General features: G+C 40.1%; 17 protein-coding genes, 1 long non-coding RNA gene and 1 pseudogene across 24 annotated transcripts; 8 read left to right on the top strand and 11 right to left on the bottom strand.

The window, feature by feature from the left end:
• The first annotated feature begins 8,285 nt into the window (after positions 1–8,285).
• Positions 8,286–9,566, top strand: LOC135635152 (LOB domain-containing protein 16-like). The gene is made up of 2 exons (XM_065146032.1): positions 8,286–8,705; positions 8,986–9,566. The coding sequence occupies exons 1-2, from the start codon at positions 8,424–8,426 to the stop codon at positions 9,307–9,309; spliced, it is 606 nt and encodes a 201-aa protein (XP_065002104.1). The 5' UTR covers positions 8,286–8,423; the 3' UTR covers positions 9,310–9,566.
• Positions 9,567–12,191: 2,625 nt separating this feature from the next.
• Positions 12,192–13,066, bottom strand: LOC103982963 (LOB domain-containing protein CRL1). The gene is made up of 2 exons (XM_009400112.3): positions 12,662–13,066; positions 12,192–12,583 (listed from the first exon to the last, which is right to left on the bottom strand). Exons 1-2 carry the CDS (start codon positions 12,938–12,940, stop codon positions 12,218–12,220), a joined length of 645 nt encoding a protein of 214 aa, XP_009398387.2. The 5' UTR covers positions 12,941–13,066; the 3' UTR covers positions 12,192–12,217.
• A 1,402-nt stretch (positions 13,067–14,468) lies between these two features.
• Positions 14,469–19,159, bottom strand: LOC135634720 (uncharacterized). The gene is made up of 5 exons (XM_065145262.1): positions 18,938–19,159; positions 15,804–15,918; positions 15,619–15,708; positions 14,966–15,064; positions 14,469–14,847 (listed from the first exon to the last, which is right to left on the bottom strand). Exons 1-5 carry the CDS (start codon positions 19,003–19,005, stop codon positions 14,749–14,751), a joined length of 471 nt encoding a protein of 156 aa, XP_065001334.1. The 5' UTR covers positions 19,006–19,159; the 3' UTR covers positions 14,469–14,748.
• Positions 19,160–25,478: 6,319 nt separating this feature from the next.
• LOC135634702 (ethylene-response factor C3-like) lies at positions 25,479–26,382 on the top strand. Its single transcript, XM_065145222.1, has one exon. It carries the CDS (start codon positions 25,553–25,555, stop codon positions 26,255–26,257), a length of 705 nt encoding a protein of 234 aa, XP_065001294.1. The 5' UTR covers positions 25,479–25,552; the 3' UTR covers positions 26,258–26,382.
• A 12,371-nt stretch (positions 26,383–38,753) lies between these two features.
• On the top strand, positions 38,754–43,544 carry LOC135636998 (serine/threonine-protein phosphatase PP1 isozyme 3-like). The gene is made up of 4 exons (XM_065149293.1): positions 38,754–39,211; positions 40,939–41,498; positions 41,583–41,804; positions 43,080–43,544. The coding sequence occupies exons 1-4, from the start codon at positions 39,034–39,036 to the stop codon at positions 43,107–43,109; spliced, it is 990 nt and encodes a 329-aa protein (XP_065005365.1). The 5' UTR covers positions 38,754–39,033; the 3' UTR covers positions 43,110–43,544.
• Positions 43,545–47,939: 4,395 nt separating this feature from the next.
• Positions 47,940–48,593, bottom strand: LOC135636206 (14 kDa proline-rich protein DC2.15-like). The gene has a single exon (XM_065147829.1). It carries the CDS (start codon positions 48,546–48,548, stop codon positions 48,165–48,167), a length of 384 nt encoding a protein of 127 aa, XP_065003901.1. The 5' UTR covers positions 48,549–48,593; the 3' UTR covers positions 47,940–48,164.
• Positions 48,594–61,224: 12,631 nt separating this feature from the next.
• On the bottom strand, positions 61,225–63,223 carry LOC135637199 (trans-resveratrol di-O-methyltransferase-like). The gene is made up of 2 exons (XM_065149725.1): positions 62,344–63,223; positions 61,225–61,777 (listed from the first exon to the last, which is right to left on the bottom strand). The coding sequence occupies exons 1-2, from the start codon at positions 63,076–63,078 to the stop codon at positions 61,472–61,474; spliced, it is 1,041 nt and encodes a 346-aa protein (XP_065005797.1). The 5' UTR covers positions 63,079–63,223; the 3' UTR covers positions 61,225–61,471.
• A 9,912-nt stretch (positions 63,224–73,135) lies between these two features.
• LOC135637170 (UDP-glycosyltransferase 86A2-like) lies at positions 73,136–75,137 on the top strand. 2 transcript variants are annotated; one of them, XM_065149674.1, is made up of 3 exons: positions 73,136–73,179; positions 73,267–73,994; positions 74,079–75,137. In XM_065149674.1, exons 2-3 carry the CDS (start codon positions 73,463–73,465, stop codon positions 74,987–74,989), a joined length of 1,443 nt encoding a protein of 480 aa, XP_065005746.1. In that variant the 5' UTR covers positions 73,136–73,179; positions 73,267–73,462; the 3' UTR covers positions 74,990–75,137. The 2 variants fall into 2 exon arrangements, with proteins under 2 accessions (XP_065005746.1, XP_065005747.1); XM_065149675.1 differs by lacking the exon at positions 73,136–73,179 and having other exon boundaries at positions 73,250–73,994.
• Positions 75,138–87,929: 12,792 nt separating this feature from the next.
• Positions 87,930–89,650, top strand: LOC135634964 (UDP-glycosyltransferase 86A2-like). The gene is made up of 2 exons (XM_065145737.1): positions 87,930–88,516; positions 88,599–89,650. Exons 1-2 carry the CDS (start codon positions 87,931–87,933, stop codon positions 89,504–89,506), a joined length of 1,494 nt encoding a protein of 497 aa, XP_065001809.1. The 5' UTR covers position 87,930; the 3' UTR covers positions 89,507–89,650.
• Positions 89,651–92,298: 2,648 nt separating this feature from the next.
• On the bottom strand, positions 92,299–94,725 carry LOC103988879 (laccase-4-like; annotated as a pseudogene).
• Positions 94,726–94,857: 132 nt separating this feature from the next.
• On the top strand, positions 94,858–95,562 carry LOC135635374 (14 kDa proline-rich protein DC2.15-like). Its single transcript, XM_065146407.1, has one exon. It carries the CDS (start codon positions 94,927–94,929, stop codon positions 95,320–95,322), a length of 396 nt encoding a protein of 131 aa, XP_065002479.1. The 5' UTR covers positions 94,858–94,926; the 3' UTR covers positions 95,323–95,562.
• A 1,846-nt stretch (positions 95,563–97,408) lies between these two features.
• LOC135635376 (14 kDa proline-rich protein DC2.15-like) lies at positions 97,409–98,084 on the bottom strand. The gene has a single exon (XM_065146408.1). The coding sequence runs from the start codon at positions 98,022–98,024 to the stop codon at positions 97,641–97,643; it is 384 nt and encodes a 127-aa protein (XP_065002480.1). The 5' UTR covers positions 98,025–98,084; the 3' UTR covers positions 97,409–97,640.
• A 6,981-nt stretch (positions 98,085–105,065) lies between these two features.
• LOC103983602 (uncharacterized) lies at positions 105,066–106,123 on the bottom strand. Its single transcript, XR_010495456.1, has 3 exons — positions 105,881–106,123; positions 105,681–105,762; positions 105,066–105,591 (listed from the first exon to the last, which is right to left on the bottom strand). It is a non-coding gene; the product is annotated as an uncharacterized LOC103983602 (long non-coding RNA).
• A 3,129-nt stretch (positions 106,124–109,252) lies between these two features.
• Positions 109,253–113,324, bottom strand: LOC135635634 (delta(24)-sterol reductase-like). Of its 2 annotated transcripts, none has more exons than XM_065146852.1 (3): positions 113,166–113,324; positions 110,142–111,389; positions 109,253–109,899 (listed from the first exon to the last, which is right to left on the bottom strand). In XM_065146852.1, exons 2-3 carry the CDS (start codon positions 111,378–111,380, stop codon positions 109,456–109,458), a joined length of 1,683 nt encoding a protein of 560 aa, XP_065002924.1. In that variant the 5' UTR covers positions 111,381–111,389; positions 113,166–113,324; the 3' UTR covers positions 109,253–109,455. The 2 variants fall into 2 exon arrangements, with proteins under 2 accessions (XP_065002924.1, XP_065002923.1); XM_065146851.1 differs by lacking the exon at positions 113,166–113,324 and adding an exon at positions 113,009–113,145.
• A 3,868-nt stretch (positions 113,325–117,192) lies between these two features.
• On the top strand, positions 117,193–119,508 carry LOC103983945 (putative glucuronosyltransferase PGSIP8). Its single transcript, XM_009401347.3, has 5 exons — positions 117,193–117,698; positions 118,013–118,271; positions 118,354–118,555; positions 118,644–118,791; positions 118,874–119,508. Exons 1-5 carry the CDS (start codon positions 117,424–117,426, stop codon positions 119,415–119,417), a joined length of 1,428 nt encoding a protein of 475 aa, XP_009399622.2. The 5' UTR covers positions 117,193–117,423; the 3' UTR covers positions 119,418–119,508.
• LOC135635635 (uncharacterized) lies at positions 118,866–123,718 on the bottom strand. Of its 3 annotated transcripts, none has more exons than XM_065146854.1 (9): positions 123,423–123,718; positions 123,288–123,347; positions 123,088–123,200; positions 120,987–121,055; positions 120,209–120,260; positions 119,935–120,131; positions 119,755–119,812; positions 119,487–119,633; positions 118,866–119,390 (listed from the first exon to the last, which is right to left on the bottom strand). In XM_065146854.1, the coding sequence occupies exons 1-6, from the start codon at positions 123,696–123,698 to the stop codon at positions 120,015–120,017; spliced, it is 687 nt and encodes a 228-aa protein (XP_065002926.1). In that variant the 5' UTR covers positions 123,699–123,718; the 3' UTR covers positions 118,866–119,390; positions 119,487–119,633; positions 119,755–119,812; positions 119,935–120,014. The 3 variants fall into 3 exon arrangements, with proteins under 3 accessions (XP_065002926.1, XP_065002927.1, XP_065002925.1); XM_065146855.1 differs by having other exon boundaries at positions 119,487–119,611; XM_065146853.1 differs by lacking the exons at positions 118,866–119,390; positions 119,487–119,633 and having other exon boundaries at positions 119,637–119,812.
• Positions 123,719–126,253: 2,535 nt separating this feature from the next.
• Positions 126,254–128,224, top strand: LOC135636586 (probable pectinesterase 68). The gene is made up of 6 exons (XM_065148388.1): positions 126,254–126,406; positions 126,705–126,897; positions 126,979–127,168; positions 127,312–127,518; positions 127,606–127,844; positions 127,941–128,224. The coding sequence occupies exons 1-6, from the start codon at positions 126,301–126,303 to the stop codon at positions 128,095–128,097; spliced, it is 1,092 nt and encodes a 363-aa protein (XP_065004460.1). The 5' UTR covers positions 126,254–126,300; the 3' UTR covers positions 128,098–128,224.
• Positions 128,225–128,329: 105 nt separating this feature from the next.
• LOC135636584 (protein transport protein SEC16B homolog) lies at positions 128,330–136,940 on the bottom strand. 3 transcript variants are annotated; one of them, XM_065148387.1, is made up of 14 exons: positions 136,820–136,940; positions 134,799–136,397; positions 134,326–134,637; positions 132,429–132,557; positions 132,238–132,360; positions 131,969–132,139; positions 131,694–131,819; positions 131,470–131,604; positions 130,536–130,663; positions 130,358–130,469; positions 129,983–130,273; positions 129,726–129,851; positions 129,339–129,637; positions 128,330–129,258 (listed from the first exon to the last, which is right to left on the bottom strand). In XM_065148387.1, exons 2-14 carry the CDS (start codon positions 136,383–136,385, stop codon positions 128,742–128,744), a joined length of 4,056 nt encoding a protein of 1,351 aa, XP_065004459.1. In that variant the 5' UTR covers positions 136,386–136,397; positions 136,820–136,940; the 3' UTR covers positions 128,330–128,741. The 3 variants fall into 3 exon arrangements, with proteins under 3 accessions (XP_065004459.1, XP_065004457.1, XP_065004458.1); XM_065148385.1 differs by having other exon boundaries at positions 134,799–136,918; XM_065148386.1 differs by having other exon boundaries at positions 132,238–132,339; positions 134,799–136,918.
• Positions 136,941–139,697: 2,757 nt separating this feature from the next.
• LOC135634807 (zinc finger protein ZAT9-like) lies at positions 139,698–141,159 on the bottom strand. Its single transcript, XM_065145420.1, has one exon. It carries the CDS (start codon positions 140,870–140,872, stop codon positions 139,910–139,912), a length of 963 nt encoding a protein of 320 aa, XP_065001492.1. The 5' UTR covers positions 140,873–141,159; the 3' UTR covers positions 139,698–139,909.
• Between the last annotated feature and the right edge of the window lie 207 nt (positions 141,160–141,366).

Below are 141,366 nucleotides of genomic sequence, written 5' to 3'. Positions count from 1 at the left end.
GACTTCAAAGGGCTCTCCATAGTTTGGCAATCTGAGCACTGGTTCTTCTAGAACAGCAACCTTCAGATCTTGGAATGCTATCTCACATTTGTCAGACCACATCCAAGGCTGCTCCTTCTTCAGCAACTCCGTCAGTGGGGTTGCCCGCTTCAAATACCCCGCAATGAAGCGTCGATAGTAGTTGACGAAACCAAGGAAGGATCTCAACTCTGGCACCTTCTTTGGAGTTCGCCATTCCGCAACTGCTTGCACCTTCGACTTATCCATCCGAATAGAGCCATCACTGATTCGATGCCCCAAGAATAGGATCTCAGTTTGAGCAAAGTAGCATTTCTCCCTTTTTACGAACAATGTGTTCTCCCTGAGAACCTTGAAAATCGTCCGAAGGTGCTTGACGTGCTCCTCAAGCGTTTGGCTGTAGACGACGATGTCATCCAAGTAGACGACCACGAACTTATCCAAATACTCCTTGAATAGCTGGTTCATGAGAGTACAGAATGTGGCCGGAGTGTTGGTTAAGCCGAAAGGCATCACCAAGAACTCAAACGCTCCATATCTGGTCACACAGGTAGTCTTTGCTTCGTCGTCTTTAGCAATGCGCACCTGCCAATACCCCGACCGAAGGTCGAGTTTTGAGAAATACTTTGCCTTGCCCAATTGATCGAACAAGTCCGCGATGAGCGGGATGGGATACTTGTTCTTCACTGTTACTTTGTTGAGGGCTCGGTAGTCGACACATAATCGGAGGCTCCCATCTTGTTTCTTCTGGAAGAGAACTGGAGCTCCGAAAGGTGCTTTAGAGCTGCGGATGAGACCACCGCTTAGCAGTTCACCTAACTGCTTCCTGAGTTCTGCCAATTCTGGTGGAGGCATGCGGTAGGGTGGTCTTGCTGGAGGCTTCACTCCTGGCTCCAGCTCGATACTGTGATCCACGCCTCTGCGTGGTGGAAGAGTCTTCGGCAACTCGGGTGGCATGACGTCCTTGAACTCTTTCAGGACATTCGCCACCACAGCAGGTTCTTGAATGGCCTCCTCGTTGAGTGGCTCTAGCTTCATAGCAGCCACGAATGTCAGTTCGCCTTTTCGCACCCCTTTCTTCAATTGTAATGCCGAAATGTGTTGGGGCTCCTTGGTTCCTCTCCGAGAGACGGGAACCACACAGGGGTCATCGCCTCCCATCATACATAGGGAGTTCAAGAACGGCATCGGCACCAACTTCGCCGCGTGCATAAACTCCATTCCAAGAATCACTTGGAAGTCGTCCAGTGGCACGGCCATCATGTTGGTGTTTCCGCTCCAAGTCCCGATTTTGATAGGAACACCCTTCGCCAACCCGGAGATTCGCCTGGCCTCCGAGTTCACTGCTTTCATTCGGCTTGGGCTCTTCTCCAAGGTCAACCCAAGTCGCTGTGCTTCACGATCGGCTATGAAGTTGTGGGTAGCGCTTGTATCCACCATTGCACGGGTCGTTTGGCCATTTAGCTTGATGTCCACATACATTAGCTCACTACTTCCTGCTTTTTGTGCCTTCGTCTTCGTGTTCTCCCCCACTTGACCCCGCATAGCGTTCAGCAAACGCATTGCTCCTATTCAGGGTCCTTGTGACTCCTCATCGTTGCTGCTAGATTCAGAACTGCTTGAGCTAAGGGCGACAGCTTTGCCCTTGTCCGATCAGGGAGGGTGGATGGAAGCCGTCAATGCATTAAGTGCCTATTTTTTTGGGCACTCCCTTACCATGTGCGGTCCTCCGCACAAGAAGCATCCTCCAGGTTTTGAGGCCTTGCCTTTCGGGTTCGGCCCTTTGTGGGAGCTCTTCTTCTTCTGTTCGCCCCCGAGCTCCTTCCCTCGAGAGTGTTTTGGAGGGCAATTTCCTGAAGATTGTTTCCTTCTCGCTGGGTCTTCAGAGGAGACAAAGTCGGTGAGCCTTTCTGCGGCTGTAATTGCCCCGACTACATCGGTAACATTCCTTCGATTTAGCTCCTATTGAGCCCATGGTTTCAAACCATCAAGGAAGCTGAACAACTTGTCCTTCTCAGACATGTCCTGTATGTCCAGCATTAGTGCAGAAAACTGCTTCACATAGTCTCAGATGGTGGTACTTTGGCGGAGTTGTCTCAACTTCCTTCTTGCGACAAACTCTGTGTTCTCCGGTAGGAACTAAGTTCTCAACTCCCGCTTTAAGTCTTCCCATGTGTCGACTCGACACCGACCTTGTTGGATCTCCTCCCAACGAGTTCGCCACCAAAGTTTCGCATCTCCGTTCAGATACATCGTTGCTATAGAAACTTTGGTATCTTCAGAATCGGGTCTCGTAGCTCGGAAGTATTGCTCCATGTCAAACAGAAAGTTCTCGAGCTCTTTGGCATCTCTGGCCCCTCCATATCCATGAGGCTCAGGTGCCCTCAAATTTTGTGGCGGTGCAACGCGGGTGTTGCCTCCTCCCGCATTTAGTGTTCTCGTGAGCATAGCCACCTTTGCAGTGAGTTCCGCCACAACATCCTGTAAGTGTTGCACGGAGTCTTTGGTGTCATCCGATAGTCGGTCGACTAGGGCCTCGACCTTGTCGATCCTAGACTCCGCTTCCTCTTGCGAGCTCTCTACCCCAACAAGTATTTGTTGGTCGTGGTAGAGTTCCTCCATGCTCGCTTCAAGAACATCCAGGCGGGTTTCCGTCGTCGTGAGTCTCTCCTTATGACTCTTTTTCCCAGTTAGCGCACCAGATTGCGCTTCCTCCGCTCATGGAGAGTGACCAACTTCTCGCTCATCCTGTTCGCTATCGCGCTCCTCTTGAGCGGCTCCAACAGCATGAGAGCAAGTGTGCACGTGCAGCCCACCTCCGGCTGCTTGGGGCAAGGGTCCGGCTTGCCCCGTCTTGCTTGATTCGCCATGGCGAAGTTGCGAAGTTCGTTCGCTGTTCGATCGAAGAGCTTGCCCGCTCTGAAACCACAATGTCATGACCTTAGCTGGAATTGCCTAAGGCGTGAGGCACCCTTGCGGCTAAAGACGCGAACTTAGCTTGCGTTGCCTAAGTCGCGAGTCACCCTTGTGGCAAAGACGCGAACTTAGCTTGCGTTGCCTAAGTCGCGCTTCACCCTTGCGATCTTGCTCCGCAAGGATCAGCCCACTTTGTAACCTCTCGCAGGTCCCGAAGGACCTGTAAAAGAGAAAGAAGTTAGTTCGAAAGAACGAGCAACGGACAAGTCCCGAAGTCTTGCGAAAAGGGAAGCTTTACAAGCAATTCGTCGAACACCATGTGTGCACGAGAGAAAAGAGGGAGAGGGAGAAAAACAAGGCTTTCAAGGATGAACGAACAGCTGCAAGCCCACAAACAGCCGCTCACCTGGTCCCGGGCGCAAAACCAAGTTCCCGTAAAGGTCACGTGCGAACTTGCGAAAGAGAGTTCAACGCCCGGTATATAACCGAAGCCCCATCCAGCCCTGTGCCACCCGGGGGGTTCCTGGGGTCTGAGATGGCTGACATTTTGGTGAGCGGAGGCAGCTCTCCGCTCACCTCCCGCGGCACGCGAAAACGAAGCTGTTTTGGGCTGTTTTGGAGCTGTTTTGCTCGGTTCGGTGAGCGGTCGCTTTGCAACGCTGCAGCTTGTTCGAACTTACATATTTACAAGCAAAATGACCCAAAACCAAGAGAAAACATGCTGTCAAGCAGCTGTACATGCAGGTGTGAGCGACGAACGGTTCGTTGAACGGAGTTGTTGCGGGTGCGCGACGACCGTTTGTGACAATGAGGCGGGCGACGATGAGGTCGATGACATGCTCCTTATGAGGGTGGATAGTGTCGTAGTGAGAGCGGACCTTATTATTGTTGGAGGTGACCAAACAACTATGTCGATATCAACGCCAGCGGTATCGCCGTCTGCCACTACCAATGTTGTCTGCTATTAAACATTAAAATTATCTTTTTTTCCTTTTTTTATGTTTCTATCAATAAAATTAACATCGTTAAGATAAATGAATCTATATATTTTACTTTTATAAATATAGGGATGTCAATATACTTTTTAAGACGTAAAGATCGAAACACTAAAATAACTAAATATAGGGCACAATATGTAATTAGCCTATTCTTTTTGTTAACCTTTTATAATATATGTTACACTAAGAATATAGACAACATACACTAGCACGCATATGAGACTCAAAATTTTAATTTTTTTCTTTTAAAGTATGTATATATGGCTTTTATTGTTATAAATAATAGTAAAACTATACTGTGTGGAAACCCGAACTTCAAAACTAGACAAAAATAAACGGTCCATCCACTAATAGTAAATAAAAGGAAAGACCTTTGTCTCTCTGTGGGATTGCATTTTTCCTAAGTACTTGCAAGCACAACAGCTGGGATGATTTATAGGTGATAGAGAATATTCAGCACCTATCATAGTTTACCGGTTGAGCTAATGTGGAAGATAGCTCAGTATCTGTTTAATGCAAAAAAGGGATGAAATAAGGGCTAATGCTCTCTCGATCATCCCTCACTAGCTTTGTGCCACATGGGATTGACATTATGCTATAGGAGCCCAAACAAGTCGACCCGCATCACAAGGGGTGTACGATTCAGTCGCTCACATGATCGTGTCGCAGAGAGGTACGATCGGTCCTCACCAGCTATAGGCCCCTCCTGACGGCTTCGCAGGTATAAAGGTTGATCCCCAATCCTAAAGAGATGGAAATATATCCTTCAGCTACTAACTTAAGCATCGAAGAGATCGAGTTGGGAATCCCTCCCACACCAACTTATTGTGCAGGATCCCAACGTAGATTAAACTTCCTTTGACTCCATCTCAGAATGACATAGAGGGCTCAACAACGATCTCATGAACCATTCTTTTCGACCCCTGCTTCACTCTCACCACTCCGTCTTTCCCCCGAGAAGTCACCTGAATGACCTTCCGTCCTTGAGATAGGACCAAGCTATACCGACTCTTGATCCACGACATCAAGTTGCAAACAATAGGAAAATATATTTTAACTTTTGGAAACAATTGAAGCAAACCTCAAATTTTAAAAAATTATGAGAGGGTGTCCCTCATCTCGAAAGTTCTTGAAATATTGTACTCTCTCTTTCTCTAATTATTTTGATTTGGACCACTCAAGGGATAAATACAAACATGAGATTCCAATAAAACCAGCGTTGTTTAGATTATATTCCAAGTCGAGGGCTCTTTCTGATCACCTCCGAAAGTAGAGGGCTATTTTTTAATATAATGGATCTTATAGATTTCAAATGATCCATGTACTTTCCATCCGATGTGGTACAAAAAGTGCCTTTACTCTCTCTCTCTCTCTCTCTCTCTCTCTCTCTCTCTCTCTCTCTATGTATATATATATATATATATATATATATATATATATATATATATATAGCTTAGATTTCAAAGGAACAAATTCAAACTTGAAAAGGATTTTCTGATTCTCGAAAAATATGAGACCAGAAGATGTTCTTATATTAGTTTTCGATGTATGTTGTATTAAATTAGTCATCACATGTTCTTGATGATATAGTAACAATAATACTTGATTATATTCATTCAATAGAATTAGACCGTTGAATGGATGTATTCATTTTACTCCAATGCTTGTTAATAGGTGATGTGTTACCAACATATTTATAAAATTATAATATATCATTTAAGTATTTAATTTTTTTTATTTTAGATTCATGTTCATAAGGATCCTACAAAGAATTTTATAAAAGAAAAAGACCTTATTTTATTTGGCTAGTTTACAATATTTTAATAACATTTATAGTATTTTTATTGCTATCATTACTCTAAGATCATTATAATATTATATTTTTAGGCTTGTAGCTTATTTGGTTGAGGTCAGTAGTCCATTTAGATCATTTACAGTATTTTTGAGTAGATTTTTATTATGATGATCAAAATATTATAATAAATTAATTTTTAATTTTTATTTGGGTGATGTTATTTCTAAATTATTATAAATACTTATTTGAATCGTGATATCAAATGGAATCTAGTGTGCTTTGATTTCTTTTGATTCATTTATAATATTTTTTAGTGGATTTTATTATATTTTTATTATGATGGTCAAAACACTACCGAATATTAAAACACTGTAATCGGTAGAAAATATTTTTAGGAGTATTTTGGATATTTCTAAGATTAGAGGTACTGTTTGATAAAAAAAAATAAAATAGAGGTACCAATTGAAAAATATCCAAAATATAATTTAAAAAACACTTTTTTTTTTCTAAATTAGCTACAATTATTACTTGGGTTATTATCAACAGTTTGCATATTTTATCATTGTAAAGTTTGAAAGTGCACATTTGCTCTGATTAATAATATGACATATTTATCCCTTCAAATATTAATATTTAAGATTATCCAAATGTTCCTTTTCATATTAACATTTATTCGAGAAGCTTAGATTAACAATCATTAATTGTAAAATTGACAAATTAACCATAAGGTCATATATTTAAATATCTATTTTTCAAGGATAAATTCACATATGTGTTCTACTCAAATTGAGGAATGAATATGAAATCATTGAGTGTGTGTATTTGAATTTGATAATAAATTTATGAAATCTATTTTTCCCTTGTCACGAAATGAATTTGATAATAATCATGCCCTTGGCATCATATTAGATTAGTGGTTAATGACTTATGTTATGACCATTTCTAGTGTTCTATGTGTAGATTGTAATTAAACTTTGGAGTTCTAATTTTTACTAGTTATGGGAGTTAAGTATTGGGTTTAATTATAATGGAGATAGAAATTTTATGAGCACATATATTTGAGAATAAAGGAAAGCGTTCCACTCCTCTTTTATTCTTCCTTCCATTTGATAAATCATGAGAAAAATATTGTATAGGAAATTTTTTTCATTTTTCTGTCATTTCTTAAATATTGTCTTAAACATCATATTAGTGATTTATTGTTAATTCTCAGCTTAATATCTTTATTTCATGTATCATATTGTTTATCTTAGCCCGTGATTTTTGCAAGCCTTTTTTTTCGCTTTTTTTTACTTTCACGTATTTTGTAATGTCACGAGGAATCTACTTAATACCTCTGCCTAATGACTCTGAAACACACTTTGAATACTCGTCATCTAATGTTGAATTGAAGCTTAATCGGTGTTATCTTGAATACTCAATTATCTTCACGCATTAGTTGAAGCTTTCTCATCTCATTAACAAGAGTCAAGCCGACTAATTGTAAAGCTTGATGGTTGGATGATCATCTTTACGATATGATTTTACATAATTACTGCATGGATTAACTCATCACTTTAACGATTACCTAAATCTTATATACAAAAGTCTCAAGTACACTCTTGCTCTTTCGAATAATTTGAGTACACACCCTAAATTCATTGACTACTCTACTGATTTTAACATCGAAGAGGAATCTTTGTCGGACACACCATCGAAACTATTTTTATAAATTTTTTCATCGAACCCTCTCTTGTGTATTGATATAAAACTTACGATAATCTTATATGTTAAACTCGGATTGATTTTGAACCCTTGATATGTTGGACAAGTAAATTATGTCATAACATATCTATGTTTATACAATAAATATTTATGAGAAATAATTAATTATCATGTATTTATTTACATGGGTTTAACTCATCCATTTAGTAATTTGTACTGGATTATTCATCTTCCTTTCCTTGTATGATGGAGTTAGTGAAATATCTCGGCCCTTAGAAAGGGTTCACCGGTGGGTGCCGATAAGTAATCTCCACGTTAGGCGGACAAAAGGAGGTGTAATTTTCATTATTTATTTGTTTTTTTCTTAATTTAAATAATTATTAGTTGATATTCCCCGTACGAATATTATAAATATATAGTTAAATATGCTATAGTATTGATATATATTTTTTAAAAATAAAACTTATTATTATTGATTTGATGAATAAAATTAATATGATCATTATTTTTATCAACCAATGGACTCAAATGTAGTCAATATTTAATAGATATATCACTTCATGATACAAAACATATTGGGCGTGTCATATTAGTTGAATATCTAAATGACATATTCGCTCATTAAATCGATGATATAAGAATATCTCTATAAAGTAATTTCACATGTTTGTTCTTTTTTCTTTGGCACGGATAGAACAAACACATATGATCTTTAGATGTCTATCAATGCATATCAACTTAGCCAAAAAGGTTTTCTGGTTTTTCTGGGTTCACCCATCTTAGCCACGCTTCTACGCAATATCTTCTTGGCAAGACATCCTCAATCGGCCACCCTTCTCCGACACACCATTAATTCCTGTCTGCTTTGAACCCTACACCCCTCCTTTCCCGTGTCTCCCTCTGCCGCTCCTCTCTCTCTCTCTCTCGTCTGCTCCTACAAATCCTTCGCGCTCTCTCTCTCCGTGACTGTGCGCTAGCTAGGCTGCTGGGTTATGGCTTCCGGCACCGGCTCTCCGTGCGGCGCGTGCAAGTTCCTGCGTCGGAAGTGCGCGAGCGACTGCGTGTTCGCGCCCTACTTCAGCTCGGAGCAGGGGGCGGTGCGGTTTGCCGCCATCCACAAGGTGTTCGGCGCCAGCAACGCGGCCAAGCTGCTGCTTCACGTGCCGCAGGCCGACCGGTGCGAGGCGGCCGTGGCCATCGCTTACGAGGCTCAGGCCAGACTCAAGGATCCTGTGTACGGCTGCGTAGGGCACATCTTCGCCCTGCAACAACAGGTAGCTGCAGCCCTCAGACTCATGCATGCATGCACGAACGAACCAGGCCGCATCATGTCATATCTCCCATTGCTACAGAACAATTCTTTCCCGAAATCGAATTCTTTGCATGATCTGAATTGGAGAACATCATTCGACAACTTCGGATGAGATCCTCCCCCAGTTTCTTGTTCAGGGAACAAGAAACACTGTCGAAAACAATATCTATCTACTCCAATTCGTGCTATGGATGTTGATGATTTGTGCTAATGTTTCTTGTTCTCGTGATGTGTGTGCATAGGTTGCTACCTTGCAGCTGCAGCTGATGCTTGTCAAGGCGCAGATAGCCCAACGCTTGGTTACTTCACAGCCTTCAGGGAGCCAATGGCAAGGAAATGATGACGGCAACCCTTTTCTCCAACCATATTCTTCTTGGGAATCCATGTCTTCTTCTCAGAGTTCCCGTAACTTCATCAATCAAGATTCTACTAGACTTTTACCGAAGCATGATGCTGTCTTCAAGGAGGATCTCTCCGTAGGTGGCAGTAGCAGCAAGATGTGGGCGACACATGCCGAAGTGGGGGAGCTTCAAGATTTGGCTTTCAGAATGGCAGGCAACTTGTGATGTTGATACCAATTATTTATGATTTAGTCGAGCTATCGAAGAAACAAAAGGGGACGGAGGACTATGTTCAGAAGATGTTTCATCTCTAAATTCTTGATATTAAGCTTAATTAGATTCCTTCGGTTGGTATGTTTATATGCTAATGAAGCAGTCATAAGTTTCGAAGGCAACAACCGAAGCTAACTATTGATCTTTGAGGTAAGAACTTGTCGACAAGACTTGTTGCTCGAGAGGTGAATATGAAAACACTTGAATTGTATGTTGTGTGCTTCGAACTTGCAAATGAGAAAAGGGTGGTGCAATAGGAAGAAGAAGAAGAAACCTATATATAATATGGAATGAGAAAGTTTTCATCTACATAACTTTCTTGGATCGAGGATCCAATAAATATTGCATTTCACTGTACACCTTGGCTATCGAGTCTTGTGCTTTTATATATAGAGTTTTGACTTTAGGATTAACATGATCAAAATCTTTGCCTACAAAAACATATGCTATGTGACCTAATCGGTTCCAATACTAGCATGGAAAGATGTGTTCGATATGAGCCGATAAGCTCCAAAGTAAAACATGTATTGAGGGTTCTCATAATGTTGCCAGTGTCATCAACACTAGCTTGGATAGATTAGGCAAACTTTCCTTGGAGAAAAATGGACTATAATTTACATAAAATAACACACTTTTACGACACACAACAAGCAAAGAAAAAAAAGAAAAGTTATTTCTTCTTTGGATCCGAACATAATAAAACCTAATATCTTACCTCAGTGTAGCAGTCTTATTTGGTGCTTGCCATTGTGAGAGCACATGAGAAAATTGCCCAGTCATTCAACACATTCATGCTCTGAACATGATGAGGCCGCACGCAAAGTAGATAATAATGCTCGTCTTATTTTGGTTTTCCTATACATCTCAAGTGGCCTCTGGGCAGCTGTAAGAGCTGAAAAAGATGACAAGCTGCCTAACACTTGTGAAAGGAAGGAGTGCATTAGCTTTTGCATTTTAAAACTAAGTACGTACTTATCGCTTTTGATTAGGACTTGTCTAAAATAAGCTTATCATAACCAAGAGATGGACACTGTGTCTCCCTGGTTGATTACAAAGTACATCATCAGAGGAGTAGTTTGCAAACTCCAATATCTTTCCATCTTAATCTTTGCCAAACTATTTTGAGGTGATACATAATAATTGATTAGATAAAGGAAACCTTGGGCAAGACAAAGGCAGCCTGATGTCTCTTTGCACTGACTAAAGGCCAGATGGGAAGAGAACCTTCACCAAACAAGGCCCCACCATTACGCTCGATTAACATAATGCCAAAATGGCTCAAGACACTAACATTTCTCACCAAACTCCAAGTACTTCAAATATTTGTTTTATCACCAATCTCATTGTTTTATAATCTTGCTTTCTCATAGGATTAACAAGGACTGGAGGTGGAGTTCGTGTAACATGAACTACATGTTCTAATAAATCACCCGACACATAGTATAAAATGGAATTGGAAAACGGCTAAACAATAGAGTAATCTAAGTGCTTTGGGGAGAAAATTCCACTGAATTCATCTAATCTAGGAGGGTTTTCCGGAGAGGAAATGCAATGGTCGTATCATTTGCATATGACCTAGTGTTTTTTGCAACTATTTTATTGTGAGCAAAGTCGGCCTCCCATGTTGTTGTGATCTCAATTTCTAGCTTTGGAGTAGGAGAGGTGTTGAACTTGAGGAGTGAGGGGTGCATCTAACTCCGAGATTTATCCTAAAAGGAGAGAGAGAGAGAGAGAGAGCATGTACCTGTCCTTGAGTTCGGAACATAGGCCCTATGTAGCTATTATCTTAAATAGTCCAAGTTAAAGTGTTATTACCATTAGAGAGAGAGAGAGAGAGAGAGAGCACGTATCTGTCCTTGAGTTCGGAACATAGGCCCTATGTAGCCATTACCTTAAATAGTCCTAGTTAAAGTGTTATTACCATTAGAGATAGACATATATAGATTGATAGAGAGAGAGAGAGAGAGAGAGAGAGAGAGGCAACATTATAGTAATTTAAAATGACAGGGCACTTTAATCACTCTATATAAGTTTAGGTATGATTAAAAAAATCTCATTATGGATATATATATATATATATATATATATATATATATATATATATACATGTATATTAAAATTAGTCACAAACTAATTGTATGCAGGTGAATCTCGGTGGGTGTTTAGGATTTTAGCGATGAAAAGAATCATTTTTTCTAGGATACGATTACTTTTGTGATTGTGTGTGATTTAATGGGTACATTTAAATGGGTCAAAGCATAAATTTAGCTACTTGGATACCATTATAAGAATTTAAACTCTTAGGCCTTATACAAATCAAAACCATGTATTTAATTTTTCTCATTGACTTGAAACTACTGTTCTCAAATGAATTCTGAAACTATCAAGTGTGTCATGGATTGGGCAAATGCTACTTTTGCATCACAATTTCGATGATTCCATGGACTTAACCCTTCCCTTTGGACTTTCATCAACCAATCCAGCAAGCATTGCAGGCAAAGGCAAAAAACCTCATCATGCAAAAAGAGTGTGTTGAGTGGTCGAAAGAAGAAAGAAGCTCGAGTAAAGTGAAAGCAAATGTCACATCGAGGGTCATATGATCTTATCTTGTCACTTGATTGAAATCAACAAGTTTAATCCTTAAGCCTCATATAATGCAAGCAACATATCATGCAAATCTCTGAAGATAAAGTAATACTTAACTAGCTAGTGCATGAATAGACTTTAGGTTTTTATTCCTACTTACCACTAAACTAATGGTCGTCCCACAGCTTGTGCTAATTACATGTTTAGCTGAATGAATGCATGTCAATTATTGGGAATGGGCAATGATGAGGCATCCAATAATGGATCTTCATTCTTATGAACGACCAGGATAAGCAAAAGCTACAGATAGAAGGCCCTCCACATCAGTATATGATGATGATGATGACGATGATGCTGACGACCTCCAAGGACCAGCTTGCACGTCGAGAGATGCGATGGAACGAGGAGCATCCTCACTCTGAATCCTGAACACCATGGCCTCGTCCTCCACCATGGCAAAATGGGAGTTGCAGTCGTGAGAGGACCGGCAGCTGTTGCAATCCGCAAGCCAATCGTTCGTCGAGAAGATTGATGCGTAAGCAGGTGGCGCGATCCCTTCTCCAGGCGACGTCGTGCCATTTCCAAGTGCCAATTGAGCTTGGGCTTTCAGAGAGGCTAGCTGAGCTTGCAGAAGAACAACCTACAACATGGAGGGAAAGCATTAACACCGGAAGGAATGCGGTAAAAAGATCCTTCTTGCGTGCTGAGGAGGACTCACTTGTCGCTGGAGGGCAAAGATTTGGGCGACGCAGCCGTAAACGGGGTCCAAAAGCCTCGCTTGTGCCTCGTACGAGATGGTGACGGCGGCCTCGGATCGGTCGGCGGGAGGGAGGTGCATGAGGAGCTTGGACGCGTTGCTCGCCCCGAACACCTTGTGGATTGCCGCGAAGTGAGCCGCGCCCTTCTCATGGCAGAAGTGGGGGGCGAAGACGCAGCCACTGAGGCACTTCCGCCTTAGGAACTTGCAAGCTCCACAGGGAGAGCCACACCCTGCCATGTTGATTAGCCTTCGGATCGATCAAACGGGATTGGGTTGTCTTGTGCTTGTGGGTGAGGAAGAGCGACGTCTGCTTGGCTTATAAACGCTTGAAGAGAGGGGAGTCGGGATGAAAGATCAACATTGCTTGGTCTTCCGAATGGCCGACAGATTTCACTGTATTTTGTTAGAATATAGCTCAAACATCACCTCATCCCACATAATATACTTCGATTAAGCAGCCATAGAAGGTTATATTTCCTTAAGACGTTAATCATTCACTCAACCCGAGATGCAAACATGAGAATCTTGTGATCATTTACACGAGTATTACGCCATGAACAGATTCAGTTGCTTTCCAGTGTTTGCAGTTACTGTTGTATCATTTGAGTTGGGAGATCAGAAGTGGCTGAAGCTTGTGCATGGAATTGGACTTCTTGGAAGCCATCATCTTCCACCTTTCCATGGCTTCAGTCATGTGTGTCTGCGTGTATATATATATATATATATATATATATATATAAGAGGCAACTGTACCTTTATCGGCCAATATCTTAGAGTTGAAGACAGCTAAACTCACGCTTTACAGCACGAAGACACATAAGACCTTGTGATTATGATCTATTTTAGACAAGCTGATCTACGTAAATGAGTCGCTAATGTTTCACATACTGTACTCCATATGAAACATTGTGAAGTTTAAGCAATAGTTTCTTGACCGAGTAATTGCTTCTGCTAGTATTAAAAAGCTATCTACTAGTTGTAATGCATCCGTATATTAAATGAAACAATAGCTTGAGTGAGAACGCATGGCTTTGTCTGATACATAGAGCACTTGAAGAGGAGCCATTCCCATGATGACTAGAAAAATAAAATACCACCGGTTGGTCAATTTTGGCAGGATTTGGGGAGCATTAAATATATGTATATATATATATATATATATATATATATATGATCAAAACAAACCTTATCAATGTATTAGTTAGTCTAGAAGACCAGTCAAGCAGACAAAAAAGACATATGTGGGGCCAACACACGTGTGATCATATTATCCTCGTTTAAATCCAAATCTCAGGAAATTTTCTGTTCCCTTTTGTTGTTGCCCTAAGATAACAACTGTTCATAGACGCGACACCCTCCAAAATGTACGGTTGTGGTTGTACAACATATATCATCATATGAAGATGATGTATATATAAATATAAATATACATATATAAATACAAATATACATGTTGTATATACGTATAAATATACAATATATTATCATCAAATAGCTACATAAACATGATAGTCCCCTTCGATGAGCTCAAATGGACATCTAATTGGTTGAACAAAATTGGGGACAAGGCCACGAAAACCGACTACTTGCCTGATGATCTGGGACATGATTTTGTTGTGCTCCTTTTGTTTTCTTTGGGTGCCTTAAGCTTGCGAAGACTCCTTCAATATAAAGATGATGTAACCTTGTATGGTTTAGGCACTAAAGACCAGCAATGCTAACTTCAGGAGAACACAACGGGTTTCACATGAAGGAACAAGTGTAGTGTTGATAAATCTTGTTAATCATTAATAACTCGGTGCAGAAGTCTAGATTATGAATTGATAAATCGCAAAATAATGTAAGCAAAAAAACTTGGGAAAAATGGATCTATAGTTTGTCAACTCGACCTCTAGTGTACCAGAATAAGATAGAACACAACTTTCACAAAGGAAGGGGATCTTAAATCTCCGCCAACAGGTAGAAAATGACACGACTGTGGTGGTCTGATGGGGGAGTAGACCAACTGATTCCTACAACTCGGACTGCAGCAACCATCAAACACTTCAATTGGTTTTTGTCTTGGAAACCTTCTTTTTCGGACGCTTTGGGATGGAGTTCTTCATGCCCAGGAAAAAGAGCAGCGCACCAATGAGAGCCAAATTCTGGAGAACAAAAAAAAGAAGAAAGAAAGAATTAAGTCACATCCAATTATAACAAAATCCTAACCCACAGAAACAAAATAGAGAGTTGACACATGATGTGAAGGATATGTGAGGAAACCTGAATAAACTTGCTGAAAAGCTGCACAAATTCTGACTTCTCAACATCGTAGTTGTAGAAGTCATACATGACCGGAGTGATGAAAGCCAGGTAAAGAAGCTGCACATGAATAAATGTCCAAGAATCAGAAATTTGTTTTAACTACCATCACAATGTGCATCAAACGCCTCATGGCAACAAATCATAAGCCAGTGATGACACCATGAAGTATGGAGTCTCTCTGCACCATCAATGGCAGAAGTAGGCAATGACAGGAAGAACTGACATATTTCATGTAAATTAAGGTACATCCACCAAACTTCAGCCTCTTGCTGTTTGGTTCCCCAATTGAAGGATTTACTTAAATCTGTTATACTGAGTTCAAACCATTTTGGATGGGTTTGGTAGATTCTGGAAAAACTGTTCAAAACTGATCAAAACCAAATAAATTAGATGGAATTACTGAAATTAGGATAAACAATCCAAACTGACTTAATCTCGAAGCTTTGGTTTCATGTATTCTGCAAGTACTAGGTCTAAGCTAAACAACCAAAAAATGTCAGATTCAATATTGGTAAATATCCAAGCATCCCAGGCCAAAAGTTTCTCTCAAGCAAAATGCTTCCTTTCTGGACAAAACATGTAATAATAGTTATATACAAGACAACAATTACCAGTAGATATGCTCCAAACGAGCTGCTGAAGATAAACAGTAGGCCACCAACTCCTTTCAGAAAAATAGTACCAGCAATAACCTGTCTCATCTGAAAACAGAGAACAAGAGGACATTTCAGATAAAAAATATCGGTAGACAAATATAGCATCTCAAGTATTGAAAAACAATAAAGACAGTTCCTACTTCAACATGAGGCACTTCAAAGCCAATATGTGAAGAAGCATGCCTCATGAAAAGGTTGAATTTTGGCTTAAGAGCCTTTGCAGCTGGTCCACCATTAACTCCAAATTCACTAAACCTGCCACACAATTATATGTCAGAAGAAAGCATACAGACACATTCAATGGATATCGAAGATGCCTGAATCATACATAATGCCAGTCAATAATCTTCATCCGAGTACCGTATCTCCACAAATTATGATATATCGCAAGTTACGTTCATGCAAAGTTTAACTTGCATTGGTTCAGTGAAGTCACTGGGAGCTTCCCTAGGCTCTCAAGCGAGGCTTAAGTGAGGCCCGAGCACCTCAAAATGACCCAGGCAAGGAGCCTAGGAGGGGGAACCGGGCGAGCACCTCGGTGAAACCAAGCGAATCAGAACACTTTTTAGGATTGGACCTGGTTCAAGCCATTTGATCTGATTTGATGAGTTCAAAAATCTAAATCCAAACCTCCCACTTCCCACCTGTGCCTTAGTCAACCCATGCGAATCAGAACATTTTTTAGGATTGGTTCAGGTTCAAACCATTTGGTCTGATTTTGAGTCCAAAAAACTAAACCCAAACCTCCCTCTTCCCACCTGTGTGACAACCTCCATGCGTCAAAAAAAAATCAGAACACCCTCCTTTTCTCCCTTACCTCTCTTCTATGCTTCTGTGGGCTCTAACAGCCCACCTCCACCAAGTTCCTACGATCTCTGTTTTTTCCAGCAATTCTTGATAATAATAGCATATGAATTGTATTAATTACTAAATTTATCACTGTTAGAATTTTGAATTGTCACCACAGTTTTAGGATCTCAAAATCTTGAGTCAGGATAACTGTATGTAATATTGTATTGTCTAAATTTTTAATTTTTGACTATATTTTTTTATAAATTTTATATTAGAAAGCGTCTCACTTCATTCGAGCGAGCACCTAAGTGAGTGCCTAGTGCCATGGGAGTTTCAAAATCTTGGTGCTTTTTAGAGTTAGCACTTTTGGCAGCATGAACCAGTTTCTAGCTCTCAAAATATCTGCTGCGCTATCTTAATACAACCAATAAAGACATTATCATATATCATCCCATTCTGTGGCATGGGCAAGATTTTATCTACCTCCCTCTATCCTTCCTCGAGCTGTGTTTTCAAATAAAATTAATAGATACTTGTGTTCATCACCAAAAAAAGACCTTTACTGCAGAAATTCCTTTACAACAAAATAACAGACACATGACAGTAAAAGACCAAAGATTAAATGAAACTGGAAAAAGAATCTAGTAACAATAGTACAGTAGAGTCTATAGGACAAAGTTAGTCATATGTTTTACCCTAAGTGAAGGCCAAGGTTTGACTTGGGGAGATTATATAGTAACTTCTAAGGCAAGTTTTTGGCATTACTTATTGTTCTTATTATGTTTATAAAATAACAATATAAAAAATTGTAACAAATATTTGTTTTTTCAAAGTTACAGAAGTAGAAAGTTTCTATGTCTACAATTGCTTACCTTACCATCTAATATTCCTAATGATAAATAATAAGATTGCACGCCCAACGAACTTTCTGAGAAAACACAAATGAAACATACACCATGCAAAACACAACCTAGTATTACTTCTCTAAGATGTCAATATTCTTTTATTTAAACATACTGACAAACATTAAACCATTACCATCTCATATCAGGCCAACTCAATGCTGAAGCAGGACAGGCAGACATTCAGGTATAGCCCAGTATATATAACTGTGTGTTTTTATTTAAGCTATGTATAATCACCAATAGATGGTACTTAGAAGTGATCTAGCAGGTTGTGTCCTGATCCTTGTTTGAACATGCTTGATGTACCACAATATTTTTTAGTGCATAGATGTTGATGACATTTAATAACATATCATGTAGATATTCTTTGTTTAGCCATCTGACATAGTATCATCACCTTTTCTATGTTACTAATACAACAATGTCCATAAATATTCCAGTACATCAAAAAGCAAATACAGAAGAACACACACAGCAAAGAAATCCATATGTAATACTAATTTCTCGAACTGCTAAAAGAACAAAATGCTGATACTACATTTGCGAACTGTTGAAAGAAAAACATGCTGATAATTAAAGACAACCAGATGACAAGCCACAGAATGTGGATAAAAGTGTCATAGCCAAATAACAGCATAAGGTTCGGATACCTCAGAAGTTTCCATGATAAAAAAAATGCTAATATAAAAAGGTAATAAGAGTATGATCACTCTCCAACTAAATCCTTTCAGGAAGGGTTGATTCCTTCCTTCGCATTTGTTTCTCTTAAAGCCTCTCCTTTTTGGGACCATATCAAGAAAAACTTCTAATTTGCTGAAACTAGTCAACCATTCAGTTTTACTAGTCAGCCTAAATACTCCATACTCCAAATTACCAGTATGTTTAAACCGATCAGGAACAAAATCCATTGGAAGTCTATTGCTGTCTCTGTTGTACCAATCAAATAACATCGAACTCGAGTCAAACTTTTATCCAACCAGGTACTCCCTATTGCCTATAACTACTTACAATTGCCCATTTAATGAACGTGTACCCAATAAAGATCGTAGTGCATCAAATTAAATGACAAACAAAGAGAAGAAAAATTTGAAGATCTAACTTACTTCCAACAAGAATCCTAAAAATAAACAGATCATATCAATAGAAAACAAAACTTAAACAATGAGAGAAGAAAGCATCGGACAGAGACCTCACATAAGTGATCAAGAGATAGATCAAAGAACAAAATCTACCGAATCAACCTCAGCAAACTAGATCCGAGCAAAACCGCCAGTTCAGGCAAGAAAGCATCACCAGAAAACCCCTCCAAAAGAAACAAAACGAGCTCATCAGATCACCCATAGGCGACCAACACAACAAGAGAGCAAAATTCATTAAGTCCTGGTCTCTATAGCCAAATACCCCCAAATTTAGAAAGCCCGGAACAATAGAAAAACCAAGAGAAACCCACAAACGAAACGCGTCAAAAGAATTGAAAGAAAAACGGAGAAACTGCAGATCCAAATAAGACAAACAAAAGATCAATAAGTAGGGGGAAAAGAAAAGAAGGGAAAGAAAGCGAGGGAGACTGAGATTACTCCTGGTAAGCGGAGAGGAGGAAGACGGACGCGAATAGAACCCTCCCAGCGAAGGAAACAAACCCCATCTCCGATCCGAAAAGGGCAGGAGAACAAAAATCTCCGATCCAAAAGGGGACGGAGAGAGATGGGAAGGGATCACTGTCTCGGTCTCTTGCTCCGATCCGCCGATTCTCGGAGGCGCAGCGAAGGATCGCAAGGCTAAATAGAGGGAGATCGCTCGGGTCCTCACCTACCTCTTTGAAAGGCCACAAGTCCATTTGCTGACGCCCAGTACTCGATCTGGACCGTCCATTCCAGTAGACTCCGCGCACGGAGCGTCCATCTAGATCATGCGCGGCGCAGGTTACTGCAGAGGGCGAGGACGATTCAAAATGCCGTGTTTGCTATGCAATCGCCCTGAAACTTGAAGGAAATATCCACATTGCCTCTCCGGTCTACCCCAAGTCTTCTAACGCATGTTCTATCTTATGCGACACTTCACTGGCCGTCCGATTCGTTCTGGGGAGGTTGAGATAGACAGTGCTCGTGCGGACTTGTGCGTATATGAACAGTCCGGTCGGAGTTATTCGAAATTTGAATGGATTCATCTCTAGCCGTCGGATCATATGATCGAGAGGAGCGATGACGGTGGAGATCAGCCGATGTAATAGTCACGCGGCGCCATAAATTGGTGTTACGGGTTGCAGCGTCCTTAAATCGCAGTGCTACTGACCAACCTGCATCGATGGAGCCTAATTTATTAGTACAAAAGGGTTGAAAAGGTATCTAAATGACAAAAATATCCTTTCCATGCATTTCCTACCTTTAACCGCTATTATAAATGTAAAAACATAGCGAGAAGGCCCATCCATGAACGAAGCCAGCTTCCACAACTACCATATCAATGGCGTCATTGCCGGCGTTCCGAGTTCTCGTCATGACCATATCAATAGCTGAATCCACTTTGCCCCTCACCTTCTTCGACTTAGCATGGGTAAACGCTGGAGCGGTGGAACGAGTTTTCTTCTACCATATCCCCCACTCCACCTCCGACTTCTTCGACTCCATCCTCCCCGACCTCAAGTCCTCCCTCTCCCTCGCTCTCCAGCAGTTCTACCCGCTTGCCGGCAAGATCTGCCACCCCCTCGACAAGTACGAGATCCACTACGCCGACGGCGGCGGAGTACGGGGATATCTCCGGCACCCATGCACGTGACATCAACGTGCTGCGACCCTTGGTTCCCCAGCTACCCAAGTCTGACGACGGCCGAGTGCCGCCGCTGGCCTTGCAGGTGACAGTATTCCCAAACCAAGGCGCGGCCATCGGCGTGGCTGTGCACCACGCCGCATGCGACGGCTTGAGCTCCACGCGGTTCATGTCTTCTTGGGCCTCGACACGCGCGCGGTCCAAAGGCTTGGCGGGGGCCTTAGCGTCGCCGCCCGTCTTCCACAGGAGTATGATTGCAAGATCTCTTTGAGACCGTCACTCGTATCATGTGGATATAAACTATGTGTGTTTGGCAGTAAAGTTGCAGTTTCATTTGAGAACAAGTTGACAAGTCAAAAAGTCAGCATTGAGCAGGAAACAGTAGATGGACATGCTAGTTAAACATTATTAATGAATTTTAGGTATTTGAATCCATCAACTGCATCAGCAGCTGCACATTCCAAGATAAGCTCTACCAGGTCCAGTATGATCTTGGTCATCCTACAAGTCACCAAGTTATGGTGGATGAGTAATACAAGTCTGCAATACAAGGAATGGTGTGTTTCACAGCCCTCTTCCTTGCACAGAACCTCTTCCGAGAGAAGTATACTTATACCAAAACCAACTAGGAAAGGGCAACACTAAAATTTACCCTCGACGAAACTCAACTGTCATCAATATCACAAATATAGACTGACCCGTATGATATATTTGTACAGAGATCCAGCAAGATTGGTTTTCTTCTCGGATAAGCTTGATCGCCGCATCTTATTGAGCCACAAAAGCCATGTAAATTCTTTAGGTTCAGAGTATCAGTTTTCTCAATTCCAAATATCATGGTTGGAATGAAGGAATCTAAGGACCAAGCAATTATTCAAACAAACTTTAGTCAATGATGGTAGTTGTCCGACGGATTTCTCATTAATGATATTCCATAAATTTTTTATATCAAATAGTTTGTCATAATTAGCAAGTTCTGTGTATCTCATAATATTTAAATATTTTTTTAATAGACAAGCAATATTACTCACATCTTACTATCGATATAAATTGAGAGAGACGTAAATATACTATGCATGACGATCAAAGGTTATTAAATTTCAGATTTTGATGATAAAACTAATTAATAAATTTATCATATTAATATGTTTTTGAAATGAATAATGCATAAAATACTTCAATCATAGACTCGGACTACTAAGGGTTGAACGTTGTGTTGGGAAATTGTTGTGTCGAAAATTAAACGTCAAGCCATAGAATTGATCGATATACAAAAATCAAATTTTATGCTAGAGGTTCGAGCATCGTTAGAAGAATCAAATATTATGTCGAAAGATCGGATGTCATAAAAAATTTGACATCATGATGAAATAAACGATATGTCGAAGGAAAGTATGATATATTAGATGTTCGAACGAAATATCGAAACATCATATGACATGCTGGAACAACGTATAATGTGTCGAAAGCTTCGTAAATGTGTCATATGTGTGATTGATTTGTCAAAGTTTTGATTGAAGTCATTATGAGTCAATTTGAGTTGGTATTGGGCTTAAATCATGCTAACTTGTCAAGGAAGCTATTGAGCTTAAACCAAGATCAAATTGAGCATATTAGAAAGTCAAACTAGTGGTCTAAACCAATCCTAGGCAGTGGTATTGTTAGGCCCAAGCGATAGTATCGCCTGAGTCAACTGACAAGTATTGCATATGCTTTATCGACGTTTTCCAATAATGGTACCATCTAGTTCGACAGTAATATTGCCTAGGCCAATAATAGTACCACTAGAGCTAATATTTGCAACCTGGTTATAGTGTTAGTATCGACCAATGTCGATGGTAGTACTGCTCACATTTCGAAATTTTGGGGATTTGAATTTTTGGCTCAATCTTAAAGCCTCTTGAGGCATATCAATATCTCACTCAAGCTCGGTTGATGGAGCATTTATTCTTGAGCAAAAAATATATTGTGAACTCTGATTTTTTAGCATAGTTTGAGTCTCCTCCTCCTCTTGAGTTTGATCATAATTCTAAGTAAAAGATGGTGAATGTTATCTAAAAAGAAAAAACATGTAACAAGGATAGTTGATCTTCACCCATTAAAAATAAGATCGATAATAAAAGTTAATGACCTTGAAAAAAAATGAATCAGGAATAGACGTAGGTCAAGAAAATCGAACCATGATAAATTAGTTTGCCTAAAAGATCGATAATAAAAGGCAATGACTTAGAGGGAAGAGGAATCAGAAGATAAATGTAGGTCGAGAAAATCGAACCATGATAAATTTGTTTATCTTTTTTTAAGTGTTCTTTACTTGTGTCATAATTTTATTCTCTTTACTTATAATTTTAATTTGTTCAATCAAAATTTAAAAATAAGTTGATTTATCGATCAAATTTTAAAATTAATTAAAAAATATTATTATATTAATTTACCCTGCCCCTCTATCATTTAAGTTCTTGGTATGGTAAAGCAGACATCTATAATCCATCGATTCATTTTAGAAGACAGAAATGTGAGAAAACAATAAATAGATTACCCTTTTAACAATATGCAAGAACGAATGTGTCTCTCCCCGACATAATGCATTCATCATCAGGCTAATTGGCTGTAAAATTTCATGAATCAAATAGCATAGTCAGAATGCAATCATTGTTCTGCTGATGAGCAAACACATGAATCTCAAGAACTCGAGAAATGGTTGATGAGACAGAGCACTAGCCCTTCAGTTCCAATTGGCCATAGTCGATTCCAAAAGCACAATTCATCGGATTCTTGAGATCTCGAAACCCTAACCCTAATTCCAAGCCAATCGAAAAGGGACAGGAGGAAGATTTGGGCGAGGCGAAGCTTTCGAATATAGAATATATATATATATATATATATATATATATATATATATATATATATATAGCAAAACCATATCATGTGATCCGCACGTGATACCGTCCACCTTAAGCAGTTAAGCCACGTCAACAAAAGATTTACAAGTTTCGCTTAAGCCTTTATTAAAGTGAAATATATAACAAAATTAAAATGGCTCAGTCAGTTTGTGAATTAAAAATTCCTTATTGTGACTAATTAAACCTATTTCCGCTAAGAGGTATTCACTGCATATAATGAATCAAAAGCTCATTATTACGACTGAAATAAACTTAGCTTAGCTAGAAAGCATAGTTTATTATGATGAGATCCAAAAGTCTTAACGCAAGAGAAATATTTTATAGTTATGACGAAGTCCAAAAAGATCGTTCAGAATTTTCGTTCAAGTCAAAACGAAATAATAAATAATAAATAAAGTATTGGAACGGAAAAAGGGTGCAGACTATTTTATTTATCATAGGGTGGGACCCTTTTGTATAGACTCGTCATTCAATATCTTTTTAATGTAGTCAAAGGAATCTATTAATGCATTAACGTGTGACCCATCATAGACAATGGGACTATGCAACGAAATATGCACAATCGATGAGACCATATGTGCGTACTCGAGAGATTGGGTGATATGACTTAATACTAATTGGATGGATATTGGCAACCTTTTAACGCGTTAAACATGTAAGCAACACTTGTAGGAATGTATATATTAAAAGCCATACACGAGAGAAGAATAGATTTGTGGAATTTTGATATCAACTATTTAAATATATTGTCATCGTCAGAAGAATAATATTTTTATCGAATAGGTTTGCCACTGAATACAAAAGTAGACACGCCAAATAAAGTAGATCATGATCTTTGAACTTTCAGATTGCCGATACCGAGGCAAAACCAACTTGAATTCCTCGAGAGTTCTGGACTCAGAATGTTCTGAAACCACTCCTCGTCTCCCCACCCCTCTCCAGGAAGCTTCCTCAGAGCTTGCAAACCCAGCTTCACCTACCCTTCACCTTGGTGGGGCGGGGGGGTGTCAGCAACAAGCTCTGTGGGACCTCGATGGTGAGGGGTGGCACAAGAACAAGCGGTGCAAGGAGATGGCCTGGTTCACCGCACTTGGGAAGGCGGGCTCTGCTGCCTGCCACATGTTCAAAGCATGTCCTGCTTCAGACAGTGACATGGTAGGAATTCTCACAGTGTGTCTACAGAAGCGGTGGCAGCTCAGTTCCTGATCTCGGTTTCGTTTGCTTGCCTTTGTGTTGCATCGCCACGGTCGAACTTGAGGTGATGACGAGATGAAGGCGATTGGGAGCATAGTCCTGTTTTACAACTCGAGTGCGGCACGTAATTGCCACTGATTTGGATTGATGTCTTCCGATTACATCACCGGGTGTCCCATCACACAGTCTTCTTCTGCAAACAAGCTCCTCTACCTTATTGCCAAGCAATATATCAAGCTAGCTTTTGCTTAGCTTGGATGCACCATTGATTTTTCACTCACAAAATATGAGAGAGAGAGAGAAGAAGAAGAAGAAGAAAAAGAAAAGTAGATGGACTCATTGAATTGCTAAGTAGACCATGAATATTTTACTCCCTAGCCATGTTGAAACGTAGAAGGTAGTCAAAAATGTCAATAGCCTGGTTTGACAGGGGACTTCACACCTGTAGCTCCACTTTCATCCCTCATATTCTTTTAGGTGTGTTTTTGTGCAGACCAACTCTGCCGATTGCTTGCAAAAATCTCACAGTGAGATGTGATTTCGTATCCCTCTTTCTGAAACACTTTGGTCACCTTGATTTGTTTCTGGAGCAGAAGCAGCAGCAGCAGCTCTGCAAAAGTTGCTTCTCTTGAAGCAGAAGAAGAAGCTTCAGTTGATTACTATCTTCTCCAAAGGTTACATGGAACATGAACTGACAACCTACTGCAGACATATGTTTTGGCATATGAACAATGGGAACTAAGCATGATGATGCAAAATTTGCCGTGCAAACTCTGTGCTGTGCTGTCAGCTGATCCTGTCAGCTCAGTATCAATACCAGTGGAGTCAGATGGAGAAATCACCAAGAGTTATTGTGACATTCCATCCCTCTGCTCCACTAGCTTGTCGTGGTCCTTTACACACCACACTTCCCAGGATTGAAGCCATCCCAAACCACTACTCCTGTTCAATATATATGTATACATATATAGAAAGAGATAGCGAGAGGAAAGGCTGATCTCACATAGAGTTGTTTGTTATTGGGCCCAGTGGTGTGGGATGCTCTTCTCTGACCCGGCCGCCGTGCGAGATTGACTCACGTGCTCTTTTTAGTCATTCCAGGGGCGAGGGGGCCACCTCCTCCCACCTGGGACCCAGCATGCGATGCCTTCGATTCGCACAAGTCCAAGTGGCCCCTCTTTTGTCCGATCCGTTCCCTCCCGCTCTCATCTCCTTCAAGTATAAGAGGAGGCGGGCTCCAGCCGTCCTTACGATCAAGCTTAGCAGTTGCACTGATACTACTGAGACAAGCGGAAAGCAGAAGCAATCTCTGTCTTGTCTTCCTCTTCGATGGATTACTCTCTCTCCTTTCACTCCCATAACCAGGAACACTCATCCGAGTCCTCCACGTACTCGCCCAGGTCCTCGGCAACCGACGGCTTCGGGCTCGTCTGCCCTGACAAGCCCCTTCCGTTCGACGAGAACGACTCCGAGGAGATGCTGCTGCTTAGCATGCTCGCAGAGGCCTCAGGCAAGGCGGCGTCGTCGTCCTCGTCGGAGGTCCTTGACAGCCGCAGTTCACCCCGACCCAAGGAAGAAGAGGTGGAATCGAGAAGCAAGGTGGGTCATGACACAAAGGGAGAGAAGCCCTACCGCGGGGTGAGACGGCGGCCGTGGGGGAAGTTCGCCGCCGAGATAAGAGACTCAACGCGGCGCGGGATTCGCGTGTGGCTGGGAACGTTCGACAGCGCGGAGGCAGCTGCGCTGGCTTACGACCAGGCGGCGTTCTCGATGCGGGGGACGACGGCGGTGCTCAATTTCCCGGTGGAGAGAGTTCGGGAGTCGCTGCGGGGCGTGAAGTACGAGGAGGAGGAGATTGGGCTGTCGCCCGTGGTGGCGCTCAAGCGGAGGAATACCCTGAGGAGGAAGTCGACGAGCAAGAAGGCCAAAGGCCGGGAGGTGAGGACGGCGGAGAGTGTGGTGGAGTTGGAGGACCTGGGAGCAGAGTACTTGGAGGAGCTCTTGAGCACCTCAGGGTTTGCCAGGCCGTGGTGAACCGCAACTCTCAATCCTCAAGACCATGTTCTCTGTATACCTTTCTTGTTTCCTTTCTTCTTTCCTTCGTTCAATTGTTCCAATCCTGCAGCACAAAGAAGCTCTAAGAATTCTACTTCTTTCTCTGTTCCAGTGCAAAAGCGTTTGTGTTATGATCAGAGCTCGCAATCACAACATATCTATCATCAAAATCCTAAAAAAGATCGGCATTACAGTAAATTTTCACGAATCTAACTATTTTTTTATTTAAAATCATTAAAAACATATTTCTCCCATATTAAATGTGGATTCAAATCTGAGACTTATTGCTTTTGAAATAATATACTGATCAACTCGAATGTCTCAACCTGAAACCTCTCGACAGAAACATGTAATTACTTAATGCTACTCTTTCAATTGGAATCCGATCCATCTAGTCTCATCGAGTGTGAATAATCTAATCTAGGCATGTAAGGATCGGCTCGTGCATGCCAGTCTATAATGGTTGGCGTTCCTACTGCAATCTTTTTCTACCATAGTTTCAAAAGCAATATTCTGCTGGTTCATGAGAGAAGCCAGGTGCCCCCTGACCCACGAGGATCAGGGCACCACCACTCCAAGTCATCATCTGCTGATAGCTATGGCTGCTGTGAAGGAGATGATGGTGTTGTCCAAGGGGGATGCATTGCCAAATTCTTGGAGTCATGGGTCATTGTCTCTACTTGTCATTTTCCATGCGTGCTGCTTCATGGAAGCTTCCCCTGCCCATTTATCCGCTGCTGATTTGAATAACATTGTGGAGCGAGGAAGAGTTGTGTAGGTCAAGTTGACCAGTCAAATTCAAGGTTTTTGTGCTTGCTCTGCCTGTTCCTCATTTAAATAACCTTTTCGTGCAAGCTCTTGGATTAAGCCTTGCAGAACACAGGCGTTGAATCCATCCATCAACAAGTAATGCTTTACATATTCAATATAAAATATATTGTTCTATATTATGCTTGATCCAGTTCATTAATTCCCTCGAGAACTAGGATACTCTTCTCTTCCTCAGCTCTGAGTTCTTCTATCAGGAGAAGATACTTGACTTCAAATCCTCTCGATGCTTCTGCAAAAGCTGAGAACGTGAGATGAAAGCCTCCAGTAATAGCCAGGATCGTACAGGGCTGCAGTCTAATATTAATACTTCCAATGATGTGAAGAAAACACAATATATCAAGGTATTTAAAGCCGCGTATGATCCAACATTAACCAAGATTTTCTTTTCAGAAATCAAGAACATATACAAAGATATATTTGATACATAAACATATATATATATATATATATATATATATATATATATATATATATATATATATATATATATATATATATAATGCTTGCTGAATATTCTACTGAAATAAAGAAAAAGTTGATCGACTCAGAAATAAAATCTACCCAGGATCATGATCACTTCATTCTCTCTGCGTAAGCTCACTTGAAGTGACAGCCAAGTGCAAGAAAGAAAGAAAGAAAAGAAAAGAATGATGAGTGCGTTCTTTCGCGGAGGGAGGCTCATAAGAACGATATTTCAAGACCAGAGACAAACAAGATATCGTCCATTGGTTGTTTTGGAGAGTCTCATTTGTTTGTTTCCTTTGAGAGAACTCTCACTATAACTTTATCTCCGGAGTTGTCTTTTCGTGCCAACTCAAGAGCAATTCTGGGGAGGTTCTTCCAAAGACCAGCCCTGTTGGATGGGCATGATTCAGTTCCCGGCTTCCGTCACAACTTTGCTTACGACACTTGGGAAGCATTTTCTTTATTGGCAACCAAAAGCATTTTTGTTTTATGTTGTTTTGCATTTGAAAATAAAATTCTACGTTATTCTATCTAAAAACTTCAATTAACATATTCCTCTCAAACGTGGTTAATATATAGTTTTGTTCATGAATCTTCGATAAATCAGGATATATATTGAACAAAAATTTGATCATAAGATTTTAAATTTTTTATTAATGTAATTCTATCTTAAAACTTAGACATAATATATCATACTATGTGTATTTTATCAAAGTATGATATATCTTAAAACTTCATAGGGTAATTTATCAAAAAAGCCCCCACTATTTGTTTTTTTTTAACTAGATTGCACCCCTTATTTGAACCTCCTAATGAATCATTTAATTTAGATTAAATTTATATAAATCGAGTCTATGTGTATATATATATATATATATATATATATATATATGTATATATATATATATATGTATATATATATATATATGTATGTATATATATATATATATATATATATATGTATATATATATATATATGTATATATACATATATATACATATATATACATATATATATATATATACATATATATATATATATATACATATATATATATATATACATATATATATATATGTATACATATATATATATATATATGTGTATATATATGTATACATATATATATATGTATATACATGTATATATACATGTATATATATGTATATGTATATATATACACACATATATATATATATATATGTATATATATACATATATATGTATATATATACATATATATGTATATATATACATATATATGTATATATATACATATATATGTATATATATACATATATATGTATATATATACATATATATGTATATATATACATATATATGTATATATATACATGTATATCTTATTCAATTATAAGAGGGCCACATATTCTAACATTCTCCCACTTGGCCCATTAATTGATAAGATATAAAAGAGATACAAAATCAAAACAAACAAAATAAAAAATTTGTTTGAAAACAATTTTATCTAATTGGATTCCAAAAAATTTTAAAAAACATTTTATACATGCCATGTTTTAAAAATAAACCAATAAGTCCAAGAATCACAATAATACTATATTAAGTCCAACTATCAATGCGACTCATAGCGGTTGTATTTCATCAATGTCATACTCCATTCTATGTACCACAATATTGTTAGTCTTTCCTAACATAGTCCATAATGACCCCTGTAATTTGTCTTGTCAAGACAATCCTGTTATTACATTCAACCATAATATGCATAAACATAAATGTAAACAGGATAGCAGAAACAGATAACTTTAATTAAGTAAAATGTCAATAATAGCATCCACATAAACATGCATCACAATATCCTTTATGACTTGCTCACAAGCCCCATTCTAAGAACATGTTCTTTGAATATTTTGCACTGTAAGGCTTTTGTCAATGGATCAGCAATCATCATAGTGGTGCTCAAGTTCTCAATTGACATTTGTTGTTTCTAGACTCTTTCTCTAACCACCAAGTACTTTAACTCAATGTGCTTGGAACCACTAGAGTACTTGCCATTCTTAGAGAAGAAAACTGCTGCGGTGTTATCACAAAATATCTTCAGCGGCTTGGTAATTGAGTCGACCACACCAAGTCCTGAGATAAAATTTCGCAGCCATAAAGCTTGATTTGTGGCCTCAAAGCATGCCACAAATTCAACTTCCATTGTTGATGATGCAATAAGCGATTGCTTTGCACTTTTCCAAGAAATTGCCCCATCAGCTAACATAAATACAAATCCTGAAGTGGACTTCCTACTGTCGAGGCAATTTGCAAAATCAGCATATGAATATCCAGTTACTTCAAGTTGATCAGATCTCCTGTATGTGAGCATATAATCTTTTGTCCCTTGTAGATATCTCATTACTTTCTTTGCAGCTTTCCAATGTTCCATTCCTGGGTTGCTTTGATATCTTCCCAGCATTGCAACTGCAAAACTGATATCTGGTCTTGTACAGGTTTGAGCATATAGTAGACTTCCAACTGCGCATCCATAAGGAATATTCTTCATTTGATTCTTTTCTAAGTCATTTCTTGGGCACTGGTTTTGACTGAATTTTTCACCTTTAGTAATAGGTACATCATTGGTTGAGCAAAGCTGCATATTAAATCTCTCCAAGATACGATCAATATATCCTTTCTGAGACAATCCTAATAATCCTTGAGATCTATCCCTGAATATCTCTATGCCAATGATGTAGGATGCCTCATTCATATCAACCATCTTAAAGTTCTTGTTGAGAAATATCTTGGTTTCGTGCAATAAACCAAGATCACTACTGGCAAGTAAAATATCATCCACATATAAGACCAATATAATAAACTTGCTCCCACTTACCTTCAGGTATATACACTGATCAACAGTGTTTTCCTTAAATCCGAAGGAAGTAATGGTATTATGAAACTTTATATACCATTGTTTGGAAGCTTGTTTAAGGCCATAAATGGATTTCTTAAGTTTACAAGCCCAACTTTCTTTTCCCTTTTCTATGAATCCTTCAGGTTGTTCCATATAGATTTCCTCATCTTGATCCCCGTTCAGAAATGTCGTTTTCACATCCATCTGATACAACTCAAGATCATAATGAGCTACTAATGCCATAACGATTCTCAATGAGTCCTTTTTAGAAACAGGAGAAAAAATCTCATTATAGTCGATGCATTCTTTCTGAGAAAAACCTTTGGCCACAAGTCTGGCTTTATATCGTTCGATATTGCCCGTTGAGTCACGTTTTGTCTTAAAGACCCATTTACAACCGACTCTTTTACAATCATTGGGCAATTCAACGAGATCCCAGACATCATTCTATACCATTGATTTTAACTCTTCTTTCATTGCATCATACCATTTTTCAGAATCGTTACTTTCTATGGCTTATGAAAACGATATGGGGTCTCTTTTTATTCCTATATCATAATCTGATTCTTGTAGATATACAACATAATCATCAGAAATGCCATATTTCCTTTTCCTTTGAGATCTTCTCAAATCTGCCAATTGTGATTGTTCTACAAGATCATCAGCGACGACATCAACATCATGTGAGAGTTCTTGGATGTTATTTTGTTGTTCACCCTCATCAAATACTCTCATTGATTTGAGGAACAACAATCTTTCGGACAAGAGATGATATGGGAGAATTAACCTGAATCTCCTCAATATCAAAATTAATCCTTCGAGATTTTTCACTCCCACTGATTTCGCCATTTTCTAGGAATTTTGCATTACTAGATTCTACTATTCTCATACTATGATTAGGGCAATAAAATCTGTATCCCTTGGATTTTTCTGGATAACCAATAAAATATCCTGAAATAGTTCTTGGCTCCAATTTCTTTTCATGTGGATTGAATACTCTTATCTCTACAAGACACCCCCATATATGTAGATGTCTCAGACTAGGTTTCCTACCAGTCCATAACTCAAATGGAGTCGATGAAACTGACTTACTAGGAACCCTGTTCAAGATGTACATAGCTGTCCTAAGAGCTTCACCCCACATTGACTCAGGTATAGAGGAGTAACTCATCATGCTCCTAACTATATCCATCAGAGTACGATTTCGCCTTTCAACAACACCGTTCTGCTGTGGCACACCTGGTAATGCATATTGAGCACAAATATCCCGTTGTTCTAGGAATCTAGCAAAAGGACCAATATTCTGACTAGATCCATCATATCTGCCATAAAATTCACCACCTCTATCAGATCTGACAATTTTAACTTTTCTATCTAATTGTCTTTCAACCTCATTTATGTATACTTCAAGAGTATCAACGGCTTGAGACTTTTAATGTATTAGATAAAATTTGTCATATTTGGATAGATCATCTATAAATGTGATGAAATATTTTTCTCCACTAAAACAAGAAATATGAAGTGGTCCGCAGATATCAGTATGAATAATCTCAAGGAGTTCTTTACTTCTTATGGCATTTTTCTTTATTTGTTTAGTTTGCTTTCCCTTAACGCAATCTAAACAAATATCAAAATCAGTGAAGTCTAAATGTTCCAAAATATTGTCCTTCACTAATCTTTCAATTCTTTCCTTGGAGATATGCCCCAATCGTCTATGCCACAATATGGAAGATCTTTCATTATTGAAACTACGTTTCAATCCAACATTTGATTGCAGGGTCATTAGTGTCTTTGCAAACTCAAGATCCAAATTAATTCTGTACAAACCATCACACAGAATTCCAGAACTAACTTTTATTGAATCGTAAAATATGCTGAGTTTGCCACTACCAAAAGAAATACAATATCTCAACTCATCAATTCTAGAAAGAGAAATCAAATTTCTAGAAATTGTAGGGACATAACATGTGTCAACAAGATCCATCAAGTGACCCGTCTCTAAGCGTAGACGATAAGTTCCCATTGATATCACTTTCGCTTTAAGACGATTTCCCATAATGATGAATCTTTCATGTTCTTTTGGTTTCCGAATTGAAAGGAATCCCTGCATGTTATTTGTAACATGAGTTGAAGCACCGGAATCAATCCACCAAGTGTTAGAAGGAACTTCTGTAATGTTTGATTCGAAATATACAAAGGTCGAGTTAATACCTTTCTTTTCGAACCAAGTCTTGCGTTTAATGCAATCCTTCTTCACATGTCCATTCTTGCCACAAAAGAAGCACTTTACAATAAATGCTTTCTTTTCATTAGTCTGTTTAATATTTCTTGGCAAATCTCTTTGATGGATGATGCTTCAACTTTCTTTTCTTATTACCACCCCCTTGAGTAGTCGTCATGACATTATATGAATTTTCCTGCCTTAATCTCAATTCTTCCTGAACACACATGCTAGTCAACTCATTCAAGTCCCACTTATCCTTATTTGTATTATAGTGAATCTTGAATAGGCCAAACTGAGAAGGAAGAGAATTAAGAATAAATTGCACGAGGAAAGATTCATCAACATTCATGCCTAATGTTTTAAGTTTTACAGCTTTGTCAGCCATATTGAGGATATGATCCTGAATTCCTCGAGTACTATCATACTGAGCCGTAATCAGTTCTTTCATCAATGTGCCAGCCAATGACTTATCAGCAGATTTAAATCTGTCTTCAATAACCTTTAAATATTCCTTTGCGCTAGTTGCAATCAGTAACGAAGTCTTTATGTTATTTGCAATTGTCATTCTTATGAACATTAAACTAAGCCTATCAGATCTTTCCCAAGCCTTCATTTCATTAACTTGTTCTGCAGTACTTTTATCAGTCAAGTCTGCAGGCTTTTTAACAAGTATTGCTAGATCAAGATCTAATACACCCAGTGTGAATTGCACATGCTCTAACCATTCTGAATAATTTGATCCAGAAAGTACAAGGACACTTGAAGCATATGAGTGTATATGCGGAAGTACCACTGCAAAAAGATATATAACAACATTAATGCTTTGAGTTTGTCAAAAATTGATGAACCATTGATATCATCTATATTACACATTTGGGTGAAATATTGACATATCTAGTGTTCACTCAAGAATATTTTTGAATGATTGATACCATCCTTGAGGAATATGTATTGTTACTTTGGGTATACAACCCTAAACTGCAAGGATATCTAAAATAGTATCATCCTACCCCATCACATAATTATTTGAATTAGATTCTCCTTTGAGATTATCTAAATCTCATAATTATATGTGTCATTATGAATATTATTTCTTTAATATCATTTAGGACTAATTCTTTAATATTATTTTATAAGTCATTAGTCCAGGTCACTTTGGTGGCTACAAGACTAATGCCATGATATAAAATAAAAATGTCCTATAAATGATAAAACTTTTATTGTAATTCATATCACAAAAGTTTATCGTCCTAGGCCACTTTGGCAGCTACTAGTCAGATAGAACTTAGGGAAATGAATTACAAATAATATTCATCAATTTATTTAATTTTTGCTAAGCAATCAATAATAAAATGACCATAATAATTATTGAATACTAATACAAAACAGTTCAATAATAAAGAACAATAATAATTATTGAATATTAATGTAAAATAATTCAATAATAAATAACCATAATAATTATTAAATAATAATGTAAAACAATTCAATAATAAAATAACAACAATAATTATTGAACATTTATATAAAGCAGTTCAATAATAAATGACCATAATAATTATTGAACTTTAATATAAAGCAATTCAATAATAAATAACAATAATAATTATTGAAATTTAATGCTAAGAAGTTCAATAATAAATAACCACAATAATTATTGAACATTTATGTAAAGCAGTTTAATAATAAAATAACCATAATAATTATTGAACTTTAAGAAAACTCATATGATAATTTCAAACATATACATGTGAATAAATAAATAAAAATTTCAAAAACAATAATTGGATTTTAATTTTATTTACCACATATATAATGAATAATTCATATGATAAAACCATAAAATAAACCATAATTTATAGTTTTTTTAATCAAAATTAAATCCAATCAAATAATCAAAAAATATAATCATGATTAAAATTAATCATAATTATAATAAATGATATTTATCAATTTTATAATTGAGAATATAACCTAAATTTCTCAATTTCATAATGATAAAAACCGAAAATATTTGATAGGATATAAATCGAAAATATGCGAATGGCAGAACTGTAATTTGGCAGAAATTAGACCTGAGGGCAAAACCGTAAATATGTTGACAGAACATAAACTGTAATTACGATATTTGCAAAGGGTAAAACTGTTAATTTTCAAAAACCCTTGCCTCGAGGACAAAAACGTAAATATGCCAAAACCCTAATCTACCATCGCCGCCGCTGCTGCCTGCGGCTTGGCCGCCAGTACGCGGCTGCAGGCTGCCGCCTGTGCGCGGCTGCCAGCGGCAGTTCTAGCCTGTGCGCGGCCACTATCGCCACGGCGCTGCCGCCGCGGGGCTGCTACTGCTCACGCGCGGCCGCTGCCGCTGCGGCGATTCCTGCCCGCGGGTGGCTGCTGCCAGCACGTGGCCGCCGCCTGTGCACGGCCAACTCACGCATGGCCGCCACCTGGGCTGTCTGCCTGCGTGCGGCCGACCGTCGCATGGACGAATTTTGGCCGTGTGCGACCGGGGTTCTGTGATGCCGTCGCACGGACGGGGTTCTGTGATGCCGTCGCACGGACGGGGTTTCTGTGATGCCGTCACATGGACGGGGTTCTGTGATGCCGTCACGTGGACGGGGTTCTGTGATGTCCGTATATGGGACAGGTTCTGTGTTGTCCCACGCTACTCGGCGTAACCGCAGATTTGCAGCGAGGTCGACGGTGACCATTACTGCTTAACAGTTCTTGGAAAATAAAGGTAATTATGCATCGTAAATTAATTTATAGATCTAATGCATGATTTCAAAAACCGGGCTCTGATACCAATTATAAACATAAAAATCTATTATTATGCTAAGTCAAAAATGCGGAATTAACCTATATGCCAGGATTGAAATCAATACATAGATCTAATTATACGATGCGTACCTTTTGATGCCATCCGTTCAGAGATTTTGTTTGATCTGCTCAGCACCGTGATCCAAGATTGCTGCAGGCTCCGTCTTTAATCCGATCGCGCTGTGGAATCTGCAGGGAGTGCGAAGAGTAGACCCTTTCTCCTCTCTTCCTATCCTTTCACAGGATCACATAGATTGATGGATTTTGGATTTAGGGAGAGGGTTTTGGGGGGAGAGTCGAGGAGAATAACTGAATCGCGAGAGTAGAGGGTCTACGATGAGATGAGATGTTAGAAGATTTCCTCCCATCAACTAGTTTATATTGGCTAAAATATCACAACGGAACCCAATTAGTTATTCTATTATATATCTTATTCAATTATAAAAGGGCCACATATTCTAACATGCATGACCTACTTTGTGACGAACCTTTACCTTAACGAAGATGAGCTCCATGACCGTCACAATGGGAATCCATGCTTCCACGATCAACATCGTCTAACGAATGAATGCTTTGGCGATGCAGCTAAGGCTTCAGCAACCCAATTACACTTAGCATTGTAGCTAGGTCACAAGAAAGACGAGTTGCATTATCTCCACACCAAGAATCTAACCTTCGACGATCGGCGTCATCTAACGGATGCTTCGGTGACAGTGAAGGCTTTTGACGTCCCCAGTTACACTCACAGATAGCGAAAGAATTTGACGATGCAACCAAGGCTTCGGTCACGTAGCCATCAAGTCTTCCGCGAATGGATTGCAACGTAGCAACGATGCCTTCCACAAATGCTTTAGCGATGCAACAACCTTTGCTTCCACAAATGCTTAGCAAACGTAGTAAAGAAGCCTTCCACGAATGCATCGAAGCCTTTGATGTCGATGTAGCAAAGGAATTGACAACATAGCACCGAAGCTATCCATGAGTGCTTCATTGACAAAGCTTCTCCACATTGACAAAGCTCTCTCTCTCTCTCTCTCTCTCTCTCTCTCTCTCTCTCTCTCTATATATATATATATATATATATATATATATATATATATATATATATATATATATATATATATGTGTGTGTATGTGTATATATATATATATATGTATATGTATATATATATATGTATACATATATATATATGTATATATATATATATATGTATATATATATATATGTATATATATACATATACATATATATACATATATATATATATATACATATATATATATATGTATACATATATATATGTATATATATATATACATATATACATATATATATATATACATATATATATATATATATGTATATATATATATATATACATATATATATATATATATATATATATACATATATATATATATATATATATACATATATATATATATATATATATATATATATATATATATATACATATATATGTATATATATATATACATATATATATATATATATATACATATATATATATATATATATATATATATATATATATATATATATATATATATATATATATATATATATATATATATATATATATATATATATATATATATATGTACATATTTATATATAAGGGAATTAAACTACTGCACTTCTTGGAACCTAATTTTTTGGAAATTGAGATCTCTCTAATTAGAGTTTCATAAAGTAGAAAATAATAATAGGGGTCATAACCTATAGAGAAACATACAAAGTTTAAATATACTCTATTTTTTGTTATAAAATGTAATTATAGTATAAATTAGTGTGAGTTAAAAAAGAATATAAATTAAAACTTTATTAAAGAATTTTGATATTATTACAAAACAACTGTTTTGGAAGGTATCTCTAAGAACATGTCGATACTAGAGTTCCTACTCTGATATATAAATAAGTTCTCTAAAAAATCAGAAGATATGTGTGTTCTTTTTTACTTTATATATTGTTGATAAACGCAAACCGATCCAAAAGTTCAAATTCTCGCATAATATATATATATACTATGAGCATTGTATAAGTTCAAATTCTCGCACGTGTCATCCTTAGGTTCACACGCACAACGTATGAAGTCATCGTAGTTACTATTTATTATTTGTCAGCGAGGGACATATCATTCATTCTGGCTGGTTTGTAAGATATGTGACGTGTATGTCCAATTCACCTCATAACAAGCATACTTTATCATATGATATGGGTTTTAAAGTGTCACATTGTGTTTTGGAAACATACTTATATTTTTAATATGTAATTGAAAAAAATTTAAGTGAATACATTGTTATAAAATACTTTGAATATTTAATAAATAATCGATAAAAACTAAACTTTAGATGTGCATTCATATAAGTGTTATTTGATAAAATTATATTTTAAAATTTTATTGAATATTTTTATAATAAATTTATCCTTTAATAATTTTAATATTTATTTAAAAGTGAATATATATTTAAATAAATAAAATAAAATAAATGTAATCTTATACAAATTTTGATGGCCCAAATATATAATAACTAAAAAATATAATCATATAAATAAATATAAAATAATTTTAAAAAATAAATAACTAAAATTTCACTCTATATAAAGTATAAATTATATTAGTTTCTCATTAAATTATTTTGATAATTTTAGATAAAATTATGAAGTACATTTGAAAATATATATATATATATATATATATATATATATATATATTAATATTCCTTAAATATTGAGATGCTAATACTATCCTAAGATGACAATAGTATGGAACATTTATAATATAACATCTATGTCAAATATAATAAAAAATTTGTTAAATATTAATTTATATTTAAAATATATATATTAGATCCTCGATACATATTTTAAATATGATTTCAAATTTATCCCTAGTCTTGGAGTCTTCAAATTATATTATATTGCTCACGTGAGTCACTAGTGTTCAAGACCCTCTAAATTTGACTTGTGTCAGATACGGGTTGAATCTTGGCATGGATTCTTCCTGGTGCTGCTGACTCAGATTCGTACCCTTTGCAGACATCGGATGCCCCACACGACCTACCCACGTACTCCGCTACCTCGATCTGACGGTCTGGATCAGATCACTAGTCTCCCTTCTGTGTCTGTTGCGAAGCTTCAGCCGTCAGATCCTTGATGACCGGTCTTGGCTACTCGACCTTTCAATTCGACGGGAAAAAAAAGCTCTTTTTGCACCCAGAAAGAAGTGGATAGAGAGGAGTGAGTGGAAATCGATGTGACGAAGGAAAGAGAAACCCTACTGTATAGGGGAAGAGAGGGCGGTTCTCGAAATGCAAGAAAATTCGGTGGCGATGGGGCTGCGGAGTCTTGAAATCTCGCGATATGGGTTTCGCAGCGACTTTGGGGGGTGGGTTCGAAGGGAAAGGTGGTCTTTTTAGGTGTTCTTGCGTTATCTTGTTGTTTTCGTGGTGATCTTTTTGGCAGTTTTTGGTTTTGAGAGGGAAAAAAAGAGGGTTACTATTCCCGCTTCGTGGGGATGGATCGGAGGGCGCTGGATGATATCATCCGGCGGCTGCTGGAAGTTAGAGGGAGTCGACCGGGGAAGCAGGTGCAGCTGTCGGAGGCGGAGATCCGGCAACTGTGTGTTGTATCGAAGGATATATTTATGCAACAGCCCAACCTTTTGGAGCTCGAGGCGCCTATTAAGATCTGCGGTAAATTCTTATCATTTCTTTGATCCTGTTTATGTTTTGTACATGGACTGATTTGATAGCTCTGGTTTTTTAGAGGAAAATGTTATGATTATTAGTCAAATATGCTTCAGAGGAAAAAAGAGATTTTTTATTTCATGCCGTCGGTTGTTCGAGCTCTCCGAATCGGCAAAAAGGTTTAGAAATTTGGAAGCTTGCAGTTTAATTTATTTTTATTTCGCCCATTATCTGCTTTTCTAGCACTAGCTATGAGATTGCTACAAATTAGAGACATTTCAGGTAGTTAATTTTCTACCCTTGTCTTACCTGCTTATAGATTGATGGATTTTTTTTTATGTGCTAAATGGTAGCTAGTTTAAGTAGGACAATATCAGTATCTAAGAATGATTATTCGGAAGTAATGTATAGTGATATTGAAAGATAAAACTTTTACATAGGGTTGATGATGTTTCCATAAAAAGGAAGTGGACATGGTCTCTTATCTATTGGGACTAGGATTTTTCCGTATGCACTAAAAATATTATTTCTGCAGTGTTGAGACACACGAGTTGTGTTTCTGTTTAACTGCGAGTAATTAAACATTTAGTTGGTCTAAATTCGAATTTATGACAATTTGTCATCTGATCTTTTTAGGAATCCTGTCTAATTGTATTTTGTATGTTTCTAGGCAGCTATCGATAGGATCTTATGACAAATTATGAGGCTTGTACTTTGTAGCACCACATTTTGTCTTTGTAATTAATGACAGATGGTGATATTAGTCATCCACCTTATGATCCTTGAAATCCTTTGATCTGCCCAAAATGGCTTGCTTGTACCTTTATACACTGTTTGAATTTTCATGTCAGGATAACCATAGCAGTATTCTGGAATCTGCTCTGAATTCTTACTTAAGAATTATGCTTTATATATAGCCTAGCCCATAGCAGTAGTAGAATTGTTGGAGTACTAGGCCATTAAAACAGTCATCTTTAAAAGAAATAACCAGTGGTAAAATAATATTTTAAGAGGCGACATCTATTATGATGCTGATTTCAGTTATAGATGGTTAAGAGTAACTAAAGATTACCTTCTAGTTGCATCTTTTATTGATTCACCTACACTGGAGATGTGAAAAAATGAAAAAAATTGCTGCATAAACAATATTCTCTGCCTCCACACTCTTATCTTTTGTTACACTTGAATGGCGAGCAGTTTATGAAGTTTCTGTTTTGGTATTTACAATTCCAAACCCGTGGAAATTGATTATTCAATGTAGATGAAAGTATTTGTTAGCTATTGGCACCTATCTTTTCATGCCAAACTGCTCAAGGTTAGACCTGCTAGATTAACTCAGATCATATTCAGAGAATTTGATATGGTAACAAATCATGTTTTGGTTTTGATGCGTAACATTGAATATCTTTGTCTAGTTATTCTGATATTTGACATGCTTAGATTTATTTCTGTTTGATGTATCAATAGCGCACTCGTTGATTTGAGACTTTGATTACTTAATTTTTAAATGTTGTATTGAATGAGAGCATGGTAAATTGGCCTATCGGTATGTGGACACTAGGGGCCTTGCTTCTATCCGGCTTTGTGAAGCACAAACAGCTCTGCGCATGATTTGAGTCGAAAAGCTTTTGTACATGCTGTTTTTCCTAGTTATCTAATTTCTAGGTTCTTTCAGTGTCCGTTGTTTGTTCTGTTGGCTAAACATATGTGCCGTTCTTTCATTTTGAAAACAGGTGATATTCATGGCCAGTATTCTGACCTTTTGAGGCTTTTTGAATACGGTGGGTTGCCACCTCAAGCCAATTACTTGTTCTTAGGTGACTATGTAGATCGAGGGAAACAAAGCCTAGAGACCATATGCCTACTTTTGGCCTATAAGATTAAGTATCCAGAGAACTTCTTTCTTTTGAGGGGCAATCATGAATGTGCATCTATAAACCGTATTTATGGGTTTTACGATGAATGCAAGCGCAGATTCAATGTGAGGCTCTGGAAGGTCTTCACAGATTGTTTTAATTGCCTACCCGTGGCAGCTCTTATTGATGAAAAGATTCTCTGCATGCATGGTGGTCTCTCTCCGGACTTGCATGATTTAGATCAAATTCGAAATTTAGCATGCCCTACTGATGTGCCAGACACTGGGTTGCTTTGTGATCTTTTATGGTCAGATCCTAGTAATGAGATTCAAGGTTGGGGAATGAATGATAGAGGAGTATCTTATACTTTTGGGCCTGATAGAGTGACTGAGTTTCTTCAGAAGCATGATCTGGATCTGATCTGCCGTGCTCACCAGGTTACGATTAACCCTCTCTTCTTTTTTCTTCCCTATATTATTTTGAAAAAATATCTGTACTTCTAATCTTACTTCTCTTCCTAGGTGGTAGAGGATGGATACGAGTTCTTTGCTGACAGGCAACTTGTGACAATTTTCTCTGCCCCAAATTACTGTGGGGAATTTGACAATTCTGGTGCCATGATGAGTGTAGATGAAACCTTGATGTGCTCATTCCAGATTTTGAAACCTGCAGAAAAGAAGGCAAAGTTTGGGTTTGGTGGTATGCCTGCAACTAAAACTGGAACCCCTCCCTCTGGCACTAAGGTATGATGCATCTTTTTCTCAATAGTTATTTTTATTTCCTAACATATATTAGAACCAATGTTTGATTTTGTTGATAAAAACTACATCTGACTTTAATTGCTACTAGTTCCAATCCTGAGTAACTCTAGTTGCATAAATCATGAAAAGCTCCAGATTTATCATTGCTGTTAAGTTCCTTCTGTATCAGCAAAACATAGAAAAAAACTTGGGTATATTATATGTCCTCTTTGATGAATATATGAACATAGGAGGACAGAAATTTAAAATTTATATGTTTGGTTACAAGTACTGAAACATAAATACGTGAGGCATCAATAGGCATGATTATTCTATCGAGATTGGCATGCAGATATTTCATCTTTTGAGGAGGCTTGTTTGACATTTTAATTAGTTTTGCACTAGTTTGCTTTTAGAGTTAAATATATCAGTGAGAACAGTATCACTGGGATTTAGTCTACGTTCTTTTTTTTTTTAATTGAAATTTATGTTCAATTATTTTAGTAACTACTCTGATGAGCTTGACTGTACTTTTATGGTATATCCTGATCCACATGGCATCTTTATTTGAATCCTGTAACAAATTTGTCTACACCTTTTCAATGAGTTGTAGCACATAAATTTCTTAATGAGTGAATTCATGTAACTTAAGTACATACCCATAGGGAGACGAGTATCTAGAAAGGTAGTGGTGGATATTGGCTCTAATGATGAAGACTCGGTACCTATCTGATGTAGAACAACTAGGAGGAAGAGAGGAGAGAAATTGGAGGGTAGAAGTGGACAGTGTAGGAAGCTCTTGAGCAGTAGAGAGACACAGAGGAGAATAATATTAATCATTTTCATTTCAAATCATCTCATGTTGATAAATCCTCGACTTGCAGAACCCAAATCATCATGAGTCTCAAAAACTACATTAATTTAACTCACAATTCCAACAAGTTAATCTCAAGTTCCAAGACTACAGAAATGAACACCTATTCCCTAGTCTTTAGGTCTTCTGCCAAGAGTAAATCTTTTGGGAAATTCTTAGTTGGGTCTCCATCCAAAGTAGATCAGGAATTCTGTTTTTTTAAGTTCTCAGAGTTTAATTTATGCAATTGGATGTGATGTTTTACCTGGTTTTTCTAACTGATCTGGCATTTTTAATCTTCATGATTTCTGTTGCTTGATCTAACATATGGCCATTTCTTGAACATAGTGGGAAGGAGTGTAAAGCGACTGTTGTTAAGAACCATTCAGTTAATTCTTCCTCATCAACTGACTTCTTTTTTGCAGTCTTCTCTTGGTGCAATGCACAATCTTTGAGAACTAGTCATGGCATGCTGCCCACTGGTCACTCTTTCAAAAAGATTCTGAACAGCGTATATGATGACCAACTGTAAAATATTCCAATTAGAACCTTTTTCCATTTACATTGGCACATGTCTTGATGCCTATGTACAATTGAATGTAACACAAACATATGGAGTTAACTTGGCGCATGGCAATGAATGTGGTTGGATCAGAACAAAGGTGGAGTTGGCGCTTGAGGAAAAAAAGATAACAACCCTAGTTACTTTCTAAGCTTGTGTATGGACGCTAGTCACATGTCCTCTGAAGGAACACCATTTTGTTTCCTTTTACTTTTTTTGCTTACGTGACATTCTCTGTTGCATGCTATTGTGATGTTTGTCAAAATCTCTGGAGTTATGTAAGTTTTCATTTTGATGAGAATTAAAACCTGATGCATCTAATGGTCAATTAGAGCAACTAAAATTTCAATGGTGCACTGCAACCACAATGTGTCCTTGTTTCTAAAAGTTGAAGATGCATCCTGGAAGCAGTAATGTATATCTCAAATATATCTTTCCATGTTGTTATTTTTTTATCCTAATTCTTGCACGAACTTGGGTGGAAATTATGACAATAATGCTCTGAGTAGTGTCTGTGGTGGTAGATGCTGAATTTGGAGTTTCTTTGGTAACATGTTTAAGAAGGTTAATGGTATGTTTTATCATGGCAGTAAGTACTCATATGATCATTACTAGCTTGGAGAAAGGAAAATTAGATTTCAGAATGATAATATCTGTAGTTATTTATCTCTAGTTAACTGGACTCAAGCAGGCAAAGGTTTTAATGCACTCAGCATTTCGCAAAGCTCTTAATGATTATTTCTAATGCTGAAAAAATGGAGAATTTTCATCTTCTTTAGTGTCCCTAATAATGATGACTGTTTGGAGGACACACTCAAACTGGGATCCTATCCCAGATTGTGAAGTTTGTGTGCTGAATTTTTTTGTGATTACAATCTCTCCAGTTAAAATCTCACTCTTCTTTGGTACAAGAATTTTGGAAACCCCATCTGCTGTGACTGCAGGAGTTTATTCTGTAATCGGTCTACAGGATATAGTGCATTTCATGAGATAACACATTATTGTTGTGTCCTGTAAATTCAAGAGAAGCCTTTTTTCCACCCTAGATTGTTTGTTGTGCTTCTCTGCTGCTTGCTGTTCTTACCTTTTACGTACTAAAAGTATTTGTACTTGAAGCATGGCTGCAAACATGAGAGATTCATGGTCTCTTTTACTGCATCAAGATGACAAATTGTGATGCGGTTAAGATAAAAAGTATTTTCCCTACTTGATTTCTCATTAGTGCATCTGGTTTCCATCAAAACCTCATTATATGCAATCCATTAGTTACATGATGCTCCTTCTGTCATTAGTTGCAGCAAAATATCCAGCAAACTCCTTATCTGTGGTCTTGGGTTGTAGTTCTTGTATCCAAAAGTTGGATCATTTTATTGAGATTTTGGAGCACATCAACAGGGAAAATGACAGTGCTTTCAAGTTGTGGTTCTTGTATCTAAAAGGTTGAAAAAGAAGAGACTTGGATCATTTTATTGATGATTTTGGAGCACATTGACAAGGAAAATGACAGTGGCAAGCAATCTTTTCTTGAATCTCCTCAGCATGGGTCAGCCACAGGGAACAAACTCTTAAAGCGGTCTCCTCACTGTCCCATGCCTAACCTAATATTCCCCTCCAGTATCACCCTTGAGCAGAGGTCAAAGGTCAGTGAGACAACATTGTTCAGCTTTGTTGATGCTGCTCTCTACACCTTTCCAGATCTCACCAACCGAACCATTCATTCTTCACCACTTTGGATTGCAATACATCGAAACACATAATTGGTTCTGCTAATAACGTCAACATTACTTCCCCAGTTCAGCTTATAGTTGGTGTGTAGGTTTTTATAGTTTCATAGATTCTCATCATGTTTGTTTACTAATGATTTATCCTTTACTAATGCTTTAGTGTCTGAGATTTGATGGTAGCACAAATTTGATTCCTTCAAGTAGTAATGGTGATATTTGGGTCAGCATAGATAGATGCCTTCATAACATGGTCGAATGTTCTTATTTGTCACGTAGGTGTGCATCTCCCATGCAGAATTATGACGCTTTGATCGTCGTGCACGTCAAGCCAACTGCAGTCCATGTAGTTTGCTCAGTCTCCATTCTGATAACCCGTGTCAGATAAATACAATATTATCATACCAGATGAGGACATTATTCTTTAGGCTTTCCGTGGCCCTTGCAAGGTACTTTGGTGCACTACATCGAACCAGTTTCTACAGTGTTCCCTTGGGAGTATGACCCATGAATGCAGCTACAAACTCTGCAGGTATAGGATGTGAAACGAGTATTCTTCAAAGTAGATCAAAGCAGCTCAACTGCGGAGCCGGGTGTCAAGATCTTGCTAAGAACAGTGCCAGCAGATTCCAATACAATAGCTTTGATAAGCAACTCCTTATTCCACATTCACTCCCTTTTCATGAACGAGCCGCCATGTCTAAGACACGCATATCATCAGGTATGGGGTGGGGAGAAGAGAAAAAGGAAGGGTGGAATCTTCTCCTGTCGAGTAAACAATTGGAAGCAAGAAACTTTGGCTTTTATTTCTTTGGAGTTCTCTTGTTAGAACAGCAGTACTATGACAAGGAAAGCAGTTGCCAACCTTTTTGCATGAGGATGTGAGAGACAAAATACTCATGGCAACATTGGAAGGTGGCAAACTCGACACGGTTCAGTTTGCTGAAGGTGTCAAAGATTATGTTCTTCCTTCCAATCTCTTAGTCAATTACGAAGGAGATCTGCTTAATGTTTACTAACTGTTGCAAACCTTAGATCTGGATGCTTTTAAAAATATGGTGTCATCATGAAATATTTGCTATTTCTCTTTCGTCTCACGATTCATCAAAACCACTGAATTGTCATCAATGGTTGCTCATCAGTGATCAACTAATTATGTGCCTTATTCTTATCGAGGGTCATTGTGCTATAATCCTTTTATTCTCTTGTTGCACCCAAATAAAACCCAACAAAAGAATGATAACTCTAAAGAAACATGATCAAGAATGCTTAAGAAATGCACACAATAGACCAATGATTAAATGAAAATCTTGATATCTTAGCATTGATGAATAGAGGCCACATCAGGAGTCCTCACCCTATGGTTCAATCTAACAACTTTGTTCATCTAGTTCTTCATTTCTTCATATATATCATTAGCTAAAGCAATAAAGATCAAATGCATCCTTTTATTTCTATATAGAAATCAAACTTGAAAATGACAATATTATCTATAAAATACGTATTCTAAATCTAAACACATTCTATTGTCTAATATATTTAAATTTTTTGAAAAATCTCTGTGTCTCTAAATGAGTCTACAAAGTTTGTTTTGAGATTAAGTAATTTAGATCACATATCTTCTTAATAGGTCAATTTTGTCATCAAATTGGATTATTAATTGTTATGAAAATATATCTAATGGCATGGGTCCCTAAACTAGAATGGGAAAAATGAAGATAATTTATATATAGTATTGGCTGAGTATCATTAAGGGTCACTTCTATTAACAATACATATGATTAACAGATTGTAAGAGCAATGCATTTCTAATGGTTCATAATGTTGTTTTCTTCATCTATGTTGAATAGATCGCATACATGGGTCTACCAAAATCACATCAAGAATAATGCTCTATGCTCCAAAGTAGTGATCTAATTAAGTTTCTCATATGATATGGATCTCTCATAGATTTGACTTATGACCACATGTTAAGGAACATGTGATATGGAACACATGTTAAGTTTCTATTATGTTATTGATTTCATTATTGGTGTTTGTGAGAAGAACTAAATTAACATATAAATATAACAAAATGCTTAATAAGAACCATGTTAAAAGGAATAAAGACAAGTATGCCAAATAAATATTATGCCAAACAAAATTAAAAATATAAAAAATATAATTAATTATGAATTACTTAGCATAAATCATCGTAAACATTTAAATAACAACACATAATTTGAATATAACATGCTTCAAATAAATTTAAACTCATTCAATTGTGTCATCAATATGATATATTCGAACGTACTTCTCGTACTTTAATATCTCAATAGACCGAGACTAGATGATCAGGCCTGATTTGATTTCAAAGCTTTATTCATCTTGATCTTTGGTTTTTCATATTTATCATCAGCTAAAGCAATACAGATAGTATCTCTCATTTTCTTTCTTAATAAGAATCTAAGGTTAAAAGTATAATAGTATGCAAAAAGAATAAATTCTAGCCGAACACAATATAATGTTTGATATATTTACAAATTATGTGAAATTACTCATGTCCCTCAAGAAAATAAATGATTATCCAATCAAATATTTTAGTGATTGCAACAATAGTGTAGCTATTCCTGTACAATTTAGGAGTACTTCCACTGTCATATAGTTTAGGTTCGTCCTTTTTTATTATTATTATATTTCCATAAAGATATATGTCGTTTCAATCATCATGGAATATATCATACTAACAGAGTCTCACCAATAGAATTCAAGTTGTCCATTTCTTCAATTCAATTGATACCGGATTTGGCTCAAAATCCGGTTCAATCTCTCTTGTTGGCTCAAAATGAATCATGGGGTTCCGAAGTCTAGATTATGTTCCAAACGGGAGAATGTGCTAAGTATGAAGTATGAGATGGAATATATATATATATATATATATATATATATATATATATATATATATATATATATATATATATATATATATATATATATATATTAGTGACTCGATTAATGACGCATTGTCCCAACAAATATATTATTGCACAACCTTGGAATTAACAAAGAATAACAAGTACATTAATACACCAACACTTACTCACCATCATATATCTTGAAACATCGAAAGCAAACCAAATTCTCCCGTAGAATAGAGAGATAACTAACACGCGAGTCGAACACCATACTTGACGACCTTCACATGAACGGAAAGGATATAGAGATGACAGAGACGATGGGTGACGGGCTCAAGGGCACTGGAACTCCTTGGGGACGTCCTTGCCACAGTAGTTGAGGAGCAGGCTGAGGTCGATAGGGACGTTGAGGTTGATGCCGAGGATGTTGGCCTTGAGGGCGGTGCAAAGGCAGACGGCGGCCTCGAGGTCGAGGAGGCCGCCGATGAGAGTACAGCACTCGCACGGCTGCTTGGGGAACTTGCCGATGCCGATGGTGATGAGGCCGTTGAGCACGTTGGCGCAGGCGGCCAGTTTCAGGGTGTCGATGGGGCATTTATCGTAGGACGGCTTCGGGGTGGGCGTGGGGCAGGTGGTGCCGCAGGCACTAGTGAGTGCGAAGAAGAGGAGGTTGAGGGCAAAAAAGAGGCCAAGCGAAGCTGAGGCTTTGGACGCCATGGCTTCTCAGAAACAACTCGCTAGGAACACTTGCAAGTGGTTGTGATGGATAGCTTGGAGGTGGAGTGCCGAGGTATTTATAGAGAAGAAGCTGCTGCATGTGGAGGTTACTTAATTCTTGGTGCAGCTGTTGCAGGGGAAGATGACAAAGGAAGCCATGTGGATGATGAAATGGATGGGCAAGGAGTTTTAGCTGGCAATAATTCTGGTTATCCGAAGGAAGCAAGTTGCATGTCGACTTGTTACCTACCTCTCATGCGGCAGTGAACACCAGTAAGTGCTTGCTTCTTCTTCTTGTTCGTTTAGTCTTTGCATCTTCATCAGTAATAGACATGGAAATCACGTGGCTCTTATTAAATTCTGAAACTTAAACTACGAAAAATAGAGAGAGTCTTTGCGTTATACAATGCTACATGTCACCCTCGATCTTCATGCTGTATCTCATGTCACCTATTACAACCTCAACTTCTACTTAGCAAGATACATATCGATTCGTGTGAAGCTCCCAGTAACGACTATTTATTTCACCATGCTTTGGCCATACATGTAGCAGCAGTGGGAAACACCCGTGTGTACGTAAAGGTTTACAGCAAGCATTATTTGACTTTTCCATCTCATTTTCTGTATCGATACAAACAACATACAGGACGGTAAGCAAGCATACATGATTGTGAGATCATCATCAAAGACTTTTTATATATGTTGTTGTAGATAATAGTGATTATCCCCACAATATTTAGACTAAAACCTAACCCTACTCAAACTACGAAGCCTACAGTTTTTGCCCCCTACAAGTGAAATAAACAACAAATGCTTATAGCGGCCAACTCTCACGAAGAATATGATGATCCTGCATGCGTTTGATGCGTATTCTTCACGTACTGACTGTACAATCTAAAGATAAAACTTTGGAAAATCTAGGTGCAGTCACCATCAACGTGCGTGTGAAAATTACTATCCTAAAGATTGTTTCTTGGAAATGCTCGTCCGACCTCTTGATCATATGTATCTTTCCTTTGCTGCATTGCATGGTAGAGCAGATATGTCGCAGTGGCCGACAGTGATCGACGTGACACATGAATTGAAGACAAAATCGTTAGTAATCCAATCAACAAACAACACAGACTAATTGGATGGTTGATCCGGAATTATTTGAACATATATAAAAAGCCGGGCTCCACATGGGGAGTACCCACCGGTGTGAACAGCGGAAAAGCCGAGGATTGGCACCGGCATCGAGACTCGGAAGCAATCCCCAATGAGGTTATTAAATGGGGTCGTACGACTCTCGTGACACCACCACAGCTTATGAATCGAGTTGTTATTTTGCTGCCCTGTGCATGGTTCCATGAAACCACCCACCCCGTGATGCACGGCGACAAGCAGATCGATGTCGATCCGGTTTGCATGCATGCATGCATGAATGACCCTGTTAACGGAATGGGCGATCTTGCAAATGAGAGGTCTCCGTCAGTTGTGATGCAGTGGGATGGAGTGGTGGACAACCTTGCAAATGAGCCGAGGTCCATCAATGTATTGATCTGGCATGCATTTAGTGCCTGTTTTAAAAAGGTCAGGTTGATGTAATGAATAATAATAATCCTGCATAAGATCCAGAATTCTAGATGGAGTAGTCCAACATGCCCAATAATACCAATAATAAAAGGAAGAGAAAAGAAGGGTACAAACTTTGGTATTCTGTTTCCTGATCCAATGGCTCTGCGCGCTGCGAATTCATCATCAACGAGAATGGGCTCAGCTTAGAAGAGAGAGCTCTCGTCCATGTCAGGAAAAGAACAAATAACACAAAAGCAGCATTCAAAAGGAACATTTTGGGTGATGGAACCGAAGTAAACACGTATCAGCAGTTCAGCTATTCATCTTGTAGTTCTCACAGGACTTGGAATAATATCTTAGGGTTCCCCACCGAGCTCCTCACGTTGATTGCCATATGTGTGACCGCATGCAGATATGCACCATGCTAGGAAGTAAAAGTAAAACCAGATGTGCCAGTGTTTTTCTTTTATCAACTCATTGCACACCCCTAGCTACAAGAACCCTAATCCACAACAATATGTTTAGCAAGGATAGTGAAAGCATGTAATCATTATTCTTGAAAATCACTAGACTTGCAATTACATAATGTGGTGGCTTTATTTACATGTATCAATTCTACAAATTCTGGATAACAAATGGTAGCATAGTTCGACTATGCTTTAAAAGCATGTTCTGGGTATTTTTATTGGTCCTATCTAGCTTTGCTGATCTATCCTTCAATAGTATTCTTGGTATCCATGCTGTATTCGATAGATTTATGCACTGGCACACAGATTTATAGAGCTTCTGGTGTACTAACTTTTGGTACTAGTGATAGTTTACTAATAACAAGTGATACCAAATCTAAAGCCGCTACTTGTCAGCTCTAGAGAGAATAAATAGGTTATAGTCAGTATATTGTCAAAAGAAAATTAGAGATAAAAAAGGGAAGTATTGGTCCACTTTTTAATTACTCGGAAATCAAACCTTTTGCTTTTGTATATAAATAAATAAGATTTTCTATGGACTTAACGTGAATAAGTAGATACGTGATGTGATATTATTGAGAGATTAGTGATATGAATAAGTGGATACACGAAGTAATGTTATTGAGAGATTACTGATCTTCTCTCATCTTCTTTTAGTTACATGAAATTATTGAGAGTTCATATATTTTCTCTCTTCTCTTTTTAATTCATAATTCATCTCTCATAACGGTTTTATGAAAAATAGGAAGAGAGAAGAAGACGAGTCTAGCTTTTGTTACGGATCAATATCATTATAATTTTTAAATATGACAATAATGCATCTATAAATTAGATAAAAGCATCATAAAAAATAAACATCATAAATTTTGATATATTATGATTTGATTTTAGTTTTTTTATATTAAAATTTTTCGCATAATAGTAACATATTATAGTTTTTATACTTATAACTAGGAGATAAAATCAAGACTATTGATTTAGTGCTACAAAGGAAATCTGAGTAATTGAGACAGGATATTATATTAACAATAGTAATTAATGTAATTTGTTAACTTTAAATATTTTTATCTATTAGACATTCTATTATTCCCCTATATATTTACACTGTATTATACTTGACTTCAATCAATTTAATATATAAGTGATATTGATATGAAGTCCTCCTACCTACCATCTACTAGCTAACTGTAACAAATATAAATGGTTCAATCACAATTAGTTTCGTGCTGAGCCACTCATGTAATGTGACAAGGCGAATCAGCACCTTCACGTTAAACCCACACATTAGGTTGGTATGAACTCACTTTATCGTTTATGTTATCATCGTTTGTTAAAAGAGGTAAATCAACATATAAAAAGAAATCCAGTGGAATTGCGTAAATATGGTAATGAGAACCATATTAAGGATTAAAATTAAACAATTTAATCAAAAGTATAACCTACATTGATGAGGAACAGAATACGAAAGGAAACATTGTTAAGGTTAGTCAAAGTTATAAAAAATATAATGCTAAACAAAAAAATAGAAATGTAAGAAAAATACTACTTAACTATGAATTACTCAATATAATTCATCAAAACATTAAAGCAAACAGCTTGTGCTTCAAGTACACATCAAAGAGGTTCCACACTTTATAGGAAGTATACGAAGACGCTTCCATAGTTTACATATTAGAATTGATGGACTCGGGCCACATCACCAAGTCACACTCTAAAATTGATCGGGTAACTTTATTCATCTTAATATTTGGTTCTTCACATTTATCATCCACTAATGCAAGTCAGATCTTATTTCTCCATTTTTTTTCCTATAAAAATTAAATATTAAAATGGCATTGTTTTAAATTCTAGAATTGAACACCATCAAATATTTAATATATTTTAAAATTTTAGAAAATTCTTTGTGTCCCATTTTAGTAAAATATAAAAGCAATTGATTACTCAACAACTAGCGCTGATACAATTGCGAAGCCGTCGCGTACAAAATTGTAAACGAGGTTTTCTATATTTATATTTTTTGGTTTGTTAATGCTTTACATTGTAGAGGGACGGTCGAAGGCTTAACAACTCTATTTTAGTTGGGTTTGATGGTCATTTTAGGCTTATAAATAAAGGTTATCTTGTGGACACTTGTGGGAGATTTCGGTCTTTAGTGGACGATTTTGGACCCTTTGTTGTGCAACCATTCAAGCTTGTGAAGTCTATTTGTAATTTACAATTGCTATGAAGTGTTTACTAAAATGATTGCTTGTGGATCCCGAGCGAGACATTTTTTATAACCCGTTTTCTCTTTTGTAGGTCCTAAAGGATCATAGAAGGTTTCAGGGAGGTTGACTTTTGCGAACCGACACGCAATAGTGTCACATGACTTAGACAAAACTAGTTAAGTACGTGACATATATGGTATCAGAGCTGCACAAGCATACATAGAAACACTTAGCATGCAAACGTGGGGGGACCTAGTGGGGCTACATTGAGGGCAGCCAGCATGCGCGCTCGTTTGGGGGAAACGAGTATGAAAATATAGGGAAAAAGAGTCGCTTAGAGGAGCGAGACATTCAGAGGAATGGCTAACCCTTCGCGTAAGAGGTACTATGAGGACAAGCAAGCTTAGAAGAATGCGTAGTGCACAAAGGTTGGGATAGATGAGTTCGAGCTACGGCTCGACGTTGGCAACCATACTTGATGGTGCTTAAGGCAAGCAAGACACTTAATAAAGGATGAGACAATGTAAGGTGGAATGTGTTATTCAGCAACCAAAAGAGTTATGCAAAGCTTACGGAGTTGAGAGGAATTGCTAACTTGAAGAATTCAGTACTCATGCAAGGGCTTATACGTGGACGATGGAATGTTCGTGGCCATCCCAAGGTGACCGAAACTTAACGCAATGAAGTATTGAAACTTTCTCTTCGGTATGAGAAGGATATATCCGTAGGAGGTTGAAGTGTGTAGCGAGTTCAGCATGTTGTTAGGCCTTGAGGGGTGTAGTAGAGGCTATATTGACGAGGAGTCGTAATCTAGTAAGTGTGTTTGCGGGGGTAGAATAATGCATAGTTTGTTCAGCACGGTGAAGTAGTCTAAGAGGATGGTAGTCTCCGAAAACTTTCATAGGGAAGGATACGAAGAGAGGAGTTGCTCCAATGAGATAAATATCTAGGAGGGATAAGTCTTGGCTCTCCAAAGGGAGAATCATGTGCAACAGACCGTATATGTTGAGGAGGAGTACTTCAAAACAACTCTACAAAGCTCAACAAACCGAGCGAGCAGTGAGGAGTCGTCGTATGGTCTCACTTTAGAGAATGCATTTGGGGATGTATTGTGAGATCAAGTGGAGGAGTGACCCAAGACATCACAAAATGAAAGCACACTTGGAACCGATATGGAGATCGGACTTAATGGAGGGTTGACCTGTGGAATGGTGAGCGCGAGGGCCACTATCATCTCAATGCAAATTGAGAAGCGTAATAACTTAGGTGTAACTTGGCGAAGTACCCAAGCCGCATAAAGGGAGCCAACATAAAAGATGTAACATGGAGTGGAGGCATAGAGCTTTCCTTGGACAGAGGTCAAAGACATGAACTCTTATAGAGATAAGAGCAGAATCATGTCATTCCATGGGTCCCTCATTCTGATAGAGCGGACTTATCCTGTATGGTGCTAAAGATGAAGGGAGTTTCGAGGCACATGCACTTTATCTCGGAAAAGCATTTAATAGAGGAACCAAAGTGACTCATCTTACAGAAACGAAGTTGGGTTCATAAGGCCTTGGCACGAGGCAAGAGGACATGGAGGCGGGTACTCTTGAAGAATATGCCACAGTGCTGCCATCCAAGTTCCCATGAAGGAAATAGTGTGCAGTAGAGATTGTGCTGGTAGGGGTAGAGGCCTAAGATCCAGACAATGATGCACAAATTTCAATGAAGTCAGTGGATTTTGGGAGCTACTAGGCGATGGATTATCCTAGAGTTGTGCTTCGTCTAGGTGTAACCAAAGAGCAGGTGGATGAATGTCGATTGCCAAATGAGCGAACACAATCAAATGTAGAAGAGGCTCTATGATGTGTTGGCAAAGGCCACACATGGAGAGATCATAATCCAAGTTCATCCTACGAGTATCAGAATGTAATAGAGATGTCACCAAGAGGTGACATAGTGCAGTGGGTTATGGTGGAACAGTTTGTGACAATGCAATATGCACGAATCTAGTCCTACGAGGGACTATATCATATAGAGGTATGATCGGGAGCTATTGGGAGCTCCACTTCGGTAAACAACACGATGACAAGAAGGGCTATGGATTCAAAGAGTGAAAGTCATGGTACCGCAGAAGCGGGTCTTCCATGCGTGTATCGAATTTTACATCAGATGAAAGCCTTAGTCATTAGCATATGAAGGTTGTGTACTACTAAGGGAAAAGTTCGAATACAAGTACTAATGAGTCCCATGGGAGGGACTTGATCATGCAGAGGTATGATCAGAACGGCTGAAGAGTTGGACTGCTCTAGAGCCCATATTCGCTTAAGGAAGCCCGGAAAGTCAGAGGACAAGGCCAAGTAAGCGAACGTTGCAACCAAGGAAGCTAAGGAGAATAAAATCGGTGCGAACCCTACAACATGATGGCAAAGGCCATGCATGGGAGTTACAGTTTATCTTTTCATCGACTAAGGGGAACTGCTCGGAGAACACAAAGGTGTTGAAGTAGGGGTTGAAAGGGGCGAGGAAGCGACAATGAGTCCAGAGGGACTTAGCTACCTAGAACAAAGCATCGGTTAGAATGGAGGTGGACTCGGAGGAGTGCCATAGTGTCACAAAGGTAGATCTACCGATCGCGAAGAAAGGGACGCAGTTGCGAGGCAATGGACAGTAATGCCATAGGCATGGTATCCCCATGGTATCGTAGAGGCGGGACTTTCGTGACGTCATCGATCCCTTGTTCTCATGGAGGGAGAACACTTGATCATGAAAGGGGTCGAGGAAGTGGAGAATGCATATGCAAACTCCAAGTACTAAGACAAGACTGAAGGGCAAAGGTTAGAGAACTTCGTAAAACCAGTGTCAATAAGCTTCTCATCAAGATAACCATAAGTGAAGGTCTTCAGGTCGATGCAAGAGTGCATGTCCAAGGAATGAAGTAAGCAGTACGTGGTGTTGTACCTTTGCTACTCAGTGGAGTAGGCATTAGAGATGATGGAGAAGACAATACAATCCCAAAGGTGACCAAAACTACTAGAGACTTGCTTCAAGTTAGGTTAAAAACTTCTTGCATTTCAGAAGTTCGATAGCATTGAGAAAGTGAATCACAATAGCTAACTCAACGCAAGGAGTGCAAACACTTCGAGTGCTTCAAAAGTGTGAGCAAAGAGCGGGCGAAGGCTAGTAACCGGCTCGATGCATGGAGTACAACCCTTGAGGAGGTGGGCGAAGTCAAGTAACCTTTGACTTCTCAACTCTTAAGATAATTAACGAAACTGAATATCCCAATTCCCTTATATATCCAGTAGAGGAGCTCTACATAGGTTCAAAGACCCTTTGAAGAAACCGAATGGAAGACAATAGTTGTCAAATCCTTACCAATGGTGATCAGTGCTACTAAGAGTAGATTAACCGCTTTATTTCTCAATAGAATGTCAATCGAAAGCGGAAGTGATGCAAACCTACTTGGAAGTGACAACTAAGTGAAAAGAAGAATCGATGGACAAATTTTATGGAGGATGGACCCAAAAATTCAAAAATTTACGATATGTTGCTCATTAAAACTCCAACATACATCCACCTAGTTCGAGAAGCATGAGGCATTTGAGAGATTGATGGATACCAAAGATGGTTTTTTCCTTTATATGAAGGATCCACAGGAATTAATAGTGATAAACACAACTTAGCCAACCCCACACGAGTGTTATTAGCGAGTTGAAACAGCATGATAGATCAAAAGTTCGACTACTCAATAATAGCGGCATTGAGCAGTTAGGAGACAAGAGACGCATTACAATCAGAGCAGAAGATTGAAGACTCAACAAAGGCGATAAGTTGTAATGTCGGCAAAGGCTTCGATGAGGACGTCAAAGGAATAAGTGGGGGACAATGTCACAAACAAAATTATAAATAGGGTGTTCGATGTATTGCCTATGTATGTCCATATCTTTTAGTTTGTTCATGCTTTGTACAACATATAGAGGGACGATCAAAGGCTTAACAACCCCATTTTAGTTGGGTTTGATGGTCATTTTAAGTATATAAATAAATGTTGTATCATGTGGACACTTATGAGGGATTTTGGTTCGTAGTGGATCATGTTGGACCATTTGTTTTGCAACCGTTCAGAGCTTGTAAAGTCTGTTTGTAATTTGCATTGGCTATGAAGTGTTTAATGAAATGATTTCTTGTTGATCCCGAATGAAACGTTTTCTCTAACTCATTTTCTCTTTTGTAGGTCATAAGAGACCATAAGAGGCTTCGAGGAGGCTGACTCTTGTGGATGGACACACAAGAGTGCTATACGACTTAGACAAAACTAGCTAAGTGCGTAACATTATGGTGAGAAGGTCCTTTGGTTTTAGTTTAGTTTTGTGTGGGTGTTTTTAATGTCAAGCTAATACTGTGGACACTCAAGCCTCCAAATCTAATTCTTGTAATAGATCATGAAAAGAGTTGGTGCAATACTTTCTCTCCAACCCTTCGTAAGCTAAGTTGATTAGACGTGATAGTATGAACATTAGTAAGTTAAAACTCTTTCTTATGTCTCAACAAAAGGAATAAAGCAGGAATCCCAGGATTTGATCCCATTACCAAGTTTGTCTGCACTGTTGATATTATTGAGATTTGATTCATAGTTATCTATCTAGATAGTTATCATGATTTAGTGGTTATAGGATGATTTCAATAACTACCTTAATCATGATCTAGTAGTTATAGGGTGGTTTCAATAATTACCTCAATATAGTAGTTATAGGGTGGTTGTCACTAGGTCCTATAAATATGACTGTAGTTCATGAAGCAAGTAAGAAAGAGAGCGAGTCTGTATGCATTGGGTATCTTGTAAGTGTTCTTATCAATCCTCCTGTTTTTTAATACTACATCAGTTTTCTTGAATCGAAAGAATTCTTTTACTCGTATCGTAGTATTCTGTTTTTTCCTTGCTCCTCCATCCCCAACATTTGTGCTAACAGAGCCTAGTTTCAATATGAACTGGGAATTATAGCTTTTAACGGTAATTCCATGTCTCAACCCCTTATCCCCATCTTCTCGGGCAAAAGCTATGAATTTTGAAGTATCAAGATGAAGACTCTATTCAAATCTCAAGATCTTTGGGACTTAATAAAGAATGGATATGCGAATCCAGATAACGAAATCAGGTTGAGGGAGAATAGAAAGAATGACTCAAAGGCATTGTTCTTCATTCAACAAGCTGTATATGAGACGATCTTCTCAAGAATTGCAGCAGCGAAAACCTTAAAGCAAGCTTGGTTGATACTTCAAAATGAATTTCAAAGCTCATCAAGGGTGATTATGGTAAAACTTCAAACCCTCCGTCGTGAGTTTGAAATTTTATTCATGAAAAGCAATGAATCGGTGCAAGATTTTCTTTCTCGAGTGACTAAAATTGTTAGTCAAATGAAATCTTATGGTGAACATCTTCCTGATCATATACTTGTTGCAAAAGTTTTGAGAAGTTTAACTCCGAAATTTGATCATGTTGTTACCGTAATTGAGGAGTCAAAAGATTTATCCACTTATTCATTTGATGAACTAATGGGTTCCTTGCAAGCACATGAAGTAAGGTTGAACAGGTCATTTGAAAAAAGTGAAGAAAAAGTATTTCAGATTAAGGGAGAGTCTTCTACTTCAAAAGAAGATAAAAAATCAGCAGGAAGAGGATGTGGTAGAGGAAATAGAAGAGGAAGATGACACTTTGATGGGCATGATAAACAAGGGCAATCGAATTATGATCAAAAAAATTACAAGAGTGAAATTCAATGTCACTACTGTAAAAAGTTTGGTCACATGAAGGCAAATTGCTGGAAAAGAGAAAAGCAAGCAAGCTATGTGGAAAAAAATGAAGAAAATAGTAAGTTGTTTATGATTCATTCACAAGTTCATAATATCTAAAATGATATTTGGTTTCTGGATAGTGGATGTTCTAATCATATGTCAGACATAAAATTAATATTTAGAGATATTGATGAAACTCACAAGTTGAAAGTTAGACTTGGAGATAGCAAACAAATCCAAGTGGAAGAGAAATAAACAATTGAGGTGAAAACAAGTCAGGGGGTAAAATACCTTGATAATGTTTTCTTTGTTCCTACTTTATCATATAACTTGTTGAGTGTTGGAAAATTAGTAGATGATGAATATTCAGTAATATTTGATGATGGTTCATGCATTATTAAAGATAAAAAATCTGGTTTAATTATAGTAAATGTTTGCATGACACAAAACAAGATGTTTCCATTTAATGTGTCAAATATTGAAAGGCATGGGCTTATCACAACTCAAAAAAATGAGTCTAGTTTATGACATTTAAGATATGGACACCTTAACATTAAATGTTTAAGGTTGTTAAGTAAAAAAGGAATAGTTTTCGGATTGCCCAAGATTAATACACTTGATGTATGTGAAGGATGTATTTATGGCAAACAAAGTAAAAAACCATTTTCTATTGGAAAAGCATGGAGAGCATCCAATTGTCTTGAATTAATTCATGCTGACTTATGTGGACCTATGAATACAAAATCATTTGGTGGAAATCAATATTTTCTATTGTTTACGGATGATTATAGTCGCATGAGTTGGGTATATTTTTTGAAATTGAAATCTGAAATATTTGATAATTTTTTAAAGTTTAAGGTATTTGTAGAAAGGCAAAATGGTAGATATATAAAGACACTTCGGACAGATAGAGGTAGTGAATTTTTATCTAATGAGTTTAATTCTTTTTGTGAAGAAAATGGTATTCACATAGAATTGACAGCACCATATACACCGGAGCAAAATGATGTAGCTGAACGTAAGAATCAGACTATCGTTGAAATGACAAGAAGTTTGCTTAAAGGAAAACATCTTCCAAATCAATTTTGGGCAGAAGCAGTTGCAACAGCAATTTATTTGTTGAATATTTCACCAACAAAGGCTGTTATGAATCGAACTCATTTTGAGGTTTGGTATGATATGAAACCAAGTGTTAGACATCTAAGAATTTTTTGTTGTATTGCTTATGCTTTGGTGAATTCACAAAATCATCACAAGTTTGATGAAATATCTGAAAAATATATTTTAATTGGTTATTCTTTACAATCGAAAGCATATCAATTATATAACCCTGTTAGTGGCAAAGTTATTATTAACAGAAATGTTATGTTTGATGAAAGGGCAAGTTGGAATTGGGAGACCAATAAAGGTGAAACACAAATGCAGATTCCAGTAGAACTAGACACTCAGCAGAATCAAATGACATATCTTGCTCCAACAAGTTCATCGTCAACCTCACCCAATAGCAGTTCAAATTCAGATTCCTCAGATGAAACCCTCCAAGAAATTTCAGATCATTAACAAAAATTTATAACTCAACATTTGCTTTGTTTATTTCAAATCCAACAACCTTTGAGGAACCAGTTAAAAAAGAGGAATGGAGAAAAGCAATGAATGAGGAAATCAAGTCAATTGAGAAGAATGAAACTTGGGAGCCAATGGATCTACCGAAAGAAAAGAAAGCGATTGAGTTAAAATGGGTGTTCAAAACAAAATTTAAATGTAAATTATTTGGTTTCACTGATAGTGATTGTGTATGAGCTTTAGATGATCGAAAGAGTACTTCAGGCAAGTGGAGCCATAACAATGAAGTATTATGGAACGGATGAATAAGTTACGGATATTCTCATCAAATCACTTCCAGTTCGAAAGCATATTTATTTTATGTCGCAAATTGGTGTATGCAAATATGAATCAAGGGGGAGTGTTGAGATTTGATTCATAGTTATCTATCTAGATAGTTATCATGATTTAGTGCTCAATCTAGTAGTTATAGGATGGTTGTCACTAGGTCGTATAAATATGACCGTAGTTCATAAAGCAGGTAAGAAAGAGAGCGAGTTTGTATACATTTGGTATCTTGTAAGTGTTATTATCAATCCTCCTGTTTTTTAATACTACATCAATTTTCTTAAATCAAAAAGATTCTTTTACTCGTATCGTAGTATTCTGTTTTTTCCTTACTCCTCCATCGATATTATCTTTGAGTAAACAGTGACTGCACAAGTAAAAAATACCCCTTTTTTTTTTTTTTTTTGTCTCTTTCGGTTTGCATATATTTGTTCTCACTTGTATCCATACATTCATTTTACCATAAGATAGTTCTCCATTTCCTATAAAATTTTATACAGTAATCATAAGAAATGCAACATTAACATGCCGTAAGATGTTTGCCAAAGCATGGGTGGGTGCATGCAGGACATGGAGATGAGGTTTTTCTTATCCCGAATCCTTCCTTAATAATCCTCAATTTATGCACTTAATTACCTTGAGCTTAAAAGTGTTTCCACATCATGCCTTCTAATATATTAGTTGCAGGTAATAAATATTAGCTCATTTAAATTTTGGATCACAAAAGAAGAATTCTTGAACATTGACATCATTTAGCGTAGCCACAGCTTGATAGGTCATCAAGTTTTTTATTCTTTTATTCTTTTTCTTTTGGCACATACATAGGTCATATGGTTGACTTAAAACAATCTCTCGCTTTGACTCTCAGGCATTGAATCTAAGACTGCTGAAGAAGGCACTGTAGTAGAGCCAATCTTGCATCACCTTCTTGGGTAACATACAAAGGTAGATGTTTTCGACTTACCATGTTGGAGGAGCTTATAGTTTGACTGACCCCCATTAATTTCACTTGCGATAAACATCAAGGATAAACCTCGATCAAGGAACGCAATCCCATATCTTTGATCGTGTAGCTCGAAAAACCAGCGTCCGTAAAGATCTTACGCCATTCGTGTTCCTCCCTTTGCATCCCTCCACTGACTACCATCATCAGCATGTCTAAGAACAACTGTGACTCCCTCGACTTATCACACCTGCTGGCTTCGTCTCCCTGGAGAACAATGTCGATTACGATAACTTTGCCTCCGTTTTGCTTGGATGGTATTGCCTCCCTGCAGCGTTTTAATATCTTCACACATTCCGCATCCCTCCAGTCGTGCAGGATCCACTGCAGCGTATAAAGTTTGATCGATACATAAGCTTATACAGTCTTTCTCCTGATGCCATAATCTTCTACTGCATTACACTACTAGTAGCTGCTTTCATTCTTGACTAAAGAGCAAAGACAAACTGTCAACTGTGAATTGCCATAATCTTCTACTGCATAACACTACTAGTAGCTGCTTTCATTCTTGACTAAAGAGCAAAGACAAACTGTCAACTGTGAATTGCCATAATCTTCTACTGCATAACACTACTAGTAGCTGCTTTCATTCTTGACTAAAGAGCAAAGACAAACTGTTAACTGTGAACTAAAAAACAAGGAACAAAAAATTCCTAACTTGTTATCATGTTTTCTTCCCAACTAAGTGATTCCCTTCCCTTTTGACAAATCTATTCTAGGATAAACTCGATTTCGAAATAAATCAAATTAACAAATAAATATATCGAAATGCTTTTATTTTACTGTGTTTTCTGTTTTCTAGAGAAAGCTGTAGAACACACAATATATATGACTAGTGTTAGCTTCAGAAGAATTAGGAATTGGAAAGTTTGCTGTACTGTTGCGCGTACCTTGAGTAACATAATGTCAGCCGATGGTATATGGTCGAACATGTTTCCCCCAACAACAACCAAGTTGTTCGGCGTGCGGGCGGTCGCGGCCGCGGCCACGACGTGGGGCAAGTCGAGGACGGTGCACTTCATTTGCGGGAAGGCCTCGGCCACGATCGCCGCAAGGGTGCCCCTGCCGCCACCCACGTCCACCATGGACCGCGCTCCCTCCAACACCTCCGCATGCTTCTTTACCAACACCTGTCCCACCAGCCGACAGTCGCTCGCCATCGCCTCGTTGAAGACGGCCGCGAACCCCGGCTGCTCGCGTGCCGTCTCGAAGATCCCCTTCCCGTGGGTCGCGGCGAAGGGCGTGGGCGCCCTCCCGTGGAACCACGCCCCCAGCGAGTGCCACGACTGGACCAAGAGCGGGTGGAGCATCCCCACCACGAACGGGGCCGCCGCGGTGTGCTCGGAGCTCACCAGGAGCCTCGACCATGGCGTGAGGGCGTATACATCGTCTTCCTGCTTGGCGAAGCAGCCGGCGTGGACCAGCATGCGCATGAGGCGTCGGAGGTCGGCGACCCTGTCGGGAGGGAGACTGAGGCCGGCTGCCAGCTGAGGGAGAGTTGCGGCGCCGCCGTGGGCGTGAATGGCGTCGGGGACGCCAAGCTCCACCGCGCACTTGACGGACATGGAGGTGATGAATCTAAACGTGTGGTTCCACACCTCGCTCTGGGCCTCAAGCTCCTCCATGATGCCCACCGCAACAGGGTTCTCCGTGCTCTCCGGTACAGGGCTCTCCACGATGCTCCCTTATCTCCACCTCGGACCAGTAACGCACATACATACTTACGAAACAACTCTTCGTAGAAATTGGACGGACGTATGTTATCCTTGCAGCAGCCCAAAATGTAGAAAAAGATTGCGTGCAGAACACGAAGTGACTCTATAATGGAACAAATGTGCGTTTAAACAATAGGGAACGTAACGTTTCCGTCATCGTTCGTATCCGACTTTGGCATATTCGATGACCCCAAATGCACGGAGTCCGTGAACAGCTAATTGGGTACCACAAATTTTGTTGCCAGAAATGGCCCTCGAGAAGACTTTTCTGTCTTCGGATTGATTCCACCCAGACGAATCATCGGTTCAAACGAGTGGTGCGGTGACTCCGACGAAAAGAAAGCCACGCATCTCCGGCGCAGATGGAGATGACACGATTTCACCTTAATATATTTGTCATATTGCCTGCATTTACTCCGTCGAGTTGATTGATTTATCATCATTTACTTACTCACGCAGTCTAATTAACGGCATCTGTCTTATCGTTGATGATATATCAGATTTAGATAGCTAGACAATCGGGTTTGGATTTGTATTTGGATATCATTCGCTTACCCGACCCGTTTCCATCGCTGAGCGATCGTTGTCAGTCTGGCACTGCAACCGTAAGCAGAGCGAAATTAATTCGGCAGCAGAAATTTCACGTCCGTAGTCGCCTCCGACGATCTTCACCTCAATCGCGGTTTCTAGTCGGTGGATCGCACGGGTTTTAGTGCTACGTGCACACGAGAAGCCAATCTGAGGGGAGAGGAGAGAGATGACCAAATCGGCAACGGACGAGAGGAGGGTTCATAGGATTAGTCAATTTTAATTCTGTGTTTAATCTTGAAAGCCTTGATTTCTGAAAGCCAAGGGGATGCAGTTGATGACAGTCAACCGTGGCCAATTGGATTCAGTGAGACTGGTTATCATAGGCTAATTCTTGATGGCCTGACACAAAATGGGTCTACCAGTTCCCCATCTTACATTCCCATGAAATATATCCTAGTCGATTTTAGATTATTTTTGCTCATCTTACGGTTGCAAGGTCAGGGTTTGATGGTTTCATATGCTTGATCTTCCTGTGGAGTGGTCAGTTCAGGATGACTCCAAACGAACCTCTCTTAGATCTCTGGATCCTAATCCGAGACTATATCTTCATCTCCAATGTAAGTCTTACCGTGCTGAGCCTTTCGTGAAACAAAAAAACTTAGGGTCACACACATCTTATTATTTTTGTAGAAGAAATAACGAATGTTCCAAAGAGGGCACGAAATAGCAATTCAATTTAGATTAGTCGGTCATCAAGAGTGGTAACCAACTTTACGAGGGCTATTGAGTGTCGATATAAGATCATCCGCTCTCAATGTCATGAGAGAAATATTCCATTTATTCTTGCTCAGACAAATTTCTAGCTAGGGTCATTCGGATTTAGAGAGAGAGTTCTCTGGAAGAATCCGATTAGAACGAGACTTGAGTAGAAACTGTATGGGCCTAATAGCACCAAACTCGATATACGATCTCTAGGGTATTAGATGGATGAGAGACTATAGATATATGGTAACTAAGGACAGACATGTCCATTGGATTCCCCTGTATCGTTTGGGGACTACGGCGCCGTGGCCTAATACGTATGTAGTTGATGAGTCAAGTAAATTATTATAGAGATAATAATTTATTGAGTCAAAAGGAGTTTTGATAGGTATGACTCATAGTCAGCTTATTATTGGGCCTAAAGGGTCACACACATATGGTAGGTATTGCGATGAGTAGAGATTCGAATATGAGATATCCGTTGGAGCCCATATTTTATTGGATATCCAATAAACCCCTGAATTATTGGATCATATGAATGAGATCTAATAAGAGCCAATGAGAGATTATTGGGTAGAGACCCACTAATCTAAGTAGCATGGATAGTTGAATGGAGATCCAATACAAAATATGGTAGGATCTATTAATGTTAAGTTAATAAGGGGCCTCTATAAATAAGAGGGAACCAAAGGGTCATAGACTATATTCTTTTTGGCTGTCATCTCCTATTCTCCTCTCTCCCTCTCCTCCTCATACTATAGCTCATATTTGGGACATGTGGACTATCACCTTCTATTCTCCTCTCTCCCTCTCCTCCTTATACTATAACCTATATTTGGGATATGTGGATAGCAAAAAGGGATAACCCCTTCTTGATTGTATGGTGCGTGCAACGAGAAGAAATATGCAGCGATTTGAGAAGCGTTTTCGTAGCCCTTTCATGTGGATCACCACTAGAGAGGAGGACAGTAACCTCCATCATCTTCTCCCATAAATCTATAGGTTTTCAAGGATATATAATCTCCCTATATAATACAATCTCCCTTGTACGCATATTTTTTCAGTTTTACGGATTTTTATGCATCATTGCACGATGATGAAACTTTATTTTCTATGGGAAATCTATGATTTTTATTTCTGTTCTTTAAAGTACCCATGTGATATCGCCCTATATTTCCTAAAACTCAATTTCATTTTGTCGAACATTCTCGTTAACTTAACTCTGTCTCGTTTATAAGGGATAGAAAGGTGTTAATCCCTAGGAAATGATCATACAAAGGAGAGCAACTGCTGGGCAACGGTATTTGTTCATTTTTTTAGTTAGAAATGCCAATTCTGGTTTAATCGAGGGGAAGGCTAACCCAAAAAAATAGGAAAAAAGGGATATATTTATGACAAACTAATTCAGTTAGCATAGGGTAGACTAAGATGGGATGAAAGTAAAACAAATCGATTGCCAAGCCGCATAAGGTAGGAAACTCTAAGTACATACCTAATTGTTTACCTTTCTTCTAGAATGTGCTACTTTTGGGATGCTAACGTGAGTTTTTAGTTGAGAGTCTGATATTTGATTTATATAATTGACGAGGATAGTAATTAAGATAAGACTCGGCTGACATCAGATGACGCATCATGCCTCGATCGACGTGATAGCACTTGGTCAAACGAATCAGAACGTCGGTCGAGGCGCATTAACGCCCGTGCAGGCTCGGTTCTTCACGCTACGCCAGCACTAATGTCAGACGTTATCAGCCTACCTCCTGCAAGCGGGCACATCGAGAAACAGTATACTTCCCTATAAATACCCTCGCACTCTAACTTGAAAGGAGGAGAGAGGGAGAGAGAGGGAGGGGGAGACACAAAAAATACTTCTTCATCTGAAACCCCCTCCACATCCTCTAACTTGATCGTCGGAGGGGTCGAGCCGAGCACCCCGGCCCGACCTTTGCGTAGGTGTGAAGCCGAAGGTCCCTGCCGGACGCGCAGGCGAGGAGTTCCTGCCCGGAGGAGACGGCCACACCGTCTCGATCGGACGCCGCACTCGACCACCTCAGCGGGCTCGAGGAACGCCCCAGGGAGATCCCCGTCATCCGGACCCGAACCGAGCCACGTCGGCCCCGAGGCCATGGCTCAAGGTTGTTTCCCACAACATTTTGGCGCTAGAAGGAGGGCCCGGAATGTCGGGTGATCACCCGAGCGGCTCAGATCAGCCCACGGTTGTGAGGTCACACCCGACCGAGGCATCGAGGGAACATCCCCCGCACAGAGACCATCGTGACGAACACCCTGCCACGACCTCCGAATGATATTGGCAAATATTCAACGACTCGGGCTTGTCGTCGCCCGACGGTGCCCTAGCCGACTCGACGCCCGTGTCATCCGAGGCCTTTCAGGACCTCGCCCGTCAAGTCCGAGCTCTGATGGAAATGGTGAAAACCATTATCCCGCTCGTTTCTCATCCGGAGCACCCGCCTGAGATCGAACCACAGCGACAACGCAAGGCGCCCGTTCGGGCCCACATGACATTTCCCGAGCCCCCCACTTCGCCTCAGGTCCGACCGGCCCCACTCGGGGATCCAGTGATGGCAAACCCGAGCAGCCACCAGGAACCCGAGGAACTATCTTCGGACTCCCTACGGGCCCAGTTGCGTTTCGTTAGCCAGTGACTCGACGAGGTGCAGAAAGAGGTTCGCAGGTCCAAGGGAGAGCTCGGGGAGGACGCACACTAAGGGTCTCCCTTCACGCCCGAGATACGGGATCTGACAGTCCCCCCGGACTTCCAGCTCCCCTCTCTGGACCCTTACGATGGCTCCACTAACCCAACGGACCACGTAGCCGTTTTTCGCGCCTAAATGGCACTATACGGAACCTCTGATGCCCTGATGTGCAGAGCGTTTCTTATCACTCTAAGAGGGCCGGCCCACGCGTGGTATGGCGGTTTGAAGACCAGAACGATTGCTTCCTTCGACCAACTCGTCAAGGACTTCGAGCTCCACTTCGTGACCTATGCACGGTTGAAACCGTCTGTGGCACAGCTCATCAGACTCAAACAGAGGGAGGACGAGCCCCTCTCACATTTCGTGGATTGCTTTGCCACACAAATCCGGGGTTTGCCGGACACTCACCCCTCTCTGTTGGTGCAGGCGTTTATAAGGGGCCTGCGACCTTCCAGATTTCTCTGGTTCCTTGTGGAGCGACCCCCCACCACGGTGCCAGAGATGCTCCAACGGACTAACTAGTACATCGCGGTGGAGGCCTGGGCGGCCGTAAGGAGAAGGGACGACTTTCGGCAGCGGGCTCCATAGAAGGGGTCAAGCACCCGCAATGGCTATCCGATGTAGTCCTCGTGAAAAGAAATCTAAGCCCTACCTCAGTCTCTTCCGAGCGAAGGTTCAGTATCTATCTGACTACCTCCCAGCTCACGGTTAGCCTCGGCCTAAACCCTTCTGAATCTATATGGCTCGACCGTAGACTACCCGAGTCTTCCTCAGCGTGGCCTGCCCGCCTGAGCCGTATCCCTCGGCCGTAGACTGCCGAGTCTACCTCAGCGCGGCCTGCCTGCATGAGTCGTGTCCCTCAGACTACCTGAGTCTACCTTAGTACGACCTGCCCGCTTGAGTCGTGTCCCTCGGCCATGTTGCCCGAGACCACGCCTGTGCGGCCTGCCCGCCTGCGTCGTGCTCCTCGGCCGCATGATGCCAAAGACCACACCTGCGCGGCCTGCCCGCTTGCATCGTGCTCCTCAGCCGCATGATGCTCGAGACCACACCTGCGCGGCCAGCCCGCCTGCGTCGTGCTCCTCGGCTCCATGCCCCGAGACACACCTGCGCGGCCAGCCCGCCTGCATCGTGCTCCTCGGCTCCATGCTCCCCGAGACACACCTACGCGGCCAGCCCGCCTGCGTCATGCTCCTCGGCTTCATGCTTTCCGAGACACACTTGCGCGGCCAGCCCGCTCGCGTCGTACTCCTTAGCTCCATGCTTTCTGAGACACACCTGTGCGGCCAGCCCACATGCGTCGTGCTTCTCGGCCCCATGCCTCCCGAGACACACCTGCGTGGCCAGCCCGCCTGCGTCGTGCTCCTCGGCTCCATGCTCCGAGACACACTTACACGGCCAGCCCGCCTGCGTCGTGCTCCTCGCCTCCATGATCCCCGAGACCGCGCCTGCACGGCCAGCCCACCTGAAAGCAGAAGCCATGCCTCGGACTCCCGTTACAACGACCGACACATAGCTTCTTTCCGGGGGGGAATATGATGAGGATAATAATTAAGATAAGACTCGGCTGACGTCAGATGAAGCCTCATGCCTCGATCGACGCGACAGCACTTGGTCAAACGAACCAGAACATCGGTCGAGGCGCATTAACGCCTACGCAGGCTCGGTTCTTCACGCTACGCCAGCACAAATTTCAGACGTTATCAGCCTGCCCCCTGCAAGCGGGCACATCGGGAAATAGTATGCTTCCCTATAAATACCCTCGCACTCTGAAAGGAGGAGAGAGGGAGAGAGAGGGAGGGGGAGACACAAAAAACACTTATCCATCCGAAACCCCCTCCATATCCTCTAACTTGATCGTCGGATGGGTCGGGCCGAGCACCCCGGCCCGACCTTTGCGTAGGTGCGAAGCCGAAGGTCCCCGCCGGACACGCAGGTAAGGAGTTCCTGTCCGGAGGAGACGGCCACACCATCCCGATCGGACGCCGCACCCGACCACCTCAACGGGCTCGAGGAACGCCCCAGGGAGATCCCCATCGTCCGGACTCGAACCGAGCCGCGTCGACCCCGAGGCCACGGCTCAAGATGGTTTCCCATAATAATAATATCCATATGTTTAGATATTATCTTATACATCTAGAAAGTCATATACTTTGGAAGAAACTTATACAGTTTAGGATGAGATTTTTATTACTAAAAGGATGTGGATATGGGACGTATGAATAAAGATATTCTTGATACTCACAAAGAAAAGGGGAAGTGACTTAGAAAGGAAAGTGACTTGGAAGTTATCATGGAATAGAACTCCGCATATCATCTGTCAAGTGGCTTACGCTCCTCGTCGAGTGGCCATCCCCCGAATAAACTAGACATGATAATTTGTCATCATCCGACTCGAGCAATCATGCCTTCAAAGTTGCATTTTTCTCATTCCACAAAGATCTTGGGAATAGATGATGGACCACCATTCTAGATAATGCTGATTTTTTCAAAGAACTATTGAATCATAATTTATATTCATGAGACATAGAATAAAAAAGAAATAGGATGAAGGTTAGCATATGTTATAATAAATAATATACTAAACAAAACTAGAAATATATAATTAAGTATGAACTACTCAGCATAATTCATCAAAAGATTAAAGTAAATAACTCATACTTGAAATATGCCTCAAATAGATTTCAACTCCTTCGATTGTGATATCAATAGGATGTAGCAACGATGGACCACATCAATAAATAGGATTTATTCATCTTGATCTTTGTTTCTGCCCAAGAAATACAGATCATATCTCACCTTTTCTTTAACTATAGGAATCAAATGTTAAAAGCGTGATGTATATTGTTTAATGTTATATGTCATTTGCTATAATGAAAATATATCATTATTGTTACTCCTCTTCTTCAATGGCTATTCGATGGCTATTCGATGTAGTCCTCATGAAAAGAAATCTAAGCCTTGCCTTAGTCTCTTCCGAGCGAAGGTTCAGTATCTATCTGACCACCTCCCAGCTCGTGGTTAGCCCCGGCCTAAACCCTTCTGAATCTACACGGCTCGGCCGTAGACTACCCGAGTCTACCTCAGTGCGGCCTGCCCGCCTAAGCCGTATCCCTCGGCCGTAGACTACCAGTCCACCTTAGCGCGGCCTGCCCGCCTGAGTCGTGTCCCTCGGACTACCTGAGTCCACCTCAGTGCGACCTACCCGCTTGAGCCATGTCCCTTGGCCATGTTGCCCGAGACCACGCCTGCGCGGCCTACCAGCTTGCGTCGTGCTCCTCGGCCGCATGATGCCAGAGACCACACTTGCGCGTGCTCCTCGGCCGCATGATGCCCGAGACCACACCTGCGTGGCCAGCCCGCCTGCGTCGTGCTCCTCGGCTCCATGCCCCGAGACACACCTGCGCGGCCAGCCTGCCTGCATCGTGCTCCTCGGCTCCATGCTCCTCGAGACACACCTGCGTGGCCAGCCCGCCTGCGTCGTGCTCCTCGGCTCCATGCTTTCTAAGACACACTTGCGCAGCCAGCCCACCTGCGTCGTGCTCCTTGGCTCCATGCTTTCCGAGACACACCTGTGCGGCTAGCATGCCTGCGTCGTGCTCCTCGGCCCCATGCCTCCCGAGACACACCTGCGTGGCCAGCCCGCCTGCGTCGTGCTCCTCGGCTCCATGCCCCGAGACACACTTGCGCAGCCAGCCCGCCTGCGTCGTGCTCCTCGCCTCCATGCTCCCCGAGACCGCGCTTGCACGACCAGCCCACCTGAAAGCAGAAGCCATGCCACGGACTCCCGTTACAACGACCGACACATAGCTTCTTTCCGGGGGGGAATATGATGAGGATAGTAATTAAGATAAGACTCGACTAACATCAGATGAAGCCTCATGCCTCGATCGACGTGACAGCACTTCACGCTACGCAGGTGGGCTGGCCACGCAGGTGTGTCAAACGAACCAGAACGTTGGCCGAGGCGCATTAACGCCTACGCAGGCTCAGTTCTTCACGCTACGCCAGCACCAATGTCAAACGTTATCAGCCTGCCCCCTGCAAGCGGGCATATCGGGAAATAGTAAGCTTCCCTATAAATACCCTCGCACTCTGAAAGGAGGAGAGAGAGAGAGAGAGAGGGAGGGGGAGACACAAAAACACTTATTCATCCGAAACCTCCTCCATATCCTCTAACTTGATCGTCGGAGGGGTCGGGCCGAGCACTCCGGCCCGACCTTTGCGCAGGTGCGAAGCCGAAGGTTCCCGCTAGACACGCAGGTAAGGAGTTCCTGCCCGGAGGAGACGGCCACACCGTCCCAATCGGACGCCGCACCCGACCACCTCAGCGAGCTCGAGGAACGCCCCAGGGAGATCCCCATCGTCCGGACCCGAACCGAACCGTGTCGGCCCCGAGGCCACGGCTCAAGGTTGTTTCCCACAATAATAATATCCGTATGTTTAGATATTATCTTATACATCTAGAAAGTCATATGCTTTGGAAGAAATTTATACAGTTTAGGATGAGATTTTTATTACTAAAAGGATGTGGATATGGGACGTATGAATAAAGATATTCTTGATACTCACGAAGAAAAGGGGAAGTGACTTAGAAAGGAAAGTGACTTGGAAGTTATCATGGAATAGAACTCCGCATATCATCTGTCAAGTGGCTTACGCTCCTCGTCAAGTGGCCATCCCCCGAATAAACTAGACATGATAATTTGTCATCATCCGACTCGAGCAATCATGCCTTCAAAGTTGCATTTTTCTCATTCCACAAAGATCTTGGGAATAGATGATGGACCTACCATTCTAGATAATGCTGATTTTTTCAAAGAACTATTGAATCATAATTTATATTCATGAGACATAGAATAAAAAAGAAATAGGATGAAGGTTAGCATATGTTATAATAAATAATATACTAAACAAAACTAGAAATATATAATTAAGTATGAACTACTCAGCATAATTCATCAAAAGATTAAAGTAAATAACTCATACTTGAAATATGCCTCAAATAGATTTCAACTCCTTCGATTGTGTTATCAATAGGATGTAGCAACGATGGACCACATCAATAAATAGGATTTATTCATCTTGATCTTTGGTTCTGCCCAAGGAATACAGATCATATCTCACCTTTTCTTTATCTATGGGAATCAAATGTTAAAAGTGTGATGTATATTGTTTAATGTTATATGTCATTTGATATAATGAAAATATATCATTATTGTTACTCCTCTTCTTCAAAATCAAAATCATATAGAATTTTTGTTTAACGTAATAGAAATATGTGGTCATTCTACCTGCTTTGTCTCCGAACTCAAAATCAACTAGGTTTTCTGTTTAATGTAATAGAGATATGTAGTCATTCTTACTACTCATCTTCTCCAAAGATCAAAATGAAATATGTTTTTTATTTAGTATAATAAAAATATATCATCATTCTACCTTTAATATTTTTAAAATTTAAATCTCATATAATATATTTGTAACATATAAAACATTGATATAACAGTGATATATCATATTCACTTACCAAAGCTTATATTGGAAACCTAACCTCACCAAGATCATAGAATCATATTTGTAATGAGATTGATAGGTGATTTAGAACCTAAATCTAACTTATTACTTAGTTACTGAACTTAATCTAATTTAATTATTTGAACTCATTTCAAATTCGAGCATCTAAACCTACTTTGCCGTCGTCATCCCCCTAATAAAATCAGTTTATAGAATATCGATAAATTTCGGTATCTGCGTATTGATTTTTTTAGTCGAATCCGTCCAAATTCGATTAAAAGAAATCAAATTTGGATCGAATGGATAGACTTAATTGACACGAACCGATGGCACGAATCACGGGGCGGCATACGGTAGTCGCTGTCGAAGGTGCACAGGCTGTCCCAAAGTATACATGACGATCACTCACACTTCGTCTCCATGTACATCCGAGCAAACAACAGAGGCTCCATGTGGACCACGAGAAACGTGCCATTGACGTCTCGAGGTGTTGATCTCTCTCAAAACCATGTCCGCGAGGTGGCCATACATGATTGAACCTGCGAAATGACCTCTCGTTTTCCTTGGAACGCAGGATCTGATTCATCTCCTCGGCAGCTGAAGTGTCTCTGATCTGATCTGAATGGCTATATCCGCAGGTCCTGATTCATCTCCTCTTAGTAACGCCATCGATGACGCTGTTGGAGGACGGAAAGGAGACCCACCACTATCAAGCAGCAGGTAGAGAAATGTGCAGGTGATCACCGTCAGCAAAGCTTCGCAGCACTGAAATGTCCGAATCGGAGGATATCCCCAAGCACCACGCCATCTTCGTGGCCGCGCCCTTCCAAGGTCACTTTACGCCGGCTGCCAACTTCGCCGTCAAGATCGCCGCCAGGGGTTTCATCGTCACCTTCGTCACCACCGAGGCCTTTCACCACCAGCGCACCGCCTCCGGTGCGGTGTCCGTTGACGGCCACGAGGTCTTCGCCGACGCCCGCTCGATGGGCTTGGACATCCGCTACGAGCTCGTGAGCGACGGACTGCCCGTGACCTTCGACAGGTACATGCACCGGGATCAATTCTCCGATGCCTTCTACCACCTGCTCCCCGCCCATGTCGAGGAGCTGATGCGAAAGCTCCTGCTCGCGGAGCCCCCCATCGACGTCCTCATCTCCGACACCTTCGCCATGTGGCCATCGACCTTGGCCAAGAAGTTTGGGCTGCCTTATGTCTCCTTCTGGACCGAGGCGGCGCTCGTCTTCGCCATCTACTACCACATGCACCTCCTCGTCGAAAATGGCCACTTTGGCTCTCCTACCGGTTGGTATACATCCTTTGCTACGAACGTTCTCCTTCGTGATGGATCGATCGAGCTTCTCATGTTTGTACATGGTGACCGAACAGAGACTCGCAAGGATACCATCACGTACATACCCGGCGTGCGGTCCATCGAGCCGACGGACCTCGTGTCATTCTTTCACGCGCCGGAGGCGTCATGGCGGGTGCTCAGGAACGTCGGTAAGGCATTCGAGGAGGTCAAGGGGGCCGACTTCGTGCTGTGCAACACGGTGCAGGAGCTCGAAGTGGAGGTCATCGGGGCGCTGCAGCAGGAGTGGCCATTCTACGCCGTGGGGCCCATCGGTCCCGACTCCGGCGAAGTCGGGGCAGCGACCAGCCTATGGCCCGAGCTGGATTGCTCGCAGTGGCTCCACTCCATGCCGCCGCGCTCCGTGCTCTATATTTCGTTCGGAAGCATCGCCGAGGTTAGCAAGCGGGACATGGACGAGATCGCTTACGGAGTCCTCGACAGCAAATCCAGCTTCATATGGGTGCTTCGGCCAGGAAGCGGGAGCTCGGAGGCCACCCCACTTCCCGAGGGGTTCATCGATGCATGCAAAGGGAGGGGGATGGTGGTGCCGTGGTGCCGTCAGAAGCAAGTCCTGCTGCACCCGGCGGTGGGCGGCTTCCTGACGCACTGCGGGTGGAACTCGATCCTGGAGAGCATGTGGTGCGGGGTGCCGATGCTGTGCTTCCCAGTGTTTGCGGACCAGCCGACGAACCGGAAGATGGTGGTGGAGGACCTGAGGATAGGGATCGATGTCGGAAGTATCGGCGAGGTGAGCAGGGCGGAAGTCTCGAGGAGGATCGACAGCCTGATGGGAGGAGGAGTAGGCGGTGCGCTGAGGAAGGAGATGGAGGAAGCTCAACGGGCGGTCAAGAGTGCGGTGACTCCGTGTGGTTCGTCAAGCAAGAACATGGAGCAGTTCACTGCCGATCTGCTGAAACATCTGTCGGAGAAGAAGCGAGAGCAGTAGACGCGTTGGTGTGATGGACATGGAAAATGTCCTCATTTTTTGCTGCTCGCGGATCTACTTTTGATGTTCGATTGTTGAAGAGGCGAGTGGTTCTCAAAAGGATGTTTGATTGTTCCCATGATAATGGATTAGTGGTTGTTATTGTGGATGTGATGAAGATTTGAAGAGGACTATTCATAATTTGATAATGAGATTGAGAAGTGAATAAAAACCTAAATTGAAATAATTACTCGGTTACTGAGTTGGAATCCAATTCAAATAATTATTTTCGTATTTGAACTTATTTTAATTTCGAGCATCTAAACCTCCTGTTGTCATCGTCATCCCATGACAAAATCATAATGTGTAGAATATCGATAAATTTCACTATCTGCATATTGATTTTGACAGTCGAATTCGGCCCAATTCGATTAAAAGAAATCAAATTTAGATCAATGGGATAGATTTAAGTAACACCGTCAACCAGGGGGCCACCAACTCCCGAGGCTTCTCCACTACACAACACGGAAAGGGTCAAAGCCATGTGCGGCACTCGCCGTTGAAGGGACACATGCGGTCCCGAAGTATTATTGACGTCAATTCGACGAAGGCCCCACGAAGCTTCCCCGCCGCATCGAAAGAGTCAAATGCAACATGTGGTTGAATGTACACGTGCCGTCCCAAAAGTCTTATTGACGTTAACTCGCACCATCCGAGACGACGAAGACATGGTGATGATGTCTCCTCGTGTTCATCTCTCTCAAAACCATGTCGACATACATGATTGAACCTTGTAGTGCCGGTGATCTACAATTCATTTCGATGGTGGCTGTACTTGTTACAAGTCTCGGAAGTTGAGTTGTATACTCTGACCTCGGTCATTGTATCAGATGCTGTCTCCATTTATCGTTTTTTTATGAACGGTATTTTTTTATATTATGATCAAAATATTTTCTATAAATCAAATAAGGATAGACAACAACAGTTGATTCTGCTTGACTCTGTTTTTTAACTGAATTTTCATATGAACTAGATCAGATCGGTTTAAAATAAATTAACTATTTGATTTATTCAATTTAGTCTAAATTATCTCGTTATACCTCAATCGATAAATTTAACAAAAACATCGAAGATGTTGTCGTTGCTAACCTTTTTGTCATTGGTCATCATTTGGCAACTGAAATATTGTTCCCTAATCTAATAATCAAAAAAGTTATAGTCGACGTCTTTCCACTTGGCCTCGGTAGTCATAATGACCTTCATCGATAGGGTAGAATGTCATCGTCTTCATCTCGATAGGGTAGAATGTCATCGTCTTCATCTCGACGAGCGTTAGTGGCCGCAAGGTCCATTGTCGGAGCAAGAGATTGGGCTCACTTTCCACTAAGCCTCGGTGGTCACGATCAATATTGACAGGTAAAATGTTACCATTAGTGTCACCAACGGGATAGGACGTCACTATCGTTTTGCCGTCAACAAAATATCCACCTTCCCCCTGGTTGTCTCTGTGGTTGGTTGTTGAGCCGAGGTCATTGGTGGGCCAATAGAGTCATCATCTACCGTCAACAAAGTCTTACGGAGTCTTAGTGATTAATGGTTCATCGTTATAACCCCATTTAGTTTTTATGTACTTTTACTGAATCGTTACATGACTGACCATTGTATTGGTGAAGTATTTATAGTATCACGACATCATTCTTCGCAGTGTCATTGAAGTGCCGACTACATTGACCCAACGTTTAGTGCATCATCAAATCATTATTAGGTCAGAAAGAAAAAAAACAATAATAGAATCAAGATATAACGACGATCCCTACGAGTTGTTCAATATATCAACAATTAGATCACAATCAATGGTCATGCAAATTTACATCGGTTGTACAAGTTGACGTTATCAAATGTAAAGGAACGTTGTATCTTCAATCTTTTTGTATAGCGTAGTTTTTGTTAGTTTTTTATTATTTACATCGGCTATAGAAGGTAATTTTTATGCATAGTATACATATACAAGCATATCTATATAATTTTTTTGGCAAATGTGTCACAACATTATGAAACATTGTAATTTTTTGCTAATTTTGAATCTGAAGTTATTATTTAACAATCTTTGTTATATTTACATTTTAGTTGAATTGATGTTACCATTTTGCTAATTTTTGAAGTGGATTTTAATTTAGTTATGATATTCTTTAATTGAGTTACACTTGAGTTATGAATTAGATACAATTATGATTTGCCATTCCAATCGCTAAGTGTCAAATTCCATTAAATACACTAAAATTATAAAAAATAATAATTTTAATTATCTTTACAATCATGTCATAGCACTTGTAGATAAGTTTCGATCAATTTGGTTAAATTTAACTCTAGTTTTATTTGTGTTACACTCAAGTTAAGTAAGCAATGGTACCACCTATATCTAGTGGTCTACTGACTATGGGTAATGACATTGCGCCTGACCAAGTGATAGTATCGTCTAAAACTATAATACCCTTTTTTGAATATTTTAAAATTATCTAAAAATAAAAAATAATATAATAATATTAGAATTATATTATGATAGTTATACAAAAGTTTAGATAGGTTTGGTAAAATTTTTTTGAGTTATACTCGAGTTATACACATGTTACACTCGAGATCACATATTCAAAATGTAAATCTCCTATTTGGATAATAAATCACCTTAAAGTTAAAAGAAATTAGAACAAATGATACTAAACATACTACAATCATATTAGGATATTTATAGAAAAGTTTCATTAAGTGAAAATATTTTGAGTTACACTCAAGTTGTACTCGATCATACATACAAAACATAAATATCTTCTTTAGACAATTAGTCATCCTAAAAAAAAAAAAAAAAAAGTGATACTGAATATACTAGAATCATATTATGAAAATTATAGAATAGTTTGGTTAGGTTTTATAAAAATTTATCGAGTCACACTCGCGTTACACTCAAGCTATACTCAAGTTACAAATTCAAAACATAAATCCCCTATTTTGATAATTAATCATCCTAAAATAAAAAAAAAAATTATGAAAAATAATACTAAACATACTAGAATCATATTACGATAGTTATAAAAAAATTTTAATATATTTAATGAAAATTTCTTAAGTTACACTCGAGCTACACTCGATCACAGATTCAATCAAAAGCATCATATTTGGACAATTAGCCACCATAAATTCAAAACAATTAGGATAAGTGATACTAAACTTATTAGATCATATTAGGATTATTATAGGAAAATTTGGATAGGTTTGAGAAAGATTACTTAGAGTTATACTCACATTACACTCAGCTTGCACTTGATCACAAATTCAACCCAAAGCACCGTATTTCAAAAAGAAAACATTCTAAATTCACACACAAGTAAGAACTATCACAACCACATATAATGAATCATAATAGAAATACTTATTCAATAATTACAAACCAAACAGATGAAAATAACTCACAACAACACTAATCAAATTGCCAAGATGATATCATATTGTTAAACAATTTATATAACAACATAGTTCATCATTAGATGTTCTGCTACTTAACTCTATTATTTTAAAATTCTTTAAATAACTTTCTCTTCCTAAAGAAATATAGGTTTTGTTTTAGGGCTCCATATATTTTCAGCTTATGCTACCTATGGACTATTGATAGAGTAGCCCTTGATCAATTATAGGATGTCACGTAATGCACTATGGAAGAATAGATGGATCCAAATGAATAATCATCTATGCTTAGGGTCACAAGATGGCAAAGTCAATGATCTTCAAGTATCTTTTATAATAATTTTATTTTATTTTATTTCTTCCTACACTTGGTATATTCTTGATCTTTACCAACGTATTGTCATGGACTTAACTGGTTTGCCTAAGTTGTGCGGCACCCTTACGTGTCCGTCTGCAAAGATCAACCTCCCCGAAGCATCCTATGTCCCTTAAGACCCACAAAAGAGAAAATGGGTTAAAGAAAATGTCTCATTTGGGATCCACAAACAAACATTTCTGAAAACACTTCATAGACAATGCAAATTACAAACAGACTTTACAAGCTCTAAACAGTTGCACAACAAAGGGTAAAATGATCCATTATAGATCGAAAATCTCTCACACGTGTCCACATGACACGACCTTTATTTACAAGCCTAAAGCGGCCACCAACCTAACTAAAATGAGACTATTAAGCCTTCGGTCGTCCCTCTACATGCTGTACAAAGCATGAACATACCAAAAGTCACAGACATACATAAGCATTACATCAAACATCTTGTTTAGAAGTTTGTCCATGACATTCTCCCCCACTTATTCCTTCGACGTCCTCGTTGAAGCCTTTGCCGATACTACAACTCATCGCCTTTGCTGAGTCTTCAATCTTCTGCTCTAGCTACAATGCGCCTCTTGGCTCCCAGCTACTCTCCGCTGCTATTTTTGAGTAGTCGAACCTTTAATCTGCCATGCTGCTTAAACTCGCCAATGACTCTGACTCTAGTGTGGGGTTGGCTGAGCTGTATTGATCCCTGTTGATTTCTGCGGATCCTCCAAATGAAGGAAAAGACCATCCTTACTGCGCTAGTCTCTCAAATGCCTAATGCTGTTCGAACTGGGTGGATGCTTGTTGGAGCTTTAACAAGCATCGTCTCGCAAACTTCTGAAATTTTGGGTCCTTCCTCCACAAAATTTTGCTCATTGACTCTTTTTTCACTTAGTTGTCACATCCAAGTAGGTTCACATCACTTCTGCTTTTGATTGGCATTTCGTTGGGAAATGAAGTGGACAATCTACTCTCAGTAACACTGATTACCGTTGGTGAGGATTTGACAACTATTATATTTCATTATCTTCGAAGGGTTTTTGAACATATGCAGAGCTCCTTTGCTGGGTAGATAAGAGAATTGGGGTACTCGGTTTCGCCCATTCTCTTAAGAGTTGAGAAGGCAAAGGTTACTTAACTTCGCCCGCCTCCTCGAGGTTGTACTCCATGCATCGAGCTGGTTACTAGCCTTCGCCTGCTCTTTGCTCACACTTCTGAAGCACTTGAAGTGTTTGTACTCCTTGCGATGAGTTAGCTACTGTGATTCACCTTCTCAATGTCATCAAACTTCTGGAATGCAGAAAGTTTTCACCCCAACTTGGAGTAATTCTCTAATAGATTTAGTCGCCTCTGGGATTGTACCGTCTTCTCAATTAACCCTGTCGCCTACTCCCCTGAGTAGCGAAGGTACAGCACCACGTACTGCCTACTTTGTTCCTTGGTCGTGCACTCTTGCATGACCCGAAGTCCTTTACTTTCAGCTATCTTGATGAGAAACTCATTGACACCGGTCTTACGAAGTTCCTTATCCTCTGCCCTTCAGTCTTGTCTCGGTACTTGGAGTTTGCCTCTACATGCTCTATCTCCTCGTCCCCTTTCACGACCAAGCGCTCTCCCTCCATGAGAGCAAGGGATCAATGACTTTCATGGAAGTCCCGCCTTTACGGTACCATGGCGCTGCCATGCCCATGGCACTACTATTCGTCGCCTCGCATCTGCATCCCTTTTCTTCACGATCAGTAGATATGTCTCTGTGGCACTCCTCTAAGTCCACCTCCATTCTAACTGATGCTTGATTTTGGGTAGCTAAGTCCCTCTGGACTCATCATCGCTTCCTCGCCCCTTTCGACCCCTTGCTTTAACACCTCTGTGTTTTCTAGGTAGCTCCCTTTGGTCAATGGAAAGACAGATTGTAACTCTCATGCATGGCCTCTGCCATCACATTATAGGGTTTGCACTGATTCTGTTCTCCTTAGCTTCCTTGGTATCAACGTTCGCTTACTCAATCTTGTCTTTTGACTTGCTGGGCTCCCTTAAGCGAATATGAGCTCTGGAGCAGTCCAACTCTCAAGCTGTTTCGATCATACCTCTATATGATCAAGTCCCTCCCATGGGACTCACTGGTACTTGCATTCAAACTTTTCCCTTGGTGGAACATAGTCCCCATATGCTGATAACCAAGGTTTTCATCTGATGCATGCACGGAAGACCCGCCTCTACGGTACTATGACCTTCACTCCTTGAATCCATAGCCCTTCTTACCATCTTGTTGTTCACCGAAGTGGAGCTTCCAGTAGCTCCCGATCATACCTCCGTATGATCTAGTCCCTCACGGGACTGTTCCACCACGATCCGCTGCACCATATCGCCTCATGGTGATATCTCTATTGCATTCTGATCCTTATGGGATGAACTCAAATTATAAACCCTTCATATGTGGCCTCTGCCAATACATCGCATTGACTCTTTCACCTTCAATTTTGTTCGCTCCTTTGGCAATCGACCTTCATCCACCCACTCTTGGGTCACACCAAGATGAAGCACCGCTCTAGGACAGTTCGTCGCCTAGTAGCTCCCGAAGTCCCCCGACTTCGCTGCAATTAGTGCACCATTGTCTGGATCCTGGGCCTCTACCCCTACCAGCACAATCTTCGCTGCGCACTGCCTCCTTTATAACAACTTGAATGACAACACTGTGGCATATTCTTCAAGAGTACCCACCTTTGCGTCCTCTTGCCCCGTGCTAAGGCCTTTTGAACCCAACTTCGCCTCCGCAAATTGAGTCGTCTTAGTTCCTCCATCAAATGCTTTTCCGAGATAAGGTGCATGTGCCCAGAAGCTCCATTCGTCTTTGGCACCATGTAAGATGAGTCTGCTCCATCAAAATGAATGACCCATGGAACAACATGATCCTGTTCTTGCCTCTGCAAGAGTTCATATCCTTGACCTCTGTCCAAGGAAAGCACTATGCCTCCGCTCCATGTTCCATCTTCTATGCTGGCTCCCTTCATGCGGCTTGGGTACTTCACCAAGTTACACCCAAGTTGCTCCACTCCTTGTTTTTGCATTGGGTTGATGGTGGCCCTCGCGCCCACCATTCCACGGGTCAGCCCTGTTAGGATAAAGTGCACTAAGAGGGGGGGTGTGAATTAGTGCAGCGGAAATCTTTCAGCGATTAAAAACAAAAGCTGTGTTCGTTTGATAAAAATTGTTTTGATGCAAAAGCCGATTCTTATGATTAAGTGCAGTTTACGTCCAAACACAGTTTGCGTCTAGGCGTTGTTTACGTAGTTTGTGTCTAAATGCAGTTTGCGTCTGAATGCAGTTTGCATCTAAATGCATATTGCGTATAAGCGCAGTTTGCATCTAAGCGTAGTTTGCGTCTAAGCTCATATTACGTCTAAGCGCAGTTTGCATCTAAGCGCAGTTTGCGTCTAAGCTCAGATTACGTCTAAGCGCAGTTTGCGTCTAAGCGTTGTTTGCGTCTAAGCGCAGATTGCGTCTAAGCACAGTTTGCGTCTAAGCGCTGTTTGCGTCTAAGTGTTGTTTGCTTCTAAGCGCAGATTGCGTCTAAGTGCAGTTTGCGTCTAAAAACTGAATCAAAATGTAAACGTAAACTGCAAAGAAACTCGTTCGTAAAAGCGCAGAAGACAGTTTGCAGTTATAAATAGAATCAAAACGTAAATGTAAGCTGCAATGTAAAGATCGTACGAAAACACCGATTTACGTTTGAATGCAGATTTGGAAAGATCAGAACTTAGAAACTTGTTCGTAAAAGCGCAGAGAGTAGTAGCTATGTAGGAGGTTTGCAGTAATGATAAAATGCTCAAAATAAAAGCAAACTAGAGATTTAGAGTGGTTCGATCAGTCTTGACCTACTCCACTTTGGCTTCCTCCACCGACGAGGTCACCGACGTCAACTAGAAGCCTTCCTTCAATAGGCGAAGGCCAAATGCCCTTTTACAGTTTCACTCCTTTTGACGGGCTTAGGAGAAAACCCTTACAGAACCTTTCTCTCCTCTCTTTACAACTCAAGACTTGAAGAACAGAAAGAGGAGAACTTTTGGACTTTACACAAATTTGAGCTCTTAGAATCACAGAAAAGATCAAGAATTCGGTGTAGGTCTTGTGTCTCTTCAGTGCTGAATGGGTGGGGTATTTATAGGCCCCAACCCAGTTCAAATTTGGAGCTCAAAACGATCAAATCCTGGAATTCCGGGATCAGGCGATTGCACCTCCTGACTAGAGCGGTTGCACCGCTTGGCAGGGCTCGAAGACTGAGCCTGTGGGCGGTGCCACCTCTGTTAGGGGCGGTTGCACCTCTCTGCCAGAGCTCGAGGACCGAGCTCAGGCGGTTGCACCGCCTAGCAGAGCTCGAAGACTGAGCCTCTGGGCGGTTGCACCTCTTGGCTGGGGCGGTTGCACCGCCCAGTCTCGCTGGGAGGCATAGCCTGGGCGGTGCTACCTCCCTGCCTGGGCGGTTGCACCTCCCACAGCAACCTGGGTCCGAATGGGTTGAACCATTCGACCCAATTTGAGTTCTTCAGGGGCCCAATTGCCCCAGGATTAAGCTAATGGGATCACCTCCCATTTCTAACTTAATCAAAGTGCTAACTACGATTATTTCCTAAGACATATTCTGTAGCTTGCTTTGGTGCGTCACTCGCTTCTTCCGGCGAACTTCCGTCGATCATCCGATGAACCCTCGGTGATCCTCCTGCGGACTTCCGACAAACTCCTGGATTGCGACGATCCACTTGGCAAGTTCTGACGAGCTCCTTTGGCAAGCTTCTGGACTTCTCGGATTTGTTCCCGCAGAACCTCCAACGACTGTCTGAATTTCCGTCGAGCCCTCGAACTCCCAACGTGATCATTGTCATGACTCCGGCGTAATTCCTGCTGCATGTCTTACTTTCATCGTAGTTAATCCTGCACACTTATCTCAACACATACATTAGACAACAAATAACAATTGACTTCATCATCAAAATCCGAGATTCAACAAGCCCTCCCTTGAGTCTGATCTCCATATCGACTCCAAGTGTGCCTTCATTTGTATTGCTTTGGGTCACTCCCCCACTTGATCTCGCAATGCATCCACCAATGCATTCTCTCAAGCGAGATCATGCGACGACTCCTCGCCGATTTCTTAATCCATTGAGCTTTGTGGAGTTGTTGTTTGTTGAGGTACTCCTCCTCAACATGTGAGGTCCGTCCCACATGATTCTCCCTCTGGAGAGCCGAGACTTATCCCTCCTGGATAACTGTCACATTGGAGCAACATCTCTCTTCGTTTCAGAGACCACCATCCCCTTGGACTACTCCGATCTGCTGAACAAACTATGCATTGTTTTACCTCGTACAAACACACTTGCTAGATTGCGACTCCACGTTAATACAGCCCCCGCTGCACCACTCAAGGCCTAGCAACATGCTGAACTCGTTGCACACTTTAGCCTCCTACGGACGTATCCTTCATATGCCGAAAAGAAAGTTTCAATGCTCTATAGCGCCGAGTTTCGGTCGCCTTGGGATGGCCGTGAACATTCCATCGTCCGCATACAAGCCCATGCATGAGTATCGAATTCTTTGAGTTAGCAATTCCTCTTGCCTCTATGAGCTATGCATAACTCCTTCGGTCGTTGAGTAACTCATTCCACCTTGGATGGTCTCATCCTTTACCAAGCGCTTCGCTTGCCTTGAGCACCATCAAGTATAATTGTCAACATTGAGCCATATCTCAAACTCAGCCATCCCAACCTTTGTGAGCTCCGCATTCTTCCAAGCTTGTCTGTTCTCATAGTGCCTCTTGTGCAAAAGGTTGGCCATTCCTCTGAATGTCAATGTCAGGTGCCCGCTCCTCCGAGCGACTCATTTTCCTTACATCTCCATGCCCGTCTTCCCCAAAACGGTCGTGCGTGTGCTGACTGCCCTCAACGCAACCCCGCTAGGTCCCCCACGTTTGCATGCTAAGTGTTTCTATGAGTGCTTGTCCCACTCTAATACCATCTGTCACGGACTTAGCTGGTTTTGCCTAAGTCCTACGGCACCCTTACGTGTCCGTCTGCAAAGGTCAGTCTCCCCGAAGCCTCCCATGTCCCTTAGGACCCACAAAAGAGAAAATTGGTTAGAGAAAATGTCTCATTTGGGATCCACAAACAAACATTTCTGAAAACACTTCATAGACAATGCAAATTACAAACAGACTTTACAAGCTCTGAATAGTTGCACAACAAAGGGTAAAATGGTCCATTACAGATCGAAAATCTCTCACACGTGTCCATATGACATAACATTTATTTACAAGCCTAAAGCGGCCACCAACTTAACTAAAATGAGACTATTAAGTCTTCGACCGTCCCTCTAAATATTGTACAAAGAATAAACATACCAAAAGTGACGGACATACATAAACATTACATCAAATATCCTATTTAAAAGTTTATCCATGATAGTATATCATATATATAGTTTAATATATTGAATAATATATTTTAAATATATAAATAAAAATTTTAAATTATTATATATCAATAATATTAAGCGATAGTTGATGAGACTGAATAGTGGTTGGGGTGAGCACTTAATATATCTGCATAACATGCATATATAATAGTTATAAAGAATATGCCTGTATTTCCAAATGAACTCCTAAGTTAATAATTATCTCTTTTTCAATTATCGAATCTTAAGTTGATAATATTCTAATTACTAATGGAACTTATCTCTATAGCCATGGATGATTAGGATAATAGGATGATGTAAACATATATAGCCATACCTATCAAAAGCTTAGCAAAATTAAGAATTAAAACTTATCAGTATTGACCTTTTCATATGTACATAGAAAAATAATATTCGACTTATAATCAAAAGTGATGCACAACCTCTCAAATATTCAATCATCGTGGTGCCACCCTGAAGCTTCTACTTCTTTATACAAATACCCATTGGAAATCTTAATGACAAAGTAAGAATATAAAGTCATCACCCAGTTATAGTTTATAAACGAATCACCAACATAAGATAGTAACACGAGGGATAAAGTATAGTTTGTTTGACCAAAAAATAAAAATATGTAAAATATATAATCAACAAAAGTCAACAATGTCAATATCATTATCACTAAACACCAACCTATACATCATATCTATATTTTATTTACTAGGAAGCTGATCTCTAAAGTATTTCTCAAATATATAACCCAAACTTGTTACTTCAACATCTATAACTTATCTACAGTTGGGAACTCCCAAATCATAGTAACATTGCTCGACCTAAACTTAATTGGGACACTGCCAAAAGTAAAAGTGGATCTCTCTATCCAATATTGTAAAATACTATATAGAGTATATCAACACATAGAATTGTTAAAAATATTTATTATATGACAAAAATGTGTCCTTATAAGAACATGAAGATGACACAACTTAGGAGAAATATATATCATGTCACATCAATTCCCATCAATAGATTAACAAACAAAACATCTAAAATGGTTAGTGTAACAATGATTATTAACTATATATTACATAGAAGGTGACGGGGTGGCAACTAAAGGGGTGACATAAGAGGGGGAAATATAGGACTGGATGTTGAAGTGAGGCAGGTGTGGATGATGGAGGGGTTGATGAAGTGAGGTATGTTTGACTTTACACTTGAAAAAAAAATACATTATTTATAAATAACTTAATAATGATTAATATAAATCAAAAGTTATGATATATATTATCTATGGTAGCTCCTTGATATGCTTTCTTACCCCCAAGTTGAAGGGATCTATATAAGAACGTCATTTTGTTTATATGTAAAATTAAATATTATAAATAGGAGACATTGTATCTATATCTAAAGTTTAAGCAAATATAGGAAAAAAGTTTGAGAATGTGACTATTCTAAATATTTAATTTTTATAAATTATTTTCATAAGGCAAAATATGCAGTAGTTGTTTATCCAATTTCGTCAATTGAGATAAGAATTGTAAACCCTCTAACAAAAGTCTACAATCACTAAAACAAATATTACTTCTTCTATGAGAAAACTATATTTATAAATAATTTCACACTTCATTGTAACTAAGAATAAGAATTAATTAGCTCAAAGCTCAATATGAACAATAGAAAATTATCAATAATAATCCTAGAAGGTTTGCAAATATAACAATGCTTCTCTTGAATACTTCCACTAAGTTTACTAATCTAGACCCACCACGTTGATATCTCAATAACAAAAAATTTACCAATAAAAATCCTCTTTTAGTTTTAGATTATCAATCTTCTCTTGTTTTACCAAAAACTGATTAAGCCCTTATACAATGTGAAAACCAGTAAAGAGTATCACAATGTCAATAAGATTAGCACACATACTTGCATCAATGAGATCAATTGTTTCAAAAAAAAATTCATTTGTTTTAAAAGAGAAGTTTATCGTCGAGGAGGAGAGGATGTCGTCATCGACAAAGACATTGCCGTTGGTATCCAAAGAGGTAATGAGGTCGCTACCGATGTGAATACCAGAGAGGAGCATAGGAGTACGCCATCGAAGACGAGCAAATGAGTTTGTCATTACTATAGAGAGGAGGATGCCACCGCTATTCACAAATATCAAAGAGCAGCATAAGAGTTTGCCACCACCAAACAGGGGAGATGTCGTCGCTTTTCACAAATACTGGAGAGAAACATATGACTTTGTCATTGTCATTCTTTGTCGGAGATCGTAGAGGAGTTGATAGCCATTAGAGAGAGAAGGATGCCACCACTATAGAGGAGCAAAGGAGGGAGAGGATCGCTAATCATTGCCAATTACACTAGTATGGTGCAACCATCATATAAATCATTTATCATTTGACTCAAACTTGACTTAATTTGCTTTGCATTATCCAACCCGAATCCATTTGAACTAGACCGCAATCATGACCGAACAGAACCAGCCCTTCCATTGGTCAGATTTGAATTAGGCTTCTCAATTGAATAAAAAGAATCAAACCAATTTTGGGAGTATTTTTGATATTTTAAATAAAACGGTGCCCAGTTAAAAACCAAATACAAAGGCGCTATTGAACCTTTATTATTGAAGATTTTTCTGAATAATTTATCCTCGAAAGAATCTAATTTGAAATTTATATTTAATATGTTGGATTGAGTGATGTGCAGGTGGTCACCGTCCGCAAGGTTTCACAGCAAAAACAGTAAAAGAAAAATGGCCGATTCGGAGGGAATCACCAAGCACCACGCCCTCTTCGTGAGCGTGTCCTTCCAAGGCCACTTCACGCCGGCCGCCAACTTCGCTGTCAAGCTCGCCGCCAGGGGCTTCATCGTCACCTTCGTCACCACTGAGGCGTTCCACCACCAGCGCGCCGCATCTGGTGCCGTGTCCGTTGACGGCCACGAGGTCTTCGCCGACGCCCGCTCGATGGGCATGGACATCCGCTCCGAGCTCGTGAGCGACGGCCTGCCCGTGTCCTTCGATAGGACCTTGCATCGGGATCAATTCTCCGATGCCTTCTACCACCTGCTCCCCTCCCATGTCGAAGAGCTGATGCGGAAGCTCCTGCTCGCGGAGCCCCCTATCGACGTCCTCATCTCCGACACCTTCAACGTGTGGCCTTCGACCTTGGCCAAGAAGTTTGGGCTGCCTTATGTCTCCTTCTGGACCGAGGCGGCGCTTGTCTTCGCCATCTACTACCACGTGCACCTCCTCGTCGAAAATGGCCACTTTGGTTCTCCTACAGGTTGGTATACATCCTTTGCGACGAACACTCACCTTCGTGATGGATCGATCGACCTTCATGTTTTTTCATGGTGACCGAACAGAGACTCGCAAGGATACCATCATGTACATACCCGGCGTGCCGTCCATCGAGCCGACGGACCTCGTGTCGTTCTTTCACTCGCCGGAGGCGTCATGGCGGGTGCTCAGGAACGTCGGTAAGGTATTCGAGGAGGCCAAGGGGGCCGACTTCGTGCTGTGCAACACGGTGCAGGAGCTCGAAGCAGAGGTCATCGGGGCGCTGCAGCAGGAGCGGCCATTCTACGCCGTGGGGCCCATCGTTCCCGCCTCCGGCGAAGGCGGGGCAGCGACCAGCCTATGGCCCGAGCTGGATTGCTCGCAGTGGCTCCACTCCATGCCACCGCGCTCCGTGCTCTATATTTCGTTCGGAAGCATCGCCCGGGTTAGCAAGAGGGACATGGACGAGATCGCCTACGGAGTCCTCGGCAGCAAATTCAGCTTCATATGGGTGATTCGGCCAGGAAGCGGAAGCTCGGAGGCCAGCCCACTTCCCGAGGGGTTCATCGAGGCATGCAAAGGGAGGGGGATGGTGGTGCCGTGGTGCCGTCAGAAGCAAGTCCTACTGCACCCGGCGGTGGGCGGATTCCTGACGCACTGCGGGTGGAACTCGATCCTGGAGAGCATGTGGTGCGGGGTGCCGATGCTGTGCTTCCCGGTGAGGGCGGACCAGCCAACGAACCGGAAGCTGGTGGTGGAGGACCTGAGGATAGGGATCGACGTCGGAAGCATCGGTGAGGTGAGGGGAGCGGAAGTGTCGAGGAGAATCGACAGCCTGATGGGAGAAGTAGGCGGTGCGCTGAGGAAGGAGATGGAGGGAGCTCAGAAGGCGGTCAAGAGTGCGGTGACTCCGACTGGTTCGTCAAGCAAGAACTTGGAGCAGTTTACTGCGGATCTGCTGAAACATCTGTCGGATAAGAAGCGAGAGCGATGATGGTGTTGGTGTGATGGACATAGAAAATGTTCCTAACTTTTTACTGCGTCTGAAACACTACTTTGGATGTTTGATTGTTGAGGAGGCGAGTGGTTCTCAAAGGCTGTTTGATTGTTCCCGATGATACCAAATCCGATTTCTTTGGACGTCACTTCATTTATTTAGCTAGATTGTGGTACCCATGTGTGATGAAGATTCGAAGAGGACTAATGTATAGTCTCATGTAACTTTCATCACATATTCTGCTCAATGAGCATCCAAAATGTTCAACCTAAGTTAACAATAATACCAGCGCATTGGATCTATGTGTCAATTGGGTTGGAACAAATATGGCCTTGGTCAACGAAAGAGATTGACTTGCCTCACTATTCACTTACAACCTTGGTAAAAAGGAAAGGACACGTTCACCGAGTTCCTTGTTGGGTCTATGGGAAGTTAGACATGGATGATTTCATGGAGTAACCATCATCACCTCCTTGTAAGTATTTTGATGGATGAGGACGAAGGACCTATGGGTCTCTTTTCCCAGTCAACATCAACGTCTCGGCTTTTTTCCCAGCCGAAACTGTGGGGTTATGATCATACAAATGCAATAAAGATGTAATCTTTTCCCAACAAACATTGTGGGGTTATGATCTTACAAATTGCAATAAAGAGGTAATATCTATCTTTGTTTAGTCAACATCAACGTCTTGCACAATTCCAAGTGTCCCGTATGCTTCATATGATGATAAGAATTCTTCTCCTTTGTTGTACATTCGTGTTTTCTCTTTTGTTTTCTGGTGTCAAAATTAGCATGCAATAGTGGAGGAAGCAGCAGACGCCGGAATCTAAGCACCGGTGTAGAGTTAACGGCACAAGGAAGGCAATTAATTCTTCGTCAACAAAACAGGCCAAAAATCAACAGCAAAAAGCTAAAGAGAAGAGAAATGCAATCGAGCACGGGATGAGATGTTCGTGAGAGGATTAGCCACAGTTGTATTTTAGGTTTAACCAGAAGAAAAAATGAAAGAAAAATACACTACTTATTAAATCAAAAGCAAAATAAATCCTATCGTATCCTTTCTTTATTGATCTTTCTTTTCATCTAAGAAAGACAAGGGGTCATCAAAGGTGATAAGGTCAACAAGTTTGAGAAAGACAAGGGGTAGTAATAAAGATATTAATTTATCTACATAATCATAACTTGATTATATTTTAATTAGTTTGAATAATAATTTAATAAATTTAAATAAATAAATATAAAATAATTAGACAAAGAAAACTAAGAGAGGTTAAAATACTCATTCTACGTGAAAAGTCGAAAATGAAGTATGTCTAAAGCTAGTCTTAAATAAGATATAATAAAGGTTTACATCAATCCTGTTTTTCAAATTAATACATTACTCAACCTTTGAGGGCAGGAAATATTTTTCTCACAAATAACTCTTAACACAATTGAAAATGATATAATGTTATTGGCATTGGACGGTGAAACAGTGGTCAAGCGAATGGCATGGTAGAAATGTTCATGCATTGTGTGGTAGTTATCATGAATGTAACGGTTGAAGATAAAGTCAGGTGATGGGGAGGAGGGAAAGGGAAAGAATGGATAGGGTAGGATCTCTCTCTTGAGGATTCTCTTCTCACTCAAGCCTCTCACCTAATATTCTTGATAATTATGAACACTCAACTCTTGATTCGTTCATTCGTGATCGCTAAAATGTGAGGGTTTACAAAACTTTTATAAGGATGAATATCCCTTAAATAAGAATCGCATCTCTCTATCAGTAAAAGAAGTTGTTAAGGATTCATAAGATTAAAATAAGTATCCACCATTGAATAAATATCAATAGGATGAAGATAAATATCGCATGAATATCATAGTAGTTAGAGATTCATAGAATATAAACATATGTTTGTTTCAAAATTTTCTATCATATGTATTTTAATATGCATGCATATCATCCCTTTTCAGAACTCATATAAGCCTAAGTCCAAAACCAAATACAAATATGTCTCATGCTCAAATATTATTATAATATATATATATATATATATATATATATATATAAGATAAATCTTTCATGAGCATTTAGGCTCATATAACTCTAATATAACAATCCAAATCTCTCTACATCCACTGTAATAGTGTGGTAGTGGATGACTTCACGCATGCAAGGCCAAATAGAAAAAAAAAGAAAAAAGATAGGGCCCTTTTAAGTAGAAAACCTAATCAATTTTTTTTTAATATTATCCCTAATAAGTCTAATATATATAATTTATGACTTATGGATAATATTAATTTCTCAATTTAATTATTTATTAAACTTCTTATTATCTTAAATGATAAAAATATTAATCTAACCCTAAAATTACTTATCATTATATATATATATATATAAATTAAATCTAAGTTAATCATAGTATCTATTTATTGGATCTCACTTCTAATGGTTGAATGTGAGACAAACGTTAGCGGTAGAGGATCTAATTACATATTACCTTTTGTAAATAGTTATAATTAACATCCCGATCTCTATAGTTTAAAAAGTAATATTGGGATATCTACATTTACTAGAAAGTAAAATATTTAATCCTAATTCTCCTCACATCATCAATTTTGTTGATGGAAAAAATTACATGTGTTATTATATACAAAAATAATGTGAATGAGAAGATAAAAAAATAATTTTATTATCTTTTAAATTATTAATTTTATAGAAATCTTTCTTCCTCTCCGGCTCCGGTTCGAGAGGCTTTCACATAAACTTTTTATCGGTTCCCTCCCCTTCAATTCTCAGCACTTTCGATCAAGAGAATATGCATTCTAGTCGAAACAGATCTGGATTGTCGGCTAAGAATCTGTTGACCACCCAACCACTGATCGGAATGTCGATGGTGTTCCTCTCCACCAAATCCACCAAGTTAAGCTTGGCAGGGTCATTCATCGGATCGTAGTTGTCGAACCCTTGCTCGATGATGAAGTTATCGGCATGGAGGTGCAAATTATGGCTCTCCACCCCTAGAACGCTCGTGTCCTGCATCACCAACTTGACATCGGTGTTGAACAGAAGTAGCACAAGCTTGGTCCCATTACTCACCATCGTGTTGTTTGGCAGAGCTCTATAGTTGAATGGCATTAGGGCGACGACAGGGAAGGTCGGGGTGTAGACGTCGTTGGACTTCCCGGTGAATTGTGCATAGAGGAGAGCCGTCGTGGGTGGCCACGAACTTGGTGTTGTTGGGCCCTTGGCACGTCTGGTTCTTTGGACACGATCTCGTCCCGAGCCCGACCATGAAGTAGAAGTGTCGACACACTCGCAGGAAATAGAGTTATCGCTAGATTACATAATTTGCCGGTGAAGTTTGCGGCAGAGGAAGTGTCATTGAACCATGGGGCTTGTAGAGCGGGAGGTTCTTATCAAAGCTGATGATGGATGAACCATGGGGCTTTTGGTACTCAAGCACGACGGCGACCATGGAGTTGTCGAACGTGCCGGATCCAGAGGCATAATGCTTAGCCATCATGAAGATGGTGGCGTTGGGGTAAGGAGGCTTGGCATAGAGGAGGATGTTGGTCGTCTGGCCCGATGAAATCAGGATAGTCTCGGCATCGAAGGGCTTCACATAGATGGCATCAACATCGACGATGGTGACGGAATGGTTGGTGATACTAAAGAAGAGCTCCTCATTGACTGCAACGTTGGTTAGGCACAAGAGGTACGTCTTTCCTGGCTTCACCTTGAGCTTGAATGTATCAACAATGGTGAATATCCATGTTGTCAGTACGCCAAACACTTTCTATGAAAGCCTCTCGAGTTTGAGCCGAAGAGGAAAGAAAGATTTATATGAAATTAATAATTTAAAAGATAGTAAAATTATTATTTTTATCTTTTTTATTCTCATCATTTTTATACGTGAATATGAGCTAATTAGCCCAATAGTGAGCTAGGATTTAGAGAATCTAACTTGTGCTATAGCTAAATTAGATCTTGATTAGTCCTTTTATAGAATCTAACTTGGTTGAGACATAGAGTTTGACTCTTACCGCAAAGCTAAATTCATCTATACACTTTTTTCACAAATATTTGGCCTTGGTAAAGGATATAGTTAGACTTGCGTTGCTATTGATTGATGTGTCGGACATGATTGACTTCCCACACTTCTTTTGCCCCTCATTTCTGCTATATTGTATATTTTATTATTTTTTAATCTGAGAAAATATACTCAATAAGTATTATCGACAGAGGGTAAGAAGGATATGTAGAGGAAGAAAATATTATATATGCTTAGCATCACTATCACTTCTTAAGCTCACATAAATTTAAAATGTTTAAGCTCAATCAAAATCTATGTTTATGAGATATAACCTAATGATGATAGTAGCATTTAACCAAACTAAATCACTAATCTAAAATGCTTAAACCAAACTTAATAGTAGTATATCTTCAGTTTCTTATGATTAAATTTAATTCTTAACCCACTTCAAATGTGGGGCTAAATCAAAATCTTATAGTAAGCAAAAACTCTAATATAATTTTGCCAAAATTCTTATACACCTTAATTATTAGTTTGATAGTTGTGTACTAAAGGGTCATGGTTTTAAATCTCATTCGATATATTTTTGAAGGTAAGGTATAAGTAAACTTAACCGGTGAAGATTTTGACAATCGCAAGGCCTTGAACTCGAATTTCACCTTCGTTATTTATCGCTTGAAAAATAAAATCATCTCAAAATGGTTAGAAATATCATGGCATGTTATTGTTGTTGTAGTAAACTTCGATTATACTGATCAAATGTGAAGCATTTTCATGCTATCTCAAGTTAATTGTGTAAACATAGTCTATCTTATAAGGTTTTCCCCGTCAGAAACCATCACATATAATGAGGTGGTCATTTAACTTTTGGTTTCTTATTATAGAGGTAACAACACATTCATTATGTTCTTGTATTGTTCAGATCCCACATGATGGATGGGATCCACATAAATGATGCCATTGTTTCTATTCTTTCATTTTTCTTGTGCAAAGATGATACGGAATCAAGTTCTTGTTGGATTTACGCACCAAAGTATTCGTTTTGGCCATCTTAAATCATGCTGTGGCAGAAAACAATGTTGATCATTGATGAATCTGCAAAGGGAAACCCATGCAACAGGAGGTGACCATGTTCAAGTAGAACGAGCATGAAATAAGTCTACCAAGCAGCTTGGCTTCCTCTGAACTATCCACGCCATTGCCAGCTAACAAGCTTTGGCCACCGATCTCATCCTTCACATGGCTTCTCTTGTCATCTTTATCCTCGACAACTGGACTGCCTGACTCCTCATAGAGCTTCTTAGGCTATATATACTTCACCTTCGCGCATAAGTATGCCCATCACAAGCACTTGGTAGTAAGAGTAGTCTACTTGGGTGCCTCGGTAGCAGAAGCTAGCCATGGCGTCCAAAGCCTCAGCATCAGTTGCCCTCTTCCTCACCCTCAATCTCCTCTTCTTTGCCCTCACCACTGCCTGTGGCACCAGTTGCCCCACACCTACACCGAAGCCCACCCCACGCCCATCCTACGGCAAATGCCCCGTCGACACCCTGAAACTGGCCGCCTGCGCCAACGTGCTCAATGGCCTGATCACAGTCGGCGTCGGCAAGTTCCCGAAGCAGCCGTGCGAGTGCTGTACTCTCGTCGACGGCCTCCTTGACCTCGAGGCCGCCGTCTGCCTGTGCACCGCTCTCAAGGCCAATATCCTGGGCATCCACCTCAACCTCCCCATCAACCTCAGCTTGCTCCTCAACTACTGCGGCAAGAAGGTCCCCAAGGAGTTCCAGTGCCCTTGAGCCTCCCTGTCATCTCTGTCGTCTGTTCCCGTAGTGCATGCTTGCTTGTGAGAGTACTTCTCGCGTATTGTATGTTTGTTTGTGGCTCCATTGGAGCTTCTTTGGTTTGCTTGTGGGGTTGAGCCAGCAGCAAAGCAAGAGAGCCAGTGAGGAGGTGTTGATGTGATGCAACCTTGCTGCTTGGTGTCATCCATTGTTGATTCTTTCTTAATTCAAAGCTTGTGCAATTGTTTGGGACAATGCGTGCCTTCAGCTAACAAATACTGACTAAATCATTAACTATCTGTGGAGGATTTATTTTCTTGTATTTTAATTTAAAGATAAAATGAAGAAGAACATAAACCAAGTTATGACTAATTATTCTCATTTCTTTTACCAGGGAGAAGTAAAGGTTTTAGGGTTCAGATCATGCTAAGTGAAGGCAAATCTGTAGTTCAAGGGCATACACTTAGGGTTCCAGATAGAAGATGCATGACATTGGTGCAATTGCAAGTTTCTGTGTTGCTTGTTTTTTGATGTCTTTTCTGATATCACATCTCACCCAGCTGTGCCACAAGACAGCAATGTTAATGATCAATGAGGTTGCAAGAAATAAACAGATAAAAACAAGTTACTGTATTGTTGTATCCTGATTCAAGCGGAGCATAATGTTAGAAATAATTCCACTTGTCATTCACATGAGCCACAATGCATGTCCTTTTCGCAGTGACAGCTGAAGAACATGATGAGGGTCTGAAAACATTTGACTTAAGGTGTAGTAGTTCCTTATGGATGTAATTGGCCACTATCACAAACCAAGGGCTTAATAATGTATTTAGATGGCAAACCCATGTCGATACTATGTAACCCAATTCCTTAATAATCACTTAGTGAAAATAATCCATAACAAATCATTAATTGATTATGACATCATATATAATGATTAGAGAGCTTTTGATTGGAAGACCAAGAATCTTTTATATATATATATATATATATATATATATATATATATATATATATATATATATATCCTTTCACAAGTTTGATTGGAACACCTAGGCAATTTGTTTGCACATCATCGTATGTGATAAGGATGTTAGTCAAGAATCCTAAGGTCAATATGATCTATTATGTTATAATTGTAACATTAATTGATGATCGAAGATTTTATGTAACTATCTTCTGAATTAACTGTCCACTTTAATTCCCATGATTTTATGTATCCTCTAACCCATATGAGAAAAGCATATATTTTAATTTTTGAATTTTTAAATCTTTATTTACTTAAATATTGGATGGATATCTTTTTGGTATGTCTCGAATGTAATTTTTGTAAGGTCACTAGCTGAATCCTCTATCTTAACAATATTCTTGTTGGGTTTGGTTTGTATCCACCCTCTTTTATATGGCATGCATCTCAACCTCGAAATAGACAAATATTCTTGTAAAGGTAAAAAAAGGTTCTCATTCCTAAAACTTATTAAGCAATGCTTGAGAAACTCCAATTCGATTAATAAATACCATTAATTTTATTCCAACTCCCATCATGGTCATGGGATTCTTAAGGAGTCCACGCAATCGCATCATGTTGTTGAGTGAGGACAGCGTAGTGTTTTATTATATTTGTGTGAATGAGGAGCGGAAAAACAAGTTTCCTGAGGCCAACCTGAACTAGGACTCGTGACAGGAATTGTGTGTAGCTATTTATGTACAATTCAGGAGCCCTTCCAGTCATATAGTTTAGCTTCGTCCTTTTTTATTATTATATTTCCATAAAGCCATATGTCATTTTCAATCAACATGGAATATATCATACTAAAATAGTCTCACCAATAGAATTCAAGTTGTCCATTTCTTCAATTGAATTGATACCGGATTTAGCACTCCCTCTTGTTGGCTCAAAATGAATCATGGGGTTTCCAAGTCCAGATTATGTTCCAAACGGGAGAATGTGCTGAGTACGAAGTATGAGATGGAGAAGAGCTATTCGACTGGCTTATATATATATATACATATACATATACACACATATATATATATATATATATATATATATATATATATATATATATATATATTTTTTTTTTTTTGGTGACTCGATTAATGACGCATTGTCCCAACAAATATATTATTGCACAACCTTGGAATTAACAAAGAATAACAAGTACATTAATACACCAACACTTACTCACCATCATATATCTTGAAACATCGAAAGCAAACCAAATTCTCCCGTAGAATAGAGAGATAACTAACACGCGCGTCGAACACCATACTTGACGACCTTCACATGAACGGAAAGGATATAGAGATGACGGAGACGATGGGTGACGGGCTCAAGGGCACTGGAACTCCTTGGGGACGTTCTTGCCACAGTAGTTGAGGAGCAGGCTGAGGTCGATGGGGACGTTGAGGTTGATGCCGAGGATGTTGGCCTTGAGGGCGGTGCAAAGGCAGACGGCGGCCTCGAGGTCGAGGAGGCCGCCGATGAGAGTACAGCACTCGCATGGCTGCTTGGGGAACTTGCCGATGCCGATGGTGATGAGGCCGTTGAGCACGTTGGCGCAGGCGGCCAGTTTCAGGGTGTCGATGGGGCATTTACCGTAGGACGGCTTCGGGGTGGGCGTGGGGCAGGTGGTGCCGCAGGCACTGGTGAGTGCGAAGAAGAGGAGGTTGAGGGCAAAAAAGAGGCCAAGCGAAGCTGAGGCTTTGGACGCCATGGCTTCTCAGAAACAACTCACTAGGAACACTTGCAAGTGGTTGTGATGGATTGCTTGGAGGTGGAGTGCCGAGGTATTTATAGAGAAGAAGCTGCTGCATGTGTAGGTTACTTAATGCTTGGTGCAGCTGTTGCAGGGGAAGATGACAAAGGAAGCCATGTGGATGATGAAATGGATGGGCAAGGAGTTTTAGCTGGCAATCATTCTGGTGATCCGAAGGAAGCAAGTTGCATGTCGACTTGTTACCTACCTCTCATGCGGCAGTGAACACCAGTAAGTGCTTGCTTCTTCTTCTTGTTCGTTTAGTCTTTGCATCTTCATCAGTAATAGACATGGAAATCACGTGGCTCTTATTAAATTCTGAAACTTAAACTACGAAAATAGAGAGAGTCTTTGCGTTATACAATGCTACATGTCACCCTCGATCTTCATGCTGTATCTCATGTCACGTATTACAACCTCAACTTCTACTTAGCAACATACATATCGATACGTGTGAAGCTCCCAGTAACAACTATTTATTTCACCGTGCTTTGGCCATACATGTAGCAGCAGTGGGAAACACCCGTGTGTACGTAAAGGTTTACAGCAAGCATTATTTGACTTTTCCAGCTCATTTTCTGTATCGATACAAACAACATACAGGGCGGTAAGCAAGCATACATGATCGTGAGATCATCATCAAAGACTTTTTATATATATGTTGTTGTAGATAATAGTGATTATCCCCACAATATTTAGACTAAAACGTAACCCTACTCAATACTACGAAGTCTATAGTTTTTGCCCCCTACAAGTGAAATAAACAACAAATGTTTATATCGGCCAACTCTCACGAAGAATATGATGATCCTGCATGCGTTCGATGCGCATTCTTCAAGTACTTACTGTACAATCTAAAGATAAAACTTTGGAAAATCTTCGTGCAGTCACCATCAACGTACGTGTGAAAATTACTATCCTAAAGATTGTTTCTTGGAAATGCTCGTCTGACCTCTTGATCATATGTATCTTTCCTTTGCTGCATGGTAGAGCAGATATGTCGCAGTGGCCGACGGTGATCGACGTGACACATCAATTGAAGACAAAATCGTTGGTAATCCAATCAACAAACAACACAGACTAATTCGATGGTTGATCCGGAATTATCTGAAGATATATAAACGGGCTCCACATGGGGAGGACCCCACCGGTGTGAACAACAGAAAAGCCGAGGGTTGGCACCGGCATAGGGACTTGGAAGCAATCCCCAACGAGGTTATTAAATGGGGTCGTACGACTCTCGTGACACCACCACAGCTTATGAATCGAGTTGTTATTTTGCTGCCCTGTGCATGGTTCCTTGAAACCACCCCGTGATGCATGGCGACAAGTAGATCGATGTCGATCCGGTTTGCATGCACGCATGAATGACCCAGTTAACGGAATGGACGATCTTGCAAATGAGAGGTCTCCGTCAGTTGTGATGCAGTGGGATGGAGTGGTGGACGACAACCTTGCAAACGAGCCGAGGTCCATCAATGTATTGAACTGGCATGCATTTAGTGTCTGTTTTAAAAAGGTCAGGTTGATGTAATGAATAATAATAATCCTGCATAAGATCCACAATTTCAGATGGAGTAGTCCAACATGCCCAATAATAAAAGGAAGAGAAAAGATGTGAATAATTATATATTATCTTCTATAATTAATAATATTATAATATCTATATTTTGAAAGTAGTATTAGAATTCTTACATGTGAAATATTTGATCTCAATTCTCTTTACGTTATTAACTTCTTTCACACAAAAAATCGCAAATGTTATCACAGTTCAAAAAAGATGCGAATGAAAAAGAATAAAAATATAATTTATTATTTTTTAAATTATTAATTTTATATAAGGTTTTTTTGATTTCCTTCTCCCCTCCTCTTTCCAACGCCCGTCGCTTGCCCCCTCACTCGCCACACTTGCTCGTTCGTTGCTCGCCTATTGCTCCATCATCCCCGCCCTGGCTGGCAACGATATTGTTGTCTGCCTCGTCATCCCCACCTTGGTTGGTAGTGGTCTCATCGTCGTCAGGGAAGCTTGCTACCTGTGCATGTCATGTGCGTCTCTAATTATGCAAAAGTGGTGAAAAAGATAAAACTATTTCTACGTGAAACTCTCCTCTATAACACAATCTAGGGAAGGGCAATGACCAAAGCGTTACGATGCTCGGTGAAACTCGCTATTCATCGAGATTAACGAGTTCTTCGACTCGTTGGACACAACACTTGCATGTTCTTACAGTTGATATAGGTCGTTTAAGAATGAAAAATATCATATTTATGGTTTGTGACATTTATATTACCAACCAGACTTCATTCTCCTTAATCCTCCCCCTCTTACATGGCTGATGGATTAGAAAATTATTTGAGTGGTGTCAGTTTTGTCTGTGTAAAAAAGAGAGACGGATGTTAACTCATGCAGATTCCCTATATTTTGATTCTTGCAAAGAAGAATTTAACATTCCAAGTTTATGAGTTTGGAGGAATAAAAAGAGGAGCATGTATGTTTCTTTCAAAGGCTTCACTGTGAAATTTATAATATACATATGGCTGTAAGAATGTCAGCTTAGAAGCTTTATTTAGAGAAAGCCTTATCTCAATTTCTTTTTTGGGTTTGGAATTAGTTCAATCACTTACATCCCATAGCTCTTAAAAACTGATCCATCTTGTAGTCAGTTATCAAACTAATCATGAATTATGAGTTCTTTCACAACCTAGTTTATATGCAAAGAGATCAAGCATGCAAACTGATGCCAAAGAGTTTTGCTTCAAGAATGGTCATTGGAGATAATATCCAAGTTCTTTAGCATTGTTGCAAATCACTGAAATATATTGGCACTGGGGGACTCCCAATCCAGCATCATATCAAAAGTTAATTAGTGGAACTCTTATTGGCCAAATAATCTAGACTCTTGATCACCACATGAAAAGTTCTGAAACAACAACATACGTAGTAGGATGTTTGACACGATCAGGGAACTCAGTCTCAAAAGATTATTACAATTTGCCTCTTGAAATGTGAAGAATCCTGCAGTTGCATGGACCATTAGGTGCTTGCTGTTGTTAACATCCAAGCAACAGATCAATAATATTGATTTACACAATAACTAATACAACAAGACTGACATCCCACGGTGAGTCACACGACCCATAAGTTGATGCTGCCAATGAGTCAGATCTGATATAGATAATGACACATCTATTTACCAACCAAAGAACTTCAAGATTTCATTAGCACTTGTTGAAAGAAAGTTACTTAAAACAAGACGGAACACACAAAATGGTTTAAGATCTTGCATTCAAAGATCATATCATTTCGGGGTAATTATAGATTACCCCTGTAGTTAATCATGATTAGTATTACGATCCCTATACTTTAAAAAGTAGCAATAGAATTCCTACACCAATAAAAGTGAAATATTTAACCATAATTCTCCTTGCATCATTAACTTCATCAACGGAAAAAATCACACGTGTTATCACGTGCGAAAAGGACATAAAAGAAAAAGATAAAAATATAATTTTATTATCTTTTTAATTATTAATTTTTTATAAACTTCTCGCCCTAGTTGATTTTCGCCTCCCCTCCTCTTTCCAACCTGCTCACCCGCAACATCTACTCGCCCAATCTCAACTCCAGGTCTTGCTCACTTCTAGTTTTTGCTGCTGCTATGACCACAAAGTAGCTCTAGAAAGCAGTTGGTATTCTACGAAGCAAAGATTCATCTTTTGGGGTTAAAGAAGAGAATTTGCTGCTCGCAGACGTGTGATTTCTCTTTGGTCTGGTTGATGTAGTAGTGATAATGCACCATTTTGTGCAAGCATTTAGTGTATCTTTTAATCATGTAGATCTGCAAGGAACATGAGATTCATGTATGGCATTCTGATTGTCGCATTTGATCTAACCTGAGAAAGGAATGAAAGCACCAATTAAAATATCCCACCCATATTATCTCAACACTTTTATACACATTTTTTTATAAGAGTATGTTTACATGATAAGAATTGAGGTTAAATGTTTCAATTTCGTAAGTGTAAGAACTACAATACTATTTTTTAAATTATAGGGACCGGAATGCTAATCATAATTAACTATAAGGAATAATATATAATTAACCCTATCATTTGACTAATTTATTGCAACGATGCATGCCTGCTAAGAGGAATATAATGGTAGCATAGATCGTAATGCTTTAGAAGCATGTTCATGCATTTTCATTGGTCCTATCTGATCTATCCTTCAATAAAATTGTTGGTATCCATGCTGTATATGGTAGATTTATGCACAAACACACAGACTCATAGAGCTTCAGGTGTACCAACTTTTGATACTTGTGATAGTTTACTTGTAACAAGTGATACCAAATCTAAAGCCCCTCCTTGTCAGCTCTAAAAGGAATAAAAATAGGTTCTAGTCACTATATTGTCAAAAGGATGCATGATCAATTCTACATGTGAGTTCTATTTAAGTCCTAAAGGACGAGCCCTGGCACCACAGTAAGGTTACTCTTTGTTACCGAGGTTCAAGTAATGAAAACATCTTTTCTACTTGGAAGGGTGAAGCTGCATATATTGAACAGTCATATTGGCAGAATTTGATTGTGGCACACTTCTCAGGTCACCTCAAACACAAAATCACATGGAAGCACTGTTATTAACAAGTAATTGCAATACTACTTAATCTTTGGTAACAACAGGCTTAAAGTCAATTATTTTACAACCTCAACCTGTTCCAGGCAAATCGACAAGTGATTTTAATGAGCTACCAAAATGAATTTGGTTCAACTAGGGGGAGAAGAAACCTAGTTTGCAAGCAAACTCAAACCTGATCATTCAGGTAGCAAAAGAGTTACCTTACTGTTACACCTAGGCTTGCCATTAGAGAAAAGGAGCAACCATCATCTGTTGCCTTCTTCGTGGTCCTAAGTAAGAACATCTCAAACTCACAATATCACGTAGAAGAATTGCTATTAACTAGTATATGCATTGCCACACAGTCTTTGGGGACAACAAGCCCCAAAGTTGACTATAAATATTGATCACCCACAATAAATGAGACACATTTTTCTCAAATGACAGACAAGGTATCTCCTTCCTAGAATACAAACAAGGTGATTTCTCATCCTAATGCTGAACTTTTTTTATTTATTATTCTTTTTAAATAAATTTATTTATTTAGGGGGGGATCTCATTAGTTACCAATATATCTTAAAGAGAATAAAAAAGAAAGAAAGCCAGACAAAAAAGGAAGGAGACAAATTTTAAGCTTGGTTGCTAATTACATAACAGAAATGAGAAGTGGCCTATAAATAAATTTCATCATGATCAAACATTTTACAAAAAAGAAAGCTTATCAATCAAATATCTTATTAATGAATAAAATTATTTGCCAACAAAAATTTGAAAATTCATCTTCCCCAGAAAAAAAAACTTTTTTGATAGATTTATCTTGATGTAATTTTCTTATTTTCACAGTTTTCCTTTTTATTTCATGTACTTAAGAGGTTTATAAAAAGAGCCAAAAGATATTATAATCAGAAAGATTAACAAATGAATGAATGAAAAGTGTATTCCTATTATTACATGTCAGAATCAGATTTGGTATCAAAACATGTATCCTGTATCATATCATCACCCTTATCTCTCTTCCTTCTCAATGGACACATCGACTCAAAAACTAACATGATCTAATAAGGCCAATTGCACTAGGACAACAATCAAGTCAGAGTATCAGCAGAGGTTGGAAATTTCAAAGCTGGAACATTGTACACTCACATAATAGTGCACTAGGCTTCTGTTTAAGATCCAACCACAATGACACATGAGTGTCTAAAGTTAAAATTAACATTGTACACTCCCATAATAGTGGAATATGTCTAACAACATACACATGCCAATATTGAAATCAATATCCTAAGCATGTGGAATGTACGCTACGTAAGTGGTATCCAACAACCCAAGAATATGACAATGTATGCTCATGACAATATGATCAATTGTATCTCCAATGCATCCTAAGACTCATTTACTGCATAGGCATCCCTACAACCTGTGCCACTGCTCATACAATAACGAACAGCCATGTATCACCAAGGTGTCACAATGCATACTTACCTACTACATAAGCAATTTTGCGAGAAGACAAGAGTGTCCAAAAGCTTGCATTTTGCATTATGCACTCCAATGATCAGGGAACATGTATAATAATATATACATGCATCTGTGTCTTCACATGTAGATGCGGATCGAACACTTTGAGCCTCTGAATGACACGTGGTCGACCAAGCACCCAAGAAATTGGCCATAATAAAAATGACAAATTGTATGTTGCCTAGGCACCCTAAGACAGATTTATTACCTAGGCGTAACCAACCACCATGCAACTACCTCTAACACCAATGACCAACTATGTAACACCTAGATGTCCCAGTGCACATTTGACACCTAGGTGATAACTCAACCATTCAAACAACTAGTCTGAAGGAGTGATCACTACCTAGGTGGTCAACCAACTACCCAAGAAACTTCCCAAAAACACTAATGATCTACCATCTATGGCCTAGGCATCTTGAGGTGCATATCCTACCTAGGAGGTAACAACCAACCACCCAAACAGACTGCTTGGAACAACATGACAACAATGATCGACCATATGATGAGAAAACTACTAATTGTATTTGTGTGATGGAATTGACTAATAAAGCATCAGGACAAGTTTCATCCAAATCATAAACAAATGTAAATATGTGATGCCTGTTTTACATAATGACCCGTCCAATTTATTTGACATTTGCGAAAAACTTGTAACTTCAAAACATATCCAGTTTTAGAGGACAAAACCTTATTTCTATTTTTTTTATTAGGTGCTTAAGTTAACTGAGAGTATAATCTAATTTGGTTTTAAAAAATAAACTGATAAAGTAACACGAAACTAAGCTCTTATGTGCAAAAACCTTGTGCTCTTAGTTCAGTTGGCTTGTAATCTCAACCAAGTTCCTGCTGCGAACTATATTTGGCTTACAAAAGAAACCCCTTTTTATTTCCAGAAATAGCCTCACATATATATGTCCTGCCTTATATATGTGATGTCATACAAAAAAAATTTCAGCTCCTTGATGAAATCTTTACAAGCCACCTGAAGGAACTACAAGGACAACCCCAATTTGGCCCTGATGGTGTTCTATGTGGAATGGTCTGTTCTGCTATTCTTTCCCTTCACTGCTTTCCAATGTAACGAAGTATGAACTTTGAACAACATAGTGCGTGAATCTTTCTTCAAGAGTATATGATATGGAGATGAATTAGCTGTACACAGGAATACTATGCTGCTCGTGGAACCGTAGGAATCATAAAGGCTATCAGCACTTGTACAATTCTTCAAATATTACAAATATTCGTTTATAGTTGGAAGTCATCCTGATGAAGTAGGAGTATCGCTGAAACTTTGGAAGACACACGTAGTCCCTAAGCTTCTTAATGAAAGATTAATGGCAATCATGATACAGTAAAAACAAAAGATTCTGGTGCTTGAGGTGACCTAATCGACGAAAAGAAGCAAAATTCAAAACAGGGCATCGATGTTCGATATAGAGAACATTGAGATTCAAGAAAAGCGAGAGGACTTACTAAGGGTATCTTGGACGCTTTGTCATTCCACACGGCCAGCAAACCGAGCGACGCGAAGAAGCTCAGCACAGCCACGCCAACGCTTCGTACCGATTAAAATCCCAGAACCCAGAGAATCACGTATGACTCCATTCTCACATTATATTACTCATCCAAAGAAAACCAGAAACAAAATCCTAATTTCAGGAGGATGGGTGTACCTTTCCGACGGTGGGAGCGAGGCGATCTATGCAGGGCTCCGGATAAGGGGTGCCGTTGTCCCAAACCATGCCGGAGCGCGACCGAAGTGCGGAGGCGGCGGATCGGGCGGCGACGCCGTTGTCGCCCATGATGCGGGATGCCACGCCGCTCAATCTCCCGGCCGTTTCTCCCTCCTCTCTCACTCCCTCGAGCTTTCTTCCGTTAAGCCATGGGGCAATCGCGAAGACTCGAAAACCGTGGGCGGTTCGCTTCGATGGTTACAGTGCCATATCGGATCGGAACTACACCAAAAATGAAACCGATAAAAGCGTCGGATCCAAAAGTGGATCCGAATATGAATTTTCGGGTCGGGTTCGTTGGCGGACGCACCTGCGGTGTATGTATCATGGGCCGCAAAATGTCATCTTTGCGATTCCGAGCCCAATTGTAGGGTGTATCAATGATAGTTCAGTTGATTAATATGAGTCATAATTAAGCAAAATATGATCTTTTTCCACATCAAACCTTCCTGTCTTAAATCATAAAATTTAGGTCAAGACAATAAGTAATTTGCATTGTTTAGACTCTGAGAAGGGGAAACAACACAATGGGTTTCGCCTGACGACCACATCATGCAGCAATTTCTGGAGTAGTACATCTTCTATTCTGTATATATTTCATGACAACGTTGTAAGAGTATGATGCATGTAGAGAGCTCGACAACGTCGCGTTACATCTCCATTTGGGAAACATCGAGGAAGATCAAATTTCTGAAAGCTTCCTACTTATTGTGAATCGACGGTCCTCGTTGAGCTCTTGGATAGTCCATTGAAGATACGTCGGTGAGAACTCCCGTCTCATTGGATCCTACGTATTCTTCGTTGTACTCGCTCGCTCGCAATGCTCGCACTCGCTTCTCCAGCCTCGCCTACAGAAGAATACACAGATTACCACCTTGAATCTCATACAATTCGAGGAATGCATGAAGCAGGTGCAGGCAATTAGTATCCATGTGATCTTGAACCCTCAATGAGGAGGAGACGGTGCAGGAATAGACCATGAGTGACCATATCCTCTATGCTATAATTAGCTATTGGTTCCATAACTGCAAGCATTCTAAGTACTTATTTTCTCCAGACCCATCCATGATTGGCAAACGACTTTCTCATTTACCTTTGATTTTGTTGTTTGAGGCAGCCCAGCATGAAAGGAAGGCATTGGAACCTCTCTTCCTGCACAATCTATCGCTGTTAGGAATCCTGAAATATCCATGTTACATGTAGAAAGATGTAGGCAAGATGGTCGAGATAATTCAAGGAGTTCTCATCTATCATTCAAGTGCAATCCAATGCACAAAGACAAGATGTCTAAGCCACTGCAGCAAACAAAACGCATATAGCCAGTATAATCTAACTAATGTGAGGCTTATCAGATGTGTATATATTTGAAGAAGAGTAGGACTCCACTACTTGTTTCTATCTCGGTTTTTGTGGGAACAAAGTTCAAAGCTTACAAAAAGGAGGGGAGAGTGTGGCATTGGAGTGGGGTGTATCAGTTGTGTGATGGAGGATGGGTCCTTGGTTCAGCATAATCCACATGAAACCCAGGGTGCTCCTCCAGTCCACGACCAGGCACACGCCATGAAGCGTCAACAAGTGACGGGTTTGGAACAGCACCTGACACAACTGCACCCTTCTTCCCCTCGACGTCTTCTCTCAGATCATCTGCAACACCTTTGGATGAGGATGATTGAGGTGTCCTTGCCTGGACTGGAGACTCATCAAGAACGATCCCCTTCGGAAAAGCCTAAACAAGAGAATGAGATTAATGGCATCTCAAACAACGATAAGAAGCCTTGGTACTTGATAGTGTAAACGGAGTTGCACCAACCTCGTTGGATATATAATATGAACTGTCTGAATCTTTGGTAGTCATCCTCAGATGTCGAGCACTGCATGCGGTGATAGAAAGAGCTGACAGGAGGAGGAAGAAAAGAGCAACAGAAGACATGTTTTGCCGAGTCTGAGAGTTCGACGATCAAAGAGTATTTGTAGACGGCGGCATTAAATGCAGTCTCGCATGGGATCGACGTGAAGTGACGGCAGTGTTTCCTCTAAGAAGACATGGAAAACTATAGCAAACCAGAGAGAAATCAGAGAGAAAGGAGGAGATATGGAAGGGTGTACTGCTTTGTCTAATCCTTCCACTACTCCTCCATTGACAGAACCAGGGAAGAGGAAACTGAGAGGCTTCAGTGGGAGCATCATATATAAGAGAACATGGTGTTGAAGGAGTGAAGCCCAAGGAGGACTTGAGGGCCCCTCATGTTTCTATAGTGAGACCGAGTTAACAGGGAATTAGGCAATTTTGTCGGCTACAACAGGTTTCCTGCCCCCACTGTATACTAATACCAAGTCAGAAAACAAAGAAGTCTTACGGAAGTTGACGGCTTAAAACCCTGCAATTGTCTAGAAGTCAATGCTGGATTAAGTTAATCTTTACATATATCTATGCTGGAAGTTTAATTAGATCTGTTAAGCGATTAAGAGGACAAGTAAGAAGCAATGTTTACGTTTGAGTTAGATCGAGTTGTTCGGAATAGTTTTTGACTGCCCTCAAATTGACTTTCGAGCACTACCTACCACGGTTCCTGTGGGCCATATGCCACGTGGAGAAGGGGAGGGTGGGGCCAGTGAGATCGGAGGTGGGGAACGGCGGGGGGGTGTGGAGGACGACGGCGCATACCGAGGTGGGGTTGGGGAAGGTGTGGGATGCGGGCCGAGTCGATCGGGTTTGACTCAGGCCGTGTCGGGTAAAGGGCGTGCAAAGGGCGCGAGTCACGGCGCGTCGGTCGCTCGGCTCCGTCGTCTCCACGGCTCCTCCCGCCCATCTCCTTCCTAAGAACGATGATAATAATAACAATAATAATAATGATAATTTACGGAAACTTTTGCCTGTTTACCCTCTTACAAATAATTATGTTTTCGTTCTTAAAATGTTTGATGTAGCATCTCTCTCGAATCCCTCCAAATACGAAGATCTCACGTTAAGATTCATAAAAAAAATCGCAATTAATCACTTTAGATAAGGATTATTAAATATTGTTTAAATTTAACACATTTATATATAACAATTCAATTTTCATTAGCATATATCATTAAAATAATGCATTTAAAAAATATTATTATCAATTAAAGTTTGGTTGTAAAATGGTTCCAGAATTTGTTTCTCTCCTAATTACTGCTTTTCAAATGTTATTTTCTTTTTCTTGATGAACAATTAGGGTTCATGTCCTGTCTCTTTCAGCATGTTCTTCCAAGTTCTTAACTCAATCCATTCCAATTCCACAGCTTAACAGCCTCATCCCATCTGGGCATGCAGAATGCACACTATAAACAACAAGTCACGTAATAATAGTTGGTAGAGAAATTGAAGACAGCATAGTCAAACATGGGCAACCCTAAGAGTTAAACAAGTTCAACTACAACAGACAGTACAGCAGCAAATAGCCAAGCACACAAGTGGTCACACACAAAAAGTTCATCGGGACTCCAAGAGGTTATGCTGATTCTGAAATCCTCAAGTTGGTCAGAGGCTAAACTTCTTCTGCGTAGGCCGGTTCGAGGATCTCGGCCTCGGCTTCCTGCACCTCCTTCTCTGTCTTCTTCCCCTTCTTGGACTTGTAGTAGACACTCATAAAGGTCCCGATCGCCCCATATTTCTTGCGGCAGTGCTCGTATTGCGATCCATCAAACATCCGCCAGAAGTTCTTCTCGGTGAGCTCGGAGACGGCATACTGCGGCTGGAACCCGTGGTTCTGGATCAACCATTCCTCGAGGTTGCGGACAGCTTCGGCACCGTTGAACTCCTCGCCGCGGAGCACAGGACCTGGCGCATAGTACACCCCGATGTCCGTGAACATTTGAGCATAGCTCGTGTCTCCCTGTCGGTGATGATGCTCGAAGCCTGGTTCTGGGTACACCATGGTTTTCACAGGAAGCTTGAACAACCGATGTGGACAGAGCCATATCGGATAAACCTGAATGGCAACAAATGAAGGCCAACTCTTTATCAATTATATGTAGCAGGCATCACTAAATGGTAACTTGAACTGTTAATGTTCCATCAATGCAAGTTGATCTATAGCATGACACGAAATTTCTAGTTCATATATTGTCCATGGTTGGCAATATTTTAGAATCATTGCAAGTACTAAATCCAACTTAAACAAATGCATATTAGCAAAATTCCATACCATGTTACTAAGTCATGGATAATTACCTCCATTTCATTGTGACAATATTCTAGAGCATCTCCAACTTTGTACAGAGGAACCAAGAGATCCTGGATCACATGCATATCATGGTAGTAGTTCCTGACTGATTCACCTTGAGTGGCCTTGAGCAAAGAAACCTTCGGAGGCATCAACCAGCCCAAAAACCATCTGAACCACCACTGGTCTCCAAATGGCAGGATCAGCTTACCTTCCCAATATAAACATCTCGTGTGCCTATGGTAATACTCTCTAGTGGGTATGTACTCCACAAACTCACCCTTCTTGAGTGCTGTCTGCGCGTGCTGGTAAAACCAAGGTTTAAACCACCACCCTACGTTGTTGATGACATTACCCTTCTTCTTCGCTTCTTCTTTAGAGGCATATCTCCCAGTCATGTGCACAGCCTCCGTTGGATTATAGATCATTCCCTCAACAAAGTCTGGAACCTTCGACGGATCTCCATCTCTGGGTGCAAAAGAATCCGCATAAGCCTGTGCAAGTTCCTTCAGGGTTCCACGGTATGGGGTATAGGTAAGCCTCATATATTCCTTAATGGGTATTAGTTTTATCTCAGCAGAAACTAGGAGACCGAGAGTTCCCTGCGACCAAGGGATTCCATAGAAAAGGTCAGAGTATTCATTATCCTTTGTGCACCTCACTACTTGGCCATCCGCAAGGACAACTTCCATGGCAACAACTGTGTCGGAAAAGAGCCCATAAATGTGTGAGCTCCCCTCGATGCCATAACCATTAATCAGTCCACCAACAGTGAGATCGTCAAGCTCTGCAACGACGGCAAGTGCAAGATTCATAGGAACTGTATATCTAGTTATCTGGCCCATATTAACAAGTGGCTCCACCTTAGCAACCATTCGCTCTTTATCAACCTCGAGAATGTTTCTGAATGCAGAGAGATCAACTTCAAAATGTCTTGCGCGTTTATAATCAACATTACGCATGCCAACAGCAATATATGGTTTCCTGGCCGTGCACACAAGACCATCTTTCTGGGGATCTCTCTGCTTGAGGCGATTTACAACTTTCTTCACGTTCTCTTCATGTTCCTTCTGGCGACGCTTTTCAGATTTCATTGCGGATTTCACATCGCCCAGAAATAGTTTGAAATAGATAAAGCAAGAGACTGGAAGCACAACAAAGATGACAACAATCCATCGGAACCGGACCAGATAATCCACCAAGACTTTCTTTCTTTTGGGTCGTAGAGGTGCTTGCAGATCAGACATGATTGGTACCTGAAATTTGGCAAAACAAAATGATCAACAAACTGTTTCATTTTCTGCAACATTTGTGATCAGGTAGCTTGGTGTACTTGACTCCCACTACCATGTACCCAACTTGACTCCACAAACGTAATTGTTAAACAAGTTGAAGAGTGATGTGTGTATAAAGGTCAGAAAGACACAGATTCATGCATTGACAGCATGTAGTCATAAACCTAATCCACATCTTTATACAGCACGATGAATGAGATGGAGATCTGGATATATGAAAACAATTTGAAATTATTTTCAAACCAACCCAGGGCAAGGCTTGTACTAGATAAATATACATTATATAGAGAGAGTGCTCATCTCATAAAATGGAGATGCTATAGTCTAACATTGAAGGATAAGCAGACCGGTAACTCAGAGTAATAAACTTGCCACTGATATTGCTAGGGGCAATAGAGCCCAACGTATAAAAATACAAAATTCTTCAAAACAGAAGAGAGGTACAAACGCTGATGTTTCACGAACAAAGAGAAGACAGAAACAAGAAATCAAGTCATTTTTTGCTAATATATGCTAGATCTTTGTAATTGTTTTGGATAATCATTAGGACCGACCACATGTCAGCAACAACCATGGAAAATTAAGCACCCCCAACTACAGGGTCAAAGATAAGCAACAAATTGAGAGAATGTTGGGTTGAGAAGGTCCAATGCTCAATGATCCTGATGGTTCATAGTCCAACCTCATGCAGCATGACAAAAATTTCGGACAAGCACCAGTCAGATTAAAGATAGTCACCTAAGTGGCTGCATCGCTTGGATCAGTCATTTATTATTGCACAGCAAGGGAAGCAGAAAACAACTGTGAAAAATTGGATGATGTTATGCTAGAAAGTTAACAAACAGTGTTCTTAATCTAAAAATCTGAGCAATGAGTTGAGATACCGACATGCAGTCACTTATGATTGCATAGCAATGGAAGCAGAAAACATTTTTAAAAATTAGACCTACTGGAAAGTTAACAACAGTATGTTTAATCTGAGCAATGACTTGAAACTGACACCAACAGGTAGTCACTTATGAATGCACAACAATGGAAGCAGAAACCATCTTTAAAAATTAAACCGACATTCTACTAGAAAGTTAAACAACAGTATTTTTAATCTAAAAATCTGAGCAATGACTTGAAACTGACATCATACCGAGAAATCAACTTCTAAAAGAAAACCAAACAAACAAAACAAAACTTACTGAACAATGCACATAAGGGAGTGAATGCACAGAGAACAGGAAATGCTTACTTAATCAAGGCAGTAAGAGAAAAAAAAAAAAAAAAAAAAAAAGAAGAAATTATGCTGGAAAAAGAGAGAAAAGGAAAAGAACTGTTTTTTGCATGGCAAAATAAAAAACATCAGAAGATCTAACAAAACTGGAATAACTATGACAAGCGAAACAAAGTTGCAATTTTGACGATATTGCAAGGCACTATGGAGCAAAAAAGAAATATCACCCGGTTGCTAACGACAACTACATCACAAAGAAGTAGTAGCAGAACGATCCACACACAAAAGTTGAGGAACTTATAAGATCTAACAAAAGCCGATCGACAATGACGAATGGAGAAAAAGGTGAGATTTTGACCATAAATGTAAGCCACCATGCAGTATGAAAGCAAGCTTGCACACTTGCCAGCAGCAACCACAGCACAAGGAAGTAGCAGCAGAAAGAAAGATCCACAGACATACACACAGCCAAGCATCATTTACAGGGTCTCTTCAAGAAGCGGAGCAGGGTAGACCTGATCGAGGAGGGAGGAGGACGGCGGGGGAGATGAGGAGAGCAGGCCGCCGGGGCCTCAGTCGACGGAAGCAAAGGGGCCGGCCAAGGGATTCGGGTGCTTGGGATGTGTCAATATAGCACCAAAATATGCTCTTTCTTTTTCTCTCTCTCTCGCCCACTCAAGTTCTATATGGCAGGTGGCAGATGATTTCTTTATAGTAATATATACCCAGAAAAAGATGTCACAGCAAGTGGCATGCTCTTGCTGTCAGGGGGTTGGTTTACAACCTTAATATTAATAAAAATATTAACGAGAATTCATATCATTTTTATGAGAGTGCATTATAGTTGCACAAGAAGATACAGAAATCCACTTTTGTTGCTGCGGAAAATATTTATATCGAGAAATATCAGAGCAAATCTAACTCATTTTGACAGTTTGGTGGAGCAAAATATCATCAATCACTTGTTTATATTGCATGCCAAACATGTTGAGAATTTCTTTTCCTGCTAAATCTTTGCCGATGATGTTGGTGATTTCATTCGACAAAACATCTCTAGCTGTCAGCCACACAGTTCACAGTAAAAAAAGCATCCATCCTCTAAACTGATCATGGCAGCCTGTCCACAGAGTTGTGGAAATCCTCTTTTGAGATATTACAACTTCACTGTCAGAATCAACATCACCATCATGCATTGTGCCATCACGACACCCCACTGGAGGATCAGATAGGTAGCAGAGCAAGAATAAATGGAATGAACATGATCATTAATTAACAGCAGCAGCAGCTCCTTCTCATGTTTTGTGGCTATTGGGACAAAAGATGCAGCTCAGCAGCTGACAGCAAGAGTGAGAAAGAAGAGGGAGGGAAAGCTCGTTTCGAGCTGAGTCGAGGCCATGTGAAGAAGAGCTGTCACTTGCAACTCCTGATGCACTGTGGGGCAGATGATGCTGGATCTGCAGATGGGGTTTTGGATCTTGAATTGGCCGAGACCACATGGACCTCTCTTGCTCTTCTTCAGCACCCGGTTTTGCTGCAAGCCAGCGACCGAGGACTGAGCCCCATCGCTCTGCTCCATTACCAACCTCATCTTTTTGCTGCCACGACGACAACACTCCTCGAGCTCGAGCTATGAGTGACATCTGAGCTTCTCATTCGTCACTTGCTCTTCTTACTCATCGGTAGTTTGCTTTAGTCGATTGCTTCGACTTTGGTTTGAAACCACAGGTATTATTAGCTCGAGTCCACAGGATTTGGAGAAGAACAGAGACATCGAAATCAGGTATACTTTTGTTGTATTCAGCCGAGACGTGTGAATCTTCCAAATCGATACTATTTCATCCGAGTTGTGACACCATTTGCAGATTACAGAACTCGATGTAGTGCTGCACTCCGCACGATGTAATGTTCAAACAAGCTCTCATGTATGCCTCCTTTTTGACCACCTCTTGCAGCTAGCTATCTTTAGCTGGAATCTTGGAACTTAGCATGAAGCTTATATGCCCAGCAATACGTTCGGTGGAGAGAAGGCGTCAAAACAACAATAAAACGAACATCTCTATCTGCTCTTCCAAATTGGCTACCACTATTTTCCTCATTGATAATTGAAATTGGAGATTGCTGAATAGCTAAAAATGTGAGAATTTCTACTACGTTTGGAGAACACTGTCTTCCAAATCAATTACAAGTGTAATATTCCTAAATTTATGATGAACAGGGACTAAATTACAAAAGTGTTGTGCACCTTTGTGAGGAAAAGAGAAAGAAAGTGTGGGAGCGTGTGGGAGAGAAGAATTAAAAGAGAGAGAGAAAAGAAGAAAAAGAAAGAGGAAATCACAGAAGAAGAACAGAGGAAGAAGAAGAGGGGAAAAGGAAAGAATGAAGAGAAAGGAAGGAGGAGGAAAGGAGAAGAAAACGGTCAATTTTAAAAGGGAGAAATAAAGGATCGGCTGAGAGCAGAAGAAGAGAAAGAACAAAGAGAAGAAGGGAAAGAAAAGAAAAGATTTATAATTTGTATAATTTATAATTTGATATTTTTTATAATTTTTTATAATTTATAAATTATGAGTCATTTTATTATCTCAAAGCATTGTAAAAAGATTTATATGTTGAAGATTTGAAAAGCCATATCGTTTGAACAGTCATTTGTTATGTTATAAATATTTATTAATTTATGCTGTATATATGAAAATATTCATTCAGTAGTATATTTGAAAAATATAATAAAAATATGTAGTTTTGAAAAAATAGGTAAAAAAATTTATTTGATATGTTATTTTTCATGAATCGACACTTGTTTAGGGGGTATTATTATAATCGGATTAAATATTGATATTTTTTCAATAACTAAGTTTTTATGAACCTTGATACCGGGAGATACATGTTAATTATAATATGAGGTTATACTAAGGATATAATGTAGTCATAGTCATTAATCATGTGCGTATTAGTTATATTTATGTTTCTAAACCCTTAACTATATTTTATGTTTATTTGTGAAAAATTTATGGTAGTTATATTAGTTATACTTATATTTTCATTATGAAAAAATATTTAAAGATATTATATCTTAAAAATATCATTAAGAAGTCATGATTTGAAATATATATGAAACTGATGTTTTGTAAATTAATGATGGATTTGATATTCAAATATCTTAAGTTTAAATTTTTATAAATTGTATCCACTTAAAAAAAGTCTATGATATCTATGCATATTTCAAAAACATATATATTAAACATATAAAATATTATATATTTTAAAAAGTAATATTTATTTATGATAAGTTTTAACTAGCATGTGAGTCACGATGTTTACTGGGCCCATATGATTATGTCTTAATAAAAATATGATGGATCAATTATGGTTTGGAATATGTTATATGTCCTGTGAGCTGATTAATTATGTAATAATTATAATGTGAAAATTATTTGCTTAGATTCAGATTTTGTATTCGAAATCCTATAGAATTACGATATTATATCATCCCAAATTTTCACTTGGATTGGGAGCATAAGAATAGGTATTTTTTTACACATCATAATAAATAAACACACATACACACTGTATTTCCACGATAGAATTGTTCATAATTAATCAGATATGAAAAAAAAAATTGAATTGATCTTTCGATCTAATTTGAAAATGATTATTTGTCAAAAGAATAAAATAAATACCCTTATAAGCACTCTAACAATAAATTAAAAGTCATTTCCAAACAAAAAATCATCCTAATATTTCCTCATAATATGGGCCTTGCATCTACCTATATATATAGGTCAATTCCTCTATACAACAACCTTCTCTTTCAAGGCAAGTCAAGCTCATTCTAAGACGATCGTTTGCACTTACGAAGACAACATTATCCGTTGCTTGAATTGAATCACATTGAATCCGAGTCCATCCTTTGTGTTCTTACTTTCCATCTAAACTCGACCCGTTCTTACTTGAATTGAATTGAATTGAACTCAATCATGGATTTTAGTGCCTCTTGGTCAACATCAAAATGACTTGGAATATGGGCCGAGTCCAAGATACCTTTCCTTACTACTAAAAAAGAGGTCTTACATGTCTATCCTTGCATATAACTTATTTTACATATATATAAATATATACATACATATATATATATATATATACATACATACATACATATTATATATATATATATACATATATATATATATTTATATATATATATACATCCACACACACACACACACACACACATATATATATATATATATATATATATATATATATACTTTGTATTCTAGATGACGTTAGAATCAATATTCGTACCTGCCACGCTTGGTCGTCGCCATACGCGATGGAATTGAGTTGGCAACTGGGACCGGACCGCCACCGGCACGCGACTGGGCCAACCCTCTTTGACCACCGCAATTGTGGTATTCCCACTCGTAACGGACGCGGGTCGCCCATCTCACCCCACGACCGATTAGCCAATTGGACGGAGCATTGGGCTCCACCTCACCATCATAAATGATGGGTTTGGGCGCATATGTAATTATAATTTTGCCCCCTCCGCGCTTGCCTGGGTCGTTCCCTATGAATTGGGTCTTAAGACAGTTTTAGGCGTGAGGTGTTCGACGAAATGTCCGATCGCTTTCTTAGCGGAGATTACATAGAAAGAAACGAAGTGTTCACAGCTAGTTTAGTCTCCGACCCAGACCCTCCCCTTTTGTTTGCTTATAAATCAGTCTTATCGCGCTTCCTCCGCATCCTTCTTCTCCTTCGGTTTGGTTTTGAGATTCGATGAGGAGAGAGATGGACGAGAGGTGGGAGCGATGGCTGCGGCGGGCGGTGGTGGTGGTGGTGTTCGTGCTCGCGTTGGTGGCCGCGGCGGGGGCGGAGGGAGGCGGGGGCCGGCGGCACGCGTACGCGGCCATGATGTACATGGGAACGCCGAGGGACTACGAGTTCTACGTGGCGACGCGGGTGATGATGCGGTCGCTGACGCGGCTCGGCGTCGACGCCGACCTCGTCGTCATCGCCTCCTCCGACGTCCCCCTTCAATGGGTCCAAACCCTGTAAGCTTCTTTCTCTACATGTATGCTATTGGTTAATCGAACGGTGGAGATGGCAGTAAAACCCTTAACGAACGGCTAACTTTAGACGTTCGATCGATTTTTTTCCCTATTTTCTTAGCATTAATATGACTATATTTCCGACTTCATTTTTCTAGCTGCATTTTTTACTTCGTCAGTACCGAGGTTTTTGACTTCCGACTTCGTTGACCACCAAGAAACGACTCGTTACGCTACTGATTCGTGTGATCACCCCTACACTTCCTCCAAAATAACGAACTTACCTCTAATGAACGGTGGGCATAATGAACCAACAGGAAAGAGGCAGACGGAGTGAAGGTGGTGACCGTGGCGAACCTGAAGAATCCATACGAGAAGCAGGGCAACTTCAACACCAGGTTCAAGCTGACGCTGAACAAGCTCTACGCGTGGAGCTTGGTGTCGTACGACCGAGTGGTCATGCTCGACTCCGACAACCTCTTCCTGCAACGCACCGACGAGCTCTTTCAGTGCGGCAAGTTCTGCGCCGCCTTCATCAACCCCTGCATCTTCCACACCGGCCTCTTTGTCCTTGAGGTACCATCTCCGCACCAGTCGAGCTCGAGCTTTGGCGAGCATTTCCTGCATTCAGCTTTTTCTTACATGCATTGGATTGCAGCCTTCGATGGTGGTGTTCAAGGACATGCTTCATGAGCTGGAGATGGGACGTAAGAACCCCGATGGAGCGGACCAGGGTTTCTTGGTGAGCTACTTCCCCGACTTGCTCGATCGGCCGATGTTCCACCCGCCCGCCAACGGTAGCAAGCTCGACGGAACCTATCGACTTCCTTTGGGATACCAGATGGATGCTTCTTACTACTGTGAGTTTGATCGGTAGCCCCCTTCTACTTCAAGTTGTTGGACATCAAGCAGACAGTGTGTGATTGGATCTGGTTGTTGTTATCACAGATTTGAAGCTTCGGTGGAACGTACCATGCGGACCCAACAGCGTGATCACGTTCCCCAGTTTGCCATGGCTGAAACCTTGGTACTGGTGGTCTTGGCCAATCTTGCCGCTGGGTCTCCAATGGCATGAGCAACGACGAAGCAGTCTCGGGTAGGTAAACCAAACGTAAGCAGAAGCAGAGTAAGAAAACAGTTTCGATTAACACCTTTGTGTTTTTTGCCCCGATGAGCAGATACGGGGCGGAGGCGCCGGCGATGCTGATCCAGGCGGCGATATATCTGGGAATCATGGTGGTCACGCGGCTAGCACGGCCGGGCTTGTTGAGGCTCTGCTACAACCGGCGATCGGAGAAGAGCATCTCCTTCCTGCACATCATGGTGAAGGTGGCAGCTCTGTGGTCCATATTTGTGGCACACGTCGTGCCCTTCTTCCTCGTCCCGCGAACGGTGCATCCGCTTCTGGGCTGGCCGCTCTACCTGCTCGGAGCAGCTGCGCTGTGCTCGATCGTGACCGGCGTCTTCCTACTCCCAGCTCTTCCGGTACTCGCGCTGTTGTTGGCGATATCGGGTTCCCTGTTTGTGATGGCGTTCCCTTGGTACTCGGATGGCATCACCAGGGTTCTGGTATTGCTTGGGTACGCCTTCTGCTGTGCTCCGGTGGTGTGGGCATCGCTGGCGAGAGTGGTGAGCGCCTTGCACAGCTTACTCGAACGGGAGGCCTTCTTTCCTAGACTGGGAGAATCGACGCCTCTGTCCGAGTCCAGCAAAGCGTATTAACCCACAGTGAGACACTCGAGCATGTAGAGAGAGTCCGACTGTTCTTTCTTTCTTTTTGGTTTTAGTTACCTGCATCCAGTTTCGTTATCCCAGCGACTGTGCTTCCTGAGACAAATGTTCGCTCGACATACGAATGTCAAATTGGAGTGATCTTACAGATTAGAGAGAGCTTCAGATCAATGGTATCATTAACCCTGCATATCAGTTGGAACGCGTCTGTGACATAAAATGCAACCATTTAGTTTATAAATACAATAGGAACCTGTCTGTGACATAGGATTTTATCATATTTGCTACACCAACAAAACCGTGTATACTTATTGCTTAATACAATTACCAGCAGTTTGTGCAACATGCACTGCACACAAATAGATCCCCGTCAAGTAAAAGATTCACTGCACAGAAAGAAAAAGGATATTGAAAGGTTAAACACGGTTTCACAAAAGCACATACAATATTAACATGATATAAAACTCATTAATGGGGGGGGGGGGGGGGGTGCACATATGAGCCTTACCTTCAGCTCTCCGCATATCCAGTCCACAATTAGATATAAAAAAGGAAAGGGTTGATTTTTCACTGTTGTGTGTCGTATGTTCAGAAATCCAGATCTCTGCAGGGACCCTTTCGAAGTTTTTCATGTAATTCCAACTGCTTAGGAAGAACAAGTTCAGTTCCTAGACCTGACATAGAGAAATATCTCTCCAGGACCATCTGAAACAGAGCAAACAATGGACAATTTGAACAAGGCAAAGCATTAAGATATCCTTCAGAAAGTATATATGACACACCATGGCAGAGTAGGCATCAATCTTCCCTTGGCGAGCAGACCTTTTTAGGCCCCTGAAAGAAAGTAAGCTTCCATCAGAAATCTGATCTGCACATCACTCAGAACAGTAAGTAATATAACCCAAGTTGGGTTCTCACAGTGCAACATAAAGAAACCATGAGAAAAAAAAAAAAAAAACATAGTAATGTCAATAGCAACATAATAATATGGTCTGATTGGGAAAGGACATTTGATGGCTCTCCAAGTTAGCTGTATTTACTTAAATTAGAATATCATATTTTGCAACTTTACTAATGATTAGGAAAAACAACCGAATGTAAGCTATATTTAGCAATACTTTAAATATCATAAACAATCTGAAACTAATAGAAGATATAGAAGTGGTTACATGATAAACATATGTCCACAACCACAGGCCACTGTCTCCGACAGCAGGTGCTTAACTCGAACACTTTTGACCTTACCATTATCTATTAAATTATTGCTTTTTTTAATAAGAAAGACAATGCAGATTAGATCAGTAAATAAAGGTAAGGCAATCATTTTCTGAATATTAAATCACTGTAAAAGAACACAAAATCACCAAATGGTAGTACATATAACCAAAGAAGAGTCTAACATTAACACCCTAGAGTGCAGTGTCCTTATCAAAGATATACAGTAACGTGTGTGAAAGCCAAACAGCTTTCTCATAAACATAACCAAATGTAGCCATCTCCAAAATATAACATTTGCATTATGTAAGTACAAAATGTAAAAAAAAAGGAGGATAATCTCACATGTCTATCATATAATCAAGGGCATCTAATGTAGTGCCATGTTCATCCTGCAAAAAAACTCTCCAACCTCTGCACACTTTAAAAATTGTATATGAGTGTAACTGTCTCAGGATAGATAAAACACAAACTGCACATGGACGATATTAGCATCAAAAATTGTTTGCACCGACTATAAGATAAACTCTTTCAGGAACATACAAAAATATGTGCTCAATAGAAAATCCATAGCATCGAGCTAATCTAAAATGTACAACAGGGTAACAATAAGATACAATAGAGATCATCAGTCTTAGTTATGCAATTGCAACACTGAGACAATGTCATAAACAAGTTAACCTGAAATTGTTGACTGACATGGAAAGTTATGCCCCTTATCACATAACTAAGGATCTTAATTAGCAAACCAAGATAACTTTAAAGCAATAGGAAAATTAATATCTAAAAAATGTGACCAGGTTCCTATTGTCATAGAATGACTAAAAAGAAAGTTTACATGGCTACCAGCTGTTCAAGAAACATATAAACCATCATAGGCTTTACATAAAAGGATTAAGATTTTTCTCTACGCATTCAAAGAGCCTGCAGAAGATAAACAGGATTAGTTCTTACATAGTGTAATAACCTTTTGCTCAACAATCTGAACATTATGTCCAGAAAAATCCACAGTCCAGCCACCCAAAGTTCCTACTTAAACTTACTCAAAAGAGTCTCAGTTTAACAAAACTTAACATCCCTATGTCAGATCCAAAGGTGTGTTAGATTCAATGACTCCATGCCAGAGTTTCTCTCTTCCAACTTGTATCGTTGTTTTCATCTATCTTTAGGCTTTCCACATGATTGCATTTGTATCAACATCATAAGGTATATAATCCTTCAGGACAAATGAGTAGCATCTTTTTGTGTGCATGAGTATCATTCCATGTCAAAAAATTTGGCAATAGTCTAACTAACATATCTATGTTTAACTAGGCTGCCTAGACACTCATTCCAGACACTGATCATCAATTCATGGAATACAAAAAATAATTCTACGCAAAGAAACTATAACTTCTTACCTGTTTTAGATAGAATTACCTGAACTCCTTCGTTCACTCATGCAAAGTACATATTTGTATTTCAGACACGAATCTTGGGACTTCAACACAAATCAAATTCTTCCTTCACTATAATTTATGATATAGTGAATTGATGAGATTGGTGTGAACCTTTAGAGATTGTGAGGCTGCTACTTACCAATTTTAATATCACTCACTAATATGTAGAATACTATATTTTACACCTTGTCTCCCTTGTGAGATCAATCACTATGATAGGGATGAAAACACAGTTTCTTTGTCCTTATACATGAAATACTGAATAGCAAGAATCAGGCTATAATATGTTCTTTAGTATCTCAACAATGAACAAGAATCAGCAAAATTCCCTGTTTGTTCTTTGTTTGGCCATCCTCTTTGAGAACTAGGAGAAGCTATTTGTCTACACCTTGATCACATTTTTATGCACCACAGGTCCCTATATAGATGGTAGACCTTTGTATGCATGGTAAAATGCGGATGTTAGATACTGCACTAACCACCAACCACCATGGATATGTAGCCAGATAAGGCAAATTGTTGCAATTAAGATTGACCACAAAGCTCTCTCTAATGAACTATCACTATAAAAGGCCAATTTAGGTTACAGAGTTTCAGGTGCAAAGTTGTCTGATGTAAAGACAAAGGCTTCCAACTAAAGCAGTTCAAAATTTTGTGTTCTTCTGCGAGTTCTGATTTCTATGCACCCATATCTATGTTTTGACCCCTAGGTTCGATTCGGGATGTTTCAGATGTATCCCAAGCATAAAAATTTGATCCAAGCCAGCAACTCCAATGAACAAGGTAATACTCAAATAAATCATCATCATCAAGAGAACAATGAAACATATGATTTCTCCAACTATTTCAGTAATATAATTTGTTTTCACCCAACGTTTCTACAATAATGACACGCACATGGAGATCTATTTCTCTCTGGCACAAGACGGATTAGTGGGACGAAAAAGTTGGGGCAAACGGTTCAGAAGAAATTGTACTCGCAAGCAATAGAGCAGAAGATCACTCACCTCTCGGCGGCCCGTACTGCGAGCCTTCCTGCGATGCTACGAACCTTGTTTGATTGTGCCGTCTCCTTTCCGTCGTGAGATTTCGGAAGCCCAATAATGAACTCATCGACCTCCTATCCAGAACGAAAACTTACAAGTACATTCATCATCTCAATCAACACAAAACACCAATCTACAAATCTTCAAGAAAAAATCAAGACCTCCTTTTCGGCAATATCAAGCAGGCGCAACTCGAGCTTCTGACCCGTTAGCTCCAACACCTAATCCGACACCAAGTTAACCCTGAATCTAATTCGCAATAACAAAAAGGAAATTAGGGTTTCCTGGATGGTCACGGTAAGGGGCCGCGGAGAGTAGCCTTTGCCGAGAGCCAGGCCAGTCCGAGAGGCGCCCAGATCGACGCCGAGGCTGAATCCTCCGCCGCACCAGGTAGGGTCGATCTTCCGTCGGCGAGCATTGGGGAGGAACTCCTCACCGGTCGCGGAGGAAGAAGCCGAAGACCTGGCACTGACCCTAACGCGAACCCCGATCTTTCCACCAAAACGGAGAGAGCTGTAGGAAGATGATAAGGTTCCGATGGGAGGACGAGGCGGCGCTGCCATAGTTCCCATCGGCCGTTCCAATTTCTATTTCGGCGACAGCATAATGAAAAATTATATATATTTTTTACAAATAAATAATATATAATTAATGTATTTGGAGAGAGCATAGTAAATAATATTCTAATTTGAAAATAGGAATCTAAATATAATTTTATATTTTATAATGAAATTTTATCTAAAATAAAATTCTAGAATTTCGGATAAAGAAGATAGAGAAGGCTAAGATTGTATTCTTAAGTGCCATATAAGATTTGGAATATTTAAATATTATCTTGATCACATGATATTTTACACGTTAATGATTTTCATATCATAATATTTTTATTTAAACAATTGAGGAGTCATAAATTTTCTATTGATGAGATATTTTGATATAATATATTTGTGAATCATGATTAAGAATTTTTTAATATATTTTATTAAAAATTAAAAAATATATATCAAATATTATTTGTGTGATCTTATGGATATCGGTGTAAGTTATCTGATAATTTAATTGTTGCATACCATATAATTTATTAAAGTTTTGAGTAATAATATGATAAAATGAAAAAAAATAAAAAAATCATATGGTATAATAACCTGACAATATGGAATGTTGTGTACTGATTGGTTAATTATATATTATTCCTGATACTAGACCTATTAGTATCATTGTTTCTGTATTTAAAAATTTTATATCAGAATTCTTAAAATTTAATTTTATTTGTCTTGACATCATCAACTGACAAAAAATATAACACAACACTATATGCTGGATCGACATAAAAGTAATATGTAAAACGATAATTTTAATATTTATTTTATTTTTAATACATGAGATGTTAAAATTATAAAAATATTAAAAATATTTTTTTATCCACCATTTTCATATCGATCCAACAAGTCACGTGTTATGTTTTTAAGATAAATAATATTATTTTATTTTTTAGAATTATAAGAATTCTAATATGTGATACTAATAGAATTCAAATATACGAGATAAAAGGATAAAAAGATAATCTATAATTAATCTATGGAAATTGCATGGCAATCAATACAAGAAAAGGTTCGATACAATAGATGACGAGAGAGAGAGAGAGAGAGAGAGAGAGAGAGAGAGAGAGAGAGGAGGAGGAGGAGGAGGAACCTACATGCAAATATTTATAGTAAATAATGAGAAGAAAACATATGATCATTCATCACAGTAGCATTTTATAGTTTTGCATCCATATATGATTATTAACTTATAATTTTTATATTATTTAGGAAAGAAAGAATGATTTGTGATTAATTTTGGTTTTGTATGATAAAGGTAAATACTTAGCGACTTGGTTTGGTCTGTTTTTAAATCTTAAGAAGTATTTGAAAAAGTTTATTTAAAAGTATATGATTTGTAAGTATTAATTGAAAGGTATGTATCGCAATATTGTTAGATTCAATTTATTTAATTTCAATCTTAACATAAATTTTTTTTCTGTATTACATATAGCATGATTATAGATTTTATGCTAACACTTATACGATGAATATATGAAGTTCAATTTTGTGCTCCGCATATTAATTTATGTGACTTGGGATTTTTTTGAATTTTGGACTTACTTTTACTAATGGTATTGTTTGAATTCAAATACCATAATCAATTCAGCATGTAATTGAATTTGTTGAACACCATTGTAGACAAATATATTATTTAAAGTAATATATTTTTATTTATCTCTATATTATGTAATACTATAAAAACTAATATGACAAAATAATGCTTAATCTTTGATTTGTCGATTGTGAATATCAACATTTCTTCGAAAGACATTAGACATTTTTATGTTTACCATGCTATGTTTAAGTTTATAAAACAAGGAAATGTTCTGATAATTGAATCAGATATAAATATATCCTATTATCATAATAATATTTTTTTTTTGGAAATAAACTTATTAGAACCTTTGCTTTGAAATTATCCACGTCGGAAGTCATCTGTATAACGATGGGCAAACCTGAGACACGTGTCAACGTCTAGTTGTCCTGTTACGTTGATACAACCAAAGAACGGCAGCGCACGCATCCGTACGATGCCTGGTTCCTGTGTCGACCCGTGAACCCGCAGGTACCGACGTGGCAGTCTCTGAGAGGGAAACCCGACCGTTGGGTGGGCCCCGCCGCGTGCAGTCTCCGGCCTCGTCCTCGACTGGGATTTGCTTCCCGTCGCAATCCGCCCGTCTTCTTCCCCGTGCAGTCACTCCAACGTTCCAAAGCATAAAAACACCCAAGCCATGCACGCTACCTTACAGAAAACACTAAACGCCATGCTTCCAGCCTCATCCCATCCGCCACTTTTCTCCGTGGAGAGACGACCGTTGCCATTCCCCCTCTCCCTTTAGCTGAAAAGTCACTGCAAAGCAAAAGGATACTCCTGCCAAAGGCTCCAACCTTTTCCCCTCGTAGCCTCCTTGTTGTCCCTGTCCTCACGTTGTGTGTGTGCAAGAGAGGAAGAGAGAAGATGTGATCAGGTCACATGATGGGTTACTGTTGTGGTCTTGAGGTTTTCCTCAGACAATAAAATAAACCAGTTGCAGTGAAGGTACCATTCCCATGCCTAGGGCTGTGTTACGATCATTGTGCAGTGGCCTGCATGTTCCTCTCCAGTCCCTACGTGTTGTCGTTATTCTCTCCCCAAGGCCTCCGTTGCGACCTCCCAGCTCGGATCACTACCGTTGGCCCGACAACTACTACGACTAGTACTTATACTCGATACTGTTGTTCTTCTTATAACCTTCCTCCTCTCATCACGCGGTTCTTGATCTTATTATAGCCCCAGACACACACGCACACCTGCATCGCCACCATTAGTTCCATTGTCGCAGATCGATCTTTCGTCTGTCCTTTGAGTTGCTTGCAGTTCCCACTGGAATCGCAACTTGAAGGCTCTCCGTCTCTCTATTCTCTCTTCATTAATTGCGTTGCACTTGTTAGCATTTGGATTGGCCATGGAGTCTCTAAGATTTTTCTTCTTGTTTCTCTACCTCTTTGTGTCAGTGCACTGCAGTGCGTGTGAGCTCAATTCCACCAAGCCGCACCGGCACAAATGGTTCGAGCCCACCAGCCAGCACACCATCGTGGTGGACGCCAATGGCTCCGGCGACTTCTTGTCTGTCCAAGAGGCCGTCGACTCCGTCCCGGAGAACAACACCAAGCGTGTCATCATTCACATCCATGCTGGTTGCTACATGTAAGTAACTCTTCTTCTTCTTCTTCTTCTCCTTCTCCTCCTCCTCCTTATATGTTGATTGTTCCTCTTTGGTGTTTGCAGAGAGAAGGTAGTGGTGCCGGCGACGAAGCCGTACGTGACGTTCCAAGGGGCCGGCAGAAACGTGACGGTGATCGAGTGGCACGACCGGGCCAGCGATCGAGGACCCAACGGGCAACAACTACGGACTTATAATACGGCTTCTGTGACTGTTTTTGCTAACCATTTCAGTGCTAAGAACATTAGCTTCAAGGTGAGTGATCGATTCATTCAGAGGTCTCGAGCATGGCCTGTCAGCTCAACAAGCTATCCAAGGAGCAAGTCCTCATGGCCGATGAAACCAGAAACAAGAGCAATTTGAGTAGATAAAGTGGCTAATGAGGTTTGGAATGGCAGAACACGGCTCCAGCACCGATGCCGGGCATGGAAGGATGGCAAGCTGCAGCATTCCGCATCTCAGGCGACAAGGCGTACTTCTTCGGCTGCGGCTTCTACGGCGCGCAGGACACCCTCTGCGACGACGCGGGGCGACACTACTTCAAGGATTGCTACATCGAGGGATCCATCGACTTCATCTTCGGCAATGGCAGATCCATGTACAAGGTAAGGAATCGAAGCAGCTTTCTCTCTCTCTCTCTCTCTCTCTACCTATTCCCCTCCTGTGGTCAAAACGCATCCGGTTCTGCGCAGGATTGCCAACTCCACTCGATCGCAAACCGGTTTGGATCCGTCGCAGCTCAGGACAGGAACAGCCCGTGCGAAAGAACTGGATTCGCCTTCGTGAACTGCCGAGTGACAGGCTCAGGCAAGCTCTACGTGGGGCGAGCCATGGGGCAGTACTCGAGGATCGTCTTCGCTTACACCTACTTCGACGATGTGGTCGCGCCGGGCGGGTGGGACGACTGGAATCACAACAGCAACAAGAACAAGTAAGTGAACCCCTTCCATCTTCTCTACTCCTGTAAATGATCATAGTAGAAAGTGATCGTCTGTTGCCTGATCTGTTCTTCCTCTGTTCATCGCAGGACGGCGTTCTTCGGCGTCTATAGATGCTACGGTCCCGGTGCAGCAGCAGTGCGTGGTGTTTCGTGGGCTCGAGAGCTCGATTTCGAGACGGCACGGCCGTTCCTCGTCAAAAGTTTCGTGAACGGAAGACATTGGCTCGGCCCTTCCGATCCGTGAGCTGAAACATACACACTCTTCAAACAATGGCTCACACACACTCTTCAAACAATAGCTCACACATTTGTAATCTCCATAAAGCAAAACATATTAGTTGATGCCATCATACCAGCAAATTATTTCATCATTTCTTCTGATCATTCCATCATTCATATTTGTATTCGAACCACGCAATAAGTGGCAAGCATGTATTTCTTGGAATAATATAGTGAGAGTTTGATGCTTACCCAAGTGATCCCAAAGAAAAGTTTTGACACAATATTAAACCATAAATTGTGTTTTACACACTTTACAATTTAGCTGATTACCTATACAAACAATCAGAAGAACAAGTTGTTCCCCACATTGTCATTCTTATGAACAACGACAATGCTGGTTATTTGTGATTCAGAAGAAATTATTTAGCGTCTGATCCGACTCATCTTCTCGTAAACCTTCACAACAATTTCTATATAGAAACTTGCATCCACATGTTTTTAATTTAAAAGAATGTATCCAAGGACTGCGATTGTGCCTCTGTAAGCATACTAAACTCTTTCACGGAAACTCTTCCATGATCAGTAAGCTGTTGGGTCCTGCGTCATATATATCATCTGTTGCCACCAGCTTATTAGGCATATATGGATATACAAGACAGCCACACATCAAAGCTCAACCTGATGAAGGTCATCACCCATTTTAACCCAATTAAGCTGCAGAGATGAATTGCTCCGGCAATCATCATGGACAAAGGATGATGGCACATTTGATCCATCTTCAGAGGAGTTCACTCCAGCCATCGTAGGCATGAAAATGGTGTTGTACTTTCCAGTCCATGATGGTGCCGGTGAACCATTAGAGAATGAGCCCTTGTTATTTTGCAGCACTGCTGCTGCATCCTTTTTAGAGAAGGTGTTAGTATCCATGCCAGGAGAATGTTGCACAGTTAAAGGTATCGGTGGTGGCGATGATGATAAAAATGATGCTTCCTTATCTACTGTAGTAGAAGATTCAGAAAGCAACAAAGCTCCTAAAGTGCTTTCTCCTGCTGTAACATCACAAGTTGCAGGCGTGCCAGGAGCAAAAAATGTGGCACCAACTGCTGGCTTAACAGATGGAGTAGAGGGTGACCGGAATGAATTTGTGAAGACCCCTCCATCCTTGTTGAATGTGTCGACATATCTAGAAAAGAGACCAAATTAACATAATTTTTGCCACAATTAACAGTAAATAATTCCTTGTAGTAAAAGTGAGAAACCCACCTAGATCTTACACCCATTCTGTTGCGGGCTGAGAATTGGTTTGGGCCAGGCGATATGGGTGGGATCCCTGAAGCATGTTGTAATGGACTAGGATAACTGGTTTCCAGTATTCCATTAGCATTGTGAGTTGGGCTCTTAAAGGCACTATTGGTGTCATTGACAGAAATCCCATTTTGGTGGGCAACTGTGGTTGGAGGAGGAGGTAAATAAGCTTCTTCAGGTTGAGGTTCAACACCCTCTTCCACCCATCTCTTGAGTTTTTCATCATAAAAAAATTTGTTTCTTTCACCCAATTTTGCCTTCATTCACAATTGAAAAGGTAAGATGTGGTTTAAATAAATATACAAGTCCTGCTCTTTCAAAATTGAGAGGCATCAGAAAATGTACCTGGCATTCTGAACGAGATCTCGAGACCCACCCTACGGTCCTCTGAAAAATCTGAGAACCAAAACGGCCTAGACGTGATGAAGCTTTGCTCTCTGAGTCAGGTGAGATTGAATCCACAGATTTGTCCTGAATGAAGTAGTAGAAAGCTCACAATATAATTCCACAAACTCAAAATGGAACATGGTCAAGAATGTAGTATAAACATTTACAATAAAGTTTGTGTTACTGTAAAAAAATTGCTGAAGGAAAGAATCTACCTGCTTTAAGGCTTTGCCAAAATCTGGCTCTGATGCACTTCTGCTGTGCATAGTCCTGCTATTTATTGCCCAATCATTCAAGTTTTCTTGGGAACTTGACGGAATTAAGGATGACATGGCCATTGTGGATTGGCTGTTAGCTACTTTTGGGGCAACAGAATTATATTCTTTGCCATTTGTGCCACTCTGAGGCATTGGCGTGGTACCAATCATGCGGTGGATGGATCTATCAATTGACGTAAATAATTTACCAACAAGTTTTGCAGGGTCCAAATTTGTGCTATACCCAGCCTGAAAAAGTAATAATGAATATAAATCAAGGGAAACAAACTGGAGATTATTATGGGTAGTAAACAGTGGATTGGGAAATTGTACCTGCAGATGCATTCGCAAGCGATCCTCTAGAGATGAAAATAGCGATCTCCACATCTCAATAACAGGTGTGCGACTAGAACTTTTCAGCAGCTTCAAGGATGCCTGGCAATACCTACATTGGACAAATACCAGCTCAGGAAAATTCATCAAGAAAAGAACTAATTACAGTGTCACCAACCTCAAGGAATCAGAAACTTTCCCAACTTCTGCAAGCATGTAAGCATATACAAGCTTATATGGTTGAAATGGTAACAAGATGAACTGGGAATTCCCAAGCACCTTTGAATATTCATATAACTCTGTCCTCTGCAAGAAAATTTGTTATGTTCAATTGTTTAAGATTTAAAACATCTAAGACAAAAATCTTATCAAACATATTTCAGAATATGCCAGCTTCCATCTAAAAGTCAACAATAGACCTTAGTTTGAAAATAGATTAAAGTAGGCAAAAGGTCACATACGAAGAAGTAAAGTTGAGAAGAAATCAAACATCAAGATAAAGCATCATTTTCACATCTTTAGACCCTAACAAAATTTCGAAATACCCCACCCAGGAAGGGAGGCAGAGCTGGGGGAAGAGATAGAATTATTAGAATCCCTAATATACAAAATCTGCATATGCAGAAAAAGGAGAGTTTAAGCCATAGTGGGGGTCCCACCAGAACCTTTTATATCAACAAAGTGGACAGTAGATTAACATGGGACTATGCATACAGATGCTATTTGCAGAAGCGTTTACTGACCCAGCATAGATAATCACTAGATTAGTTTCTTCACATCCGACATCAACATATAGCTTCATTTGGGAAAAAGATAAAGAAAAGGAAAAAGGCTAGTTTACCGGTTTACTTGTCATAGATTACAAACATTTAGAAGCATACGATCGCATATAATCACTATAACAAACTAACTCACAAACCATTACGTATGCTTAAAATCATCAGCCACATCAGTAGAAACAGGATGCAATCACAATAAAACAGGATAGGGTTATATATCATTTGGTTAACTTTATGACCATAACGATTATCACAAAACATTATCAAAGAAAAAACCCACAATATACTACATAGAATCCACCAAAACTAATGATGAAAGAAAATGGGCACAACCTGGATAGCATCAGGACTGGCATATGTGCGAGGATGCTTCCAGTGATCTGCACCAAGAAGGCACATTCTTGCACTGTCAGAGTATGACTCAAAGTTAGCCTCGGCAACCAAGTAGCAGACGTGTGCAGCAGATATCTGTATCAAAGGTACAGAGAATATTAAACATAGAAAAAAGTTAAGATCCTTAGCTAGATTTAATCAAGGATAAAATACTAAATACAAACCTTTCCTTTTTCCCTCCACAAACAATCTCCAAGATGAAGTATTACCAATTCATCATCTTTTGTTCTATTTGCGGTAATAATAGCTAGATGTTTTTCCCAGTCATCAAGCATTCCATTGGAAAGGACCTGTATTATATTGGTGACATCAGAAATCACATATACAATCTAAACAAAGAAGAGAGTTGCTCAAAATAAGTTTTACATCTTGCTTAAACATTGAGTCGAGACATGAAGTGCTTAGTCACTTTCTAGAAAAGTATCTGATTTATTGTCACCTTCATAGACTGTTCTGGTGCATTATCAGAAGTGGGAAAACTACTATCTGAGGAGTTCTTGAAAGAAAATACATCTGCAGGTTGTCCAGCAATAAGCAAGTATAATGTCCTCAAAGGTGATCCAGATATGAACTGATGATTAGCCATTTGCTTGACAGTTTCAACATAAAACTGCAAGTAATCAACCAAATCATTAACTTAAAGGAAATGGAAGCTCTTTGAAAAACATTGGAAACATTATCAGTTTAGCAAAATAAAATGTCAAATACCTTCTCGCCAAGCTGTGCTGCAAGAATAAGAGCAAGTCCCCACAACTGGCCTGCTTGTGCACATTGAAGAGCCTCCTTCCTTCTACCAAAAACAAGAAGATTCTGCACTGCAATGGCAGCTCCCTGATCAAGTGGCAGAAAGTTTTATTATATAATGTGTCAATAAAAACATTGAAAATATAAAATTTTACCTGTATATCACCTTCAGTAGGCAGGTACTGCATGCAGTCTGTGATAGAGCCATACTGCACCGAAGAAGTACCATTCTTGCTAACAGATGCAAAAAGATTAGTAATGGCAGATGCTGGACCATCGGTGTCCTATCCAGAAAAAGAAAATGTTAGCACATTGAATTCCTCATTATGAAACATAATATATTAATCCATGAGGGACCTAGATAGCCCCACTTAGGCAACATGGATTATTTTGTATAAAAAGGTAAATTTTATTTGCAGTGCGTTTCACAGGCTAATAACTGCCATTTGCTACCTGTAGAGGCCAAAGTAATGATAAAGAAAATAAATAGTATCCTGATGTCTAAAACTAGCCTCTTGACTATATTAATATTTTGTTATGGAGGTGTATGACGATAAGCTTTTCCAATTCCTTCCCCACCATATGATGTCCTCTAAAATCCTCTATTAAAACTAAAATCTCAAAGTATCCCTAGTAGTTATCAATTTCTTGTGACGTATGCACCTTTTATGTTCCCTAATACATGGCAGCTCAAAACTAACATGTCAAGACACCATCTTGATCAAAACAATAAAAGTCTTTAAGTTTAACTAGATTAGTGTGAAAAAGATGCCTAGAGCTTCCTTTAATTCTGAAAAGATCACAGCACAAAGATCAATGAAGTGATGACCAGCATCAAGTCATCAACGGATTGAATGAGTGGCAGGTAGTAAGGAAGAAAGAAATCTTTACATAAAATACGTCAGTAACCAATAAATCTACTTCTATGCAACCGAATGAGTATATATAATCCAACATGTTAAGTTTTCTGCATGATCAGGAAAATATCTGCAACAAGATCTCCTCATGGTCCTCTAGAACTGCAACCAAGGTAGAATGAGTCTAGCTTGATGAGGTGGATATGGCTATATTACAAAGTTGCAAAAAGAAGAAACAAATAGCTGGAGTAAGAGGCTGTAGAGGTTAACAAAGGTATGAAAGATATGACATAACAAGAAAAGACTTTGTAATCGTTTAGTACAACAGATAAGAAGCATCCAGATCAGATAATTTTATTCTTTATCATAAACCATGTAAGGTAACGACTGCTAACTTTTAAAGTAGTTATACAAATATAACTCAAGAAGATGACTCCTTATGCATACGTTTCTACAGCTCAAGACATGATAACTCCCCCCATAATCATAGGAATAGAAGAATATGCCACAGCCAATAAATATCACTTCTAGTAGCCCAAACACCATCAGTGGCTCAATACAGGAATGTGTCCTAATTAACAGCATATAACCTGTATTGAGTTTGCGGATATTATGCATAAGTAACAATAAAATGTTTATGCAAAGAAAAGTCTGAGGAACCAGTTGTTTCACATTGAGATATTTAAATATGTTGAATAAATGGCTAGTCAGTGACTGATTTATGCAATAATGGGATATTTTCTCTAGGGGAATTTCTAAAACTTCAACCACAACCCCAGCGAGATAAAGTACGTCAGTTTCCTCCTCTTAAGTAAACTTAGTGAAACTAATTGAACAAGCAGAAGCATGGCTTCACTAACTATGCTTCCACTGAGCTTTATCATCTAAATATGTAGATCCTAGAAAGACACAATAAGATTGGTTAATTGGCAGCCTACATTGTCAGTTTTTGCATTTGCATAAACTGCAACCTCAATACTTTGCTTCCAGAAACCAATCATCAAAATGATTTACTATGGATATTGCTTATACAGGTGCAAAAGAATTTACAAGAAAACCAGCAAAATGCATCTCATGGAGCATTATGAAACATGAATTTGGCAGAAAAATATCAAGTTCATAATCGGAAGTTGCATTAACTAGATACAATTAAAGTACAAAAAGATGAGCTTAAGAAGACCAATCAAATATTTACCTCAACTGATGGGTCAGAACTGAAAGGAGATCGAAGTTTCCCATAATGTTGACATAATATTTTCAGCAATGAAAGAAGCAACCTATGCAGTTCTCCTTCAGTAGCATCTACCAAGGAATGTGCTATTTTGTCATCTATCCATTTGTTCACATCCTTTGCTGAGGCATTGCCACCTATAAGTGGACCAGGAAAAGATTGCTGGCACAATGCATGGAAATAACTACATTTAGTAGTTATGGTGGTTGAATCATCAGTTTTCTTCATCAAAATATCCATTAAACCCAGAATGGAGATTGAACCCCCGATGGAATCCTTTATGAAAGAGATCAAAGCATCAGTTTCAAAAACAGGATCAAAAGACTTTATGTTGCTATCGTAGACTCAGAGCAACAAAGAACTGACATGATTTCTGTCAAACTCTTAAATTCTAAAATTCAATCAGAAAAGTTAACAGAGTAAGTTATCAGAGCTACCTTCCTTCCATAATCCAAGTTTGAGCCACAACAGCTTGCATCTTTCATGAGAATGAGTTTACCACCAAAACCAAAAGCAACCAAAGGATGCGGAGGACGCCCAGCTGAGGATCTGCCTTCATTTAGAGCATAAGAAAAACTAGAACATGGTGGACTTTCATAGCTCATTGATCGCTGAGAATGGTAGGTTGCCATTTGATTGCCTTGATGCCCATGAGATAAGTATGCCTGGAAGCTTTGGTCAACTTTTGGCTGATTAACACGGTCCATATTCTTTGTAGGCAGAAAGTTCTGGAGCCTTGTTGCACCATTACTACTGCCGAAATCATAATTTGACAGTGGTTCCAGGTCCCTAGTACCTACTTGGACATCCATACAGTTTGCTGCATGACCCATTGTGTTATATAAGTTTATTTTCTGCCGATTGTCATTGAAATCAGGGATGCCCTCATCCACTGGTTCAGGTTGTTGCATGTTTTCTTCAACAGACTTACTCCTAGAGCCATCCCAGTGAATTCCCATAACCTGGCTGTAGTGGCCATGTATAGTACCAGTTGTTGCCAGAACGGCCGGAGTGTAAGATTGAAGTGTGTGCCACTGCTGGATGTTAGTGTCATAGTACCATCCAGGATATTGAGGATCTAACACCACATTAGGTGGATATTCAGTGCTACCATAAGAGTCCTGATTCCAGTTGGAAACATAACCAGTGGAGCTATCCTCAGCTGTTTCTGCCACCACCGAGTTAGCAGACTGTTGATAGTAAGAAACCTCTGAACACTGGTCCATAATAATTCCATTACCAGCCGCCAAAACTTTGTCTTGATCATGTTGTTGTTCATTCATTGCATTGCTGTTTTCTGGTTCAGCGGTTGTTGCTGCATCATAATCATTAATTTGATACCACTGACCGGTGCTAACATCGAACTTCCAACCTGGATAGAGACTCTCCCAGTATTGAGCTTCATTCACATCTGGAGTTTGTTCACTCGGCAAGCTATAACATTGAGCATCTTGTTGTTCAATGGACTCGAAGTATGAGCATGCATCAGCGGCTGAATTGTCTGCAGAACTACACTTTTGGTCAACTTCAGCTTCGAGCTTGTTGCCGCACTCACCCACATTCTCCGTCGAGAAGTCTGTGTAGGATCCAAATCCATCTGAATCAAACTGCGGCGGATCAACTCTGAACGCACTCCATTGCACCTCCTTTACAGCCGTCTCCTTTGATCCAGTATTCTTCCCCAGCGACGAACCTGGAGATCCGAACTCCGAACTGGTCTCCGTCGAACCTCCAGATGCGACCACATTGTCACGAGCTGGTAATGGTGCCGATATGGGAATCTCCAGTTGTCGCTCGTCCTTGGAATCAAAGTTCTCAACTTCCACCCTAGAGGTAAATGAATCACTTGATATGGGAATTGCACTGCTTTCCACCACCAAGGATCTGGGTTTGGGAGATCCGGGACACTGCATGACCCCATTTTCTTGACGGTTTCCATCTGTCGCTGCCAATCCAGAAACCCCCAGCCTCGAGTCCTCCAATGCAAGACCGACATCATCGATGCTCATATTAGAAAAGCCCATTTCGGTGGTTGCCTGTTCGGAAACAGATCCAGCAAAAACCAAATCATCATTATTGACGAGGTTGTCGAAGAAGTCCTCATCGGTTTGATCCGCCAACGAGAACGGAGGAGGAGAGGCCATCGGATACAAGAAACAAACACCGACGAGCTAAGGATCCCCTCCTCCTCAACAAAAAGGAAGCATTCACCTCAACAACCCTCAGATCTATTCAACTCCCATCACCACCTCCACAAATTCATCAAGCTAAAGCTCCCAACTTTTCAGCCATTATAGGTTCCTCGGAGGGAATCGGGGCCAAAGGCACAAATTAACCAAGATCCGGCGTGCGTCGTCGTTCTTACGGATTGGAAAAAGAAATCCACGAGAGAAGAAACAAGAAAAAAAAGCAGAAATGGAAGGTGGAAATTGGGCGGCGGAGAGGAATGGAGAGTTACCAACGACGGTGAGGATTGCAGCGAATCGATCAAAGCAGCTTGGAATCGACGAGAGTGGGAGCAGCAAAAGACTGTGGTTTGGAAGCAGCCGGCATCCCACCATCCCTACGGAGCTTCACTTATACGCGTTCGCTCTTTGATCTTTTATTTTTGTCTTTTTTTTATTTACCCGCCAAAGAGGCGAAAAAAGGGATTTCCTCAAATAAAAACAAGAGTTTTTTTCTGTTACTTTTAACCTGCGGTTTGGCAGTTCCTTATTTTTTGGGATTTTTTTCCTGAAATTTGTATTCCTCGAAATGTAAAAAACATAAATTACTAAATTAAAAGAAATGTTACATTATCCTGATCTCGAATTATTAAGGATATAAAATGCATAAATAACATCCCATATCTCATCTACTTACCTAAACTTGTAGATGTAATGATATTAATCAAGATGTTAAGAGTGTAGAAAGTATTGTGTCCAAATCTTCTCAGAATAGGTTATCCGAATATGTTAGTCACTAAAGTATATATCAAGCCATCAAGTACTTTAATTTTAATATATATATATATATATATATATATATATATGAAAAAGATTGAAAAAGGGTTGTTAATATTTTTCTAAAAAAATTAGGTTAATCACTTTTAGTTTGTATTAAAAATTAGTTTGTTTGAGTTAAAAATAAGAATATTTTTTATAAAAAAATAATATAAATTGGAGTTTCAAATTTTAGTTAACTAATATAAGTTGATGGAGATTAACTATAATAACATATATGCAAGCTTTTAGGGTTTTCAGGGATATTATGTGCACATATTAATGTTGGTTTAAGAGCTTAATTTCAATCAAAGTCTTTTTTAAGAAATTAATTGATTTCATGTAAACTAATTTTTTTGTTTGGATACATGAAGTGCTTTCAGTATATTTTTCTTAGCTCTTCCATCTTTAAATTGAGGACTTATAAGGGGAAATATAAAAAATTGAGAATGAAATATAAAATTGTAAAACCTAATACTTTCCTCATATAAAGTCATGTTGAAGGCCAATATTTCATATATATATGGTTATCCTCACCAAGCCATGTGTTGAATAAAGGGACTAGCATGCATTATGATTCAAGATTCTTTATACTTGGAGCTATCATACTATATCTTTTGCTTCCAAGATACTTAATGATTCTCTATTACAGTCACTTGAGAATATAATCTTTTATATATATATATATATATATATATATATATATTGAAGTTAAATCTGCACAAAAGCAAAGGAGAAAAGACTTGAGGTGGATGAACATCCACTGCAAATAAAGATCTGCTTGTCCACCGTCAATCTACAAATTATCATCACAGCTACTGCCTTCCTCATGTAACTGTGTACTCTTCTTGCATAAATAGGCAGGGGAAGTGAAAAAGGCAGAGAGCAAAAGTGAAACACTTGATCATCATCATCTTCCAAGCCTCGATACTTCATTTTGCCAAGTGATAATGACACATTATTAACAAATGCTTCTTAATTATAAACATCATAATGACACAGAAATGCTTCTTAATTGAGTTATAACTCACAATATATATGGTTCTAGGCAGAATAGTGTCACTGTGGGCAGCTGTGGTTTCTGGAAGTGCAGCAATCACAGTTGAAACCACAGCAATTTGATGGACACCACTGGCGCAAATGTGAAGGATTACCATATCCTTTGATAAATCTTTTTTTACCTCACTGTGCATGCAAGAAACGTCACCATGATGGCTTCCCCTGATCACCAATCAAATCAGTCAACTCTGTGGATGCCGAATACTAATTGTTCTATGAATTCTCTCACATCTTCTGACGGGAATAGCTTTCTGTGGAACGAAGAACCTAATTTCATCTCTATGCAGCCTTCTAGTACTTTTCGTTGCCATTGATCTGCATGCGTCGACTCTTTCCCGATGAGACAACAGAGCACTGCAGTAAATCTCTGTGGCAGCTTCTCTGTTTAGATGTCGAATCTGTAACTTAGCATGAGTGCTGCATGGAAGTAATCCGTATTTAATGTCTCGGTGTTTGATCGATAGAAGTCTTTGCCCTGTTTTAAGTGTCAAATCTACTCGAGCCCATGGATTTCAAGTCAAGGATGCACGAGGCCATCTTAAGCAACATGGAGACCATGGATTTCCTACCTAAAGGAAATAAATTTCTCGTAGTTATATTGTTCAGATTATCTTGTTTTATCCCTGCAAGTAGAGATTCATCTTATGCTGTTACGATTGAGATTCCCAGTGCAAGTGAGACGGGAAGAAAGGAAGAAAAGGAGCTGAGCCAGTAACCAGCAGCAGTGAGCAGCTATTTGAGTTGTTCCTTTGGCCATTCCAATGCTCGCTTGAAAGTTGTGTGAAGAGTGGAAAGCCCGCAACCCCACACTCAACTATCTCTCTCTCTCTCTCTCTCTCTCTCTCTCTCTCCCTCCCTCTGCCCCAGTCGACAACAGCCAACCTATCTCATGATACGTGTTATTCTTCTCGCCCTCCTACTTTATTCCTTTCCCACCCTCACGCGCATCATGTACACTCCAAGCAGTCCTTTAATCGCTCACGTAATTGTGGTAGAAGCATCTGCAGGAAATATAAAACAGTTCGATGCTTTTGTTGCGAGAAGCAAAAACATGCCATGGAAACTGGCAACGACGGGTAGGTGTTTTCTTTGGTATAGCAAGAGTTTCCAATGCTCCACCAAATAGCTTCTGCGGGACCCGGTTCAATTTCTTCTTGTTCCGGTTCGAACCGCCTACGAAGTGTGCAATTGGACCCAAACCGAACCGCGCACTTCGATCGAAGCCGCTCTTCGCGCAGCCCAGACCAGGAGTAACCCGCAGAGAAAGCTTCGCGAAAGGATGAGAGCTCGAAGAAGGGAAAGGGTGAAGAAAAGCTTCTGCATTCCTCCCCTGTTTGAGGGCAATATCAACAACATAATCAAATCACCAGCTTTATCCAGTGTTAGACTGGAAGAGGAGGAGTTGAAGCTTCTTAGTTTATCTCGAAACTTCGACCCTTTTTGTGTTTCTGCGTCTTTAGGCTTAGTTTGCTCTCTCTTTGTACTGTGGGTAGAGAGAGAGAGAGTGCTTAGATTGCATGCTTGCCACACGTTGAGGTAGGGAAAGGAACTTCAGTATCGGAAATGGCGGACAGCTCAACGTCGTCGTCCGCTGGCGCCGGCAGGTTAAGGTCGATAAGGCCGAAGCTGCGGACGTAGTTGGTGACGGCGGGGACAGGGGAGGTGCTCGACGGCGATTTGTTGGTGACAGAGGACATAAAGTGCGACCTCTTGTGGCCGCCGAGAGCTTGGCCGGAGCTGAAGACTCTGAAGCAAAAGGGGCACTCGTAGACTCTGGCATCGGCGTTGGTGTCGACGCCGTCGGCCGAGCTGGCGACTCGGCGTTCCACGGCCGGGACACAACCGTTTATTCTCTTGTGGCTCGCCCGGTGGCCACCGAGCGCTTGGTACGACCGGAACACCTTCTTGCACGCGTCGCACTGGTGCCGACTCCTTCCCCTCCGGAGCGGGGGCCGCGATCGGGCGGCGGCCCAGGAGTCGCGGGAGAGCATCATCAGGCAGAGGGCGACGTCCTCGTCGGGGGTCGCGTACGAAACGGAGCTCGCCGGCTCCGCATCCGGTTGATCCGGCGTAAGGGCAGTGGCCCCGAGGCGGCGCTTCTTCGTTCGGAGGCGACGGGCGCGGGGTGACTCCGTCTCGCTCTCCCAGTCTGGAACGACGACGCAGGGGCCAGCTGGCTCGTCGGCGGCGAAGGAAGAAGAGGAGGAAGAGGAGAACTCTGAGTCCACGAGCCGGAAGTTCTTCCGGAGGTTCACGCGGAGGCCATAAGAGAGTCCCACCTCCACCGCCTCCTCCTCTTCCACGTCGCGCTCCGACGCAGCATGACCAGAGGAGACGGAGGAGTGGGAATCTCCAGGGCGGCACGACCGCGACCGAGGGGCTGTGGAGGTGACGTGAGAGCGTATGTGACGGCCAAGAGCGTAGCCGTCGGAGAAGCGGCCGAAGCAGACGTTGCAAGTGCGCCCGTCCATCGAAGCAAACAGTAGAGGAGCACCGGAGATCAACCTAAACTGGGAAGCTCTTCTTCTTCACAGAGGACGAGGAGAAGGGAAGTGTTGAAGAAGAGAGGGAGCTAAAACAGTGCAGGGTGACAAGCATTCCGCCACCACCTCACCACAAGAAGAGAAGGAAAAGGAGAGAGATGAAATGAAAAGAGGAAGAGAGAGAACAAGTGGAGTGTATCTTTCGGCATTTGGAAGTCAAGACACGGAGGGAAGGCATTAAAGACATTATGGGAACCGCATCTGCACGGTTGCATGCATCTTTCTTATCCCCTCTCCCTCCACTGTGTTTGCGACGACGGTGCACGAAACATGGGAAAGTTATCAAGGGTTCCTCCGGAATCAAATGCCATACCCATCCCTTTCTTAGTACTAAACCAACAAATGTTAATTACTTCATCTAAGTGTACATTATTTTTCTTTCTAAAAACATTGGGCGATTTAGTTTCCCCTCATATAAGTGT

Source organism: Musa acuminata, chromosome BXJ3-4, assembly GCF_036884655.1.
Source record: "Musa acuminata AAA Group cultivar baxijiao chromosome BXJ3-4, Cavendish_Baxijiao_AAA, whole genome shotgun sequence".
NCBI classification, from domain to species: domain Eukaryota; kingdom Viridiplantae; phylum Streptophyta; class Magnoliopsida; order Zingiberales; family Musaceae; genus Musa; species Musa acuminata.
Note: the sequence above shows the minus strand (reverse complement) of the source record. Positions and strands in the feature narration are given on the sequence as shown.

Excerpts from the sequence above, each read along its gene's own strand:
- LOC135635152 (XM_065146032.1), top strand. The coding sequence starts at position 8,424 with ATGGCTTCCGGCACCGGCTCTCCGTGCGGCGCGTGCAAGTTCCTGCGT. Across the intron at positions 8,706-8,985 it reads TCTTCGCCCTGCAACAACAG|GTTGCTACCTTGCAGCTGCA; the intron begins GTAGCTGCAGCC and ends GTGTGTGCATAG.
- LOC103982963 (XM_009400112.3), bottom strand. The coding sequence starts at position 12,940 with ATGGCAGGGTGTGGCTCTCCCTGTGGAGCTTGCAAGTTCCTAAGGCGG. Across the intron at positions 12,584-12,661 it reads TCTTTGCCCTCCAGCGACAA|GTTGTTCTTCTGCAAGCTCA; the intron begins GTGAGTCCTCCT and ends TCCATGTTGTAG.
- LOC135634720 (XM_065145262.1), bottom strand. The coding sequence starts at position 19,005 with ATGGGGTTTGTTTCCTTCGCTGGGAGGGTTCTATTCGCGTCCGTCTTC. Across the intron at positions 15,919-18,937 it reads CTCCTCTCCGCTTACCAGGA|GTTTAGTGAATTTGGAGTTA; the intron begins GTAATCTCAGTC and ends ATTGTGTGGCAG. Across the intron at positions 15,709-15,803 it reads TTGAAGTGCCTCATGTTGAA|ATGAGACAGGTTATTGCTGG; the intron begins GTAGGAACTGTC and ends CTCTGTTTTCAG.
- LOC135634702 (XM_065145222.1), top strand. The coding sequence starts at position 25,553 with ATGGATTACTCTCTCTCCTTTCACTCCCATAACCAGGAACACTCATCC.
- LOC135636998 (XM_065149293.1), top strand. The coding sequence starts at position 39,034 with ATGGATCGGAGGGCGCTGGATGATATCATCCGGCGGCTGCTGGAAGTT. Across the intron at positions 39,212-40,938 it reads GGCGCCTATTAAGATCTGCG|GTGATATTCATGGCCAGTAT; the intron begins GTAAATTCTTAT and ends TTTTGAAAACAG. Across the intron at positions 41,499-41,582 it reads TGATCTGCCGTGCTCACCAG|GTGGTAGAGGATGGATACGA; the intron begins GTTACGATTAAC and ends TTCTCTTCCTAG.
- LOC135636206 (XM_065147829.1), bottom strand. The coding sequence starts at position 48,548 with ATGGCGTCCAAAGCCTCAGCTTCGCTTGGCCTCTTTTTTGCCCTCAAC.
- LOC135637199 (XM_065149725.1), bottom strand. The coding sequence starts at position 63,078 with ATGGAGGAGCTTGAGGCCCAGAGCGAGGTGTGGAACCACACGTTTAGA. Across the intron at positions 61,778-62,343 it reads CTGACATTATGTTACTCAAG|TGGATCCTGCACGACTGGAG; the intron begins GTACGCGCAACA and ends TATACGCTGCAG.
- LOC135637170 (XM_065149674.1), top strand. The coding sequence starts at position 73,463 with ATGTCCGAATCGGAGGATATCCCCAAGCACCACGCCATCTTCGTGGCC. Across the intron at positions 73,995-74,078 it reads CCACTTTGGCTCTCCTACCG|AGACTCGCAAGGATACCATC; the intron begins GTTGGTATACAT and ends GTGACCGAACAG.
- LOC135634964 (XM_065145737.1), top strand. The coding sequence starts at position 87,931 with ATGTGCAGGTGGTCACCGTCCGCAAGGTTTCACAGCAAAAACAGTAAA. Across the intron at positions 88,517-88,598 it reads CCACTTTGGTTCTCCTACAG|AGACTCGCAAGGATACCATC; the intron begins GTTGGTATACAT and ends GTGACCGAACAG.
- LOC135635374 (XM_065146407.1), top strand. The coding sequence starts at position 94,927 with ATGGCGTCCAAAGCCTCAGCATCAGTTGCCCTCTTCCTCACCCTCAAT.
- LOC135635376 (XM_065146408.1), bottom strand. The coding sequence starts at position 98,024 with ATGGCGTCCAAAGCCTCAGCTTCGCTTGGCCTCTTTTTTGCCCTCAAC.
- LOC135635634 (XM_065146851.1), bottom strand. The coding sequence starts at position 113,110 with ATGTCTGTGGATCTTTCTTTCTGCTGCTACTTCCTTGTGCTGTGGTTG. Across the intron at positions 111,390-113,008 it reads CATGGTGGCTTACATTTATG|GTACCAATCATGTCTGATCT; the intron begins GTCAAAATCTCA and ends GCCAAATTTCAG. Across the intron at positions 109,900-110,141 it reads ATTGTCACAATGAAATGGAG|GTTTATCCGATATGGCTCTG; the intron begins GTAATTATCCAT and ends GTTGCCATTCAG.
- LOC103983945 (XM_009401347.3), top strand. The coding sequence starts at position 117,424 with ATGAGGAGAGAGATGGACGAGAGGTGGGAGCGATGGCTGCGGCGGGCG. Across the intron at positions 117,699-118,012 it reads CTTCAATGGGTCCAAACCCT|GAAAGAGGCAGACGGAGTGA; the intron begins GTAAGCTTCTTT and ends ATGAACCAACAG. Across the intron at positions 118,792-118,873 it reads CAACGACGAAGCAGTCTCGG|ATACGGGGCGGAGGCGCCGG; the intron begins GTAGGTAAACCA and ends CCCGATGAGCAG.
- LOC135635635 (XM_065146854.1), bottom strand. The coding sequence starts at position 123,698 with ATGGGAACTATGGCAGCGCCGCCTCGTCCTCCCATCGGAACCTTATCA. Across the intron at positions 123,348-123,422 it reads ACTCTCCGCGGCCCCTTACC|GTGTTGGAGCTAACGGGTCA; the intron begins GTGACCATCCAG and ends GTGTCGGATTAG. Across the intron at positions 123,201-123,287 it reads TTGATATTGCCGAAAAGGAG|GAGGTCGATGAGTTCATTAT; the intron begins GTCTTGATTTTT and ends CGTTCTGGATAG.
- LOC135636586 (XM_065148388.1), top strand. The coding sequence starts at position 126,301 with ATGTTCCTCTCCAGTCCCTACGTGTTGTCGTTATTCTCTCCCCAAGGC. Across the intron at positions 126,407-126,704 it reads CCCGACAACTACTACGACTA|TGCACTGCAGTGCGTGTGAG; the intron begins GTACTTATACTC and ends TCTTTGTGTCAG. Across the intron at positions 127,519-127,605 it reads ATGGCAGATCCATGTACAAG|GATTGCCAACTCCACTCGAT; the intron begins GTAAGGAATCGA and ends GGTTCTGCGCAG.
- LOC135636584 (XM_065148385.1), bottom strand. The coding sequence starts at position 136,505 with ATGGCCTCTCCTCCTCCGTTCTCGTTGGCGGATCAAACCGATGAGGAC. Across the intron at positions 130,664-131,469 it reads CCAGTCCTGATGCTATCCAG|AGGACAGAGTTATATGAATA; the intron begins GTTGTGCCCATT and ends ATTTTCTTGCAG. Across the intron at positions 129,638-129,725 it reads GATCTCGTTCAGAATGCCAG|GCAAAATTGGGTGAAAGAAA; the intron begins GTACATTTTCTG and ends TTGTGAATGAAG.
- LOC135634807 (XM_065145420.1), bottom strand. The coding sequence starts at position 140,872 with ATGGACGGGCGCACTTGCAACGTCTGCTTCGGCCGCTTCTCCGACGGC.